Source organism: Chanodichthys erythropterus, chromosome 18, assembly GCF_024489055.1.
Source record: "Chanodichthys erythropterus isolate Z2021 chromosome 18, ASM2448905v1, whole genome shotgun sequence".
NCBI classification, from domain to species: domain Eukaryota; kingdom Metazoa; phylum Chordata; class Actinopteri; order Cypriniformes; family Xenocyprididae; genus Chanodichthys; species Chanodichthys erythropterus.
The window spans coordinates 29,909,858-30,054,036 of record NC_090238.1 but is presented as its reverse complement, the minus strand read 5'-3'; the positions used below and the strand labels follow the sequence as shown (position 1 = coordinate 30,054,036).

Genomic DNA, 144,179 nt, shown 5'->3' with positions numbered 1-144,179 from the left:
GAACCGTAAGTCCTAAAATGCTAACTCGCTTCCGGGTTTTGCCTACAAAAATTTGTCATCCCTGAGGCACTCTATGGCGTTCCTTCTCTGATGACGTCAGTTTGATGGCTTGAGTTGAAAACGCTTAAACCACTCCCCTCCAACCGTTAGTCTGCTATGAGCGAGAGATGGAGAAGAGCGCTAAAGTAAAACTCTGCATTCTATTCAATATTCCATTTCATTTGGACATACGTCACAACACTGGAGAAAAGTCGTTTGCAATTTCTGGTTCACAAGGACTTTAAAGTGTTATTTCGACGATTTTAAACCTACTTTGTATTGTTACAATGTCGGGATGTAAATAAACAATGCTTACTCATTCTTCACCTGGACTGAGAAATTCCCATATATATCCCATATATTGAATTTCTTCACCTGGGTCGACATTATGACTAAAAGTTTGCTGGCCCTGGAGTACTCAGTACAAATTTACATTTTAATAGTTTATACGTTTTCATAAACTTGCACTTTGAAACCCATTTTCAAAAGTTTGCGTTTGGGCACGTTTTCGCGAGTCGCGAATTGTACCAGAGTAGCTACATATCGCTGCAGTTTCGCTACGAAATGTCCACTGAGCGGCGCTAAAAGCATGTTCCTTTTTTTGCCGGAGCAGATAATAGGGTGAATGCGGTACGTTTTTATGATGTTGCTTTTTAGACGAATCGCGGTTCTCGATTTGACATTTGCTCTCCGTTGCGTTTTAAAATAACGTCCCACCGACGATACACCTAAACCTACCGGATGGCGTTAACAAAAGCAAACGTGACATAAGAAGCGTCCGCGATCGCATACCGTTTTTCAGCTCGTTTAGATTTTTTATTTTTTGCCCCAGTCAGTCGCCTTTCACGGGATTCGTACCCAGGCAGGGGGGATGAAGGAATCGACTCCTCGTCGTAAGTCCGACTCCGTATCGGCTGAGCTACCGAGCAAGCTTGTTTACAGCCAAAAAAAGCGAAACGCGTAGAGCCGTAAAGTCCAAAGTATGTTCGTTTACAAATCGGGCACTCCGGTAAGAAGCGTTTTGAAGTTGTGACATGATATTGCGGGAGGAGACGTCAAAACGAGGCTTTACGAATCCATAATCCGAACCCGGCCTTCGTCAAAACCATGTGAAAACGAGCCAAGGCGCTCATTGACGTTTCACCGGCCTCTAGCGTTTGTTTCTGTCGGAAACTGCAGCCAGACATACGCACCAGTACGTAATTTTGTGTCTCGCGAAAACGTGCCCACCATGAGACCAGGTTGAAAACGTGTAAATGAACAGCCAAAATGCATAAAAAGTTTTCCATTTTAGTTGAAAACTGTTGTGTAAACACCCCCTAAAGAGTTTTTTCCCCCATTTTCCTAATCAGACACACCTTCAACTCATCAGCTCATTAGTAAAAACTCCAAGACCTCAGATAAGAGAGACAGGGTTGAGAATCTTTAGAGGACTTCAAAATTCATGCATTAAATTTGATACAGTAGTCTTATAGGTTTCAAAGCCTTATGCAATGACCCCATCAAAATCACACTCCACTTGCACCCTTTTACACCAGGCTATGTGAGGACAGTCTCTTTCTCTCTCCCTCTTTTCAATCTTTCCCTTCTGCTTGATGAAACAGACATGAAAGCAATGCTGAGCAAATGGCACTACAACTGAATCTAGAGATGCTGATCAAAATTGGCACAGCAGTCTCAAGGGGGCATTGAAGTCCAGGCATATATGACCAAGGGCATGAAGAGAGTCCACCAAGGGTGCAGTGTGTGCTCTACTGCTGCAGACTAGAGAAAAACAAGAGAAAACCCTGCCGACTGTGTGATTAAATGGTTATTATTGCATCAGATAACTTTACGCAAATCATAAAAAAAGATTATAAATCAAATGACGAACATCAGAACACCACAAAAACACACTTGTTTTCATTCAACTGCAGAAGAGTTAGCATAACTGTAAATGTAAATATGGTTATAAAATGGTTAAATATATGCTGCGGCAAGGAAGACAAAAATAAAATCACAAATTAGAATTAAGAAAAAGACAATTAACTTTCCAAAAACAAATATCTTATTTTGTGATTTAAAGATAATCACAATGAAATAATCAATAATAGATGAATGGTTGTCATTGTTACAACCCATATCAAGCAGGATATTGCTATTTGCTAATTATGAGCTTTTGGGGGAAAAGCAAAGTGCAAAACACATCTTCTTTGTTGATGCTCTGTTTATGTTAAAAAATCTCTCTTTACGACCTCAGTTATTGGAAGAAGAGTATTTAATGTAAATGTGATGACATTTAAGCGTGAGATGTGTTCAACTCATTATTTCTCATAATGTAAAGTGCTGGAGGTGGACATTATTGAATGAAGCACTCTCACTCACATTATTTGCTTCACCATCAGAGCCCACAGTAACAACAGGCTGATAAGATGGCAAATCTCCCAGAAGAGCTGTCATAAAGTATGATTGGAAGGAGAATAGAATGAATTGCCCTACTCCAAGCACCTGGGGTCTGTCTGCCTTTTTGGCACCGAGATAATAGGAGCACTGCCTGACGAATGTCCCTCCTGGCTATGAAGAAGGAAGTGTATACTTGAAAGAGTGGTGTGGTCTAAATCAATAATCTTGCCTGTTCAATTAGTTAATTTGCTAATTGTGGAGGTTTTACAGTGATAGTGAGATTTACAGCAAATGTACATGTCTCAGATGAGGTTCAAACGGCACGGTCGAACTGTATTTATGTATGATCCTCAACTAGAACATTTTGGTAACACTTTATTTCGATAGGCTACTAAATATAAGTCACTTTGCACCTACTGTACATGCCAACTATTAAAGTATTAGTTGACTGACTGCTTAATATCTGCTAATACTTTATTTTGATTCTCCCCAGACATTCTACTAACTATAAGTAAATTTGCAAGTACATGTCAACTTATTTTACCAACCCTAAACTAACAGTCATGAGAGTTTGTTGATATGTAGTTGCAAATTAATGAGAGTTAGTTGAGATGTAGTTGTAAAGTTACTTAGAATGTCTAAAGTGGATTTAGTTTCTTTCTTTATGTCGGTTGCACCACATGACTACAAAAGCTATATATGACCATATCTCTGTAAAATATGATTAATTTTAACAAATATTATAAATGTCATGCCACAGACCAAGCATTACTAGCACAATTGTTCATAAGGTTAGGGATTTGAACTTGCATCTCACTGTTTATGCTACAGACATGAATGATATCTCAAGTAATGCGGCTTGTTTTGGAGCGGTGTGCTATTACTTGTAAGCGTCATCTACTACATATGTAATTCACTTTAATACTTTCTGGCTGCCTTTGTGATGAACGGTTTCTACATGTGCACATGGGTGGAGAGCTGGCAGACAGAGATTGTGGTGGGGAGTGTTGGAGAAGTAATTGTGAATGTGCCTTACCGTACAATCATTCTAAGAAAGGACAAAAGTTCCAGAGCTATAAAAATACCATAGCTGACAGGTCTCAAGACAGTAAAATGGCCTCATAAGCAGTTATCTTGAAATATGCACACACTTTTCCATTTCCAAACATTTAAAGATGACTAAAAAAAAGTTTTTCCTGCAGGGAGATGGAGGATTTCAAGGTCATACAAGTTGGGGAAAGAAAGTGCTTTTAAAATTGAGTCAAATTCGATTTCTCAGAGTAAAACAAAATAAATTTGAAATTCACAAGAACCTATGTAAATACATACAATTCACTGCAGCTTCCAGCTCAAATGAACACTATAGCAGTAAAGCACCAACTTTTATTCCTTTTCAGATAAATTGTTTACAGGGGTACACAATACTATGACCTCAAAACACTTTCATCATAGATCTAATACATTTTGGCGTTTGCATCACATAACTAGCTCCATAAATATGTTTTTTTCTGATAAAGTACCCTTGCTCGTAGCTCACCTGGTACATTATTGCACTTGCGATGCGGAGTACTTGGGTACAACCTGGCTCCGTTTCTCTTGAAGCCAATACATAAGTGACTTAAACTGCAATTCATCGACTGGCCACTAGGGCTCCAAAAGATAGCAGAATCTCAGTGAGCCCCATGTTAAAATGCCCAACTTTATAGCAGAAAGAAACATGCTTACAGGCTGGTACAAATTGTGGTTTTGGTCTATACAGCTAATTTTACCCTTCATGACAACTGTGAGGGGGGGGATTTTTTTTATAACTCATCCGTTTAAATTATATTAAGCCTTAAAGTTCTGCATAATTAAGTGCGCGGCCACTTGAGTGACAGGTTCATTGCCGCTACTGTCACCACTAGGTGTTTGTCTGCTGCCGTCACGTCACGTCACCTCAGCTCCACTCACGTCCCACCTTTTTGCCCATTTTATGTTATCCGGGAGTGATGCGCCGTGACGCACTGCCAAGATGGCAACGGCCGGCTTTAGGTTTCAAAACTGCTCTTCAGAAACCTACGAGTGACATCACAGACACTACATCCATATTTTTTTACAGTCTATGATACAAATCCTGTGAAACACGAGTCACGATAACAGCTCAAAGAGTTGTAGAAGCAAGCTAAAATGCAAGGCGTTCATCAACGCACTTTTTGAGGGCAAGTGTGTTCACGTAGAGTGTTTCCATGGGCCAATGTGAATAGACTTAAATAGACTTTTTAAATTAAAAAGAAGATAGTCTATTTCTATAGTCTACCTGACGTTTTATTCTTATCCAAAACGAGGCAATGTGATCGTAAGCAATCTAAAACCTCATGCATGTTTCATTCATACTCGAAGCCAGAGGGCGCTCTCATGCAGAAAGATCAAATTGGACTCATAGAGGTAATAACCAGTTCCAGAAAATCCCTTATATGGACAAGGCATCCAGCTATCGCTAGCTGATGGGGATGTGAAAGCCACAGATAATGGCTTTAAAAGAATAACAAATTTTACAGAATAATATTCGCAGACAGACACAATCACTCCTCGTGTTTGCTGGATAACAGGTGAGCCACTGTATCATAACACAATATTATAGGCTACATAAACTCTAAAATCACTATGTAAAAAGTGAAGTGAAGTGAGAGTAAACTTTATGAATTAAATTAGCATAACACAATCCCAAATCAAACTGACACCTTGCCATTGTCTTTCAGAAATCAAAGCTTTGACAAGAGTGATATCAACTAAAATACCACATCTTACACATTTTCTTTTAGCCTTGTAGATTATGATATAATATGTTTTTCTATCTCAATCACTCCAAGAGCATTTACGTATTCTTTATAGTTTTGTTCAGATTTGCATTTGTTTGCATAGTAAATGTTGTCTTAGCAATTTTCAACCACTGAATAGGCCTATTTTCTTTCAACTTCCATGTTCACTAATAAGCTATTTTATATCGATTCCTTTTATTTGAGGTTGATGTGGATGATTGTCTTGACATACTGTAACTCTGTACTAGGCTACACAAAGTTCCTCTGGAAAAGAAATAAAAAGAAAAAAAAACATTTAGTATTATTGTTTTAATTAAATTTTATAACTGTAATAAAAAATAATTGAGTTATATACAAGGCATATTTACGGAAGAGGATTAGGGCCAAGCAATAATAAAAAAATAAAACCATCTCGAGATTAAAGTTGTTAAATTTCGAGAAAAAACTAATTAAATTTCGAGAAAAAAGTCGAGATAAAATGTTGAGAATGAACTCATTAAATTATGAGAAAAAAAGTCGTTAAATTAAGAGAACAAATTCGTTAAATTACGATTTTTTTCTCATAATTTAACGACTTTTTTCCTCGTAATTTAATGACTTTATTCTCATAATTTAATGAGTTTATTCTCAACATTTATCTCGACTTTTTTCTTGAAATTTAACAAAATTTTTCTCATAATTTAACGAATTTGTTCTCGTAATTTAACGACTTTTTTCTCGTAATTTAATGACTTTATTCTCAACATTTTATCTCGACTTTTTTCTCGAAATTTAACAAGTTTTTTCTCGTAATTTAATGAGTTTATACATATTTGTTAAATGAAATCTGAAGGGAACAGAATTACATTTAAAATGAGCTTCTCATTTCACTAACTTCCAGTTAAAGTCCTGCCCTCTTCTGGATTTTTCCGAATACAGATAAGAATTTTGGGACCCACCCCTAGTAGCTGAATAAAACATTTTGACTGATGAAACGTGCAAATAAACACAATTGTGACAATGTGATTATTTACATGTGTTTTTCAAGCCATCTTGGGGTATTTTCATAATAATAAAGTAGGCCTATATGAATAATGCTGACATAGCCTTTATTACAGTATATAACCTATAAAATATATTTTATGCCTTATTCGTGATAATTCTTTTTACATTGTATAAATTTCATCAAGACTTAACCCAGAAGTGTTTATAGTACATAAACCAATCATAAAACTGTCATAAGGAAAATATAGGAAAACACATGTTATTGGTTATTTTTCAGCAGTGTATGTGATTCTTCAGCCAATTAAAAGCAAGAGATAAGAAAAAATAAAATCTGATGTTAAAAATGGATATTATTTTTGAAATTTCTGTACCCCTCACTTCTGAAATGATAGCTATGTCCCTTCTAAAATGGCATGGTTATTTCAGCAATCACTTTATAATTATCCTTTTTTTATCCTTTGTCCGAACATAGTCGGTTAGGTTTAGGGAAGGATTTAGTGCAGGTGTGTTATTTACAAGACAGAGCATTATATTTTCAGTGCCACTCACTGGATATTTCACGTCTGAACTGTCACGAAACATACAACAACCAACATTCATATTCAACTGGTTTAGATAAAACTGAACTCACTTTTACCTCCACTCACTGTTCACAATTCACTTCAAAAGTGTGCAAGAAGCAACCTAATGTCATTTTTCAGGAATATTGCATCAGACTTTTTTCAGTAAGCCTGGTTGGCTGTTTCACTCATAAATATGTCACATTATGGAAGTAAAATGGCTTGCAAATGCCATTCCATGTTCAATGCAACAATGCAACTCACCATTCCACAGACAATAGTTTAGTGGTTACCATTCAGCATTACAGATGTTAAAAAAGTTTAAAGTTAAAACATGAAACTAATTTGAGTTTGGCAACACATTGGCATTATCTCATCAGGTCCAAACCAATCCTTTCTTTAGAGCTATTACCATCTAAGATGCCCAATTGCTGTTACTAAATCTGGCTTTTTCTGGATTTCTCCACCTCCATTACTTTTTCTTCCAGTGCCCCCTCATCCATCATTCCAGTAGTGGGAGAGGCAGGGGGTGTTTGGATTGACCTTAGAGACTTCTAAATGTGTTTCCTTGTGTTATACCTCCTCATACCCTCCAACTAAAGGTGTGTTTAACTGAGGAGACAGCAGCCAACAACAGCATCATGTAACCCTCCATGTGCACAATCGGATCCATGAGATTAAACTTCATAATTTGAATCCAATCCAATGCATGATGTGTACAGAACACTCTGCATGGTGTCTGTCCTATCACCTTCCAACAATGTGCATCTACAGTACCAACATCTGTGAAGTAAGGCACATTTTGTGGTCTTAACATAATTGTAATGTATGTTGCAGTATGACCATGAGGCTGTAAAAAATAAAATGTAGTTTCTAAACGTAAGTTCGGGAGGAGCCTAAACATTCAGTCCTGCCAATCATCATTACGAGCGTATATAAGCAGCAGTCACTGCGTCATCCCAGCGATAATTCTTCCAGCATCCCTCCTCCTCCTCATGTTACGGTGCTGGTGTAAAGAGGAGGCAGATCACGGATTTCCACAAACATACAATACTTTAATGTAAACGAAGGCAGAGAACACCATACAAACTCTAACATAAACAGAGAACGGACGAGGAGTGAAGGGAGTGAGTGCAATATATGGGGAGTGCTGACAATAGAGTCCAGGTGCAGGTGATCTGTGATGATGAGGAGCTGACGAGGGAAGTGTGTGCAGGTGAGGAGAACAGGAGGATTCTGGGAAATAGAGTCCAGGGGAACACGGGATCTGTAACAGTACCTCCCCCTCCCGGTAGGCGCGTCCTCGCGCCGTAGATGTAACAACCGGGAGGGGGGCGGGCGCCCTGGAGACCTCAAACCGGAGCAGGGGGATGAGTAGACTGGAGTGGAGGTCTCCAGGGCGGGCTCAAAAGCCATGGCGGGTCAGGAGCCAAAGGCAGCCATGGCGGGTCAGGGGTTGAAGGCAGCCATGGCGGGTCAGGAGCCAAGGCAGCCATGGCGGGTCAGGAGCAGCGGGCAGCCATGGCGGGTCAGGTGCAGCGGGCAGACATGCAGCGGGCATACATGGCGGGTCAGGTGCAGCGGGCAGCCATGGCGGGTCAGGTGCAGCGGGCAGCCATGGCGGGTCAGGAGCCGAAGCCTTCGAGGCGTTGAGCCCAGGCGGCGCTGAAGGACCGGCGGGAGATGGCGGAACCAAAGGCTCTGCCGACCGAAGCGCAGCCGGGACTCCAGAAGGCCGCAGTAGAAGCAGTAACACAGCCAACACAAAGAACACCGGGGGGGAGTGAGGAAGCCAACTGAAACAGAGGGACGGAGTGACGGAGCGGAGACGGAGGAGTGTAGTCCAGAGGGAAGGGCAGGCTGACGAGTGCACAAGGTGTGAGTGGAGGCAGGATGGATACTGGTGACGCTGGTGGACTGATGGGTAACGGTGGAGCAGAGGGAGGTTGGAGCCGGGTGTAGGTAATCGCCCAGAGGTCCGAGGTGGTGATCTGGGCGTGGGGGCTTGAGGTGATGGTTCAGTGCAAAAATACCTGGATGGAGGGGGGCGAGGGAGGCCGGGAGGGAAAACAGTCTTTGGGCTGGAGGGTTCAAAAACACAGTTCATAGGGGCAGTAGGTTCGGCGGCGGCGGCTGGAGCGGCTGGCTCGGCGGCGGCGGCTGGAGCGGATGGCTCGGCGGCGGCGGCTGGAGCGGCTGGCTCGGCGGCGGCGGCTGGAGCGGCTGGCTCGGCGGCGGCGGCTGGAGCGGCTGGCTCGGCGGCGGCTGGAGCGGCTGGCTCGGCGGCGGCGGCTGGAGCAGAGGGCTCCTCGGCGGCGGCTGGAGCTGAGGGCTCGGCGGCGGCGGCTGGAGCTGAGGGCTCGTAGGCGTCGGAGACTGGAGAACTTTGCTCGGCGGCGGAGACTGGAGAACTTTGCTCGGCGGCGGAGACTGGAGAACTTTGCTCGGCGGCGGAGACTGGAGAACTTTGCTCGGCGGCGGAGACTGGAGAACTTTGCTCGGCGGCGGAGACTGGAGAACTTTGCTCGGCGGCGGAGACTGGAGAACTTTGCTCGGCGGCGGAGACTGGAGAACTTTGCTCGGCGGCGGAGACTGGAGAACTTTGCTCGGCGGCGGAGACTGGAGAACTTTGCTCGGCGGCGGAGACTGGAGAACTTGGCTCGGCGGAGGAGACTGGAGAACTTGGCTCGGCGGAGGAGACTGGAGAACTTGGCTCGGAGGAGACTGGAGAACTTGGCTCGGAGGAGACTGGAGAACTTGGCTCGGAGGAGACTGGAGAACTTGGCTCGGCGGAGACTGGGGTTGAGGGCCATTTCATCCCCTCAAATACAATTAAAATCCCCACAGGCACTGGAGCTGGCTCTGTGGGGACTGGAGCTGGCTCTGGAGATACTGGAGCTGGCTCTGGAGATACTGGAGCGGGCTCTGGAGATACTGGAGCGGGCTCTGGAGATACTGGAGCGGGCTCTGGAGATACTGGAGCGGGCTCTGGAGACACTGGAGCGGGCTCTGGAGACACTGGAGCGGGCTCTGGAGATACTGGAGCGGGCTCTGGAGATACTGGAGCGGGCTCTGGAGACACTGGAGCGGGCTCTGGAGATACTGAAGCGGGCTCTGGAGATACTGGAGCGGGCTCTGGAGATACTGGAGCGGGCTCTGGAGATACTGGAGCGGGCTCTGGAGATACTGGAGCGGGCTCTGGAGACATTGGGGCCGCTTTCTTCCTCCTCCTCCGCTTACTGGGCCCAGTAGCGGAATATGGGTCCAGCCTGGGGCAGGCAGGGAGTTCGCTGGAGCGGTGTGCAGAGGAAGCCGGAGGTTGACTAACTGGCCCGGCCAACCGTGTTTCTGGATGGACCGGACGACAACACTGATCCTGAACCTCTTTCACTAAGAATTTGGAGCCATTCAACCACAAAATTAAATTGATAGTTTCGCTTAAGGAGAAACAAAAAACAGGTTCATCAAAACGGATAGTGTCGTCATCCAATCCATCCAAAAACAGGGAGATCAACTGAGCGTCGGGCCAGTTAGACAAGTAAGCAAGCTCAACGAACTCCTCCACATACCTCTCCAGCGAACGTCCTACCTGCAGGAGCCCGATAATGCGTTCGCTGGCTGTTAGGGTGAGAGGCGATGGAGGAGCTGGATCCAGGGAGCTGGGGAAAGTCTCCATTTTTTTTTCTCTGTGGAAATCCGGTCGGTTTAGGTCCGTTCTTCTGTTACGGTGCTGGTGTAAAGAGGAGGCAGATCACGGATTTCCACAAACATACAATACTTTAATGTAAACGAAGGCAGAGAACACCATACAAACTCTAACATAAACAGAGAACGGACGAGGAGTGAAGGGAGTGAGTGCAATATATGGGGAGTGCTGACAATAGAGTCCAGGTGCAGGTGATCTGTGATGATGAGGAGCTGACGAGGGAAGTGTGTGCAGGTGAGGAGAACAGGAGGATTCTGGGAAATAGAGTCCAGGGGAACACGGGATCTGTAACACCTCAACTCCTCCTCTATTTTATTCTCCCTCTGCACAGTACTGTTATACGGTGTTTTGCTCGGAGCTCGAGCTGAGCCGCGGGTTCGAGCCTACTTCGATGACAGCAAGCCAAGTTTGTTTAACATTAACTATTAAGACTGAATGGGCAGGTGAACTCGTGAAATAAAAATAAAATAAAGAAACTACATAAACATTGGTTATCATAAAATAAGTCTGACTTTGTCTGCTTTGACCCACCCTCAAACACTCAACATGTCAAGAAGACGCTGTTTTCTGTGCTGTGAAAGCAAATTCTTTTTGTATACACTTCCAAAGGACGAGGATGTGAAGAGTCAGTTTTACAATGATACCACAGCAGTATAACTCCAACCTTTTGTTGTGTTCGACTGCTTCTCAAATCTTGGCGAGCCGAGGTCAGTGCTGTATTTGCAAAACACTTATTCATTAAACATGAGGCAGTACCCACATTATTTGGACTGACTTGCTCCTCTTAATCACAACCTGTAAGTTTGATTAATTTTTAATGTATCTAACAAGTGTTCAAAATGTGCAGTTTTGTGTTTTAAAGAGTGCATTAATGCACAGCTGTACATCTCTGCTAACCGGCTAACTCACATTACTGTCTTGAAATAGTTCTGCTAATCAGCTGTGGGCCCACAATTATCTAAAATTTTGTTGATTCATGCAAAATGTCCTAACTACTGTACCTTGAGTAATGATAAAGAATGGAGTAAGATTTTGGTTTACAAACTGTAGTGTTACATCAGTCATTCACGTTAGCGCTCTGCTAACGTACTGTTATTGTTGGTTATTGTAAGTGTTTGCTATTAAGTTGTGGGCCAGTTTTTGCCACATAAGTGTAATAAAAAGAGTTCTTTCTCTGAATCTTTATTATTAGAACAGAGTGAAGGACTATCTGAATAATAATAAGATAAAAAAAAATATGAAGTACTGTCCACGGTTCTCCTTGCTAACTTGTTTAAGTACTCTTTTTGTAAACACCCCAAGTAATGTCCAACTTACCATTAAGAAACATCTTGCTCAAGTTGTGTTTGCAATGGAAGTGTGGGTTGATCAACTAGTTTTTCCGATATTTGATCATTGGACTTGGGCTCGAATTGATATGACAAACTTAAGATATGGTAATAGGTGCTTCGTTTCCGACATGCGCTGTCAGCGGTAGACCAATCAGAACTGACTGGGCAATCTCACCAATGCGAGCAGAGTAGCCTCACGGAAAGGAGGGGTTTAGAGAGACTGAATCTTCAAACAAACCATTTCAGACTCTCTAAGAAATTAGGTGATGTGTAATGTGTATTACGAGAAAATCAAAGTGTTTTTGACCTTGGATGCATGTAAACCTACTGTAGAAGACATCCAAAACAAAATTCGGAGCCTTTAAAATATCATAAAGGGGCACTTTAATGAAACCTGAGAGATTTCTGTATTTCTGTAAGTCTAGACACTTTTCTACTGCATGGTACTGTCACAGTTCCCTTGTCTCCATTTCCCATAATACTCCTGTTTCCTCACCTGCACTACATCATCAGCACTCCCTATATAATGGACTCACTCCCTTCACTCCTTGTCTGTTCTTAATGTTAATCAATGTGTGTGATGCTGTGTATCTCTCCTTCATTGTTAATAAATACCCTTGTTTTGTGGATCTCCGTGAATGCCTCATCTCTACAACACAACACTGTAACAGAAGAACACACCAAAACCAATGGATATCCACACATCAAACAATGGGTTCATTCCTAGTCCCAGTACCCTCCAGAAAACGCCAGCCCAGACTCTCTGTAGAAGGTCGTCTGTGGATGAGTTGGCAGGACGGCAACCCGCTGGAGAAATACGTGGTAGGAATTCGCTGAGCTGTCTTCTCAGGTGAGTTGGCCAGATGCGATTTTTAAATTCCTGTTTTCTGAGGGGTCTGAACAAGGATACGGTCCGCTTCTGTGAACCTGAATGCCTCTATTCCTTAGTTGAATCTATTAATCTGATTCTATTCCTCAATGGTTCTGAATTTGAAATTGAAGAGGTTCATAAGCGATCGTATTCACCTTGTCCAGCTCCCTCAGAAACAACGGTAGCCTGGCCAGCTCACCAGCCACAAATTTCCTCCACCTATCTCTCTAGTGTGTGTGCACCAGGGCTCCAACCTAAGAAAACGTCCAGATTGTCCAGAAGAAGGACCACAAGGAGGTCCAGACGGTCAAAGGCTCCTGCCTTCGAGCCAGCTCCTGCCTTTGACGAGCCCACTCCAGTACCAGTGGGGATTTTAATTGTATATGAGGGTATGTCCTGGACCCCGATTCCAAGCCCCTTTCCAGCCTTCCACAAGCCCGCTTCAGGCTACCACGAGCCCGCTCCAGTCTTCGCAGAGCCCACTCCAGCTGCCAAGGTGCTCCAGATGTCCCCGAACCCTCTTCAGCGGCCTACAAGCCCGCTCGGGCCCACCTACCAGCTCCTGCTGCCGCCGAGCCTGCTCCAGATCGCCTACCAGCTCCAGCCCACCAGTCCCTTCATACCACCAGGGATTTCCCCAAGAAAATTTTTTGGGGGGGCCATATACCCGTGGATGGGGAACTCCTGGGCGGGGTCTCTGTGTCTCCATGGTCAGCTGCAGCTCTTGATCCACCAAGGCCTGCTGCGGCCCCTGACCCGCCATGGCCTTCAAGGACTCCAGACCCGATATGGCCACCCACGGCCTCTGACCCGCCATGTGTGATGCTGTGTATCTCTCCTTTGTTGTTAATAAATACCCTTGTTTTGTGGATCTCCATGAACGCCTCATCTCTACAACACCACACCGTAACAGGTACGACTCGGCTTTCGGTTTGCTTTTCCACTGCAGTTTAGTACTGCTTAAAAGTGGGTGGGATTATAGAATGATTGTGTAGGTGCACTGCCTCTGCTGTGGATCCGCTCCTCCGCTACAAAGGAGTATGCACCTCGTCTACTGACCATGATACCGCCATAAAATTTTTTTTTTAAAGTTGAATGTTATGGTCGTTTAAGCAAGTCATTTTAAAAAGTTGCACAAACAAATGATACTGGTGGCTGTTGATACTGGTGGCTGTTTCTGACTATTTAAATCTGGCGGGTTTGGTGTCTCATGTTTCAAATCCAATGAGGCTGGTAGTGACGATTCTCTCTGACCAATCAGTGATCTGCAGTGTTTACACATCACATTTAGTATCGGTACGGCATGCTTGGAACCTCAACCAAGGTGGTACTATTTAAGCGAGCCGTGTGCAGTGGAAAAGCACCATAATCCATATGAATCAAGCAGTTTTAGCCAAATTGTCTGAAGAAACATGATTGCTTTATATGATGAACAGATATAATTTAACCTTTGCTTTTATTCATAAAAAAACATTGGTCAATGGCCAAACATAGAACTCATCAAATATGGTAAGCTCAAATGTATGCTTGCATGCTTGATACACGAGAACCAATGAGAGTTTGTGTTTAGATGAAAAGTTGTGTTTGGAACGAGATGAGGGTGTGTAATCGATAATGAAATTTTCATTTCTGGGTGATCCCTTTTATGTCTCTCTAAATATGGGGAGAAAGGAACGTTTGAGAGATGACCCATATGCAACACAATGTCTAAATAAAGTTGCCTGTACAAGCCATTTCCTACATTTGCAAGATTTATATTGCTCTTGGAAGAGCTGCAGACACTAAGAAGCAACATGCACTAAATTGTCTGTAGTTTTGAGGAAAGGAAAGAGCCATTCAAGGCTTTCATTCAAATCCCCATAGGAATTCTTAAAAGGTTTAGAATCCCAGCTGTTTCTTCTCTCAATTCTTGCTGTGTCCACCAGATTGCTGACAACAGTAAAAGACAACCAATCTGAACTACGGTTTTTCTCTTTAAGAAGTTTGCCAAACTAAAAGCCATTTTTTGATGTTAAGCTAAAGCTCACTGACACCTTCTGATCTGTTGGTTTAAGGCTTATGCTGCTAGAAACATGTGGTCATCTGTTCACTAACATCAACATGAAATCAAAATTGACCCTATTTACTTACACATCCCTTAAATACACATCCCTGGTCTTATTGTGCACTATATTCAAAGCTGGCTCCACCTCTGAAACAATTTTTCTTTTCGGCTGACATCAACCTTTTTTTTGTAGATAATACCACACTTATAAATAAATAAATAAATATAATTAACAGCCTTATTAACGCCTTATTAACAGTACATTGTGCCCTATAATGACATGCACATTTCATCATGGATGGCTTTTCATGTTGCCTTCAAATAAGTTCAACCTTAACACTATAGTCCTGCTGAAAAGATCTGTACAGCATGTAATGTTTTGTATGTTGATCTTCAGATTGGGAGGCTGGTGTGCTGGGGTCCCTTACCATTTTAACCAGCTAAACCAGTGAGACATTCATGGTCAACCAGCTTTGTTAACATGTCTATGCTGAAACAGCAGCTAGACAAAACACAAACAGCAGGGAAATGAACTATGGCATGAGTTATTTTCTCAGTCAAGTAAATTGTCAGATCATTCATGCAGATCTTCACTGTCCATGAAGCAAAGCAACAGTTTTTGATGTCTTTTTTTGAGGATGAGGTTGATTGACTAAGTCTATGAATAATGTATGATTCTGACACTTGTTATTTAAGTGGAGGACCGCATTGGGGCTCTGCATTGAAGAGATATATACAGGAGAGCACTTGTCTTTATGTGCATATTTTAAAGAATTTCGCCCCCTATATTTAATGATTAAACATCCAAAGCACACTAAAGGGCATGAGATGGAACTTTGATGCATTAACTGAGAGTAACACGGCATAAAATCAGAATAACTGTTACAGGGAAGAAAGGTGTCTCTTCAATTATAATATTAAGAATTATACATTTATAGGTCACACTTTACATTAGATGTCATTTTTCTTTTTACACATTTATGTGTGGGTCAGGGGGCATGATTCAAATTGTTAATTTTTTAATGTTATTTTTATGTTAATAATTGTATTTAAATAACAATGACAACCCTTGTATTAAGAAAGAATATAGGGTCAATGCAGACTTTAAAGAAAGCACTGATCATTATAACCCCATCTGATCAGTATTTGGCATTTATTCCTCTTGTTTCACTGCCCTTTATCAGCCATGCATAACTCTTGTCTGAGTGGATCAATACACCCCAAAATACCTGTCTTTTGGCACACCTCGAGGCATTCTCCAAATGGTTCTTTACAATCACATCACAATGTATGTAATTAAAATCATACATTGCTACTATATGTGTGTGCAAGTAGCCACACATATTAAATATTCACCGGCTCATTTTCTAACTGACCTTTGTTGGTTGCCTGGCCATAAAATGAATGCCTTGAGACGGAAAAAATAAAGAGAACAAGATAGGTAATAGGGTTTGTTCAAATTCCTAACCATATGTGGAGTAGCAAATTCTACTAAGAAATGTAAAATCTTTCCCTAAAAACCTTCTCATTCTCTCTATAACATCTAAGCGTTATCTTTAGAGCACATGGGATATTTGTTCCAGCTGGAGGTGTCTGAAGACACTGATCGTGAAGGTGACCCATTCAGTCTGGGAAAGAGAGAAGAGACTTCAGGTTACTGCTCTCCTTCAAGCGTCCCTGTACATGAAATGTTCGATAGCCATACTGTATGACAGATATTAAAACCTCATAGTCGATACACGTGACATCAGAGAGCTCTGAAGGCATGCATACATACATTTGGGAATTGAATGTTTAGATATAATAAGGAGCATAGCACTGCATTCATGAATTGTTTGAATATGTAAATATTGTATGTGAGGTCTAACTGATTAGAAAGGTCTGCCTGATTCATTTGCCTAAAAAGATTGCTTATTCAATACAATGGCCCTGACAGTTCTAAATATAGAGGCTTAACAGCCACCTGCCTCATTAACCATGATAGCCCTGACCGAGGAACATGCTATTGGCTCCTGGAATCAATGAAAGTTGAATTCTAATCTCCTCACATTAGCGTTTTAGTCAAGTGCAAAAGAAGGTCGTATTTACAGCGGATGAAGCTGATAATTTGAGCAGAGATGTGATCTAATGCCAGTACTAGGTCTACCAATCCACTGACCCTCAGAACAAAAGGGTCAGCAATATTTTGAAAAGAATCACTGCGGCTTTCAAATACTTTATGCCTTTTTCTGTTGAAAATGGAGGAAAATGACTTATGGTAGAGTATAAAGGGGAGAAAACTGAGAACATTGTGCCAGACTATTTGGGAAAACATGCCTGTGGTGGCATTTCTGCACAATTATAGACATATGTTGATTCTTGCACATTTCGTGACACTATCAAAGAATACTGGCAGCGATAAACGCATGTTTGGGTTTATCCGAAACAGAATGTGAATTTGGCAATGTTTTATTTCATTAGCTGTTGTACGTGTCTCGGCAGTTTGAGTGCCTCTAAAAGGTTAATGCTCTATCACGATTGAAAATAACGCTACATTAAATCCTACCCTAAACCTAACTGATATTGTTAACAAAAGCAGATGTGAGTTAACACATTCGTTGACACAACCATGACATTTTAACTTGCTTCTAAAAGTCTTTGAGCCCTTTTTTCGTGACTGATGTTTCACGGGATTCGTACCCAAACGTTAAAGGGTTAGTTCACCCAAAAATGAAAATAATGTCATTAATGACTCTCCCTCGTGTCGTTCCAAACCCGTAAGACCTTCGTTCATCTTCGGAACACAGTTTAAGATATTTTAGATTTAGTCCGAGAGCTTTCTGTCCCTCCATTGAAATGTATGTACGGTATACTGTCCATGTCCAGAAAGGTAATAAAAACATCATCAAAGTAGTCCATGTGACATCAGTGGGTTAGTTAGAAGTTTTTGAAGCATCTAAAATACATTTTGGTCCAAAAATAACAAAAACTACGACTTTATTCTGCATTCTTCTTCTTTCCTGTTTTACGGCGGTTGGCATCCAGCTTATTGGTGCATTACCGCCCCCTTCTGCTCCGGACAGTGATGCGATTAAGACATCCGCAACATGCACACCTACTGTACGCACCATTTTTAAAAATATAGCAATACCAAAATACAAACAATGTAGAACAGCTTGAATAGTCATTAATGACATAATTTTCATTTTTGGGTGAGCTAACCTTTTAAGTGTACAAGGTGAGCTATAAGATGTCTGAAAAAAGTCATACATATGGAGCTGATTATGTGATGCAAACGCCAAAATGTTATGGACAATGATAAAAGATTTTTGAGTTCATAATATTGTGCAAGAAACCAAGTATTTATTAATCGATTAATCTGTGTAAAAGGGAATGAATGTTATTTTACTGCCACTAGAGTTCATTTCATTTCTGGAAACTGCATTGAATTGTACAGTGTATATACATACATTATTGGAGTTTTGCAAAAATGGTAGAGGCATAGAGCTTATATATTGCAAAAGCCATGATAAAAGGTGCCCACTAAGGACCTTTATGGTCTTAGGGACCCACAGTACTGTACACAGTCAATATTTATTAACTAAACTTAATTAATGTAAGATATTAGCTAAATTAGCATTTGATTTGCCTGCCTGACAAGCCAAGCATCCATCTTCGTTTCAAAGATGGCCTATTGTCTAGTTTGTAATTAGAAAGACTATTTTTCTTTTATAATTACATTTACACTTATGCATTTGCATGCCGCTTACAGTACATTGCGTATACATAAGCAATACTATGAATGCTGAGCTGTTCTGATTGGTTTCTAGATTGTTGCTATGCAGTTGCTGTAGCCAATTTAATCTTCTGTCAGGCAAAATGTGTTTGTTTAAAAAAAATAATAATAATAACATTCCTCTACTCAATAAAAAAAAAAAAAAAGTTTAATTTGAGGTATCAGTCATGTCTGTAGCACAAATGGTGCAGGATAATTTACTTGTCAAAATTTAATATTTACAAATCCCTAACCAATAGTATGAGCAATATGCATGCATGCAGCAAGGCTCTTTACTCAAGATCTGATGGATTAAGAAAAAGAAAGCCAAGAGGCAAAATCAAATTGATAATGTAAGCATAATCTCAGACCTTTTCGTAATTAGTCTCTCTCACTAATTTAGTTGGAATCAATGTCACTTCCGTATCTCATTACAATAGACTCTCTCTCTCTCTCTCTCTCTGACAGAATATCCTTCCTGCGGCAGCTGGACAGACATCTCAGGCTCCAGTCACGCACTGAATGTCTGTCTGGTCTTTTTCTGATGATGAATTTTTGTTTATCCTCTCTCTCTCTGAGGGCAAATGACAAAAAAAGACATAACAGGAAAAAGAAAGAAAAGAAAGAGCAGGCAAACTCTCTTGCCTTCAAAATCATACAATATGCCTTACCCATACAGGACATTCACAGGGCATTGGCTGCCTAGTGATTTATTGACTGAACCATGTCTCTTCTCTGGGCAGAGAATCCATGGTAAGTGAAGAGGACAGTCATTTACGGTCCAACCCTTATTATCATGCTGAAGACCTCTTCGCTGAAGCAATCTGTCTGACAGCACTCTTAAAAAACGTAGAGAGCAACCAGACAACCACTATTTTTGATTACTGCTGTTACTTTACACCATTACTCTTTGAAGCATGAATGACAAACGTGTGGTTACAGTCTGTGAATACTAAGTAACATTTAATGTCAAGACCCAGAATGTGTTTGACAAAACCAAAAGGGCTTGAAAAATGTTCTTACAGGTGAAATTTATCATTTCTGTACCAAATGAATGGTTTCCCCAACACAACAGTACTGCTTCACTGCTTATTAATATTTTATGGGTTATATTTTATTATAAGGTGGTGTTGTTACAGTGTAATTACACAAATAAGTAAAGTGTAAAATTAATTAATTGCATTTATTTACTATATGGTTAGGGTTTGGTTGGTTGCTTGTAATTATGGACAGTTTACTGTTATTAAGTGTTTAACATGTAATGTTAAAATAAAATGTTACCCTTTTGTCGTGTGTCAAATCAAAGTCATGTGATTTGGCCAATATGCATAAAAGATGCCGAAATAAAACAAAAAATTAAATTAGAAAATGAGAGGACCCCTTTGTCACGGTTGAAGATCCGCAGTCTCGTTCTGTGGTCTGTGTTTATGTTGTGCTGTCACGTTAATTGTTTCATGTGGGCGTCGCCGCTGATTGCAGATCAGCGGCAGCTGTGTCCTATCTGGACTGCCTATTTATTTCCTTGTCTTTCGTCTTGTGTTTGTCAGATCGTTGTTGGAGTTCCCTGTTCTGTTTCCTGGTTTCCTCGTGTGTGCTTCCATTTGGAGTTATTTCGTCGTGTCTTCACTCTGGATTACTGTTTCATCGTTGGATTCTTCACTTCTGATTCACTCCCACGGACTTCACCACGATCATCTCACCGCGGCCCACCAAGGTCCCTGTGTCGCCGCTCTCCTGCTGTCTGTGTGTTTGTCATCTGACTTTCTGGCGTGAAGCTCAAATAAATGAGATATTTTGACTTGCACTTGCATCCCTCGTTATTTCCCGTGACAGAACGATCTGACCAACAACATGGATGCAGCAAGTTCAGCAGCATTAACGGAGTTTATCAACCACAGCATTGCACGGATGGATCAACAGCAGGAGAGCATTTCCTCTACCGGACGCGCCGTGCAGGCATTGGTGACACAGGTGTCCGAGCTCTCCCAACAGCTACAAGAACTTCGAGGTCCCGCTGCGCCGCCCACACCGCCCGTTCCCCCACCACAACCCCCGCAAGGAGATCAACCTGAACCACGCTTACCTACACCTCAGACATATGCCGGTGAGCCGAGTTTTTGCAGAGCCTTTCTGAACAAGTGTTCACTGTATTTTTCTCTGCAGCCACGCACCTTCGAAAGGGAGGAGTCCAAGGTGGCGTTTGTGTTAACCTTGCTCACCGGGCAGGCAGCTTTGTGGGGAACGGCGGTGTGGGAGAATCAAGATCCTTGCTGTTCCTCGTTCCAGACACTTGCCGCCGAAATGAAGAGAGTGTTTGACCGTGCGGTCACAGGAAAGGACGCAGCCCGACGTTTGATGGGACTCAAGCAAGGAGATCGCACGGTAGCGGATTATTCCATCGAGTTCCGAACACTGGCGGCGGAGTGCAACTGGATCGAGGAGGCGCAGTGGGACGTCTTCCTGCATGGGTTGGCCGACCGTGTACAAAAGGAAATCTACGTTTTGGATTTACCTCAGAGTCTTAATGGACTGATTGATCTTGCACTACGGGTGGATGCCCGTATCAACCGTCTGGAGAATCTTCCTCGTTCCGTCTTCGCATCCCGGGGTGCAGAGGCTCGAGGAGTCAACAACAGAGACACGGTCGGCCCCGCTTTCGATCCGGAACCCATGCAGGTGGGGAGAGCTCGGCTTTCCCGGGAGGAGAGAGAGCGGCGGAGATCCCAAGGACTGTGCATTTACTGTGGAGGGGCTGGGCACTTCTTGAACAACTGCCCGGTAAAAGATCGAGCCCGGTAGTAACGTTGAGGCTACTATCGGGTGGGATCTCAGCTGAAAAGTCCTCACCATCCACTCTTCTCCCGGTTAGACTGAGGTGGGCCACACACACGCTCACCTGTCACGCTCTACTGGATTCGGGGGCTGAAGGTAATTTCATGGACACACAGTTTGCACATCGCTTTCAGTTACCCATCATTCCTCTCACGAGACAGATTTCCGTCAACGCTCTCAATGGCCAGGATCTACCCAACATAACACTCACCACCACATCCATTACCCTCATCACTTCTGGCAATCATACTGAGTCTATTCCATTCCTTCTCATGGATTCACCCCTGGCCCCCATTGTTCTCGGACACCCCTGGCTCACACAACACAACCCCAAGGTGGACTGGCGTCAGCACACTGTCTTGGAATGGAGCACTCAGTGTCATAAGTCTTGTCTTGTGTCTGCTTGTTCTTCTGTGTCTGCTTCTGTGTTACAGGAAAAGGCTGCGGATCTGTCAAACGTGCCCGCGGAGTATCTAGACCTGAAGGAAGTGTTCAGTAAGTCCCGAGCTGCTTCTCTTCCTCCGCATCGTCCCTATGACTGTGCTATAGATTTAGTTCCCGGTAAGTCTCCGCCTAAAGGCAAGTTGTACTCTCTGTCCGTTCCCGAGAGGGAGGCCATGGAGAAATATATTTCTGATTCTCTAGCAGCTAAGTTCATTCGCCCTTCCTCTTCTCCGGCGGGGGCGGGGTTCTTTTTTGTTGGAAAGAAGGATGGTTCCTTGCGACCTTGCATTGATTACCGGGGGTTGAATAACATCACGGTAAAGAATACTTATCCTTTGCCGTTGATGTCTTCAGCCTTCGAGAGGTTGCAAGGAGCGTCCGTCTTCACGAAATTGGACTTAAGGAACGCTTATCATTTGGTCCGCATTAGGTAGGGGGATGAATGGAAGACCGCTTTTAACACCCCCAGGGGGCACTTTGAATACTTGGTCATGCCCTTCGGGCTTTCCAACTCCCCGGCGGTCTTCCAGGCACTCGTCAATGACGTGTTGAGAGACATGGTTGACCAGTTCATATATGTCTACCTGGACGACATATTGATTTTCTCCTCGTCTCTCCAGGAACATGTTCAACACGTCCGACGAGTGCTTCAGCGGCTGCTAGAGAATGGGCTTTTTGTCAAGGCGGAGAAATGCGATTTTCATGCACAGTCTGTTTCTTTCCTAGGGTACATCGTCTTGTCTGAGGGAATTCGCATGGATCCTGACAAGGTTAAGGCTGTGGTGGATTGGCCAAGCCCGGATTCCCGTAAGGCCCTACAGAGGTTTCTGGGCTTCGCTAATTTTTACCGGCGGTTCATTCGCAACTTCAGCCAACTAGCCGCGCCTCTGACAGCCTTGACCTCCCCCAGAACGGCGTTCAGGTGGTCCGATGCAGCTGAGGCTGCATTCGCCAAACTGAAAGACCGCTTTGTTTCGGGTCCCATCCTCATTGCCCCTGATCCTTCACGTCAGTTCGTGGTGGAGGTCGATGCGTCAGAGGTGGGGGTAGGTGCAGTTCTATCCCAGCGATCTCCTTCAGACGAGAAGATCCACCCCTGCGCGTTTTTTTTCTCATCGTTTATCTCCAGCCGAACGCATTTATGACATTGGTAACAGAGAGTTGCTGGCAGTCAAGTTAGCGTTGGAAGAATGGCGTCATTGGTTGGAGGGTTCGGGGGTACCTTTCATTGTTTGGACTGACCATAAGAACTTAGAGTATATCAGAACGGCTAAAAGACTAAACTCCAGGCAAGCTCGGTGGGCACTTTTTTTCGGACATTTTGATTGTTCTCTCTCGTACCGCCCGGGTTCTAAAAACATCAAACCCGATTCTCTTTCTCGTATTTTTGATCCTTCCGAACGCCCGTCTACTCCCGAGTGTATTCTTCCTGAGACATTAGTGGTCTCCACTCTGACATGGGAGGTCGAATCGAAGGTCAAGTCAGCCTTAGAAGGGGTAACGCCTCCGCCCGGATGCCCACCGAACCGTTTATTTGTGCCGGAGAGGTTAAGGTCCAGTGTTATCAAGTGGGGGCATTGTTCCAACGTAGCCTGTCATCCAGGGGTTAATCGCACCGGTTTTTTGGTCAAGCAACGATTCTGGTAGCCTGCCATGGCTCGTGACATTCGCAGTTTTGTTTTGGCTTGAGTGATTTGTGCCACTGGTAAGAACTCCAATCGTCCCCCAGATGGGTGGCTCCAACCGCTGTCTGTCCCTTCGAGACCCTGGTCCCACATCGCGCTAGATTTTGTCACCGCCCACCCACCCTCCCAGGGGAACACGGTTGTTTTGACCGTGGTGGACCGGTTCTCGAAGGCAGCGCATTTCATCCCTTTACCTAAATTACCCTCTGCTAAGGAGACAGCGGTAACTGTCGTTGATCACGTCTTTCGGTTACATGGCCTCCCGATGGATGTGGTCTCTGACAGGGGGCCCCAATTTGTGTCCAAATTTTGGCAAGAGTTTTGTAAGTTGCTGGGGGCGACTGTTAGTCTTTCTTCTGGGTTCCATCCCCAGTCCAATGGTCAAACCGAGAGAGCTAACCAAGATTTGGAAAGAATGTTGCGATGTTTGGTTTCCAAGAATCCTTCCTCCTGGAGCCAGCAACTCTCTATGATTGAGTACACACATAATTCGTTACCAGTGTCTTCCACGGGCCTCTCACCATTTGAATGTAGTTTAGGTTACCAGCCACCTATCTTTCCCAGTCTGGAATCCGAAGTCGCGGTCCCCTCCGCTCACGCCTTCGTCCAGAGGTGTCACCGCACTTGGAGGAGAGCCCGTGAGACTCTTCTCCAAGTGGGGGCGCGCACCAAGGCTAAGACTGATCGCCACCGGTCGAAGCCTCCCGTATACGTCGTGGGTCAAAAAGTGTGGCTTTCTACCAAGAACATTCCTCTCTGCTCCGTCTCCAATAAACTTGCTCCCAAATTCATTGGCCCGTTTCCTGTCACCAAGATCATTAGTCCGGTGGCAGTCCGACTTAAACTTCCTCCAGCGTACAGGAGAATTCATCCCGCCTTCCATGTGTCTAAAATCAAACCTGTGTTTCATTCACACATTAATCCGCCTACCCCGGTTCCTCCACCGCCGCGTCTCGTAGACGGGGAACCCACCTATTCGGTTAATCGCATTCTGGACTCGAGAAGGAGGGGACGCGGATTTCAGTACTTGATGGACTGGGAAGGTTACGGTCCGGAGGAGAGAAGTTGGGTTCCTGCGAGGGACATCCTGGATCACTCCCTTATCGATGACTACAATCGGCAGGTAGGTGCTCCTGGGAACGCCGAGAGGCGTTCCTAGGAGGGGGGGTACTGTCACGGTTGAAGATCCGCAGTCTCGTTCTGTGGTCTGTGTTTATGTTGTGCTGTCACGTTAATTGTTTCATGTGGGCGTCGCCGCTGATTGCAGATCAGCGGCAGCTGTGTCCTATCTGGACTGCCTATTTATTTCCTTGTCTTTCGTCTTGTGTTTGTCAGATCGTTGTTGGAGTTCCCTGTTCTGTTTCCTGGTTTCCTCGTGTGTGCTTCCATTTGGAGTTGTTTCGTCGTGTCTTCACTCTGGATTACTGTTTCATCGTTGGATTCTTCACTTCTGATTCACTCCCACGGACTTCACCACGATCATCTCACCGCGGCCCACCAAGGTCCCTGTGTCGCCGCTCTCCTGCTGTCTGTGTGTTTGTTATCTGACTTTCTGGCGTGAAGCTCAAATAAATGAGATATTTTGACTTGCACTTGCATCCCTCGTTATTTCCCGTGACACCCTTAATGTCAAAGTCTATAATATCTTAAAATATCAAGAAATTTTACTTTTTTATGTCAAGGCAAGGTTAGTCTGCAAAATGTCATTGTGGTGCGACACTCCAGAAACGTGGTGATATTTGTGTATTAAATAATTCATGATATTTGTGAACAAACAAATCCTACTTTGAAAAGTATAATTAAAAACATTTTGATAGTATTGATTAGACAAACGTTTTCAATGTCTAAGAAAAATGGGTTGGTTTTACTCAAAGGTTACACCACATGACAGTTTTAAATTAAGAATTATTAAATATATTTTCACAAAAAGTGATTAAAATGTTTTTGAAACCAACATGAATACATATTGGGCCTGATTCAATGATTTACATTAATGATTTTTCCTTTATAAAATGTTGAAAATAAATGTTATTATATTGTTTTCTGTTCTAAAATTACAGGTTACACTTTATTGTAAGGTGTCCTTGTTACAGTGCAATTATACAATAAATGAGTAACATTAATTAGCAGCATGTAGGACACTTCAAAATAGTGTTACCCAAAATAACTTTGTATTTCATTGGCTATGCAAAAAACGACGTGAGATTGAATGCATTCTGAATGGTGTAGAAAAGTTCTGTGTGTCGTAAGTTGCTGTTGTGGCCACCAAACAACCATAACAAGTGTGAAGAATGGTACGAGAGAGAGATTGCATAGCAGGCTGGAAAGAGAACAAAAGGAAACAAAGCAATGAGCAGAGCAGATTGGTTTAGCCAAGAGTGAGGAAAGCGAAGCTTATAGAGGCTGGCGCTGTAATTGGGCCACATATGAAACTCAGCATGTGTCCTTCTCTCACAGGAAATCCAAGAGCACCGTGAGAAAATTCTCCTTCCTATGCCAGAGATCAATTTCATACAAAGTGCTAAGGATTTGCTGCAGAACCATAGAGGAGTCACTGAAATAGACTTGGCTTGTAATATTGGACTGGGTTTGGGCTGAACCTCAGCACTTTTACTGGATGTTCAAGAATTCATTGGCTTTGAGCGGAGGTGCTTGAGGCTGAGACCAGCAACTTAAAACTTGCATTCAGAGGCACTTTATAGTGCTTTGTTCTAGATTTGAAGTTGTGTTCCTACTTACTGCCATGGGAGAGATCCAAACTATGTGGCTAAATGAAAGTGAAAACACTTTACAACAACTACAACTGTACCTCTGTGGTAGCTCAAACATGAATTAGCCATTATTGTATCTCTCACATTAACAATCAGGAGTGGAGAAATTACCCTTGAACGCAGATTCCGTGAAGCTAGCTGAATCTAATTTTGTTGGGCAAAATGGCCTTGTGGCACCATCTCAGAGCTACACTCTCACTCTCAAAGCCTCATAAATATTTGAAGGAAAACAATAAATAGAGACACAGCCGCAGGCCACTAAAGTATTAAAGTGTAACATATGTGCACTAAAACACAGAGAGAGAAATTCAAGCAAGAAATGGACAAACACTGTTTCTTCACTTTTGCTAATGTGTCCACACTGTTGAAAAAAACAGCATATGCTGGTTAGGTATGTTTTGATGCATTGAAGCTGGTTTGAGCTGGTTTATGCTGGTCCTCAGCGAGCTAGTTGCCTAGGACCAGCACTTGACCAGCTTAAAGAGTTAGTTCACCCAAAAATGAAAATAATGTCATTTCTTACTCACCCTCTTGTCGTTCCACACCCGTAAGACCTTCGTTAAACATCAGAGAGCAAATTAAGATATTTTTGTTGAAATCTGATGGCTCCGTGAGGCCTGCATAGCCAGCAATGACACTTCCTCTCTCAAGATCCATAAAGGTACTAAAAACATATTTAAGTCAGTTCCACCGAACGGCTGAAATCACGTGACTTTGGCGATCCGAACTGCTGATTCGACACGCTGATTCATAACGCTCCGAATCTTACTGAAGCATTGTTTTGAAATCGGCCATCACTATATAAGTCGTTATTTTGTTTTTTTGGCGCACCAAAAATATTCTCGTTGCTTTATAATATTAATATTGAACCACTGTACTCACATGAACTGATTTAAATATGTTTTTAGTACATTAATGGATCTTGAGAGAGGAAATGTCATTGCTCGCTATGGAGGCCTCACGGAGCCATCAGATTTCAACAAAAATATCATAATTTGCGTTCCGAAGATTAACGAAGGTCTTACAGGTGTGGAACTGCATGAGGGTAAGTAATTAATGACATTATTTTCATTTTTGGGTGAACTAACCCTTTAAACCAGCTCATGACCAGATAAAGACCAGTATAAACCAGCTCAAACCCGTTTCCATGCTTCAAAACATACCTAACCAGCATATGCTTTTTTTTTTTTAACAGGTAAAAAAAAAAAAAAAAAATCAACCTATCAATCAATCTATCTATGTTTCTATATGCCTGGTCCAAAGCATTTTCCTAAAAACATACGTTTCACTTTTGTCATGTCCACTTTTCATTCCCGCCTTTTCTGTTGACTATTTCAGTGACTCCTTTAGACCCAAGATTGCATATACCACTAGTTGCCATTCAATACTTTAAACTGCATAAGACCATATGTTTTATCACTGCAGTGCCTTGAGCGGCACATTGCAACAATGCATGTTGAAATATTTTAGGGAGAAGCCCCAATAGTAGCATGATTACGGCACGACTATAAATATACACTCGTGTCTCCTCTTTTGTAATAACGACAGCACTCCACTGCGTCCACCCTACCGTGATATCAGAATCTCGAGCGAATAGTTCTTTTGAACAGGTTCTTTTTAATGATTCATTCAAACCGAATCGCGCAGCGTTTGTAAATCACAGGAGTAAAACTATGAGGTGGCTAATAATATAAACCAAAAAAGTATTTTGTAAAAACTCGTTGAAAACATAGACAAGTCGCATTACTAAAGTAAAGAATACAGTATCTAAAAAAATATGTACCACAAAAATAAAAAAAACGATGATAAGTGAAAAGATTTGGTGATTCAGTTTTTATGGAGCTGTTCACTCAAACGAACCGATTCACTAAAACGAATCAGACCTCCCAGTGCTTACTGCCATCTGTTCGGAGCAGCGTGACGCCCCCTGCTGTCTGATGCACGAAAGGCGCTGGGCAAGTTTCACACAACCCTGTACGACTCCTCAAAGCAATGTGTGCAGGAATTTGACTCGGGTGATGCTCTCAACAGCGGGTTTCGTATGGTTATTGCTTGTAACCTAAAAGCTGCCGTTTTGCCCGTCTTGAGGTAAAATGAGCAGCACGGATATCCTGGAGTCGGGAGAGGAGCCCTGCTTTCGCCTGGAGCACCTACCGGGCAAGAGTCCGCACCTAGCGGGCAAGGCGTCTCCGCAGGTGAACAACCGCTGGGATGCGCCTCAAGTGACGGCCAACGGGGTCCATGACATTGAGGATCGGATTTTACGAATTACAGGCTATTACGGCTATAACCCCGGGTACTCCAGCCACAGAAGTAAGTGTTTAAAACACACGCAATTACAAATGTAACAGTAATGGTGTCGAGATCAAGTGGTGGCCTTGAACGATGAATCTATACGATGTGAATGTGGAGGAAACACATGCTGTGCGGGCTATCTTATTTTGTTTGTTTGGTGCTTTGTTCATAAGTTATGTGCTTTCTGCATAAATCTGATCAACAAATGAAATTAGTCTGCAGAACTTTCTGTCCAAGTTTTAGAAAAGGATAAAATGTAGAATTAGATATAGAATAGGTCAGAATAGGGTGAAATAACAGAATATGACATAGGATGTATAATATATTAAAAAAATGTCATATATAAAAAATAGGGGAAAAATTTAGATTTGAGAAATAAGATTAAAACTATTAAAAATGTAATAGATGGTATAACATGAAAATGAAAATACCACTTTGCTTTATAGATAGCTTAAATCCATCAGTGAAGTAATTTATGTCAACAAATATAAATATCTTATGGCTTTTATTGGCTTATGTTTTATGAAACAGATTTATTTACAAATGATATAGCCTACTTATATATGCAGTGATAATAAGCCATTGTGCAAACAAGTATATATATATATATAAAGCAAGATGTGTGGACAGAATGCAACAGTAGTAGACACTGATTTACTGCACACATATTAAAATGACAATGTGAATGGAGTAGAGTGATGATTGGCTCCTAATTATAGGTCTCTGTGCCTTTCCTGAATTTCAACATCCTCAGTCTATTGTAATGCAATCGAAAGAGTCTTGACACGGGACAGATTTGAGGATCAGCTTTTGTTAGCAGCATGCATTATTATTGCAGCCAAGTGTAAGTGCAAGTACATGGCGAATGCACGAGCGCTGGTGTAGCCTGTGTTTCTGGTGTGCTGTTATTACATTGCTGCAGTATGTAAGTACATGAATCATGTCTTATGAATATCAGTATGTATGCATTTGTGTGTGTTGAAGTCCCTGAGGATGATGGATGGTTAAGTTAACTCTGTACTGTTTTCATCTTTGCCACTTGTTGTATTACATAAGCACATCACACATAACAGGCCGTGCTAGATATGCCAATTAAAGCAAAAAACAATAGGGACAATCATATTGAAATAGATTTTCAAATGAAGAAGGTGATTCAAACAAATGTTCTTTTTTATGAGAGCTTATTTGAAAGCTCAGAGTTACTGTGCTCAGCCACATATCAACTGAAAAGGTTTTTCGGAAGATTTTTTTTAATGCAAAGATGTCACATTGATATGTTTCCTCTGAGACAATGCCTTGCTCATCACTGTTTAAAGACCTGACTCAGCACCAGTGTTGGGGAAAGCCACTTTTAAAAGTAACTGGGCTGGGCTTGCTTGTTTGTTTTTGAAAACAAAAGTACTATTTTTGGCAAATGTAAAGGCCCTTTCGCACCAGTGAAATGAATAAGCCTCAGGCTGAAGTCAGTCAATAAATGGGAAAACAAAGTAACTTGCATTACTTATTTGAAATAGTAACTCAGATATGTTGTAAATTTAAAAGTAATGCATTACTTTACTAGTTACTTGAAAAAGTAATCTAATTAAATATGTAACTCACGTTACTTGTAATGCATTACCCGCAACTCTGCTCAACACTATATGTAGTGAATTAAAGGGTTAGTTCACCCAAAAATGTCATTATTTACTCACCCTCATGTCGTTCCACATTCGTAAGACCTTCGTTCATCTTCGGAACTCAATTTAAGATATTTTGATGAAATCCGAGAGGTTTTTTTATCCTCCATTGAAAGCAATAAAAAAAAAACACATTCAATGTCTAGAAAAGTAGTAAAAAAGTCGACGTGACTACTGTGGTTCAACCTTAATGTTATGAATTGACGAGAATACTTTTTGTGTGCAAAACAAAACAAAAATAGCGACTTTATTCAACATTCGTCTCTCCCCTGTTATTCTGCTACACTATTTTCATTGCAGCACTTCCAGGTTCTACGTCCGAATGGCGGCTCAGTATTGGCCAACGCCCGTTCACTTGAGCAGCACGAGGCATGTAATGCTGATGCAGGAGCCAGCCAATAATGAGCCGGCATTTGGACGTAAACATGGAAATGCAGCACTGCACGAACTGCATAACAGACTGACAGAGAAGAGGTAAAAATGTTGAATTATATCGTTATTTTTGTTTTGTTTTTGTGCACAAAAGTATCCTTGTCGCTTCATAAAATTAAGGTCAAACCACTTTAGTCAAGTTGACAATTTTAACAATGTTTTTACTACTTTTCTGGACATTGAATGTGGCAATTTTGTTGCTTTCAGTGAAGGATAAAAAAAACCTCTCGGGGATTCATCAAAATATCTTAATTTGTACGAAGATGAACGAAGGTCTTACGGGTGTGGAACGACATGAGGGTGAGTAATAAATGACAGAAATTTCATTTTTGTGTGAACTAACCCTTTAAAGTGTCAGTCGTAGACAGACAAGGAGAACAATGTGACACTATTATTTAACACAACCAGCTGTTATCACCGTCCTGCATCCTTCCCAAAGAACTTTGTAATTGACGTGTAAGCCCAAAATTGATGCTTTATAATTTATAAACTAATTAAGTGTTGGTTTTGCACAATAACCCTGAGGAAATGGGCCAAGGTAAGTCTTACATATCATGACTGCTGAACGCTACAGTTAAATTTGTTAAAGTCAAGACGGTGAAAGGGCATTCACAACCAATTTTACTTTTTTAATGGTGAATGTTTTGTAAGTGAAACATGGTATTGTGAAAAGTGGCCATTCCACAGCCAAATCTACTTTCAATGTGAACCTGAAACACATCTGGCATTTTTAGTGAGGCTATTTGACTGGGACATGGAGGTCAAGTTCACACTCAAGAGCATCTCAACTAATAACCTGTGGTGCATCTTTTCTTTTTCAGTAGAAATGGCTGTGGTCCTGAAGAAATTGTGGTGCAACTTAATTTGATGTTTATTGTTTAAAAAAAGCAACATATACTATTAATATTTTTGTATATTTATCAGATATAATTTATATATTTTGTATTCATTTATACCTTTAAGCAGAAATAAACATATAATTATTGTCTGTGGTTAAAGTTCTAACACAGTCAGTTCATTTTAATGAATGAAAGCTAAATAAAATGCTAAGTATTGGATTGGCCAATTTGTGTGGGTGACACTCGTAGTGTAATATATGTGCATAGCTATACACTGCCCTCCAAAATTTTGGAAAGGCCCCAGGCAAAGTGGGGTTTTGGACAACATCAGCATAAACCCTTATCATTTTGTGATGACTTTACATCGATAAGGGACAACACAAACTATATTATTTAATAACCATTTTATTAAATAAAAAATAAATTCACAAAAATACTAAAGCTGTTGATAAATCATCTTTAAACTGTGTTCTGATCGATCTGTTGTGCACTAACTTTAATTGACAAACAACCAGTAAAGCTATAGGTGACTTAAGAATCCTTGGCCCTGTTAATCCAGTAATCAGGCATCAAAGCTGCAAAAGGGCCATGTCTGTCCGTCTCATGACTTTATGTGCAGCCTATATTTCCATTACTGTATGTCATTAACAAGAAAATCATTTTTCTAGTCTTCAGTAACAATTGCAAGTTACTTGCAGAAATGATAATGGTAATGATTTATGCAGGCAAATTTTCCAAAACCACACTTTGTCTAGGGCAGGGGTTCCCAAACACATTTCATATTCCCAACACTGTACATTTTGCACGTCTCCTTTGTCTGACACACCCATTTCAGGTCTTGGAGTCTCGACTAATGAGCTTATGATCTGAATCAGGTCTTACTGATTAAGGAGGCATGGAAAACTTGCGGTGTTGGTGTTGGCTCCAGGAATACGTTTGGGAAACCCTGGTCTAGGGTGTTTCCAAAGTTTTGGAGGGAACTGTATACTGTTTAATGGCAATGGACAGAGGCAGATTTATATAATATCACTCGAAAAGTAAATAAGTACGTGTGTGTGTGTGTGTGCGCGCATGCGCGTTTTTGTGACATATCAGGACACAAATGTGTATAATGACAGGTATTACAAGGAGAGGGTGACTTATGAGGACATCAACCCATGTCCCCATTTTTCAAAAGGTTTATAAATCATACAGAATGAGTTTTTTTGAGAAAGTAAAAATGTGCACAGTTTTCTGTGATGGGTTTAGGGTTAGGGTTGGTGTAGGGCGATAGAAAATAAGGTTTGTACTGTATAAAAACCATTACGCCTATGGAATGTCCCCACAATTCACAAAAACAAACCTGTGTGTGTGTCAATGAAAGCCTAAATACAATCAGCAGAACTAAAAAGCTAAATGTACTGTGGGCTATTAACAAACTACACCACAGATGCATGACCTCAACTTCCAACAACTTTCAGTCTTTATCTAAAAAAAAACCTAAAAAAAAATTCCCTTAAAGTTTGAGTTACAATAGTTTGCAAGAGCACGATAATAAACACAATGAGGCATAAAAGTGGACTAGTGAGTAGATGAATTTACCAGTTTGGCCTGATGGTGTTTAATATCCCCAGCAACCTCTGTAATTCCATTTATCCACTTGTTAGCAAAAAGTAAAAGCTTTAAAAAATCCCAAGGGGTATTACCAGGACTTAATTTGTGCCGGAACAAACACAAACATATATATATATATATATCTTGAGAGAACTTGTTGTGATGGAGGCCATTGCTTCAGAGAGAGTTATTTGTGTTGTTGGACATTGTTTTATTAAATGCTGCGAGGAGATGCAGAAGAACTGATGAAATATGGGGCCTAAATGGCCGCTATGCCCATACGCCGGTCTTGTGCCTAATTTAGACTCTTTTTCACATTATTACCCCCTCGTTTAAGACACTCCCTGATTGCCTATTCCTAACCTCACTCCCTAATCTAAACCCCACCACAACAAATAATGTTCTAAACTCACCTATACACCTATACTACACCTATATAGATTTAGGGGGTAATAATCTAGTGGGGGTATGAATTGGGCACAACACTAATAGCCTCCGTAATTACCTGCAAGCGCCCACATACAAAATGATTATGACTAGAGTTTAAACTTCAGAAATCCATATGTATGCCAAGGGCTATGTTTGACAGACTTTTGTTCATTTTTTTTTTTGAGTGAACTAAAGCACAAAAATATAATAATATGTTTGCAGAGATTTAGGAAACATGCTAAGTTCACATACAAAAACAAATCTACAGCCAGTTATTCTACTCTGAAATGCGTGTTTCATGTTGGAATGTCTGTTTTTGTTTTGGTCTGTGTGATCCCGCCAAAGTCCCTTTCAAGGAAAGTCTGTTCACTCAGCGGCCATATTTGCAACGCCACTATTTCGGGCATCCAAGTCATATCTATTTGAATGGGGGGATCCTGAAATCTCAAAAACTGCTTGGCGAACTCACAATTAAGTAACATATTTCAAATCAGCAACAACATCTGACATGAACTGTCTCATAAATGTTGTTTCTTATGCTCAAATAGCGTTAAAAACGCTTATTTTTCAGGCTAGAAAAGCCAATGTGCATGTGCAGTCTTATGTGCGAGTGTCAGGTTTCTATGGGAACCGGAGCTTCTAGCGGCAGCTGCGGTGACGCAATGACTATATCAATCAGCGATTGGCTCTTTTACTTAGAAGGCGGGACATATTCTGCCACATTACAAGTTGCAGTTTCTCTAAAAGGAGTGAACCGTCTCTCTATATCTATAGTCTTTGATCCCGCCATTGCCAGTTTACCCAATAGTATTTCGACACCCCAAGTTGCCAGTCATTTGGAAACCAGCAAACAAACTATGTTAGAGTACAGTACCCATTTCAACCACTAGATGACAATATTGCATACTGCACCTTTAATCCATAATGCCATGTGTGTTACGTACACAAATGGTTACAACACAAGATCAGTATGCGGATCTTGTACGTCTCTTAACGTGCATTTGAACTAACACAGAACGCAAGATAATCAGCATCTATCTCATTAAATTTCTATGTTAATTCTGAGAGTATATGTCCATTTCCATTCAGGATTTCTTATGCACATTTTCAAAATAGTTGGATGGAAAACCAACTGAGATTGCGCATATGTTTCATTACTTTTCCCTACCCCACTAACTTGCCGGATTGACTCTTCAAACAGTTAAATGTTAGGGGAGTATAGCTGATGCCTAAATGTGTAATGGGATGCCAGAGCCGTGTACTGTGAACAAATGAATCCCTGCAGCACCCAACCAACCCAAGACGATGCTTCTCTACCAGCTGGATGTAACTGCATCAGATCAGACTGGCTGAAATAACCGCTGAAGCTTTAGAACATGCTCACGCCTTCTTTCACAGATCCTACAAAGCTTATGCTCCCAAAACTTTTTGCAACCGTTTGCTAATTGCCCGAAAACCCCCTCTTTCATAAGAGCAAGAAAGAATCATCCAGCATAGCCTTTGCGAGAAACAGTCTGTTGGTGTCATGTCTTCTGACCTCTCAGATGCCAGAGTTAATGTGATCCAATCATCTAAATGTATCTGCAGCGGGTGCTCTGACTTCAGACCACCTTGCCTAGAGAGCTATTTTTAGCTACAGGCCTAATGGGACCCTTCTCATCTACTTAGTCAGAGAGGCGCTGTTAACTGTGGGCTCACATGGGAGCTTTACAGACTTCAGAACAGACAGCTGACGCAAGTAATCATCCTTGAATTGTTAACCCCAAAATAATAATAATAATAATAATGTTCACACTTTAAGTCAGTGTTATTGTAGTGGCATTTTCGTTTTAGTTCTCATTTAGTTTTATTATTATTATTTATTAAAATTTATTAAAATTTCAGTACCGACTTGGTACCCCAGGTGAAAAAAAAATACACTTCTATAATGTACTTAAAGTGCTCTATTTTCGCGCACTAATTTTGTACTTAATATACTAAAAATTCTTCTTTAGTACTAGATAATCTTAAGAACATCTAAGTGTACTCAACTGTGCTATTTTGAGACACCATGAAATATGAACTAAAAAGTGCTTTTAATGTGCTTTTTATGTGCTTTTAATATAGCTGTATTTAAAAAATGTATTTAGATAGCCCTTATAGTGCATTTGAACCCATAGTGTACTACAAGTGGTAACTAAATACATTTTTTGAATACAGAGATAGTTTATTAAAAGCACATTTTAGTTCATATTTCATGCTGTCTCAAAATAGCACAGTTGAGTACACTTAGATGTTCTTAAGATGATCTTAATTAGTACAAAAGAATAATTTTTTGTATCAAGTACAAAATTAGTGTGTGAAAATAGAACACTTTAAGTACATTTTAGAAGTGTACTTTTTTTTCACCTGGGACTGAAGTCGGTACTTTTGACAACTCTAGTTTCTGGTATATTTCTTTAAAATAAATGCCACTAAAATATTGCAACTTTGATACATTAAGTGTGACTTACTGTAAATGTCCAAATACTTTCGGAGCTACTGTTTATTTGAAACAAATATATTTTTGCACCTTTCTTTGAATAATATACACAGTAGCATGAATGATCCATTTTAAAGTAAATCACTTTAAAAAAAAAACAAAAAACAGAACTGACACTTTTGCTGCGTCCCAATTCGCCTACTTATACTACGTCCTAAAAGTATGTACTGTTTTTGTAAAGAAAAAGTACATACTTTTGAGTGTGTAGCAGAAGAGTATGCAAGCTTTGGGACATACTACCTCGTCATAATTGCGTCATTAACGGACATTCTGTCGCTTAGTTACGCAACCTGTAACTGTTTAAACTGTCCAGTCAATCATCTTGTCACAGATAAAATCCTCAACATTCAATTCAATTTAATTTCCTACCGTTTGGGAGAGAAATGTAGTCGCACGTTTATCTGCCAGTCATGGGTCTTTCATGCAGAGAACTCTCCTCATCTTCGCATAATGATGCAATTAAAAGTTAATGACCAAACGCATCGTTATAAAAGTTCACAATGCTGTTGCAGATGAAATATAATGTGGATAACATTTAATAAATATCTTTTCGTCAGGTTATACTGATTATTAAACATTCAAGCCCCTTTATCTTAACCGCTCTGCTTAACCGTCGGTCTCGCATATCCGTCATGTTTGTAGTTTTTTGACAATTTTTATTCGTATTTGTAGTTCTAATCGAATCCTCGTCCACAGCGCATTGTGTTATGGGCAGTATTAGCCGTTAGAAGTGTGCACGGATCTGCACTTCGAATTCTAACTGGAAAAAGTAGACCATCTTTGGAATACTCATTTCAACATACTACGATTTGGGACATACTAATTCTTAGTATGCGAATAGTATGCGAATTGGGACGCAGCATTTCATTTTAATAAACAGATCTGTGTCACATGTCAGTCACAACTGCAGTGTGAATGTAGCCAGTATCACTCAACAGATATGTGATTTTCAGAGGTCAGAGGTCATGGTGTGGAGGGATTGAAGCAGGTGGTATTAAACAATGTACTCCATCAACTAATATGACATGGAAACCAATAACTTTTTATTGACATACAGTGCCCTCCCATTTTGGAAACGCCCTGAAGTAGGGTTTTTGACAATATCAGCATACATACTTACCATTTCTTGCCATATTTGCATTATAATAACTTAAATTATCACTAGATTCACTTATCACTTAATTATCACTAAAGAGCAGCAATAATGATTTTCTTGGTAACACTTTACAATAACTTTCCATTAATTAATGCATTAACTAACAAAACATTTGTTACATAATAACAGCAATACATTTGTTACAGTATTTATTAGTCTTTGTGAACGTTAGTTAATAAAAGTATGTTCGCTCAAGTCCATTAAAGTCAATTAATTAAAACCATTACTAATTAAACTTATACATAACAGACCAGTCAGAACACAGTTTAGAGATGATTCATAAATAGCTTTAGTGTTTTCAGTGTTGTGAATTCATTTTTTATTTAATAAAATGTTTGCATAATTTGTGTTATCCCTTGTAAATGAAAAGTCATCACAAAATGATAAGGATTTATGCTGATGTTGTCCAACCCCACTTTGCCTGGGGCCTTTCCAAACTTTTTGGACATCTCTAAACTTCTTTTAGAGTCATTGAGATTTTCAGACGTGTTACTAACTTTTCTGATCAGAGATTGTTTATACTGTATGCTGCAAGATCAGCACAAAATTGTCTGAATACTTTATGTGCGCTCTTGTGCTGCCCCCATCTGGTCATTTGACATGTATCTCTTCACTCGTTCATTGATTCAGGCTGATGTAGTGATGATCCTAATGACACAGACATATTGTGAATCATTTTACTTTATACTTTACTTCATATGTGGCTGATTCTGAGAGTAGCTATCAATGCAGATCAAGGCTAGATGGGGTAAATCTTGATCGTGCACATTTGCTGCAACCAAGGTTCAGTTAGTGGTTAGCATTAGGGTTAGGACTATCTGGCCACAGTGAATCATAAGCTTTGAGTTCAGAGAGGAGCTGTAACCCCTTCACCTGGACACAAGATGTCACTCTTCTCTTTTTACAGTGTGTACAGAGGTATAATACTCTTTTAGAAAGCAACTGTTATTCCTATTTGTGCATCCTACAAAAAGTACTAATATACATGGGGCCTTTTTTGCTCATTGGCATTTATATTCTTTTGTCGTCTCCAGAGCCATAAATATAATATTTTATTAACAGTTTTTCCCTGCATAGTGCTGTAGTACACCATCTACCAGCAGGGCTTAACTGCTGAAACTATCCAGCGGAACATTGACCCCCACATCCATTTCACTGGTCTAAACCGCAAGATGTTTTGAGCGCCAGCAGTTTCAGAACAGCAGCCACAGAATAGAAGTGGGGGCGGAGCTCATACAGTCTTAAAGGTATAGTTCAGCTTAAAATGAAAATTATGTCATAATTCACTCGCCCGCGCCCTCGCCACTCAAATGCTTCTTTCTTTTATGGACCACAAAGGGGGATTTTTTTTTTTTATGTCCCGGTTGCGCTTGTCCATATAATGGCAATGAATAACAACCAGCATCAAGCTTTTTAAAAAAGATGCAAAAGTATCACAGAATACGTTTTTGCGATTTCTAGGCGTTATATTTTGTGTCGTGCTTTTGTTAATCTTGATTTATCACAACTTGTGTGCTTTTTCTGGGTGGGACGGAGTGAACTGCGGCACTAACAGAGCCACATTAACGTGCACGTCACACAGCCATGCACAGAAGACCAACAGCCAAGGTTAGGATTTTTGTTAAATAATACATTACATTTCTTATCATATACCCCCAGAACATTTGGAATATGCGACATGTGTCGCATGGGATCATTCTGTGATACTTTTGCATCTTTTTTTAAAAAAGCTTGATGCTGGTTGCTATTCATTGCCATTATTCGGCTTCCGGGTCCAAACGCTCATACCACAAGAAAACAACAAATACCTCAAAATACCCCATAGATTTTTTTAAATTAATTTTTTTAACTGCCTATTTTGAGGCATAATTAGAAAAGCACAGATTCAGGCTGTGGCCCCTTTAAATTCTTGTGCTCTCCGCCCACGGAGCTCGTGCTTGCCTTAAACAGCATAAATAAAATTCACACAGCTAATATAACCCTCAAAATGGATCTTTACAAAGTGTTCGTCATGCATGCTGCATGCATACATCGGATTATGTGAGTATTGTATTTATTTGGATGTTTACATTTGATTCTGAATGAGTTTGAGGCTGTGCTCCGTGGCTAATGGCTAATGCTACACTGTTGGAGAGATTTATAAAGAATAAAGATGTGTTTATGAATTATACAGACTGTGTATGAAGTGTTTAAAAATGAAAATAGTGAAGGCTCTTGTCTCTGTGAATACAGTAAGAAACGATGGTAACTTTAACCACATTTAACAGTACATTAGCAACATGCTAATGAAACATTTAGAAAGTCAATTCACAAATATCACTAAAAATATCATGTCAGTTATTATTGCTCCATCTGCCATTTTCCGCTATTGTTCTTGCTTGCTTACCTAGTCTGATGATTCAGCTGTGCACAGATCCAGACGTTAATACTGGCTGCCCTTGTGTAATGCCTTGAACATGGGCTGGCATATGCAAATATTAGGGTCATACATATTAATGATCCCGACTGTTACATAAAAGTCACTGTTATGTTGAGATTCGCCTGTTCTTCGGAGGTCTTTTAAACAATTGAGATTTATACAAGAAGGAGGAAACAATGGAGTTTAAGACTCACTGTATGTCATTTTCATGTACTGAACTCTTGTTATTCAACTATGCCTAGATAAATTCAATTTTTTAATTCTATGGCACCTTTAAATGCGGTCACTTTTCAATTCATACAAAGATATCATGATGTACACTGAACATTATTTTAAAATCATGTTAATGTGTAGTACAAACACAATATTGTTTGTTCATACTGCATGATGAACAAATACTTTTAACTGTAACATTTTGAAATATTAATAAATGTGCAACCGCACTGTAAAATGTATCCCATTTGACTGATTTGACTTTTTCATGTTCGTGTGTTGTTACAAATAGTACTTAAAGACACAGAGTATGGACATTTATTTAATATCAAATATATTTTAATTATAGTATTTATTCATATAAAATTCAAAATAAACATTTAATGCAAAACCTCTGGTTTTCAATCAGTAAGACATTTGACAACAGAACAAGCAAAATTCAGCAAATTAATGCGTTGATTATTAGGCCATGAAAAGTCTTTTTCCATTTTTCAAGAATGACCTCTTTTAGAGACTGGATGCTGGATGGAGAGTGATGCTCAACTTGTCTCTTCAGAATTCCCCATAGGTGTTCAATTGGGTTCAGATCACTGAATCCTTTACCCTGTTCTTCTTCAGAAATGCAACAGTGGCCTTAGATGTGTGTTTAGGATCATTTTCATGTTGGAAAAGTGCACGACGACCAAGGGCACAGAGTGATTGATGGTAGCATCTTATTAGGGCATGAAAAGTCATAATTATAAAATAAAGAGTGGCAATTATGAGATACTAAGTCTTAATTATGAGATAAACAATTATTACATAAAAAGTCAAATAATATTGTCATAATTATGACTTAGTATCACATAATTTCGACTTTTTGCAATAATTGTCATTTTATTTCGTAATTCTTTTTATTTCATAATTAACTTAGTATTCATAATTTTGAGTCCATCACATAATTATGTCTTTTTATCTTATGATTATGACTCGTAAAATCAATATTTTATGTCATAATTATGACATTCTAATTATAATTCACCAAAGCATGATTTTTTAATGTGGCAGAAATTGGCTTCCATAGTTGTTCACATTTGTTAACAGGAAAGACCAGGTGGCGTCCAAACAGCGGAAGTCTGACCTTTAGAATTTCTTTTTGAATTTTTAAACAGTGAGTATAAAGCGATAAAGATGAGAAAGGTCATATTTATGCAAATCACGCAGCTCCTCAGCTCTTGTAATTCTTTTACGGGGTTTTGACAGATTGGTTATGAAGTGTGTGTAACACTCATAGTGTGTGGGTGCACTATTCCCCTCTCATCTCATCTTGTCTCGCTCTCGTCTCATAGAACACAGCTAATAGACGTGCATAAAGGACGCAGCAGGTCTGTAGACAATGCTGGAGGATCATGGCACTGATCTAAATGACAAAGGTGCTGAAATGGGGCCGCGGTGGCAATGTCGAAGGTAGAACACAAGGGCCAGGCGTTGCTATGGCAGGGATGTAAGAGGAGGGGGGCATTGGGACAAAACAACAGGCATCTCAAATGGCAGGTGTCCGTTTGAAAAAGAGGGTTAAAAATAAGACTTCTACTCAATATTGGTCCATGTGTGTGCTTTTTATTTTCTCTACAGGAGTGCATGAATTCTGTCGCTTAATGGAAGTAGAATGAGTGACTGCAGTATATTAATAATATATCAGCAAGACAAAAGTTAAGTCATTAAAAAAGCTGTGGTTTAATTTTCTTCTTGGCATCACAAAATATATGCAGCCTTGACACAAAATCCATCATCGATTATGTGTGAATATGTAATATAAGCTTATACTTGATCTGCGGAAATATAATCTTGTATTTTATAGTCTCTCTCTGGGTGTGAAGCGCTGTATGCATGTGCTGCAAACACAAGAGAGATATTGATATACATGATTGAATGCAAACTCAATTGACTAGAGGGAAAGGGTTGTACATGCACTTTGTGTGTATGTGTAAAAACACAAGAATGCAGAAGTGGCTCATGGTCCACTAAAACATTTATGTTAAATTGTGTTAAAGTGGCCCTAAAATCAGTTTGGACCATTATGATAAAAATAAAAAGTTTGTGTTCAGTATGATTTTTAAAAAAAAAGAAATTAATACTTTTTTTCAGCAAAAATGCATTAAATTTATTAAAAGTGACAGTAAAGACATTTACATTGTTACAAAAAATATATATTTTGAATAAATGCTGTTCTTTTCTATTCATTAAAGAATTGTAACTTAAGCACCAAATCAGCATATTAGAATAACTTCTGAAGGATCATGTTACGCTGAAGACTGGAGTAATGATGCTGAAAATTCAGCTTTGAATAAATTATATTTTAAAATCAGTTATTTTATATTGTAATAATATTTCACAATATTACTGTATTTTTCATCAAATAAATGCAGCCTTGGTGAGCCTAACAAATGTAAAAAAAAAAAAAAAAAAAACCTTTGAATTATAGTGTGTTTAGACATTTTATGGTTGTCTAACAATGCAGTGCTTAGCGTAAATGAGTACACCCCCTTTGAAAAGTCACATTTTAAACAATATCTCAATGAACACAAAAACAATTTCCAAAATGTTGACAAGACTAAGTTTAATATAACATCTGTTTAACTTTTAACATGAAAGTAAGGTTAATAATATAACTTAGATTACACATTTTTCAGTTTTACTCCAATTAGGGTGATGCAAAAATGAGTACACCCCACAACAAAAACTACTACATCAAGTACTTTGTATGGCCTCCATGATTTTTAATGACAATACCAAGTCTTCTAGGCATGGAATGAACAAGTTGGCGACAATCTACAACATCTATCTTTTTCCATTCTTCAAGAATGACCTCTTTTAGAGACTGGATGCTGGATGGAGAGTGATGCTCAGCTTGTCTCTTCAGAATTCCCCATAGGTGTTCGATTGGGTTCAGATCAGAAGCCACTGAATCACTTTCACCCTGTTCTTCTTCAGAAATCCAACAGTGGCCTTAGATGTGTGTTTAGGATCATTGTCATGTTGGAAAAGTGCACGACGACCAAGGGCACAGAGTGATGGTAGCATCTTCTCTTTCAGTATAGAGCAGTACATCTGTGAATTCATGATGCCATCAATGAAATTTCTTGCCGACACCAGCAGCACTCATGCAGCCCCACAAAAGGACACTGATACCACCATGTTTCACTGTAGGCACCATGCATTTTTCTTTTTATTCCTCACCTTTGCGACGCTATACAGTTTTGAAGCCTTCAGTTCCAAAAACATTTATCTTGGTCTCATCACTCCAGAGTATAGAGTCCTAGTAGTTTTCATCTTTGTCAGCATGGGCCCTGGCAAACTCTAGGCAGGCTTTTTTGTGCCTGGGCTTTAGGAGAGGCTTCTTTCATGGACGGCACCCATGCATGCCATTCCTCTGCAGTGTTCGCCATATTGTGTCACGGGAAATAGTCACCCCAGTTTGGCTTTCTACTGCTTTAGATAACTGTAGTGAATTTGCATGCCGATTTTCTTCAACCCTTCTCATCAGAAGACGCTCCTGTCAAGTTGTTAATTTCCGTGGACGACCTGGACGTCTCTGTGAGATAGTTGCAGTTCCATCTTTTTAAAAAAATGTTACAACTTTTGCTACAGTATTTTAACTGATAAGTAAAACTTTGCTGATCTTCTTGTAGCCTTCCCCTTTCTGGTGCTAAGAAATTATTTTCTTTCTCAGGTCTTGTGACATTTCTCTTCCATGTGGTGCCATTGCTGACAGCATGAAATGGGAAGGGGTTTTAACACCCTTTTATAGTCAACCGTTTGCTGGACACCTGTGTAATGAATAATTAGACTCACCTGTGGTTCAATTCTTGTTAAATTACACATTTGTAGTCTAAAATTTAGCATTGTTCCAGAGACTTTCAGTGGGGTGTACTCATTTTTGCATCACTGTACCTGTGGTTACTCTAATAGGACATCTGTGTGAACTGAAAAGGAATTTACTTAATACATCCACTAAAAACCACCTTGGGAGCAGTTATTACAAAAATAAGAAAAGTGAAGTTAGACCCACTAAAAAGTCTAGCATCATTTGTTTGCAGATGAAATGATGCAGATACAGAATGCAATGAAATCCACATATGTTAATTGTGGCTTAAATGTCCAAATACTCCTGGGGGCCACTGTTTTTTTTTACGATCAAGTAAAATTTTTTAAGTGCAATTTCTTAATTTTTCATAGTGCCAGATCTTTTTGTCACTAATGGAACCATCTGTTTCAAACTGTTTTCAAATGTGTAATCGATTTCCAAGTCAGATTGTAACAGTAGGTTAAGTGTTTGGAAACAGAACAATCACTTGAATTAACAGTAGTTGTGTGGGTGATTATTCACATGTGTGTGTGCTAGAACCGGGTTAAAACCCCTTTTGCCTTCAGAACTGCCTTAATTTTTCATGGCATAGATTCAACAAAGTGCTGGAAACATTCCTCAGAGATTTTGGTCCATATTGACATGATAACATCACACAGTTGCTGCACATTTGTCGGCTGCAGATCTAAATCCATGATGCAAATCTCCATTCCACCACATCCCAAAGATGCTCTATTGGATTGAGATCTGGTGACTGTGGAGGCCATTTGAGTGTAGTCAACTCATTGTCATGTTCAGGAAACCAGTTTGAGATTGATTTGAGCTCTGTGACATGGTGTTTTATTCTCCTGGAAGTAGCCGTCAGAAGATGTGGTCATAAAAGAATGGATATGTTTAGCAACAATACTCAGGCTGTGGCATTTAAATGATGCTCAGTTGGTACTAAGGGGCCAAGAAAATATCCTTCACCCCATTACACCACCATCAGCCTGAGCCCTTGATACAAGAAAGGCTGGATCCGTGCTTTCATGTTGTTTACACCAAATTCTGACCATACCATCTGAATGTCACAGCAGAAATAGAGACTCATCACTCCAGGCAACATTTTTCCAATCTTCTATTGTGCAATCTCTTGGTGAGTCCGTGTGAATTGTTGCCTCGTTTTCCTGTTCTCTGCTGACAGGAGTGGCACCCGGTGTGTCTTCTGTAGCCCATCTGCTTCAAGGTTCGACGTGTTGTGCATTCAGAGATGCTCTTCTGCAGACCTCGGTTGTAACGAGTGGTTATTTGAGTTACTGTTGTCTTTCTATCTGCTCAAACCAGTCAGGCCATTCTCCTCTGACCTCTGACCTCAACAAAGCATTTTCGCCCACAGAACTGCCGCTTACTGGTTATTTTGCTTTTTCCAGACCATTCTCTGTAAACCCTAGAGATGGTTGTGTGTGAAAATCCCAGATCAGCAGTTTCTGAAATACTCAGACCAGCCCATCTGGAACCAACAACCATGCCACATTCAAAGTCTCTTAAATCACCTTTCTCCATTCTGATGCTCAGTTTGAACTTCAGCAGATCGTCTTGACCATGTCTACATGCCTAAATGCATTAAGTGTCTGCCATGTGATTGGCTGATTAGATAATTGCGTTAATGAGCAGTTGAACAGGTGTACCTAATAATAAAGTGGCCAGTGAGTGTATTATGTGTTTTAATGGATTTGCAAAAATGAAGGAAACTTTTTGTAACATTAGGATTAGAAGTAGAGGATAGAAAATCAAACTTGTGTGTTCGAGTAGGAAATAAGATCGCTACTCAAACACAATGGCAGCAAAGCACATTTCCTGGAACCGTACAACCTGAGCTACTGTTTGGTGATGCCCTGAGCTCAGTTGAGAAATATGACTCTTCTTCAAAACTTGCTGCACATCTGCCAGTATAATGAGTGCTGACTAAGCAAACAAGCTTCATTGTAGTTCAGGAATATGCCACAGATCTCAATGCAGTACTAGAGGCAGTGCATCCTGTGTGTGGTGTTAAATAAAGCCAAGAATAATGAATGAATGAGAGGCAGAAAGCTTTTTTGTGTGTGTGTGTGTGTGTGTGTGTGTGTGTGTGTGTGTGTGTGTGTGTGTGTGTGTGTGTGTGTGTGTGTGTGTGTGTGTGTGTGTGTGTGTGTGTGTGTGTGTGTGTGTGTGTATGTATACAGTATGTAAGGTTGTGAGAAATGGGAAGAAACAGATGTAGGTGTATGTGGGTGTAACACTAATCGAGTGAATAGCTTGGGCCACTAGAACAAGCATCATTGAGACATATTAAATGCAAGGCCATGAAAACCGCAGATGGGGGCAGCGTTTAATGGACTCCAACCAGGCAGGCCTGCTAAAGGTCTACTCGATACTAAAATCGGTCTGTGATTTGAAGACTCCCTTTAGTATGATAAAATCTCAGCACAGCACAGCTCACAGAATAAAACAACTTTATGGGATAACAAAAAAAAAAATTGTTATCATTTACTCACTGTTATGATGTTTCAAACCTTTGTTGAATGTTTAAGCTGCTCTTTTTCATAAAGCAAGAGAATATGGTGACCACAAAGCCAGCACGAATGTTTGACATTAAAGTTCGGTCAGTTTTTAGCATATGATGCATATTCACTCTATGACAGTAGGTGGTGCTTCTGGACAACCCAGAAATACCACAGTTACTCCGGTACACAAAGCATTACGCAACTTTCAGTTTCTGATACTTTCACTGAGAATAAAGGGATTCAAACAATATTTACATGTTTGAATATACTTATACAATGCTTATTGGTTGGCCATCATTTTTTGAAGTGGAAAAGAGATTAGCGCACCTCTCTACAAAAAATCCATCACATTGATGCATGCGAATTTTCACGTCTGTATGAGAAGACGCATTAAAAGACATTTATTCAAATTAAAATGTTTATCACATTTTCTCACCTAAAATGTATCTTAGTGTGAACAGGCTAACTAAGACTTTGCTAGTTTTATTTTAATTTCAGTGAGCAAAATCATTTTTATTTAGCTTTCAATTTAGTTCCCATTAACCCAGGTCACTGCTTTTTCTGAATGTAAAAGAGCAGCTCTGAGATTCTGCAATATTTTTCCTTTTGTATTCCACAGAAAAAAAAAAAGTTGGAGTGGATACACAGCAAAAAATGCTTTTCTTACTTAGATTTTTTTATCCTGTTTCCAGTCCAAGTATCTAAAAATTCTTAAAGCAAGAAGCATTTTCTTGTTTTCAGAAAAAAAGAAAAGAAAAAAAAAAAGAGTTTTTTAACCAAAATAATCTTGTTTTTTTTTTGTTTGAAATAAGATTAGATTTTGCTTGTTTCAAGGAAAAACTCACTTATTTTGACTTATTTTTTCTGAAAACAAGACAATAATTTTTACTTAACTAGAAAATGCTTCTTGATTTAAGAATTTTTACATATTTGTACTAGAAACAAGTCAAAAACTCCTGTTTAAACAACAGTACAGGTTCCAGACTCCCACTTTCTGTCACTTCTAGTGATTGATAGGAAAGTTTGGATCATTCCTTCTAGGAACGCACAGAATTTTCAGAAACAAGACTTTTTATGGAGTCCCCCAAGGCTCTGTACTCGATTTTATTAGCATAACGCTACAGAGACTCAGACAGCAAGACAAGACCTCTGCTAAACTGAGCAGTGAAGGGCCTTCAAGTGGACCACAAGTGCTGATGAAAAAAGAAAAGAGCGTGATTGGCAAAGGAGAGAAGAAGAAAAAAGTGTCTTTTTTACTCTACGAAATCACTCATCTTCATCATACTGCCTTTACCAAGCCGCTGGATGCTGCAAAGATAGAACTGACTTGAAAAAAGGCAGATTGTTAAAGCAGAAAGAAAAAAGGGTTGAAAGAGAAAAAGGGGAAAGGGGCCAATGCAGCATAATTAGCCCGAGCTGCTTGGTTACCTTCCAAACACAGCAAAGGATACTCTGAGCAGGAGAAGAGGCGGGGACAGAGAGAGAGAAACAGAGAGAGAGAGAGAGAGATATGAAGGGGATGATTGCATTCCACACACACTTGAAGCTCAGTCTCCCTAGGAGACGCAGGATAGCAGCATGACACTGCAACATCTACACTAGAGCAAAACTGTGCAATTTTATGTGCCACACTGAGAGTGTGTGAGAGCCAGAGAGAAAGAGAAGTTTGCCAGTTAGCAGAGAGAGAAAAGTAACAGCAGGAGAACAGCAAAGTAAAAGATATCAAGAGGAACAAGAAAGAGACTGTGGGAGTGACAGGAGAGATGCGCGTGGGGATGAAGTGGGTTTGTCGGAGGAGTTGAGCCGTGCCGCTCACACACACACATACGCACACACACTTCCAAAAGCTCAGGAAGGAGGAGAGAATGAAGAAACACTCGGCCCGAGTGGCCCCTCTCAGCTCTTATAGCACCCAGGTGCTCACCTGCCCCATCTCTGAAGGTAAAACGCAATGCTTGTGTGTTTATCGATTACAAAATTGTCCCCAGAATTGAGAAAACCTTCCTTTGGAGATCTTCAGGGACATTCTTAAAGTTGTTCAAAAATGTTTTTTAAAGTTTTCTTTTAGTACTACTGTTAGAGCTTAAGTAATGGTTTGTCTAGTAATTATAATTACTTATCATGAAGTCTATCTCATTTAGATAACTGTGTTTTTGAGTAAAGAAAGAATGTGTACTTAAGAAAGGGAAAAAAGAGACATACTGTATAATTGTAAGTTAGCATGGTGTGAAATGTGTCGAGCGTGTGTGTTCATTTTCAGAGGTTTGTGTGTTTGCAACCAAGCAGAAAATGAGCCGTAATCTCACCTCAGCAGTTTATATCACATTTTCAGTATTAAATGACCGTTTATTTAATGATGTACTGTTTGTTTATTTAAGTATAATACAGGTTTCATGGTGCTGTGGTATTAACACTTTACATAAAATCTCATTTGTTAAGATTAGTTAATGTATTAACCAACTTTAACAGTGAGGAATAAATATATTTTTTAACAACATTTCATAATCTTTGTCAATGAAAAAAAAAATATTCCTGCATTTAGTTTTACTTCTTCATAAATACTTTTAGGTTATAGGTACAAACAGGAGGCACATGAGCAGCAGTGTTTGTTTTCATTGTTAATCTACATTTATGCTGTACAGAATTTATTGTGGTTCATTGAAAATGTGTTTGTGCTTTAGATTGTGTGAATCATACTGTTTTTTTGGCTGTGCTTGTGTTTGGTTAAGCATTAAATAAAACAGTCCAGTCCTCAGGGATACTGTTCTAAAGATGTGGTTTTACCACACAATTAAGTCCATTAGGATGTCTGATTACTTTTCGTTGTGTTTTGGTGTTGACTGTGGTTGTAGCAGCATATAGCAGTTGCATTATGGGATTGTGATGTTCCTGGTTATGCTGTTATGCAAATCTGAAGTTGTAGCTCAATTTACTATAACTGGCATAAATGCATGTATTGGACTCAGACAAGCTAATTGCTTTTTTTTTTAATTATTATTTTATTTATAGGTATTTATTATTTTAATAAATACCTATAAATGACTAATCCTTCTACAACTAGAGGTTCAGATTTATATTAAAATAGAATGCCATGACACAAGTCATGACATGGTTAATGAGCGTTAGGGCTGCACAACGATTAATCGTGATTAATCGTTTGCAAAATAAAAGTCTGTGTTACGTAATATATGTGTGTGTTCTGTGTATATTAATTATGTATATATAAATACATGCACATACATGTATATATTTAAGAAAAAGAATATATATATATAAAATATTTAAATTTATACATGTATGTGCATGTATTTATATATACATAATTATTATACACAGAACACACACATACATTATGTAAACACAGACTTTTATTTTGCAAACGATAAATCGCGATTAATCGTTGTGCAGCCTTAATGAACGTATTTTTAAAAAAATATTAAATCATCATGTCGCTTTAAACCCAAGTCTTTTCTGAGGCTTTCAAGCATGAAAATGATGCAAAAACACCATTCAGCGACTATTAATGTGGTAGTTTTTTTTGTTTTTTTTGGATTGACATGAGGGTGAAAAAATTGTGACAGAATTTTGGGGTGTTAACTATTCTTTTAAAAGTACAATTTAATAAGGTCATATGAATTAATAAAGTAATAATTCTTAAAAAAAAAAAAAAAAACCTATATTAGTTTTAGAGTCATATATCATGTCAACAGCCAAACTGCTCATCATAAGTCAGTGTACCAATCCCTCCCCCAAATGCCTTGTTATAAAATTAGGCTTTAGAATCTGTAAAATAGCTGCAAAATAACAATAGTATTTCGTGCAGCGCTGTGGAAATATGTTGGGGCGGTAAACCAGAGATTTACCATTGATGTGACATTTCTGTGCCTCCACATCTTGGACCTGCGGTTCCCTGGTATTGTTGGTTTCTGCAGGTTGTTAAGCTATTCAGCCAAGCTATCCACAGGATATAAAAAGTCTGTCAGTGTGGGTGCACACAGTGGGAGCCCTTTTTTCAGACCAAAATATGTCTAAAAATTTGTCAGGTACATTTTTTTTTTCTCTTTAAAAATGACATCATGTGAGTTGAGTTGTTGTTTAGCTTCAACTATGTCAGAAAACATCTGGAATCGCTCAACATCAGATGGGACAAAGGTGCTCATATCTGAAGTACATCTTGGTTAGTTCACCCAAAACTGAAAACACTGTCATTAATTACTCACCCTCATGTCACCCGTAAGGTGGCCGGCTCCTGCGTCAGCATCACACACATGCGTCGTCCTGCTCACGTGAACAGCCTCGACCAATACCGAGCCGGCGTTCGGATGTACAACCTGGAAACGCTGAATGTAAACAGAGTATGAGAATGACGGGAGAGAAGATATTGTTAAATAAAGTCATTATTTTTGTTTTGTTTCTGAGTATTCTCGTCGCTTGAACCACTGTAGTCATGTCGACTATTTTCATAACGTTTCGAATATGTCCAGCCTTTATAGAGTTAGAACACAAATTTTTAAAAGTTAAAAATCTTTGTATTTATTGTTCTTTATATCATCTTTATATGTTTTATTCTAAAACTTTTATATTAAATAATCTTAAACAATTATCTAAATCTAAAAATTTTTCAAGTTTTTATTTTCATTTTTGCAAATTTCATAAAATGTTATTCAAAGAATGTCATTACATTTTTATATTTGATATTTTTATATAGCTTGTAGTTAAGCTGAACTAACCTTGCCTTGTCATTAAAGGTCAAATTCTTTGATATTTTAAGAGACTTTTAGAGCAATCATGAGGGTCTCTGTGATGTAATTTCCTGTTTTGTTCTTCTTTTTTTTTCCCCCTCTGCATGTTGTGCCATATGACCGTGATTTGGTGGACAAATGTTGGTATATTCAAGTCGTATGAATGAATGACATTTTTTATTTATTTTTGAACATATAGGGCGCTATTTTAACAACCTAAGCGCATAATCTGAAGCACTTGTCCGAATCCTCTTTTGCTAGTTTAACTACCAGGCGCATGGGTATATTGGGTATATTTTTGGGCGTAACATGCAATAAACCAATCAAAGTATCATCTCCCATTCCCTTTAAAAACCAGGTGCACTTGCACCATGGTGGATTGCTATTTACATGGCGGAATTCCTGAACATTCCCCAGAGAGAAATCCTTTTATTTTTAATATTTTTCATGTTTGTGTGCTGCTGCGCATCTCTATGTGTCTAACAAGCAGAGTGTCCACGTGTTGTGTACCTCCCTATAGGCGCATATTACTAACGTGCCCTTTAAATAACAAAAAATAAATAAAAATACTGCGCCACTGACTTTAGACCAGGTTTTTGTTGGTCAATTTTCATTTGACTCAAAATAGCAACACACCAACAATGCACCTGAACAGATGGGCATGAGTGCTATTTAAATAACGTGACGCTGGATGTGAAAATGATAACTGCGTGGGGCTGAAACTAGCAAAAAACACTTGCGTCGTGTCTGGCGTTGCATTGCGCCAGGTGTATGATAGGGTCCAATATGTCAATGACTTAAACACATTAATGTAATACTTACAAAAGGTCCGTTATAAAGGCTTTTCCCCCATATTTCAATCAGGGTGAGATCCATGGCTTTATAACAAGATCACAACAACAAAGTGGCTTTGTGTGTGTGTGGACGTGCTTGCTGACCCAGCACATTGCAAGTTAGTGACCATGGGCCAGCGCATGTCATCTTTTATTCCTGGTCTGGTGTAAATTGATCACTCTGAGTCTACAGCGGATCTTGGCTTTGTGATACTAGCATTCTTCCCCTCTGTTCAATCGCACATCACCACCCATTCACCACTGCTTTATGTTTCTTTCTATAAAACGTTTTAGTTGGATGTTCATCTAACATTTTTTAAATGTTACTAATTGTTTCATAATATTAAAAAAATATTTAAAAGTAAATGTTTGCAAAATGGTAAAATGAAATCTGTCTGTCTGCTCACCGACAAATAACCTTCAGCATACTGATGTGTAATGTTGTCAGTATGGCTTCTATGAAGGAGGTCATGACTGATGACAGACAGGATGTATTCTGATTGGCTGATGTTTTTGCGGGCACCCTGTAGTGTCGAGTTTCTATGTATATCCCACTATATCTGAATGGTCTCTGTGCTTCTCCATGACCCTGTGAAGCTATTTTTGACAGAGGCTTTGACTGTGCGATGTAGGCAGATTTTAAACGCTGTCCAGCATTAGTGCTTCACCTGCAGGTAACTGACACTGACAGCCACTGATCAATACATCCGCGAGTACCACAGAGAAACATCAGGGGCAGCTGCACAAGGAAGTGTTGGTGAATTTCTCATGAATAAAACACGTCAACAAAGCACATAATTAGCATTTCCTAACCCTGTCTAAAAATAGTCTGTAATACTGTGTTCCAATATTTGACCAAATAAATGACAGGAACAGAACATTTTCGTTATACCGCAGGTACAGAACAGAAAGAAGAAGGAAGGTACAACAAACTTAAAGTATAATGCATTTCCTCCAGTAAATACCAGTGTTTGCGAAGCAATAAGGAGTAGTTTTCACATTTTAGGCAAAACATAGTTAGAAACAAAGTAAAATCAAACATGGATCGAGGGAGAGATAGAAACGTCCAATCACAATTCAGTATTAGAGAGACAATTTCAAATTCAGAGTCAATGTCTAATGTGAGATTTTCAGACTCTCAAAGTGTGCAATTACAGTTTTTCTTTTCTTTTAAAAAGTTTTACACCTAAAGAAATGTTTACAGCTTTTTTACAATCCCATTTCTCAATACTTAGGTCACTTTTTCAAGACTCTTCACACAGTGAGCACAACAGCAGTCTATGTGAGCTAAACTGTGGATCATTTATCATTACTTTGGAAAAATGTATTTAATGACATCGGTCAAATTAAATGAATTATTTTCTCACTCAGACACAAACATCACCAAAACTCTATGTACCTACAGGCCAATTTTGCACATGTTTGCATAATCTTTTCACAACTGTTTAAACCTAACATAATACAAAAATGGATATGCCAGCAATTTGCTGCATTTCTGCAGGGATACCATATAAAAATATATTCCAAATCTAAAAAATTAAATACTGTCGAAACAATTAGATGTCCTGAACACCTACACAGGAGTCTTTCAGTTTTCATTACCATCTACACAAAAGGGGAAAACTTGTAATCCATGTAAACATGGATCATATGCTGTAGTGAATTATAAGCAGTAGAGCGTGTTATTCTTGTTTTGTAAAGAAACTTTACAAAAGAAAACATTGTATAATGTTAGCTGTTGTTAGTGTTTTTACCCATTGTTTTATGAGTGACAGCCTTTTCTAGTGTTATGGAAGAATGACATGAGACATGTATGAAATGTTTTGGTAGTTTTAGTGCATTTTGAATGTGACATTTACTGCTGTGCCAAGTTGAAAGTTGGTTAAAGTTTTGAAAAAATGACCTACTGTAAGTTTTGAGAAATGTGTCCTAGTGATTGTAAAAAACTGTAATATCGGGTTAGGGTTGCAAAGGGGCAGATAGTTTCCGGTAAATTTCAGAAAACTTTCCGCGGGAACTTAACCTGGGGATTTTTGGAAATATTCCAATTTGGAAACTTAACAGGAATCTACAGGAATTTATGGGAATTTACAGGAATTTATGAGAATTTATTGGAATTAATTGGAAATTTAGGGAAATTTATATAAGTGTATAATATTAATATAAAATGTATTATAAACAAACATAAATATAAACATTTTGTTTGGTCATAACATTAATTTCTTTTTCGCATTCAATTTATTCTAATTGAGTAAATATGCAAAATAAATATTTTTGTTTTTAAAAAAGATTCCTATTTTAAATAAATGCTGTTGATTAAATTTTTATTCATCACAGAATCCTGAAAAAAAGTATCACAGGTTATAAAAATATTAAGCTGCACAACTGTTTCCAACATTGATAATTTTAATCAAATGTGCATGTGGATGCAGGGGGTGTGGCCTCAATAGCCCTGCAGTAAGTAGTGTGCTGTGTGAATGTCAGGGTAAAAATTCAACTGAAATTGCATTAAATCTGGTTATTTTAACCAAAATTATGCTGCAAGATGTTTTTTTTTCAACTACATTTAAGTACCCTGTTATAGGCTTTAATTCCCATAATTAGGTTAATTCCCATATATTCCCGTTAATTCCTATGGAAAGTTTCCAGCTTTGAAAATTCCCGGAATTTTGCAACCCTAGATGATGTAGACTCGCATGAGGACTCACATTAGTACTTCTTTTTATATGTGTAAAGGTGCGGTCACATTAGCTAAATTTTGTGGAAAAGATGGTCCAATGTCTATTGTTAATAATAGTGTAGCGACATGTGAAGCACAGCTTACGCAGAACTCATTTTCAAACCCGTTTGGTCAGTGTGGTGAATCTGCGTGAACAACTTGAACCCATTGCGGAATCTGTGTTGAAATCTATACCATCACACAAAATTACTAGTTGTGTGGATTACTATTAAAATTATTAGATTTCACTCTTAAATTTTCGCCGCAAAGGAAAAGGCATGTTAGCAAAAAACAGAAATCAATTTAAAACCAAGCAGCTTTCTGTTACTTTTTTCGCGCTCGCGCAAAACTCCCGATCATGCGGATTCGTATTGAAATGACTAGATATCACCCATGAAGTTTCTCTGAGCAATGGTATCGTAAATGTGACTGCACATTAAGAGGTGTTGAGTGGTATAGTTTTTGTATAGTGTGCAAAGGGACCCGGGTTAAGATCCCACCTAGCAAAATTACGACTAAACTTGATGGTCCGTCTTTACCATACATTTTCACAATAATGCATTGTAATGTAATGAATTTAGCTAACATGCTGAAATTCACGTGAATGCAAACAGTAAATGACACAGAGTTCTGGTGTATGTAGACACAATTTTTATGATCTTATGTCCCCGAACCCTGATTTACATCATGCTCCAAAGTGTATACTTTCTTTTCACCAGCTAAGTACATACTTGAGACATTTAATTACTTAATACACCTTTCGATTTCTAAAAAGACACATTAATAAAAACAAAAATAACTAGATAATTTAGAAGCGGAAACCAGCTAACAAATTCATATTCTAAAAACATTTTGGGAACAGTGATTTGCAATGTGTCTAAAATGTTGAAGTGTTCTTGTTTTGATTAGAATACTATTTAAAAGGTTATGATAATATTAGTACAACATTCTCCTCACTTTCAGTACTCAGAATATATCATTCTTTGAATGTTTATTTGTAATATTCTAAGAATGTTAACATTATCATAAGGAATGTTGTTCTAAGAACGTTCATCAAGTAAAAACATCATAAAGACATTCCGAGAACGTTGTTCTAACAGTGTTTTCTCTCAACATCATGATAATACATATCAAATATTAATGTTATAAGAACATTCTATAAACATTCTATAAATGTTAAGAACATTTCATCAACATTTCATTTCATAACCTTCACAAAACATTGTTGGGAATGTTTCCTGTTAGTTGAAAAATGATCTACAAAATAATACATATGCTAAGCACAGTTGGAGCAGCAGAAGAAAAATAAAACACAAGGGATTTCATAATCCAGTTTTATTACCTGGGATGTAATGAGGCAAGGAAATATAATGTGTGCTGTAATGGTGCAATACTGATCTCTGTGTTGCAGGAGGGGAGGGCTCAGATTCGCATGCAGAAACTCCAGGCAGTGAAACAAGTGGAGATGGCACTGCATATCAGACCTGCGCCAACACAGTGCTCAAGGTGCTGGGGGGCTTGCTGGTGGTGCTGTGCATCTCCTCGTCATGGGTGGGCACCACACAAGTGGTTCAGCTCACGTTCAAATCCTTTTCCTGTCCCTTTTTCATCACATGGTTCAGCACCAACTGGAACATTCTCTTCTTCCCCCTCTACTACTCTGGGCACGTGGCCACCACCAGAGAAAAACAGACGCCTATTCAGAAATTCAGGTGAAGTCAGAATGAATGAAAGCACACTTTTAGAGGAAGTACAATAGTAGCTGACAGGCAACTTACTATACACCTATTACCGAGACAGTTCCCCTAGAGCAGGTATGGGTAACTCCGGTCCTGCAGAGTTTAGCTCTAGGCCTAACCTAACACACCTGCTTGTAATTTTATAATACTCCTGAAAACTCTAGTAAGATTTTTTAGGTATGTTTGATTCGGGATGGAGCTAAACTCTAAAGCAGGACCAGAATTGCCCATCCCTTCCCTAGAGGAAGGGTGAGTAGAAACAATTCAGTCCTCTTCATTAAAAAAAATCCACACAAATATATTGTATAACTTTAAAGGTTTTGGAATATACAGCAACAAGTTATATGGAGCACATTTATGATACGTTTATGATCTTTTTGGATCCTTTTTGAAGTATGAATGAGATCGTTTGATTTCATACAAATTCGCCACCAATTCACCAACATGTAAAAATAAATACTTAATACTTAATAAATACTTATGAATTGCCATGAGAGTGTGTTGAACACTTCTAGTTTCACTTGCATTTTGGGGTGTCTCTCTGAAGCTTAAAGGTTTAGTTCAGCCAAAAATTAAATTCTGTCATTAATTACTCACCCTCACGTCGTTCCACACCCGTAAGACCTTTGTTCATCTTCAAAATAAAAAAAATGTATCCCCATAGAAAGCAACATAATTACCTTCATTCAAGGTCCAGAAAGGAAGACATCGTTAAAATAGTCAACATGACTGCAATGGTTTAACCTTAATGTTATGAAGCGACAAGAATGCTTTTTGTGCGCAAAAACAAAACAGTTCTGCCGTTCTGACGTAGAACCTGGATAGAAAATAGCATGACAGGGGAGAGGCAAATTTGTTGAAAGTCATTATTTTTGTTTTGTTTTTGCACACAAAAAACTACTCTTGTCGCTTCATAACATTAAGGTTGAACCACTGTAGTCATGTTTTAACATTGTCCTTAATACCTTTCTGGACATTGCTTTCTATTGAGGATTAAAAATCCTCTTGGATTTCATAAAAAATATCTTCATTTGTGTTGAAATTTCATTTTTTAGTTTAACCCTTTAATGCCATAGATCTGGAGTTCTGTTCATTTGTACTTCTGCATATTTAAAGTTGGCATGTCTCAACTGGTTACACGACACTTGAGAACCAACATTTGTCATAATTAACATCAAACCTAATTTGAAACTTCAACTACAGATTATCAGAGTATGCAAAATATTTTCCTCTCATTTCATGATGTAGGGAATGTAGTCGGTTGTTTGGGGAGGATGGAATGTCTCTGAAGGTGTTTCTGAAGAGAACGGCACCTTTCTCCATTTTGTGGACGCTGACTAACTACCTGTACCTGTTAGCACTGAGAAAACTAACCGCCACAGACGTCTCAGCGCTCTACTGCTGCCACAAGGCTTTCGTCTTCCTCTTGTCATGGATTGTTCTCAAAGATCGCTTCATGGGTGTGCGGGTAGGTGGAATATAACCCTGACTATTTAACTATTATTCAGCTAGTTGGAGAATTTTGTCTGTTTATTAATTAGTGGTCCAAGCATCAACACCATTTTTACCTCAGCAATCGAGGAAGTTGAAATTTAGCAAGAATTTTATTTCATTAAAATGCTAATATTTTGTTTACAAGTAGAAGGTGTCCACAAAAACTTCTAAACCAAAATGTATAAAAATTGGCCATAGAGGGTGATATAATGTTTACATACCCAGGTAAAAAAAAAAGTACACTTCTATAATGTTCTATTAAAGTGCTCTATTTTCACGCACTAATTTTGTGATATTATATTAAAAGCACATTTTAGTTAATATTTCGTGGTGTCTCAAAATAGCTTAGATGTTCTTAAGATTATCTTAAGAAGTACTAATTTAGTAAAAAGTATATTTAGTACAAAATTAGTGCACGAAAATAGAGCACTTTAAGTATATTAAAGAAATGTACTTTTTTTTCACCTGGGTAGACTTTTTTTTACATCTCAGGAACTGTGTAGTGTTACAACCCTGGTCTAGGTCAGGGAAGCAGCATAAATAAAAATGTCCTGCAAAAATCAGTTTAAACAATTTCTTATTTTTTTAATTTTTCTGTTAAGTTTCACAGAGTTAAGAAAATAAACGAAGCATTTATTCAGGGCTGGGTCAGGCCAAAACAATAAACAAAAATGGCCACTAACTAAACCCGTATTATTCCTAACTAAATCCTGAAAAAAAGAAAAGAAAAGAAAAATACAGTACCTAGCTCCCTGGCTAATTCAACACAGGAGAAAAAGAATGTATCAAAAGAAAAAGGCACCCAACCCCTACCTCTTCAGTATCAAAGAAATGTTATATGTACAATATTTACAAAGAATGGCAACACACTGCCACAATAAAGAAACAGAAAAAAAACTAAAAGAATTATAGTCAAATGAAAACAATGTAGATAAGAATCAAAATGAAAAAAGCTTTACAGAGAATAACAGAATTGGTGACAACTTAAAACAATGTACAGATCTAGATCCCACAAGTCAACTATGTCAATGACACCAGTAGCCAACGCCAACACCAATCTCCCCTCTGCCACGTCCACATCCCAGCGCTTTTTCAAAGGAAAGTTCCCCTCAAGTCCACCAATCCGTCTCGCACTACGTTCAATCAAGGCGGAGCTACCTGAGAGCGAGAGAGAGAGAGAGAGAGAGAGAGATGCGCACACACGTCTCCACACACAAGGAAAAGGAGGAGGAGAAACAACAATACGTCTTCTGATGTAACACTCCCACCCATCAAAAGTCAAAACAGGAATTATTTATTTGGTTTTGACACATTTTATACAAGTAAATTAACTTTGATATACCCGGGAAAGAGCATCCGCCAACACATTCTCACTACCCTTCTTGTGGCGTATTTCAAGGTTGAAATTTTGGACCATTAGTGCCCACCTCATTAGCCTTTGATTTGAATTAGACATTCGCAAAAGGAAGACAAGGGGGTTATGGTCAGTATATACTACCACTGGTACAGAACTTCCACCAATATAAACTTCAAAATGTTGAAGGGCTAAGATTAATGCGAGGACTTCTTTCTCGATTGTACTGTAGTTGCGTTGTGCTCCTGAAAATTTTCTCGAGAAATAACTGATTGGATGATCAATTCCTGTTTCACCCTCCTGAATCAACACAGCACCTGCTCCTAAAGCACTTGCGTCCACTTCCAATTTGAATGGACGGGTGAAATTAGGGGCGGAGAGGACTTGGGCATTGCATAGAAGATCCTTGGCAGCCTTAAATGCTATCTCATAATCTGCATTCCAGCGAAAAACTCTGGATGAACTCAGCAAGTCTGTAAGTGAAGACACAACCGTAGCAAAATTCCTACAGAATACCCTATAATAGCCAACCATTCCCAAAAAACGACTTCGTTTTAGGGACATGGAACTCCACAATTACTGTCACCTTGGCATCGATGGGACGTACGTGACCTTTGCCCACTTGTTTACTCAGATATGTGACCGTCGCTTTCCCAAACTCACATTTAGCCAAGTTAATAGTTAAAGAAGCATTTGACAGACGAAGGAACACTACCCTTAACGATTGTAAATGGGACTCCCAAGAATTGGAATAAACCACCACATCGTCTAAATACAATTCACAATTTTTCACACTGGACAATACCGTTGCATCAGGTACTGGAAGGTGGCTGGAGCGTTACGCATTCCGAAAGCCATAACGGAATATTGCAGAAAGTTATCCGGCGTGACGAATGCAGACATTTCTGACGCACAAGCTGTCAGTGGCACCTGCCAGTAGCCTTTTAACAGGTCTAATTTGGTCACAAAACATGCAGAACCAACGCGGTCTATACAATCCTCTATCCGGGGTAAAGGAAATGAGTCGGGTTTGGTTACACTGTTTACCTTTCAGTAGTCAGTGCAGAATCTGAAGGTACCGTCCGATTTTGGCACTAAGAGACAAGGCGAACTCCAAGGGCTTAAACTGGGTGTCGCAAGTCCCTGTTCTAATAAGTAATTTACCTCTTTTCTCATAATTTCTTTTTTCAATGGGTTTGCGCGATATGGATGTTGCTTGATAGGTGTAGCATTCATAACATCAATATCGTGAAAGAGAACATTGGTTTGAGCGAGATTATCTGAGAATAATGAAGGAAACTCATGAATCAGTGATACAATGTTTTTGCGGTGTCCCTCAGAAAGATAATCCAAGTGATTTTCAATGTTCAGCAAAAGTTCTGAATTTGACAATCGTGCTCATAACATGGTTTTGACGCAAACACCTAAATCATTATCTTCACAGGTGATGGAAGGCAATTTTGTCACAACAGCCACAGGTACAGACTCCGTGATTATCTCTGCTCTTTTCACATATGGCTTGAGCATATTTACGTGACAGACACGAGTCTTGCGCTTACGTTCTGGGGTACGAATAACATAATTCGTCTCACTCAATTTAGCATCGACTACATATGGTCCTGAAAATCTAGCGACTTCTGCACAGTCTCACGAATAGCGAACATAAGCATCAGTAAACCCTCATCCTAGTCTCGACCCGTCTCCACACAAAACGCACGCAGCATGGTTTTGAGTGTCTGGTGGAAAAGCTCGAGAGTGCCCAGGTTCTCAGCATGATAGGCGCTGGACAATTGATGCTTAACTGCAAGTTCCCTAAGAACCTGTGAGAACAGTGTTGATGTAAAATTGGAACCTTGGTCCGTTTGGATAATTTTTGGCAAACCAAAAACTAAGCAGAATTTTATCAACTCCTTTACCACAGCTTTAGCTTTTATGTTGCGCATAGGAATGGCCTCGGGAAAACGCGTAGCTGCACACATAAGGGTTAGGATGTATTGATGCCCAAACTTGGATTTCGGCAATGGGCCTACACAGTCAATAATGATACGTTCGAATGGTTCTCCTATTACAGGTATCGGATGCAGTGGTGCAGGAGGTATCTTCTGGTTAGGTTTCCCTACCATCTGACAAACATGGCAAGAACGGCAGAAGTCAGACACGTCAGATTTTAGACCTGGCCAGAAAAAATGACGTAACACTCGCTCATACGTTTTCCTGATTCCTAAATGCCCTGAAAGAACATTATCATGCGCCAGTTCCATTATCTGATTACGGTAACCCTTCGGAACTACGATTTGACACACACTATCCTCAGCTTCCCATTTACGCATTAGAATTTCTTTGTCCCAGAAGTATGTTACCTTAGAGGCAGCAGCAATACAACCTGATAGCGTCGGATCGGCGTTCTGCGCGGCTGTTAGCTGCTTGCGACCAATCTGCAATGGAATTTCAAGAAGAAAGGCACACTTTCCTGGTTCAGACAACGATTCACTCACATCAGGTGCAACCATAAATGAATCTGACAAGTTCACCACATCATTAAACTTACGAGCTTGTGCTCGCATTATCACACACGCAGGAAAGACATCTTTAAACTCATGAGGTACATCACTAACTTCCCCTGGGTTTTCCACTATAATCGGCTGGGAAAACACTTGACCACCAGCCAGGTCGTTCCCTAAAATAAACTCAACTCCATCCACCGGGAGTTGTGTACAAACAGCAACATTCACATACCCAGTTACCAAGTCTGACCTCAGAAAAGGTCTGTGTAGAGGAACTTTTATACATTCAGCACCCACGCCGCGGAGTTAAATGTCAGTACCAGTATAAGTCTCTGGGGCCAGCTTTAATACATCGCTTACAATGAGAGATTGGACTGCTCCGGTGTCTCGTAACATAGAGATGTGTATAGCATCGTCCTCACTATTTGATGCTACACATCCATGTAACATAAACGGTTCATAAAAAGACGAGGGAGAAATGGGTGAAACAGAGTTTACAAAACCTACAGTTTTAGGCTTGCTTGACAGATTTTTCTTCGCAATCAGCGATCAGATGACCCCCATCCAGGCAGTAGAAACAGACTCGCCCATCACTAGGTCAACTTTTTGCAAATCTGCCCCCTCCATATGCCCCACCACCTCGGCTATACCTGGCATTAACATCTCGTCCTCCCCTCCCCTGCATTTCAGCACCATGGACAGCCACTTTGTCAAACCTCCCCACTGAAGAAAAAACGTCAAAACGAACTCATCAGCAAGTACGGCGGCAGCTGAGAGAGACGTCACCTTCTGCTCATTCAAATATACCACCAAGTTTTCATAAGCACAACCTTTAATATCCTCCAATAAAATTAATTCTCTTAACTCCTCAACAGTGTTTACCTTACTTGCCATACACCATTTGTCAAAAAGGGTTTTGTTTTTCCCTTGCAAACTCCACAAATGTTTGTCAGTTTTCTTTAAGGCCCCAAATCTTTGTCTATAGGCTTCTGGCACTAACTCGTAAGCACGCAGAACAGTTGCCTTGATCACATCATAGTCCAGACTTTTCTCTATCGGTAATGCTGAACATACCTCTTGGGCTTTCCAAGCCAGCTTGCATTGCAATAGCAGAGCCCACATCTCTTTAGGCCATTGCAATGTAGCGGCGACACGCTCAAAAGCCGTGAAGTACGAATTGACCTCAGCTTCTCGAAAAGGGGGTACCAAATTAATATGCTTACTCACATCAAATAAGGGAGAACTGCTCACATCTGGAATTGGAGCGGGACCAAGAGAACCTGGCGCAGGGCTGGAAGGCAGCTGAGCGAACGAGGGAAAAGCAGGTGAACCCCCCGGTGAGCTTACAGTCGGTTGAGGCCGACCGCCAACCCCACGAAGTCGCGCATCCTTTTCCATTTCCAACTCTAGTTCTCTCAGCCGGAGCTTCTTAGTCTCTTAGTCTTTACTCTTAGCTCCAATTCTTTTAGTTTTAACGTAATTAGTGGATCGGTGACTGACGTTGCTGCTACCAATGGGGTACTTTGAGGTACAAAAAACGGGTCACTGGGGCGTACAGGAGAAAGCAAAACAGGAGAGGGCTTCTCGTCGGCCTCCGCCAGCGCGGCAGCTCCCTCCTTCACATTTCTTAACCTTGACTCCTCAGGAACAATTTGTTGCTGCACCAATTCGTTATACAATAACGTTTTAACCGCTTGCTTGGATGCATAACTTCTATTTTCATCTTTCCTACAGCGATCAAACTGTTCTGTGCTTGGAGCCAGCGTAAACGCAGTCAAATCAAATTCCATATTCCCACTTACTCTCCCCCACTCCAAAAAGAAAACAGCCAGACAAAGAATAAAATTCAATGACTTACCCCACATGTAGCCACAAGAAGGGTTGCGTATGATTTCCCTTTCAACGCAAACAAATGATAATCCAGTTTGTTATTTGTAAACAGCAGACGAGCCCCCAATTATGTTACGACCCTGGTCTAGGTCAGGGAAGCAGCATAAATAAAAATGTCCTGCAAAAATCAGTTTAAACACTTTCTTATTTTTTTTTATTTTTCTGTTAAGTTTCACAGGGTTAAGAAAATAAACAAAGCATTTATTCAGGGCTGGGCCAGGCCAAAACAATAAACAAAAACGGCCACTAACTAAACCCGTATTATTCCTAACTAAATCCTGAAAAAAAGAAAAGAAAAGAAAAATACAGTACCTAGCTCCCTGGCTAATTCAACACAGGAGAAAAAGAATGTATCAAAAGAAAAAGGCACCCAACCCCTACCTCTTCAGTATCAAAGAAATGTTATATGTACAATATTTACAAAGAATGGCAACACACTGCCACAATAAAGAAACAGAAAAAAAACTAAAAGAATTATAGTCAAATGAAAACAATGTAGATAAGAATCAAAATGAAAAAAGCTTTACAGAGAATAACAGAATTGGTGACAACTTAAAACAATGTACAGATCTAGATCCCACAAGTCAACTATGTCAATGACACCAGTAGCCAACGCCAACACCAATCTCCCCTCGGCCACGTCCACATCCCAGCGCTTTTTCAAAGGAAAGTTCCCCTCAAGTCCACCAATCCGTCTTGCACTACGTTCAATCAAGACGTAACAGTAGGATAAACTCTAAATTCTTGCCTTGTAATCTTTGAGTTTGCCTGAATATAGTAATTTGGTTGTCATTCTCTGTTATTTCTTTCAATAAAATTTAAACTCAAATTATGAAAACCAACTTCTCATTTAAAAGCTATTTCCTAATTGAACTAAAGACTAATCCTGGCTTAACGTAAGCCCTGTCTGTGAAACCAGGCCTATATTTGCTGTGTATCTAGAACCTCAAAAGACAAAAAAAATATAACTGATTTGCTTTTTGTGACTGTAATATCCAAAAAAGTACACATGCATTAACTTTGTACACATGGTACAACAGAACAATGTATGTATAGGGTGAATTCAGGGTGATTGGGACACATTTTGCCATTGAGATAACTTGGAAAAAGTGTCCCAGTCAACCTGAATTCGCCTCCTACATGTCACATCATTAATTTCTGATTTTAAGGCCCATATTAACTTAAGAAACTTCTCAAAGTTGTGCAACAGTGAGCAGGGAATTCAAAAAGGCACAGCAAAACTAAATAGTTATTTTGATCATGTTATCCAAACATGTGCCTGAACCCCAATAATTGCCGCTTGCTGCTGTACTTTATTTGGCGAGTAGCCATTTAATTAGCAGGATAGTGCTCACAAAATAAACACTTTTGGGTTATACAGGTCCTGATCACCCTGTCAGGGCTTATTTTGTGACAGTGACTGGCTGACTTTACATTATTCTTTACATATACTCACACCCATTATAGGATATATGAATGAATCGCCATGGATGGATAATTATTACAGTGAGTGTGCTGAAATGAGTTACCTGGTGATGTATAAAATGATTCATGAAATTGGATTTAAACAGTAGCTTGATAATTATAGCAAAGGGATGAGTGATGCTGAACTGATTTTTAACAGATACCAGATGCTAATGGTGAGTATAAAAAAGCTTTGCTTTGCCAGAAGCTGTTATTATGTTTACGTCAGAATTCTTGACTTTCATTGCACTTAATGTTTTAGATCTGCACTCATGACTTCTTTAGTATATGCTAATTACTCCCAGAAAACATGTTTCTATTTTCAGCTATCAAACTCATATTGAAGTGCACTGATGTTTATTTTAGTATAAACTTCTATTGTTTTTGAAGGCTTTATTGATTAATAATCTTTTTCTTTTAGATTGTGGCTGCCATTATGGCTATCACAGGCATTGTGATGATGGCGTATGCTGATGGTTTCCATGGGGATTCGTTTATGGGTGTGGCCTTAGCAGTCGGCTCCGCCTCCACTTCTGCTCTCTACAAGGTCAGTGCAGTTCCTGCTCAGCTGAAAATACTGATTCTCATAAGAGCCTTGATGAACATTAAGTCTCCTTTAGTATTGATATGCTTTTACTGCAAAACCTCTTTGTACCACTCAGGTGCTGTTTAAGATGTTCCTCGGCAGTGCCAATTTGGGAGAGGCTGCTCATTTCTTCTCCACGATGGGCATTTTCAATCTCATCTTCATCTCCTGTGTTCCCCTCATCCTGTACTTCACCAAAGTGGAGCACTGGGGTTCCCTCTCGTCTTTGCCCTGGGGTTACCTCTGCGGTGTAGCCGGCCTTTGGCTAGGTAACATGGAATTATGGAAATAATATATTCTTCACTAAGCCCCACCTTAAAAACATTACTGGACAATCTTATTTTAGCAACATTTAACCTGCAAAAATACATTGTTCAATACATATGTATTCTACAATTATCTAACAAAATATTTGTGGTTTTTATGTTTCGGACACTGGTAAACATAATGAAATATAAATGATACATACTGCTGTTCAAAAGTTTGGGGTCAGTATGGTTTTTTTATTTCTTTTTTATATTTTTTTTTTTAATTCAGCAAATATGCATTAAAGGTGCCATCGAACATTTTTTTACAAGATGTAATATAAGTCTAAGGTGTCCCCTGAAAGTGTCTGTGAAGTTTCAGCTCAAAATACCCCATAGATTTTTTTTTAATTAATTTTTTTAACTGCCTATTTTGAGGCATAATTAGAAATGTGGCGATTCATGCTGCGGCCCCTTTAATTGCTCGCGCTCTCCGCCCCCTCCCGAGTGCTCGACTCTATCACAGCATAAACAAAGTTCACACAGCTAATATAACCCTCAAAATGGATCTTTACAAAGTGTTCATCATGCAGCATGTCTAATCGCGTAAGTATAGTATTTATTTGGATGTTTATATTTGATTCTGAATGAGTCTGATAGTGCTCCGTGGCTAACGGCTAATGCTACACTGTTGGAGAGATTTATAAAGAATGAAGTTGTGTTTATGAATTATACAGACTGCAAGTGTTTAAAAATGAAAATGGCGACGGCTCGTCTCCATGAATACAGTAAGAAACGATGGTAACTTTAACCACATTTAACAGTACATTAGCAACATGCTAACGAAACATTTAGAAAGACAATATACAAATATCCCTAAAAATATCATGATATCAATGATCATGTAAGTTATTATAGCTCCATCTGCCATTTTTCACTATTGTCCTTGCTTGCTTACCTAGTCTGATGATTCAGCTGTGCACAGATCCAGACGTTAATACTGCCTGCCCTTGTGTAATGCCTTGAACATGGGCTGGCATATGCAAATATTGGGGTCATACATATTAAAGATCCCGACTGTTACGTAACAGTCAGTGTTATGTTGAGATTCGCCTGTTCTTCGGAGGTCTTTTAAACAAATCAGATTTATATAAGAAGGAGGAAACAATGGAGTTTTTGAAAACAATACTGTTATCGTCTCTATGTAAACTACAAAAACGTGCATTTGCGCATTCATGCACATGTATTACGTGTTCAGTCCATAGACACTTAGGGCCCTATTTTAATGATCTAAGCACATGGTCTAAAGCGCAAGGCGAAAAATGGTCGGCGTGCCCGCCGCATGATCTAAAAGGGTTGTCCCTATTCTCTTAATGAGTAATGGGTGTGTTTTGGGCATAAAGTGCAATAAACCAATCAGAGTCTCATCTCCAATTCCCTTTAAAAGCCAGTTGCGCTTCCACAGTTGCAAATCCATGGCGGATTCGCTATTTACATGGCGGTATTAGCAAGCGGAAAAACTAAAAACTGGCGCAGTCATTTTCAGTTCCCTCTAAATAGCAACACACCTCGTTTTCAGACCAGCACGCCCATGGGCACACAAATGCATTTGCTATTTAGTTGCCCAGGATGTGAAAATGATAACTGCGTGGGGCTGAAACCATAGACAGTAAAAGAAATGGACACAGCGACCCCATTGGAACTCAATTGAGACAAGTGAAGCCCATTTTTAGCGATTTTTAGCACTTCCTTTTCTGACACGCAGACTCAAACTAAGCTTGATGACGTCAGCAACCTGTCTGACAGATGTAAATCTTCTAGTAGCTGTGCGTGCAAACTGCCATCGTTAATCTTGCAGAGACGGCTAGCTTGAGCGGGGAGTTCTTTGGCGTGAGTGAGCAGGAGTAAGTATTCTGATTAATTAGTTTGTATAGTATTTTAAAATGTAACGCCAGTAGGCTTCTCTCTTGACGTCTCCCCGATTGCCTGCGAGCTTCTCTTCTTGTCTGTACGGTAACTTCTCTTCTGTGCGACAGAGAGTCGAGTGGTTATGACGCAGTCGCTAGCTTATTTTTACAAAAACTGTTTCTACGGGGCCATAATGTAACATAGAAGGTAATGGAGCCCTTTATACATTGTCGTGTATCTTTGGAAATAAATAATAGACAAATGGAGTCTTTAAACGCCTCAGATGTAAAGTTATTCACTGTCAAAGTGACGCCAAAATGAATGGGAGTCAATGGGGATGCTAACGCAAGTGAAGTTCTGCTACAAGATGGCGGCACCCGGCCGACTTCAACTTCCGGTCGACTTCCTTGGGCACTGGCTGAAACTAGCAAAAAAACACTTGCGTCACGCCTGGCGCAACATTACACCGGGTGTATGATAGTGTTTCTTTACAAAGTACCATCGCCAACTATTGGCCTGGCATACATAATACAGCATCTTTAGTCTTTTTGACAACGTTGTCATCTGTACACGAAAAACGCAAAGGACAACATTAATAGTAATATACATCACAATAGGGAAGAAAAGACTATCGCCCATTTCATGCCAACTTTAAGTTTGTACACAGTTACTGGCGTTAAATCCTGCTGATGGTTTACCACTTGATCACTGCTTGTTCAGATGTGAGTTAGTGTTGTAGTGGATCAAATACAACCCTTAAATACACTTCCAAGAGTGCTTTAAGTGCTTAGTAAGTGAGAAAAATCAGGTTAGAATCATCAGTTTACACCTCAGAGTAGCATTTCTTAGATATCCAATATGTGCTTCATCAGACTGTGTAAAGCTTGATAGTAACAGATCCACTTATATTTACTGTATATTTGAGCTGAAGTGGAGCTCTGTGTCTCTACGGTGTTTTAAAGATAATGTGATATCCATTAACTTTTGTCACTCGTCCAAATCACGTGATGTTATCTGTGTATTTAGACACTTATTTAGAGAGGACTGAATGACAAAAGATAGTATATGACCAAACAAAGCATTACATAAAGTTCCTGTTTCTTATTTCTCTCTCTCTCTCTCTCTCTCTCTCTCTCTCTCCCTCTCTTTCCGTGTTTTAGTATTTAACATCCTGGTCAATGTAGGGGTGGTACTCACATATCCTATTCTCATATCCATCGGGACGTTACTCAGTGTTCCAGGCAATGCAGGTGCGTGAGTCTATGCTGTACGTCACATAAGCCAATACATGATGAAATTTCATTTGAAATATACAGTATATATGTATTTACCCTCTTGCACACTATTACGGTTTCTGAAAGTGTACAGAAAAAATCAAAGTAAGATTTAGCATTAAAGAATGAATCTCACAAAATTTGTCCAGGTCATATTTCATATAATTATATTTTGTAAATGATTTTTTAAAAAGTACAGTAGAGCAAACAACTGCACCATGACAAAGGGGTGGTGAGGTTGTCAAGGCAACAGTAAATGAAAACATTTCGAGGTCAATGTTAAATTGTGTGTAGCTTTTCTTCTTCTTTCAAAAAAAAAAAAAAAAGCTCCATGATTCACTAGCAACAAATAGTATGATTCACTGGTTATTTATGCTACATTCCTTATGTTTGTCTGTGTACTACATGATTGTGAATATGAATTTATAGTTGCATTTTATTATTATAAACCATTTCACATTATTTTCATAGCCAGTAATGAGGAACCAAGGCTATTATAAACTTGCTTCGATTTTCGCCTTCATTAGCACCAAAGTTCATATTTATTTTGAAGTCAGCAAACTGCCACTGGATTGCAATTACTATTCATCTAAAGGGAACTTGCCCTAAAATATCAGCAACTAATGCTGAACATTTCCTTATTAAAGGTAATGAATTTCATTTCACTGGAGTTAATTGGTTGCGTGGCAGAGAGAACTTTGCCAGAATCATTAAGTCTCAAACAGTATTTAGACAGTGTGGGCACAAGGTCACATTTGATTTATAAAAACTCACTCTTGTGTAGACAAGTAATTAACAGGAATTGCTAACAAAACACTGCACTGTAAAAAAAGGTAGAAATCCTGCCACTGTTAATCACATTAATAATATGTAAAACTGCTGCAATCTGGTTAATCTTTCAGTTATGCCTAATTAATGTGAGAGCTTTCATTGTCCTTCTGTTACTTTTTGAAAAAATCAGCCTAAAAGATCTAAAAATCTGAGACATACTGGGCCTCATTTATCAATCTAGTGTAAAAACAAACACAGAAATCATCTTGTGATTCATGAAGCAGTCATATGCTGCCAATCCCAATGTACGAATGATCATATGTTGATAAATGTGGCGGCTGAAAACAGTCATCATTTAAATATGACACCCCTAAAAATTCACGGTTTAGAAGCCTCGCCCCTAGAGTTTATGACATGGAGAAACGTAACCAGGCCAAGAAGAGGAAGTACTCTCATGAAAGAGAAATACTACTCCTCGTTAACCTCACAATTGCAAACAATTAAAGGGTTAGTTCACCCAAAAATGTCATTAATTACTCAACTTCATGTCATTCCACACCTGTAAGACCTTCCATCATCTTCATAACACAAATTAAGGTATTTTTGATGAAATCTGACAGGTATATGACTCGTCCATAGACAGCAATATAATCACCACTTTCAAGGTCTTCACTTCAGAAAGATACTAAAGACATCGTTAAAACAGTCGATGTGACTGCAGTGATTCAACCTGAATTTTATGAAGCGACGAGATTACTTTTTGTGCCCTCAAAAAAAATATATAAAAAATTATCCTTACGCAGTTGCCGCAGTAAGCAGAATGAATGCTTCCGTGTTTACGTCCGAATTCTGGCTTAGTATTGGCCAAAGCTGCACACGTGAGCAGCACGACGCATTTGTGTGATGCTGACGCAGGAGCCGGCCAATAATGAGTCGGTGTTCTGACGTGTAACCTGGAAGTGCTGGACATAAACAACGTATAAGAAAGACACAGAAAGAGAAGATACTGTTGAATAAAGTCGTTATTTTTGTTTTGTTTTTGTGCACAAAAAGTTCTCATTGCTTCATAAAATAAAGGTTGAACCAAATAAACTGATCAAAAAAATGGTAAAAAGATGTGTACTTTACATGTATTCAAGTTGTAAAGAACATTTGTTATTACTTGTTACTTGAATAAATTCAAATGCTATGAAACTGACAAGAATGCACATGAATTTTAAACTCGATCTTTTTATTTCTCTATGCGGTGAGCAGCCATTGACGTGCTGAAGCATGAGGTCATCTTCAGCGTGGTGCGTCTGGCTGCCACCTGCATCATCTGCCTGGGCTTCCTGCTGCTGCTGCTCCCCGAGGAGTGGGACACGGTCACCCTGCGCTTCCTCACCACCCTGGCCGACAAGAAGACAGAGGAGCATGGCGAGGAGCTCACAGAATCCAGCGTCCACACGCGCAGCCGGAGTAGAGCCAACGGAGCCGTATCCATCCCGATGGCATGACCTTTGACCTGTGAATGAGTAGCCAGCGATCAGCATTGATCCACCATGTGGCAGCCTTTGAGAAAAAAAGAACAGTTTGATTGTATTTAGAGTTTTGGAAAGAAGACAAAAAAGATTGAGCAAAGTGAAGAGGAAGGAAGTTACACTGCCATGCCAAAAAATAAATAAAAGTCACTGTTTGGATTTAAATAGGCAAATGCTTAAGAATCTATGATTGGATTATTATTTCAGTGATTATTATGTTTCTAGTATGTTATATTTGACAACAGTTCTTCTAACCCTAATTGATGGAGTGTTGTTAGAATCTAATAATTTAACTTAATAATACAATTCAAAAAGATGTATTCGGGTTGAGCGATCCAGCACAGAAAAGCAGGTACCTGGGTATCAAATGGAAGACTCAGACACAAAGAGTGCAGTTCAACCAAGATACAAAGTTTATTCAGTCAGAGAGCCAATTATATTGAAAATATAGGAAGTGAAAGTGGCACCTCAGTATTAATACAATCAGTAGGGGTTGTACACAACTCTAAGAAAAGCAACATGTTCTCTAAGCAAGCATGATGTAATGGCTAGACAGTGATACAGAAGCACAAAACAGGCACATGATGTTCTTAGAATCTTACAAGTGTGTAGCTTTTCATTTCTTAAACAACCATGTCGGAAGAACAACAATGTCAAGATTCATCAGGCTCAAATTGTGAAAGAATGGTTCAGAGAGCAAGAAGAATCATTTTCACTCATGAATTGGCCCCTCTGAATCCAGACCTCAAATTCATTGAAAGTCTTTGGGATGTGCTGGAGAAGACTTTGTAGAGTACTCACCTCTTGCATTGTCAATACAAGATCTTGGCCAAAAAACGATGCACCTCTTGATGGAAATAAATATTGTGATGTTATTTCCACGTTTTTGGTTGGGAGCCCCCTTGGTCAAGATCTTTCACAATTTGAACCTGATGAATCTTGATATTGTCATCCTGGAATATGGCCATGTGTCTTCCTTACATGGTTGTTTAAGAAATGAAAAACTGCACACTCCATCAATTAGGGTTTGAAGAACTGTTGACAAATACATAAAATAGAAACATAATAATCACAGCAATAATGATCCGATCATAGACTCTTAAAGGACTAGTTCACTTCAGAATTCAAATTTCCTGATAATTTACTCACCCCCATGTCATCCAAGATGTTCATGTCTTTCTTTCTTCAGTCGAAAAGAAATTTAGGACAACATTCCTGGATTGTTCTCCATATAGTGATCCAAGACGAGGAATAAGGGTCTTGTCTAGTGAAACGATCGGTCATTTTCTAAAAAAAAAAAAAAAAAAAATGTATGTACTTTTTAACTACAAATGCTCATCTTGCACTGCTCTGCGATGTGCCACGCATTACGTAATCACGTTGGAAAGGCCACATGTGATGTAGGCGTAAGTACCAATCCAGTGTCTACAAAGCGAACGTGCAAAGACAAACGCCCTTAACAAAACAAAAGGTAAAACAATGATGTCGGATGATTTTGAAGTTGGAAGAGAAAATGAGATGGAGTTTTCGCCTTACCGTGGTATTTCTGCCAGGTCACCCGTGACCGTTCCAACATGATTACGTAATGCGTGGAGCATCGCAGAGCTAGTGCAAGATGAGCCTTTGTGGTTAAAAAGCTATTTTTTTTTTTTAGAAAATGACCAATCATTTCGCTAGATAAGACCCTTACTAATGGTCTGGGATCGTGTAGAGTCCTTTGAAGCTGCATTGGACCTTCAACTCATTGGTAGCCGCTGAAGTCCACTATATGGAGAAAAATCCTGGAATGTTTTCCTCAAAAACCTTAATTTATTTTCAACTGATGAAAGAAAGACAAACATCTTGAATGACAATGGGGGTGAGTAAATTATCAGGAAATTTTAATTCTGAAGTGAACTAATCCTTTAAGCATTTGCCTATTTAAATCCAAACAGCGACTTTTTTTTTTTTTTTTGGCCAGGCAGTGTATTTTCATTAATAATAACCACAACAGAAAGATAAGAGCATGCTATCCTGCTCTTTAATAGAGATGACAGTGGAGGCTTGAGTGTTCTGAGAATAGCATCCCACTAAAACAGGGATATTTACTGAGTATTTTTTTATTTTACCGAAGGGATATAGCATTCTCTTCCCTGCCATTTCTATGGGAAGATACGCATCCATTCCATAGAAATGGACTTTCAGACTTTCGTCTCCCGCTGCACGCCGTTCCTGCACCCCTCCGCTAGCCCTCCCCATGGAATGTATTCTATGAATATAGACTCTGTCAGGGCCAGTTCGGCTCGCTGTACACATGAATGCATTCAGAGATCAGATATATATGAATATGAAATATGAGGATTATTTGCATTGTATGTAGTAGTGTAATATACGTAGGAGAAAAATATTATGCTGTAATGAATAAGTCTTTCTTTTCCTTTTATAATAAAAGACAAAAATAAAGATTTTCTTTGAAAACTAACTGTCATGGTATTATTTTGGGCATATAGTGTGACAGTCACATTCTACAAAAAGGAATTGATTCAATATTCAAGCATAAAACGTTTTTCCCTTGGTTTCACAGACCAGGCTTAAGATAATCCTAGACTAAAATGCATGAATGAGCTGTTTTAACTGAAAGCAACTTGCACTGACATATCTTAAAATATGTCACTATCATTGTTTTGTCTCGAGATGAACACCAGTAATGTTTTTTTTCTACTGAACATTCATAAAAGCTACTTAAATATCCAAATTGAACTAAGGCCTACTCCTGGCTTAGACTAAGCCCTGTCTGTGAAACCAGGCCATAAACATCTCAAAAGACCTAACCTGAGCTTTGAGTTTGTTAAGTGAGTTGTTTGAAGAAGCAAACTGAATTCCTGATGAAGAACCATGCTACCCATAATCCTGAATCAGAGAGGTTGCTGTTAGAATGAAGACAGACATTGGAAAGCATTTACATTAACATAATCAAGATGATCTCCTTATACTTTCAAACAACATATATTTGAATGTTTTGCAATTGCAATAAAATTATTTTCATCAAACCATTAATTTCCACAAAACATTGAGCAGCAAAACTGTTTTTAAAGGGTTAGTTCACCCAAAAATGAAAATTCTGTCATTAATTACTTACCCTCATGTCGTTCCACACCCGTAAAACCTTCGTTAATCTTCAGAACACAAATTAAGATATTTTAGTTGAAATCCGATGGCTCCGTGAGGCCTCCATAGGGAGCAATGACACTTCCTCTATCAAGATCCATAAAGGTACTAAAAACATATTTAAATCGGTTCATGTGAGTACAGTGGTTCAATATTAATATTATAAAGCGACGAGAATATTTTTGGAGTGCCAAAAAAACTAAATAACGACTTATTTAGTGATGGCCGATTTCAAAACACTGCTTCAGGAAGCATCGGAGCACAGATGAATCAGTGTGTCGAATCATGACCTGCCAGCGGCTGAAATCACGTGACTTTGGTGCTCCGAACAGCAGATTCGAACTGATTCATCTGTGCTCCGAAGCTTCCTGAAGCATTGTTTTGAAATCGGCCATCACTAAATAAGTCGTTATTTAGGGGTTTTTTTGGCGCTCCAAAAATATTCTCGTCGCTTTATAATATTAATATTGAACCACTGTACTCATATGAACCGATTTAAATATGTTTTTAGTACCTTTATGGATCTTGATAGAGGAAGTGTCATTGCTCCCTATGCAGGCCTCACGGAGCAATCGGATTTCAACTAAAATATCTTAATTTGTGTTCTGAAGGTTAACGAAGGTTTTACGGGTGTGAAACGGCATGAGGGTGAGTAATAAATGACAGAATTTTCATTTTTGGGTGAACTAACCCTTTAGAAATATTTCTTGAGCAGCAAATCAGCATATTAGAATGATTTCTGAAGGATCATGTGACACTGAAGACTGGAGTAATGATGCTGAAAATTCAGCTTTGCAATCAATATATAAGAAAGAAAACCATTTATAATTGTAATAACATTTCACAGTATTGCTGTTTGTACTGTATTTTTGATCAAATAAATACAGCATTGGTGAGCAGAAGAGACTACCTTCAAAAACACTTTACCAACACAAAATTTTGAATAGTAGTGTACATGTTTTTTTGTTGTTGTTGTTGTTGTTGTTGTTGTTGTTGTTGTTGTTGTTTTTTGCTTTTAATAAAAAAATTGGGTTTTCTCAGCAATGCCATAGAAGATACATTTTTGGTTCCCCAAAGAACCTTTCAGTGATCGGTTCTTAAAAAAAGAACCATTTTGAAGTGTGAAGAAGAATCTTTTGTGCAATGGAAAGATTCCACGGATGTTAAAGGTTCTTCATGGAACCGTCAATGCCAATAAAGAACCTTTATTTTAAAGAGTGTAACAATAGACACCCCAAAAGCATAAACGCTCTATAGGTTTGAGCATGTGTGAATGTGAGAATGAGAATGTCCATTGCGCACTGTGCCACAGCTCTGACCATGATATATACTAGAATACAGAAAAACACATGCTGATTGACTTAGAAAAACCCATCATTCCCTAATTTTTCCCTGCTATAAAACACACTGGGACACCTTCACAGTCCTGTGACAGCTGCGCTGTGTGAATGCATATAACGACCTTGCTTTCTTGGAAATGTAATGAGATATTAGCTGAGTGGACAGGCTGAACATCTTCAGACTGCTGCAGAAGCCCATTAAATCAAATGAGGCAGAGAAAGGAAGTGAGGGGTAACAGGAGGGGAGGTATAGGGAACAGAGGAAGTCTTTAAATCCGCATTATGGGGCCCAGTTCTTTCACCCTGGGAGGTGACGATAACACTCCATATGCTGACACAGTTCAACGGGAAGATTTACGGTATTTTTTATGATCTATACTGCCGTTCAAAAGTTTGGGGTCAGTGAAATGTTTTTGAAAGAAGCCCCTTGCGCTCACCAATTAATTGAATCAAAAAGACAATGAAAACAGTAATATCGTTGAATATTATTAATAACCATTTAATATTTTCTATTTTATATCATTCTAATATGTTGATTTGGCACTCAAGAAACATTTCTTATCATTATCACAGTTGTAAATGTTTGCACTGTCTGAATATACTGTATTTGTGGAAACGCTGATACATTTTCTTCAATAATCTTTGATAAATATATAGTTCAAAAGAACAGCATTTATTTGAAATATAATATTTTTGTTACAAACAAAGACTTTGCTGTCACACTCTAAAAAATGTTTGGTTAAAAACAACCCAAGTTGGGTTGAAAATGGACAAACCCAGCAATTGGGTTGTTTTAACCCAGTGGTTGGGTTAAATGTTTGTTTTATTAAACCCAACGACTGATTAAAAATGACTATGGCTGGCTTAAAATGAATCCAAAATAGGTGAGAAATTAAAAATCAGACACATAATTACTAGAGGCAACAATAATAATCAAAAGGTGTACATTTATTAATAAGCAAGTTAATAAATGTTTATTGTTTATTATTCATTATCTTATTAATAAATGCTCATTTATTAAACATATTAATAAATGTTAATTTCCAGCATATTTGGGGTTCATTTTAAGCAAGCAATACAGTAATTTTTATACAACAGTTGAGTTAAATAAAACTACCCAGCACGTTGGGCAAACATTTAACCCAACCACTGGGTTAAAACAACCCAATTGCTGGGTTTGTTTTAACCCAGCATTTTTTAGAGTGTACTTTTGATCAAATCTTACTGACCCCAAACATTTGAGTGTATATATAGATATAGATATAAAGATTTGGATCAATCTGAGGTCGTACTATGAATTGGCATAAATTATATTGCTGTGTAATAATTGCAACCCTGCTAGGTTAATTTTCTCTAAAGTCAAGTTATACCGGCTGTAATCAGACAAACAGAAAACTGTCACTAATTCTGTCAATCATCAAGCCTGGTTCCCTGAGCAGTCGCATGCCTGAGCAATCAGTGGAGAGACGGGCCTTCTCACTGCCGTCCAAGCATTAACACACAGTTATAAAGTAACCTGTGGGGACAGTCACCATGGAAACTTACCTCATTACGCCAAAACTGAGAAATATAAAGCGAGAGAGGGGGGCACGCACCTGCCATTTCACAACACAACTTAGCCAGAGTTTCATTTTGTACAGTTAAACAGCACTGAGGGGGGATACTCTTTACATAACAGCTGATTCAACCTGGATACAACATTCAGATTGAGTGAGAAGTTAGGCCTGGATTATACCTTTGAAAGCAGGTCAAGAAATGGAGTCTAATGTGGTTCTTTGAGGAACATATTTTGATATATATTTAATACATAACTTACCTTGGCTGGGAGTATAAATGGACCATGGGGAACAGCAACTCCAGGCCAAAAATTTGCCAAGTTGCACCATCTCTTGGTCAATCAATGGAGGATGAGCCTTCACTGCTTCCAACCTCACCATGGATGATAACTACTGGTAAAGGCTCAGAGAGGCAAGAGAAAGGGATTGTGGTACAGAGGAAGACCAACCATCTGCCTCCTTTGACAGGAAGACACAAAGTGCCTCGTATTGTTCATTTAGAACAAGGTCAGTGCTGTGATAATTAGACTTTACATTTAACACTAATTATGAACAAGATTATTCTTTATATTTACTCTTTTGACCTTTGAATTTCAGCAAAAGAGTGCCGACTATCAAATCTATTTATGACAATGCTAAGTGAATGTTCAGACATAAGTAGCCTATTACAAAGTGCAGAAAGTATTATCCATTTAAAGTGTGATTTTTTCCATATTAGTAGTAATTTTGAATAGCATACTAGTGTATTACTTTCACGTTAGGGTAAGAGTAGTAAAGCTATTTTGAATTCAACCTGAGTAAGCCATTTTTATGGGCCTGACATAGGCCTTGTTTTTTATTATTTCATTCATGCTTGTGTTGTTAGTTGTGATGTCACCCACAGGATCTCAAAGTGTCTGTGATAAAAGTATTATTAAGTCTCATCCATCACAGCCAGCAAAGGTCTGAACATGTCGTATAGTATAATTACTTTCAAGTCATTCATACTTTCATTAAGTCCTTCAATTTATTCAATATAATTCTGATTCTAATTATGAACATCATTCAACTCACAGGCATGGCAAACAATGACTCTTGTCACAGGGGCTGATGTGAATCCTGTCAAACATGCACACATGGCATACAAAGCGGCAGAGTCTGAGGTCTTTCACTATGTTCTTCCACCTTCTCTGAATAGTTCAAAAGAATGAATCATTTAAAAGGGAAAATCTGAGGGTAGCTAATGTCTTGACTTTTAATGCACATCTTGCGTTTTGTTCTTGTCAGGACACGGAATGGAGAGATGGGCCTGTCCATTGCTATTCCACTCCCAGCCTGGAAGGGCACTGTGGCACAAGCAACACACTACAGGTAACTCTTTTCTGGGTAGTCACAAAACCACTGAGTACGTTTACATGACAACCATGTACTAAAAACTGAACAAGTTTTTTATTTGTAAAGATGATGTTATCAAAACTATCCCCGTTCACACGGATCCGTGAAAATGACTAAAACGTTGTATGCATGCCAGACAACAAGTAGTTGGCAATGTCCAGGCGATGTCACTTTGTAAAGAAAGACATCGCGCCTGCGCATTCACATTCTTTTACAGAGCACTCGCGCCAAACGCACATGCCCATCAACCTTATTTTTTACAGTTTACTGCACTTCGATATTCTTCTTGTTATTTCCCTATAGTGGCTAATAAATCGGAAGTCTCACACATTCATGGAAAACACCTTACCTTCATGTTGAAAAATAAGGTGGATAGACTAAACACGTAATAAGCATGTCCTCACTGTTTTCACAGATTCGCATTTTTGCAGTTTACACGGAGATGACAACGGTATCGTTTTCAAAACTTAAAACACTTTGAAACCTGTTTTCAAAAGTTTGCATTTTCAGGCCACCAAAACGCCGTTGTTGTGTAAATGAATGGTCAAAATGCATAAAAAGTTCTGTTTTTAGTTGAAAACGGTGTTGTGTAAAGCCCCTAAGACAAGCCTCCAAGGTTAGCAAAAAAAAGCATGCTAACACTGCAGCAGTAGTAAAGGAGACCAGAGGCCATTTTATTAATGGATGTCAATGGAGGAGAGGCTGCATTCCACTAAATAACCTGTGTTTTTTTGGGAAAACGGCTTATTATTTAATTAATCGACAGCCTATCGGCTAATCTTCAACACTTTTGCTCTTAAACACTTATTTTGGATTGATCTAGTTTTGAGTGTACACTGAAAAAAATGGTCACAGACAATTGCGCGACAGGTAGGATTCAGTTTACGGCACTTCTCATTCATTTCTATGGTATCTACAAACAGTGATTGACTTGTCGCACAACTATGAACACAATTCAGTGACGTCAAGGCTGTAATGTGATTGGTTATCAAGGCACACATGATCCAAGTTTTCTCCAATGGTAGAAGCACAAACCCTCATATCTCCCAATAATAAAATCATCTCTGGTGGACATTTAAAAATTTGTGAAACCAAATACATTACCTTAAAACTTCTAAAAGAAACAGCTAAATTTGCACTGTCAAGATTCATTGATGGGTTGCGTAGTATAGTATATAATGGATAATGTACAGTCTACCAGTCAATATCACAAAATAAACCTCCTGATCAGGATCCCCATGGTCCCCAAGGTCTTCCAAATATTAAAGCCCCAGCTCATAGAAGGATTTTTAATTTATACACTGATCCTTCTCTTGCATATAGAAAAGTATATAAATAGACATGCAGTCAGATACATTCTGAAAGAGGGGGTCTGTGAGAGTTTGTGATGGTGACTAAAAGACGTAGATAAAGAGGGAGAAGACAGACAGCTGGTGAGCACTGAGCCTTGCCCTGTGGTCCCACTAGATCTGATTACAGTGTTGTTGGAGTGGAAAGTATGCCGGGGTGCAGCCATGGTAGCTTCATCTCTGGGATCCATCATCAGGGTACAGGGAATGGGAGTAGATCCCTTCTCCACACTCTGGAATTCCCAGTGTTGTCAACACAGAGAGATCTTGCACGCCTTCAACCAACCTTTCCAATTAATTTTATTTGTGCATTTGCATCATACAAGCAGGTGCTGAGCCAAATGATGTCCAGCTGTCCCTGTCCGGATGTAATGGGTGAAGCTTGTCATATGTTTAGGGATGGTTATGGTTAGGGTGTGGCTGGAGCTTCAAGCTCTATCCATTACATCCAGAGAGGGGTAGCTCCACTCATTGGCCATATCTCAATCTCTAAAGGTGGGGCACTTTCTGTTGAGTCTTTTATATATTTTTTGAAATGTTATGACAATTCTTTACCATCTACTTACAAATACCACTCAGAATTACATTAATACATTGAGGCTATTCTTAGGTGGATCATTTAAGCATTCTTGACCTTTGCAGGGACACATGAAAGGTCTCCTGTTGGCACAGACGATGCTCAGTCGCCAAGCAACCAAGAAGTGGCAAGCTCAGCAGAAGTGCTTTAGGGAAAGACGGGGGAAATCGAAGAGGGTGTACACCTCTTATGGTGAGTTTCTCAGTTCAAACACTTTGCCAATTATTGAACTGCCCAAATGGTCCTTTTCACTTTGATTGTGTACTTGAGCTCAGTCTTGTCTTATGCATCAGTGGAAGGAGATGAGATGGAAAGAAATCAGAGGGTCCGGCTTGTGTCCAGGCCAATGCAACAAAATGTCTTCTGGGATGAGTTTGAGGGACAGATCTGGATGTAAGAGAGCTGCTGCAGCCAAGTCCACAGCTGACAGACCCAAACGTGGGAGACATGATGAGTCACAAACCGCTAATGGCAAATGAAATCCCGCCAGAGGTAGAAGACCAAAAATTTGAAGGACTGGGGAAAGAAAGTCACCATAAGGACCCCCCAAATTCTACAAAGAGTAGAACAAATCTGGACCCAGAATTGACAGGAACTATGCAAAGGTTTTGCGATAAAAACATGAAGTTACCTTGGCTTCAAGACTTGAAGGGACTTGAGGAGAAACTTCATGAATCTGAAAATGTACAATCGTAAAAAGTTGGGAGTCTGGACATTACTCTGGGTCATCCATGAAAGTATATCTAAAGAACAGGGAAGAATGTGAACTTAACAAGAGGCCTTTGTTCCAGACAGACTCCAAAAAGCAGTCTGAGAGGAAGCAAGCATGAGGTGAAGTGTACATGAATCAATCGAATGTCTTTGTACTGTGGTATGCTGTCAGTTACACAGACATGAACTCATCCTTCAGTTCATAAATGATTGGGAAATGTCATAGTACACTTCTAGTACAACTTCTAGCAAGCAAGCAGGCCATATTCCTGTGGAGTTTATAGAATTCAGTCAATGGTGCTTCTCATACACTATGATCCTTTCATGTTTTGCCAGATATTTTCCTGTAGAAACAAACTTTTTCTGCTAGTCATGACACAAGTTGAAAGATTGGACATGACATGGGGAAGATATTGTTGGTAAGCAATTATTTGTGTCACACAACTGTCTCACATCTCATTTTAACACATGTACCCCTGGTTTCACAGACAAGTGAAACCAGAGGTAATGTTTAAGTGTTAAATATGTCTGCCAGAGTTTAAGTTGTAAATGCAACTTTGTCCATTTTTATTAACTGAAGGATGAAGCACAATTTTTTTTAAGGTACTTGGCTGCATGCCACAAATGCTGTACATCAACCGTAAGTTGTAAGCATTTATTCTGGAATAAATGTTTTAACAGCAATGAGTGTAATGGATCAAACCTGGGTTGCTATAACAAAAATTGTTGGGGCAATCCTAAGCACCATCCATCCATTGACAAATGGCCATTCCATCGCTGGACTAACACATTCGCACACACCCAATGGCAATTTATTGTTTCCAATTCAACCTTGCATGTCTTTGGATTGTGGGGGAAACTGGAAGAAACTCACGCCAACATGCATACTCCACGCAGAAGGGATGGTTCAGCAGTGTCTTGAACTGGGGACCTTCTTGCTGTGAAATGACTGAAGAATATAGTGTACAATACCAATGACCAGTTAACCCAGAAATTGAAGTCACCAGACCATAATCCTCCTTCATCGTGCATCCTACAACATAATGTGTTTGACTGACATGTAATACTTTTATAATCATCATTTTTTTTAATCCTGCAGGCATTGGTCTTTTCTAGCTAGCCAATTTTAAGACTTGCACTTTTTAAACAAAAACATTTGGGGGGAAAAAACTAAGGATAAAGTGTTACCAACAAACAACTTGTGAAAAAAAAAATGTATATAACTGAATTTAAAACTGGTTTAAATTGTTACAAATGATCTGATATTATGATTACGCAATGATAAAATAAGAATGACAGAAGATGTAAATCATGCAATTTGCAGAACATGTCAATATCTGTAGTCCGTGGAATAAAATAAAAAAACTTATGTGAATCAGTATTGTGCAATTATGTTAAACAAAACATTGTAGTGGTTTTGAGTACAGCTGCCTCCTCTTGACAACAAAAATGAATTTTAACAGATTTAAATTTGTGTACTTACACAAATTAACAGCAATGAATAATCAAGTACCACTGCTGCTGTAAATAATGAAATGAACTACTGCATCTGAATACAACTGATGTCAAAACCAGTGTCCCTTATGCTGTGATGACCTTTTTATACTGAAGTAAGCAAGGTTTAAAAGGTCAAGTTTGTAATTGCGGCACCACTATCAGCATCAAACAGAATTTGAAAAATAATGACGTTGCAAACAGCTTCCAAACAATTCTCCGGCTGCCATTATTTAGTCAAAGATGCAGTTTCCTCCAAAAAAATAACACTAATATTTGGCCGCTTAGCAGATTGCAGTTCCACTTAAGTAACCTTTAATTGTCTGATTTATCACATCAAAATAAATAAAAATAAACCATGTCATTAAAATCATAACATTTCAAAGTTTGATTCCCCAGCTCTCCTTTCAGAAAAAAAAAAACAAGCTACTACATTTGCTTAAAAATCAAATAATTTATTTATAATTCTTAAACCAGGTCTGTTGTCCACTTGAAAACAAAGAAACTTTTGCAAGACATTTTGTCAGGGGTGAAAGTGGGAGAAAGAAGGGTGGAGAAAATTCTCATCAACATGCAAACGGTCGCTCTTCACCCAACAAAATGGATCCATGTTTGAGGTGCAGATCTCACTCGTCCAAATCATCAGCTGAAAGTACAAGAGTTACACTAACTACAACATAAACTCCACCGTTTACAAGGGTGATATTTAGCCACAAGTGCAGATTCAAAATTAGTCCCATCATTGAATGATTCCCCAAAAACAGAAGCCAGTCAGATTAGTGTCCATATCATCACAATATGTGATCTTACCCAGCTAGAACCTGCCAGCTGTTCGGTCTAAAGCTGTTAATGGCCTAACCTTTGATGGACAGCTTACAGTAATAAACCACAAAAGTCAGAAATTGGCAGTGCAAAGAATCATCATCGTGCCAACCACAGTTTTAAACAATAAGTATTTCTCCAAAATGAAAATATGGGCAGTATAGAATGGCAACACTCAATAGCCAGAAATGCATTATTGTCTGTTAAAGTTGGCATCTTGTGAGAAGCTTTGAAATTAAAGTTTTCATTTACCATTTTTGTCCAGTCAGTGGGTTCCAATGTTCTTTTGACCCCAACAACTTTTCAAAATGTCTTCTAGTATATTCTACAGAAGACAAAAATACATAGTCTTAGAAAGACACGAGGATGAGTAAATGATGTGAACAATCCCTGTATCTCAAGCTAAATTCACATCTGCCATCTAAAGACTGACTTAGATGGTCTGTATGGACGAAAACTACTCAAAGGCTCTCAAATTTCCATTTCATCATTGACTGTCCACACAAATCAAAATGAATCAAAGTCAAGTTGGCTGTTAATAACCACTGGGTCCTTGAAACGAGCCCCGGAGAACTGAATAGAAACCAAACACCTGAGCCTTACTGACATAGGGGATTGATGGGACTGTTACATTTCTGGGAGATGTACTACAATTTGGGCTTACAAAACGCAATTAAACAGAAAACAACCAAAAGATGCATAAATTCCTCTTCCCATAAATCCATCAGCAATATCAGTGTATTTCAGCGCAAATTTATAAAGCAACCCATCCATCCTCTCGACAGTTGAGAGCAGCAGCTCTTTGGGGAACTTTTCCGATGACAATCAAAAACAACAAATCAAACTTCCTTATGTACATTTAGCAAATCAAAGAAATTGTTTCCCACTCCAAACTTGAAAAAACAAAGTTTTTTTTTTTCAAGAACAACTCATGAGCCAGCAGCAAAGCAAAATGGGGGTCTATTGGCAATGACATAGAAACACTTACATACAACGTGGGTGATGGTACAACCTGCCACAGCACACTACTGTTAAACACAAACCGATAAAAACAAGAACCTCTGCAAATTTCCTCAATTTAATTTTAAAAACACCTCTAAACAATGTCATCTTGCATATAATCAATCTGTTAAAGCAACTATTTGCATGAGTCCAATGGAGCAACTGAGCTGGTGAGATCTGTAGTCTGTCCCCTACTGGTCCACTAAAGCAGTGGCGGACAAGGGAACTACAGGGAGTACAAATTCCCTATCTAATCAGTGCAAAAATGAGAAGTGCGTCTGTTAGAGGTTCTTTTCTCTGAATATCCAAACATCGTATCAGATATGGAAAGGGAGTATCTATGATGAAGACTATGGTAAAAAGTACTGAAAAAACAGGGAATACTCTCCTTTCAGGCCCATTTAGTAATTAATTTTCATTCATTTTAATTTAGTTGTACAAAACACTTGTGTCAGAATCACAAGCCACATAAACCAATATGGCATAATGTGAGCTAATATGACCAACTTAAAAGAGCAGAGATGCAGTCTGCACTCAGGTTAAAGTGTTTCTGTATATGTTAGTCTGTCGCAGAGATCAAACTTCTAAAGAAGACAAGGCTCTGCTCAGTGTTCTCCAAAACATAAAATAAACACATAAAATAAACCACAGACCCCCGTACGCACAAAAACAACGCAAAGTAGCAGGCACAATCGCAACCTGCAATGCTCCCGTGCACCCTCTTTCAGAAGAAAAAAAAATTGTAAAACAAAAATTGATTTGAGTAGTTTCGTTGAGTTGGTTTAAACACATTTTCATCCTTCGCTTTGTGATTGTTCATAAAAAACAAACAAAGGAAAAAAAAAAAAAAAAAAAAAAAAAAAGAGCGTGGCGCACTGTTTGCTTTCGGCACGATTCATTTCGCCAATGCTGTCGACACATTCAGCCCATCCGTCTCCACTGCCTGACGCAAATACACGGAGGAGGTCTTAAGTCAGGCTATTGACACCTGAACATAGAAGCCACCACGTGGTGTCAATGTCCTATTAGTACCCGACTTTGCACATCTTTTTCTTTTCTTTTTTGCAATGACCTCTCTTTCGTTTACACAAAAAGTTCTTAAAACACTTTATTATGATTGGTTGAAATTTCCCTCAGAGTTTCCCCTTTGTGGCTCAGCAGAGGTCGAGTGTCTTTCTATTGATGGGAAGTCAGGTGATCTGAGCCAAAGGACTGGGGCGGAGGAAATGGGCCAAAAGGGATGGAGAAAGAGTTGAGGGACCCCGTAGTTTGATTTAGCGAAGCCAGAGTTTAAGCCGAAGTGCATCCACTCCGTTTAAATAATATCTAAACAGCCGCTTGTCCCTGACAAAGCCCAGGTTCTCATAGAGTTTCAGAGCTGATTTGTTGGTGATTTCCGTCTCTAGCACCACCTGTGGATGAGAATAAAGCATATAGACATACTAGGCATAGCACAGGTTTTGAAATACATTGTTACAAGAAAAACACAGGTGAGAGGAACATAGAAGTTGTGGCATATTTGGAATGGCATAGTACCACATACTCTTAGGGCCTGTTTACACCGGGTTATTTCATGTGTTTTTACTGATCAGATAGCTATCCAATTGGTTAAAATGGTTCCGTTTACACTTGGCCACATAAATGTGTCTCTGCAAAACATTGGAATTGGAGAAAATTGGAGAAAGAGCGGCATCAGCACTGGTCATTAAAGAGATAGTTCTCCCAAAAATGAAAATTTTATGTTTATCTGCCTACCCTCAGGGCATCCAAGATGTAGGTGACTTTGTTTCTTCAGTAGAACATAAATGATGATTTTTAACTCCAACTGTTGCCGTCTGTCAGTCAAATAATGCGAGTGGATGGGAACTTCTACTATAAGAGTAAATAAAACTTGCATAGACAAGTCCAAATTAAACCTCGTGACGACACATTGATGTCCTAAGACACGAAACGATCGGTTTGTGTGAGAAACCGAACAATATTTCGGTTTCTTGCACAAACCAATCGTTTCGTGTCTTAGGACATCAATGTGCCATCATGAGCCAAAGGGTTTAATTTGGATTTGTCTGTGCATGTTTTTTGACTCTTATAGATTTTGTTTCCATTGACATGCATTATACGACTGACAGACAGCAACGGTTGGAGTTAAAAATCATCATTTATGTTCTACTGAAGAAACAAAGTCACCTACATCTTGGATGCACTGAGGGTAGGCAGATAAACATAAAATTTTCATTTTTGGGTGAACTATCCCTTTAATGAAGATTTTATGATTAAGATTTAATGATCTGTGAATCACTTTCAGTTTCATTTGCGGCAGTTCGCACGTCGGCTTGCTGAAGAGATACTCAGCTCAACTGTGGCGATGTGTGTTGCTGTAGTGCCGTCATATCTGGCTATAACGTCATCATATAGCCAAAAACACGCAATCATGTGTTTTTATTTTTTTAACATTTTGGGACGATTAAAATTTACATGTGATTTCAACCACCAGATGCATTTACACTTGCATCTCAGACCACCTCCTGAAGTGGTTTGAGTGATTGGATTTAAATCTGTCTCCAAAGCATTTTGGAAGATATTTACACCTGGTCTTTTTACGATCAGAAAGCTATCCGATCAAGGAAAACGCATGACGTGACCAGGTGTAGACAGGCCCTTAGTCGGAACGTAGGCTGCATTTACACTACCGTTCAAAAGTTTGGGGTCAGTAAGATTTTTTTTCTTTTTAAAGAAATAATATTTTTTTTTAAATTATGGATGATTAAACAGATCAAAAGTAACAGTAAAGATATTTATAATGTAACAAAAAAAAAAAAAAAAATTATAAATGCTATTCTTAAAGCTTCCTTAGCAGCAAATGAGCATATTAGAGTCATTTCTGAAGGATCATGTGACACTGAAGACTGAAGTAATAATGCAAGTTACATTTGAAAATATATTAAAATGGAAAGCAGTTATTTTAAATCGTAATAATACTTCACAATGTTACTGTTTTACTCTAGTAAACTTTCAAAAATATTACAAATCTTGCCAACCCAAACTAACTTTTTTATTATTATTATTTTAATATATTTTAAAAAGTAATTATTTCCTGTGATGGCAAAGCTGAATTTTCAGCATCATTACTCCAGGCTTTAGTGTCACATGATCCTTCAGAAATCATTCTAATATGCTGATTTGAGGCTCAAGAAACATTTCTTATTATCAATGTTGAAAATTCCTAAATAAAAGTATTAACCATTTATACTTTTGAATGGCACTGTACATATACATTTGCTACATTTACAGAATACATCCTGACTGCTAAGCTTTAGATAATGTGTCTCGCAATGTAATATGACAGACTTTCTATTTAAAAAAATTAAATAAAAATGGTGGACAGTGATAAATATTATGGTATGATATTTCCTCACTACTGGACTACAACATTTTTTTTTTAACAGAAAACACTGTATAACATTTTTATACAAAATTAAATAAAAATAAAGTGCTAATTTGCATTCTAAATGCTGAGCTCAATCACATTTAGCATTTATCATGATGAAAAGCATTCGTTTCTGATATTCAGTGTTATTTCACACACAGTTTAAAACATTTATTACTATATAACTTACTATTTTAACATTAAATTCATAGCAAAAATTTAAAATGCAATTCTAAGTATAATACTTAATAACATTAACATAAGACCCGTCTGGGAGAATCCATACTTCTAAAGTTCACAGCCTCTACTGTGTAGTATGAAGTATGTAGTAGTATTCCATTCCAAACATATCTGTAGTGTGAAATATTTACGAGATTAATCTCTTACCTCGTCACAATCCCCCTCCACCATAGCATAAATGGCCTTTTTCACAAGGTTAGTGCCTAACAAACAAGTACAGCTTTTAATCATTCATAATACAATTACAGTATTATATATATACACCTGTTGAATATGCTAAATACTACAATATGAATGGAGAATACACATAGAAGGATCGAGCTCCTTCGACACAGAATGGCAAACCATTGATTCATAGCAGTTCAAAGCATTCAAAGACACTAAATGTATCCATGAGCTGACACTGAAGCAGATGTGTGTCCTATAAAAAGATCCGTTTCTGTTGCCATTCTGAGGTGAGGGCAGCCATGCTAGCACGGCTCTTACCGATGCCTTTCCTGCGGAATTTGGAGTCCACGGCGAGCATGGCGATGTATCCTCGACGGAACATCTTCTTATGCATGTCTAGCTTACACACAATGGCACCAACACAGTCCTTGTCAACCATCGCCTGGGACACATCACAAAGAAACAGTCATCAAGACACTGCAATTAATCTTGTGGGCTGTGAACTATGAGCAAAACAATGACAAATATCTCTATTATTAGGATCAATTCGTTATAATAACTACACCACCCTGAACTTGTGTTCGTAAAGATATAAAAAAACACTTTAACACCTTGTAATGTAGCATAGTTCTGAAATTGTAACTGTGGTACTTTTTAATAAAACCATAGGTGAAACTATGATATGGACTGCTCCTCATTATCATGGTTAGATTGGTTTCCATAAAACAAATTATGGTTTTTCTCATTACAATACTCACCATCTGTGTAACAAAAAAAAATGACTGTGGTATAGTGATGGATGGTATATCCTGTTGTACTACATGATTAATGATTAATTAAACTACCCTAATATTGGTACTTCAATACTATGGTGCCAGGATGTCAAAAACGCAAGGTATTATCATGGTACATGTCCAGAAAATGCATACCATGACACTTTTTGATTCTCCTCCGTTATGAAAGTCAGGATCACTCCCTTATAGATTATATGCTACCGTGGTTAAAAAAAAGAGAATTATTTTGTTTATATTAGTTTTTTTGGCACATACTATAGTAATACCATACTTATTTTAGTCATGTATTGGACACTTACCATGGTAATAACGTGCTATTTTTTATGTAAATTGGCCTATCGTTAAAATAAGCATCATATCTGTACCATGGATGTGTTATACATTTGTTTATATGTTGGATGCTCTGATATTGATATTTTTTGTACTCATTTGTTAGTACAAAAAAAGTTGTTAGTTAGTGTTACTATAGTAAAACCATGGTAAATTTTCAGAAGGCTCAGAATGTGATTTAAATTTGGCATGGACTAAATCCAGGCCATCAGTGTAAGCAATCTGAATGAAACAGTGAATAAAAAATATTGTGTTTTCTTGGACATGGTTATACGGTAATGTCGTGGTCAAATGAAATATCATGTTTATTTTGTTTAGATTTTTTGTTTGTTTTTGGAAACATACTATAGTAATAATACCATGGTATATTTTCAGAAGGGTTCAAATGTGATTTAAATTTGGCACGGACTAAATCCAGGCCATCACTTTAAGCAATCTGAATAAAACAATAAAAATATTATGTTTTCTTGGACATGATTATACAGTAATGTCATGGTCACAAGAGATATCATGGTTATTTTGTTTAGATTGTTTGTTTTTGGACACGTACTATAATAATACCATGGTAAATTTCCAGAAGGGTGATTCAAATTTAGCACGGACTAAATCCAGGCCATCGCTTTAAACAATATAACACTGGGGGTGGGAAATTAATAAAAACAGGAATCTAATATTAAAAACATCATGTTTTCTCGGACATGGTTATATGAGATACCATGGTTATTTTGTTTAGATACAGTGTTTTGGACACATTCCATGTTTATTTTGATATTATTTGATTTACATTGGAGTATCATCATTTAAATGGCATCATTAATCACTAGCATTTTAACCGTCAATGTACCATGGACACATTTTGTTATATCGGAGATGATGCTGAATGCTTTGATATTGATTTCAATAACTGAATGTCACGATACATACCAGAAAGCAGAGCTGAGGCCAGTTGTGAATAAAGTACCTATAGGTATATATAGAGTAGGGCTCAGATAAGTCTTTAGTTATGAGTCGGATTATATCGGGCATCTGGAGCTCAGACTCGTATCTCACGTATCGGATGGACTCGTCGTGCTCCTCCAGCGCTAGTCTCGACATCTCCGCCACCGGAGCGCTGTCAGCCGCCGCCTGCTCTACTCCAGCGCCCTGCGGGCCCAGGCCTGACTCAGCCCCGTCCATCAGCGCAGCCGCTCGAGCCGGATCCACCGAACAGGTCCTGCTACTTACATCATTTTCCAATCGACAAGATCTGCTCTCCGTTATGGCCATACTATCAGTGCAGTTTATCCCGTTGTTCGGTGGCGATTGGCTCTGCGATACATCACTACATCGTTTATTTCTCGTTAAATTGTTGTTTTCCGTATGATCGCCGTGTGTTTCACCGATTCCGTCCAAGTGATGATCAGAAGCGGCGTTTTGATTGTCGGACGGCCGGTGTTGTTGGACGTGGTTCTGGAGGTGAGTGTGGTTGCACTGGACCCCGTTCAGCTGGGCTGTGTGGAACTGGGCGGCTGATGCATTGGGGTGCACGTTGTTCTGGTTGGATTTGACAATCGCCTTATGGTCGCTGGCGTACTGGTGTCCCTGGCCGGGGCTGATGATGTCCCGTCCCTCATCGTTGCCCAGTAAGGTGCAGCCGTCCACGGGCAGTGGTGTGATCGCGCTCGGGGATGAAGGCAGTGCGTTAGGCCCTGGCGGCACTTCAGCCATTCCACTGCATACAGTTACTATGATGACAGAAAAACGGGGTCGGAATCAGCCTCTCACAGCGAACGACGACAAAGACAGACGTCCGTCCGGCTGCCGATACCTGATAAATGTAGGAATAATGTCAAGTTCGTGGACTATCTCGTGTCTGTTCCTGCCATTACTCAATTCACTCCACACTTGCTTATTATCTGCCGTAAAGCAGAGCGGATGGTTTACGACACTATGTCGGCGCGTTGCAGTAAAGGATGCTGGGAAATTGAGTTTTTAATATATTGATATAAATTAAAAAACAATTCGCACACATTTAAGATATATATATTAGTTATAGAAAAGGAGATCGCCCCAAACCAGTAGGCTATTTATATAACCTAGTATTATAGTATTTATTAATGATTTATGATGATTTAGCTATTTGTTATATTTTCGTTTTCATTTTATTTGAAGTTTAGGTAATTTGCTATGTGTTTTATCATTTTGAATATTTTTCAAAAAATATATTTTTATTTAGCTTTATTTTTATCTCAGTTTTTCTCATTTTAGTAGCCTACTAACGTTACTTCTTGAGATGTAAAATTCATTTCACTTAGCTGCCAAGGCAACATTTTTTATTTTTATTAAAAATCTTAAGGTTTTTTCTTTTTTTTTTTTTTTTCTTTTTTTTTTTTTTAAATTAATGAAAACGATTTTGATAGTTTTAACTTGAGTTTTATTAAAAAAAAAAAAAAAAAAAAAAAAAAAAAAAAAAAAAAACTAGTTTTAGTTAATAACACTCCCTGGATTCATGGGACGTGAATATATTTTTATACAAAAAATATACAAATATATTTCCAGTGGAAACCCGCCATTGCGAATTAGCTTACTTAGACGGGCGTAGGCCTAATGACTATGACTTATTAGATATTTCCCAAAAAATCATTTTGGATGTCCAAAACCTATTTTCCAAGACAAGCCACTAGATGGACCTATATACATCCAATTTTGTGTGACTTTGCCCCAGAGCACATCGTGCGTGTGTGTGTGGGTGAGTGTGTGTGCTTATTGTTGCAGATTGTGTGTTTTGTGCGCGCACGTCTTAAAATGTCTCTGTTATGTCTAGTGCTACAGAAGTATTGCCTTAGTGAAATAATACTCTCTAATGACATGCTGAAATATTCGTGTTGCCTGTTCGGCAGGCCAGTTCAATAGATGCACATTGAACTTTAATGAGAAAATATGAGAATATTCTATTAAAAATGAAAACATTTGTCTTTTTTATTGTTTAATTACCCAATTCTGAAATCCTTAAGGAATCTGAATAGAATTCTTGTTGAAATTATTGTCTTAATTTGGAACCAATCCTAAAGGATTCTAATGGGAGTGTTCATATGTAAATTATTTTTGTATAATTTAGAAAGCCTGCTATTATATTTTTTATTAGTATTCTAAATAAATGTTTCATTTTTATATTTTCCAGTTCAGTAGTTTTTCCAGTTTAATTAGTGTTATTTTTTAAATACGTCTTTTTATTATTATTGATTTCAGTTTGAATTTTTTTAGTAGATCAACCTTGTTTTTTATGGTTTCAAACATTCACTGATGCTCCAGAAGGAAACACCATGCATTACCTTGATCTTTTTGAATTTAAAGATCAAGGTAAATTGTACTTAATTTGTCTTCTGGGAAACATGTATGTCATTCTTCCGAAGGGCAGTACTAAATGAAAAAATATGATAGTTAAACAAAATAAGAAAATGTACACTACTTCATCCTGTTCAAAAGTTTATACCCACTGGTTCTCATCATGTTTCCTTCTGGAGCATCAGTGAATTTCTGAAGCTTTTGTAATTGTTGCATATGAGTCACTCAGTCTTCCTCAGTGTGAAAGATGGATTTCAAAATCATAAAGTCACTGATGTTAAGGGTTCAAATATGCAAACGATGCTTGAAAACCAAAGAATGTGGGACCTGGAGGATTTTTCTGAAGAACACAGCTCGGGACAAACAAGGGACTCGTGAACAACCATCAGAAAACAAAAAAACAGTTGTGGATCATCTAGGTAACCACACACAGTATTCAGACTCGAGTAAACTTTTTAAAGGGGTCATTCTTATAAATTCAGCTTTTTTTGTGTGTTGTGGACTATATGTAAACATCTTTTATGTAAAATATCTTATTCAGGACAGTACTAAATAAAAAAATAACATGCATTTTTGTATGATCCCTTTTTTTGTTAAAATAATTAACATTTTGCAGATTCTTCAAGGTGTACCTTTGTATGATGGGGAATGGCCCAAATGATTAGGAGCCAGTCAGACTAAGAGGAAGTGTGAAATTCTCAAAGAAGCTCTTTTGAAAACAGACAGACTCATTAAGGAAATGAAGAGGACCTTATTGGGGACTTGCCTCAGCCATAAGATTGATCACGCTCAGTGTTCTAAGGAGGAAATCCTTGTGAGAATGCAGCATTGCCTTGTTCTTGCAGAGACACAGCAAGGCAATCAGTAGACGTGGCAGACAATTAATCTCTCAGACAATGGTTTGCTTCAGTGGAGAGCTCTTATGTGGCTCCAGCTGAACTATCATCATCTTGATGTCTTCTCCATGGGAATTCTCAGCCGTAATTGACAGCCAAATGCTACTCGGCTGCTAAAAATACCTATGCAGAAATACTGCTTGCTGCCTAAAACCATATAAAGTGACACAGAATTTATGCTTGTATTTAGTTTTAACATTTAGGATAGGTGGCACAATTGAAGACCAGAAGTAAAGGGTCCCTTAGTTGCAATTTGGATGACTGGTATTTTTAAGTCTCCATTAACCGTTTTTGTTAGGCAGGAGAGAGACGGAGACAAGCTTAAGTGGGACCTCTATGGGTCACTTTGGAAACTAATTAAGAACCTCTTTGGATACCAGTCTGGTATTTCGCTTTAACAATTGCCTTCTCTCCTTCTCTGCCATCAGAATACGCTCTTTTCAACCTCATCAAACAAACACAGGGCCAAAGTCCTCTTGTGAATGAGCTCAAGGAGCCTCTATATAAACCAGCTGAACAGCTAATAGGGAAAACCAAAGCCTGAACAGCAGTAAACACTTAGTCTGAAGCGAAATAAAAGGACTATTAATTGAATTTTAATTCTTCACTACTTCTTATTAGTAAAGAAGAAAGAGCATTTGACTAAAAATGGCAAAGATAAAATCTTTTCTTTATATATAAAAGACAGTTAATAACTAAATAAAAATATTATATTATAAATGTTTAACAGGTTCTCTCTGACCATTCATTTCTTATATATCAGCCCATTTTTAGCTAAATAAAGGAGTCATACGCACATTGTGAGACACTGAATATTTTATTTTGACAGATTAGAAAAAATTATACAGTACATAAAAGTCATATTATAAATCAAAGCCAACACTGTATGATTATGTTTTGTCAGAGACCACATTTCCATACAGAATATAATTTATTTATTTACAATGATTTATTAAGGCCAGTGTGTATTAATTAAAGATGTCACAGCACCGTGAGTCCAGATGAGATGGGGGCGTCACCTGTTGAGTTCCAAATGTAATATTCTGAGGAGACCAGCTCTCGTGCTACAGAAAAAAAGGTATAGGTTAATTCTCATTGCTGATGTAATCAGTACTGTTAACAAAGATGAATAATTACTGTACTGTAATGTATTGCTCATTGCTAGTTAATGCATTAACAATAACTTTTTGTAAAGTGTTAACATTTATATTTTATTTCAGTTTTATTTCAATTTACAATATATTTTTTTATAGTTTTGGCTTTAGTTACTAATAACAACACTGTCTCTGAATCACTCACTTGTGACGATACGAGGTTTGGCAGATGAGTAAACCTGCACTGAGTGTTGGTCCACACAGCAACCAGACAAAGTCAAATCTGGCACACGGAAATAAAGCTGGAATAAATACAGAGACAGATTAATACATCCATCTGGTGCAATAAATTGACACTCAATATCTTATTATATATAGAAAGAATATATTAATTTAACCTAAATGTACTCACTTTTATATATGCAGTGAGTCCTGTGCATAGAGGGTCTGTCGGTCCAGCAACAGTCCCTGAAAAATGAATGGCCCCCTCCAGTGATGCTTCACGAGACTTTGGAAACTTCTGCCCTGAGGAGGTACAAAGACAAATGTCTGATATATAATTATAAAGCAGCAATTAATGAGGCCAAGCACAAAAAAGTTATGCAAGCATGGCTGAGAGCATCAGACCAACTGCAACAATGAGTAATTAAAACCATTTTTAGAAGATTTTAGTCAAAATGGCTGAAAAATTATGAATTCAATCAATACTATTTTGATTTAACTGCTTATCCCTTCTGACCAATAGGTGGGGCTGTTAACGAATTAATATGGTGTGGTCATTGTGAGGTGACCATGACACATACAGAGTGTACTGTCAATATGCCAAAGCTTTGCAAAGTTACAGCCTCAGATTCATCTTGGCACCATGCCATCAATTTATTCGATAACGGTTTGGTCAATCAAAAAGCTTTTAATTACTTTTTGCCGGCATGATCTGAAGATGATCTGTACCAATTTTGGTGAAAATTGGACCAATGGTCTAGGAGGAGTTTGAAAAAATACGTTATCAAAGAAATTCAAAATGGCGGAAAGCTAATTTGACTGACTGCGGCATACCTGGTATCATTGTTCTCTGTATGACTCAAGAAATCTATCAAGACCAGTTTCATTAAAATAGGCAAAATTAATCAAAAGCTATTAGCATTTTTTTAAATTTTGAAATTCAGGGCATTGTGCCGATGACCCATATAGTTTCGTAATACGCTGATGTGTTTATAAAACAAAGCTTTTTATGACAAAATTCAAAGTGGCCACCACCAAAAATGGTTGAAATGGGAAAATTGGGTATAATGCGACTTACTGAATAAAAAGATACCAGTTTTCATCTGATTTTTGGGCAAACTGTTCAGAAGTTATAAGCAAAAATAGCTATTTTTTATATCTCCTGATGGTGCTGTAGCCTTAGGTCATGCTTGTGATGACATGTACCAAGATTTGTTTCAATACGCTAAAGCATTGAGGGGAAATAGCCTAGCTTCGCATCCATGCTTTTTGTAGAATCAGTTTGCGTGTTATTTGAAAACAGTTGGGTCTATCAAAAAGCTTTAAAGGTGCCAAAGAACAAAAAGATTTTGAATTCTCAAAAGATGTAATATAAGTCTAAGGTGTCCCCTGAATGTGTCTGTGAAGTTTCAGCTCAAATTCCCCATAGTTTCTTTTAATTAATTTTTTTAACTGCCTATTCTGGGGCATCATTATAAATGCGCCGATTCAGGCTACGCGGCCCCTTTAATTCTCGTGCTCCACGCCCCCAAGAGCTCGCGCTTGCCTTAAACAACATAAAGTTCACACAGCTAATATAACCCTCAAAATAGATCTTTACAAAGTGTTAGACAAATCCAACATGTCTAATCGCGTAAGTAGTGTTTATTTGAATGTTTACATTTGATTCTGAATGAGTTTGAGGCTATACTCCGTCGCTAATGGCTAATGCTACACTGTTGGAGAGATTTATAAAGAATGAAGATGTGTTTATGCATTATACAGACGGCAAGTGTTTAAAAAATTAAAATAACAACAGTCTTGTCTCCATGAATACAGTAAGAAACGATGGTAACTTTAACCACATTTAACAGTACATTAGCAACATTCTAACATTTAGAAAGACAATTTACAAATATCACTAAAAATATCATGATATCATGGATCATGTCAGTTATTATCACTCCATCTGCCATTTTTCGCTGTTGTTCTTGCTTGCTTATCTAGTCTGATGATTCAGCTGTGCACACATCCAGACGTTACTACTGGCTGCCCTTGTCTAATGCATTGGACGTGAGCTGGCATATGCAAATATTGGGGGTGTACATATTAATGATCCTGACTGTTACGTAACAGTTGGTGTTACGGTGAGATTCCCCTGTTCTTCTGAAGTCTTTTAAACAAATGAGATTTATATAAGAAGGAGGAAACAATGGAGTTTGAGACTCACTGTATGTCATTCCATGTACTGAATTCTTGTTATTCAACTAAGCTGAGGTAAATTCAATTTTTGAATCTAGGGCACTTTTAAATAACTTTTTACTAACACGATCAGAGCCAGAAAAAAGTAGTTTTTTTTTGGAAAATTCAAAATGGTGGATTTTTATGGCAGAAATAAGGTGCAATCGAATCTTCTTGAGCCAAGGAATCAGAGAGAAAATAATTTCTTTCTAGCCCTTATGGTTCAAAAGTTATAAGCATAAACGTAAGTGCAAAATTGGACAGTTGGTGGCACTAGAGGGAGTGAGTAAGAGATTTCAAAATTGCTGTTATTGATGTGCAGACTGTCCTTTATGTGCCAAATTTCAACATTTTCCCTCAAGCATTTCTATGGGCTGCCATAGACTGAAGAGCAGAAGAAGATGCAATAAGAAGAAAAACACTAATGGATTCAATAGGTGCCTAGGCATCTTCAGTGCTTAGCCCCTAAAAATGATAAATGCAAATGTGAAACATCATGGAATATTAAGTATAGACATACCAAGGACCCAAACCAGTAAGTTCTTCTCTTTCGACACCTCAAGCTGTCCTGAGCTCACTTTGACCTCCACATTTCCCATTAGATTCCTGGGAAGAAGCACACACGAAGACACTATAACTATGAAGCACAACAATACAGAACCAGCTAAAGACAGAAGAAACCACTACATAAAGAGCCATTACAAACATCTGACTGAAAGTGTAAATGCCTGCACCCCTCCCAACACATGTGGACAACAAAATTAAGTATTTACTACAAATTTACATTACTTACTTGTTGAAAAATGGAAGGTGTGCCTCACAGTATTCAAAGCTGTTTTTGACACTTTCATGGAGCTTCAAGACGACATTAACCTTCAGATGATTCTCCTCTGCCTTCAGCTGGTAGGAGCCAAGAATTGGTGGCACAGGTACCTCAAAAACGTTAGAAGCCCAAGTCAGTTAAAGACACCACAAATTATAGTGTGTGTATACAAGTTTGGAGTCAATATTTTATTACAGTACATGCACAATATTACAGTTTTCACTGTATTTTTGATCAAATAAACAGAGTCTTGGTAGGCAAAAGAGCCTTAAAAATCTTTTGAATGGTAGTGTATATTTTTGAGACATAAAACTAACATAAGACAAACTATTGCTAGAATAAGCTTTACCTGTGAGGTGTAACTACAGAGTCTGAAAAGCTCCAGAGGTGGTGAGAAAGGGAATTTGTATGGCCCTGAAAAGGCGGAACTGTCATTCTCATCCACACTGCAGGGAGTGAGAATGCTTGCATCCAGAGACGTTACACAGGGATGGACAAGAATGTCCTGCAGGGGTGAACCGTTGGGCGGGAGTGTGAGGGTGACGGTCACATTGGGCAGAACACCTTCAACCTCACACTGAAAAACATGAAGTAGCAAATGTAATACAAGTTTAATAACTCAAATCAATCTATATGTTCAGCATACAGGATGGGGACTAACTTTGCACATGACCATGCCGTACACATCCCAGAGATCCTGTCGACTACTCTTGCCGTACTGCATGGACCTCACCTTCTCTGTAAGGGCCACACTCACTACCGCCCTGCCTCGATGGACCCCTGCCTTCCAGGCTGGTTGTTTCTGAGCCCCCCCTGGGCTTGGAGCCACAGCAACAGGCACCGATCCAGCTGGAGGAGGGGTGTCCAGTGGCCTCCCCAAAGGGCAAACCTGCACAAGCACAGAGGGAAGGGCAGCCAAACGAGAGGCCAGCACATCAGGCTCTGGTTTACCTCCAGGGCCACAAAGGAAATCCTGCAGGCCTGACAAAAGAGCTAAGCCCTGAGAGACTGGGGCCAGGCTGGGGAGAGGAGGCCGAGGCTCAGGGGGTGCTTCCACTAGAGGAAGGCAGGCTAGGATTAACGCTCCCTGAGTGACGATCAGAACGGGCCAGAGGGTTCTCCCACCTGGGCCATCTACATGGAGTTCCACAGCCGGTGACCGGTGCTGACGGGCACAGTCATCCCGTGCTTCTACGTAAGGTTTGTCAGCATCCACCAGGCCCAACTCTGTCAGCAGAAGCTGGGGTATGACACGGTCCTCGGGAACAGCCACATACTGAGATCCAGCCAAGGATTTGGCACGGAATTCAACTGTTGGGAATCGTCTAAATGAAAAAAAACAACAACATAAAACTGAATAGAAAAGTTAAACAGAAAAAGAATGCTACCATTTATTTCAAACTACTGTAGTATGTAGTATGCAAGTATGCATGCTGTGTTTGTATTTTTCTATTCATGAAAATCCTGAAAAGTCATCTAAAATCCTGAAAAAAAAGTACACAACTGTTTTCAACATTGAAAATAATCATAAATGTTTATTGAGCAGCAAATCAGCATATTAGAATGATTTCTGAAGGATCATGTGACACTGAATACTGGAGTAATGATGCTGAAAATTCAGCTTTGCATCACAGGAATAAATTACTTTGACAAATATATTTAAATAGTACACAGTTATTTTAAATTGTAATAATATTTCACAATATTACTGTTTTTTACTGTATTTTTAATTAAATAAATGTAGCCTTGGTGAGCAGACGAAACTTCTTTTAAAAACATTAAAAATCTTAGTGGTTCCAAACTTTTGGACTGTACTGTATCTCTTCTCTTCTCTGATGTGTTTACTGGCGTGAGGGCGGGACAACCTGTCACTCTACATGACATCACAGCAATAGCAAACTACAACCATCCAATGATCTAATCAATTCCCAAAGGACAAAATCAAGTTCCGACCTACATTTTTTCTTGTTCAAGAGGCCATTTCACTCTGATTTATGTCACAATAGGGAAGAACAAACTAATCGCAACAAATTAATTTCTCTTCATACCGGATTTAATGTAATCCAACGTCGCATTTAATGTAATCCAGTCATTCCAAAAAGAATCTGAGCAATCTGGAGTTTTACGTGAGGGCAAAAAAGGTTACCATCCAATGATCCAATCAATTCCTAATGGACAAAATCAAGTCCTGCCTGACATTTTTTCATGTTTGAGAGGACATTCCAAAAATTATCAGAGTGATCGGGAGTTTCGTGTGTGGGCGAAATTGGACACACAGACTTTGTTCATGTTGGTCACGCAACTGCGCTACGCTGAACAACAGAAAAAAGCAGCTTGGTTTGAAAGTGACTTCTGTGTTTAATACATCTTCATGCTACTGACAATTTACACTGGACCTTTTTTGCACACTAATTTTCACTAATGTCACCACACCTTTACAATTTTCTGTATCCCACAAAACCTGATTTTCAGTTGGCTCCACCCACTCAATTAATTCATTGGCATAGTGAATGCAGCACAGCACTTCCGTATTAACGTCATAACGCCGACTCATTATTGGCCGGCTCCTGCATCAGCATCACTCGCATACGTTGTGTATCCAGCATTGGCCAAAACTGAGCTGGTTTTCTGACATAAACACAGAAGCTCTGTACTGCGTTCACTGCGTCAACTGTTTAGGGGACTGACAGGGGAAAAGGAACAAATTGTTGTATAAAGTCATTATTTTTGTATTGTTTTTGCACACAAAAAGTACTCTCTTTGCTTCGTACCATTAAGGTTGAACCACTTTAGTCACATGGACTATTTTAATGATGTATTTAATGCATTTCTGAAAAAGAATCAAATCGGATTTCTTTAGAATTTCAACAAAAATATCTTAATTTGTATTCCGAAGATGAACGACGGTCTTACCGGTTTGGGACGACATAAGGGTGAGTAATTAATGACAGAAATTTCATTTTTGAGTGAACTAACCCTTTAAGCTTCACTATCGCAACCTAGTGATAAGGCATTCAGATTGTATTACATAAATCACCAAACGCTGCATCCTGATTGTTTTTCTTTAGTTTTTAAAGTATTTTAATCACAAAACTCTATAGTAAATTCTAATTATATGGAAGGGGTATTGATAGGATAAGGTTTAGGGTTGGTTGGGGTAGGTTTTTAGCTATAATTACCATGAGTTTATTTTATGCTTTATTAATAGCTGTTATTTGAAAGCAATGCAAGATACCCTTACAAACATTCCATACATAAAACATAAAATAATTTACTTCAAAGACTGTTTTAGTCAATGACATCCATGCTTGTTTCTTCGTAGGGAGGCATAACTTGTAGTAATAGGTGTAACTTGCAGGGGAGTGGTGTGAGACCCTTCTCCTCTTGCCTCCCCTGAGCCCATTGGGTTTTAACAGACCCCCTAAGCCTGCAGTAGTAATTGAGAATGAATGGGAGAAAGTCAAGTGAGAGAAGGCAATGCCTCCATCGTGCTATAATTGGATATGATTCAATATGATATTGGATATGACTGGTTTGTGCGATACTGTATATCCCACCCCTTGTTTTTTTGCATTTTTCAGGCAAATCATTCTCTGAATGAACAAAATGATGATGCTAATGGGAAGACTAATTGAACATTAAACATTAATAACATCTCTAATGTAAAAAAAAATACAAAATAGACTTGTTTTTGGTTTCTTTTTTTGATGTAATGTAATGTTTATTTAACCAGAAATATGCAACAACATTAAAAGTAATTGGGACATGAATTTACATTAGATTTCTATCTATATATCTATATAAATTTAAAAAACTGTGAGGACTTTTCCTCCTCGTTTCAGAACACCACTGCAGGCCAATGCAGAATGAGTAAAAGCAGTATGTTAGTATGCCATTCTAAAACATAATAGTATGCAGTACATACTGCACAATATTTAACAAGCAGTATGCTAATATTCCATCACAGACAGTGTCCTTACCTGGAAAATCGAACTTTTCCAGATTCACCCTTCTCGTGTGACACAACCCATAGTGCTCGTATACTCATGCTGTTGTTTCTGTCCCTACTGATGAGTGGGACTAATCTAACATGCCAAACATCTAGCAAAGTATTCAATTATTAGTTCACTCCGTAAAGATTTTTTTTTAATTGTTGACAGTTCAACACTGAGTGACCGATTTAAACTTAAGTTACATGTTTAAAGAAAAGAAAAAGAAATAGAGGAACTCGCCTCTGTTATGTTATTCCCATCTGACAGCTTGTTCTTCCTGTTTGCCCTTGATCACGTGACACTTTGAGGCGTGGTCGAAAAAAGGAACGTTTCTGGATCAGCTGTAACAAACTGCGCTGTTCGGAGTAGAATATCATAACTGATCTCAGATCTGCTCTCAAGCCGTATCCTCACCCCCTATTTCTATTTCCGGCCCGGTCATGGCAGCTGGATGCAGGAAGCAACTGTTTTCAGAATAGATATAAACAAGAAGCAAATTATAGTCTCGAAAGACGCTCTTTAAGGAGTATTTGCGGACTTACCTTTGCTTTCTGGCGCAGTAAAATATGGCTACTACAGCTCAGTTGTTCGAGGTAGGTCTGTTTTTTAAATATGGCACGGAAGCTGTCAAGGTCTGCATTACAGCTTGCAGATAAACTGTTTCCATAGCTCATTTAAGTGCGTCATTCGCCTGATGTCTTTACATAGTTTTGAGATAATAATGACATGCTGCATGCCGGCATTAGAGCAGCACTGGCGAGAAGCTGTCACAAAAATACCCAACCCAGCTGTTCGTGTCCTCAGAGGACAAAAATGATAAATAAAAGCTCCTCAGATCCTCTAGACCAGGGGGTTTTCAATCTATGGATCACAAAATATGATCATCCTTGTGTCAAGGACCCCCATCCTAAAATCTAAAGCGGCTACTGTTTATTTTTTTTATATATAAGGACCTAATTTATACTGTGAAAAAATATTGCATTAATCTATTTACTCGCTACAGTATTGTTTATTTAAATGTATTTATTTATTTTAATCTATTTTTATATTTTAAGTATTGATTTTAATTCATTTTTATTTATTTAGTTTAATCTTATTTTGTATTATTTATTTTTACACTTTTATTTTAATTATTTTTATTATTATTTTTTAACTTTTCCATGGACAACCCCGCCCCCTCCCCAGCGGCTCAGTTGGAAAACCCTTGCTCTAAACCATCTTTGTATACATAATCCAGATTATCATCCTTATTTATTAAAGCTTATTTATTTTCAAATGTCATTAGAATAGAATAATAGAATAGAATAAAATAATTTATTTGTCATTGCAAAGTTATGCAACGAAATTTTGTGATTCTCCTCGGTGGCACATCAACATGTATACAAACAAAATATAGACAAGAAGTACAAAGTTGAATAAAAATATAATCAATAAAAATATATATTAATTAAAACATTATTGCACAAACCCATAACTTAATAAAAACAGCCCTCCAGTTTTAACTAGAATTCAGTTCCTTGATGGCACGTGGGTAGAAACTATTCAAAAATCAAAAAGAGATTGATAACGTCTTCCAGATGGCAGCAGAGTGAAGAGATTATTGCCAGGGTGAAATGGATCTTTTATTATATTTCTGGCACGCCGTAGGCATCTGGTTCTGTAAACATCCTTAAGTGAAGGGAGCTGTAAGCCTGTGATTCTCTGGGCCGAGTTGATAACTCTCTGCAGAGCTTTTCTCTCTGCCATAGTACAACCAGCATACCACACCAAGATGCCATAAGTTAGTACACTTTCAACAGAGCAATGGTAGAAGGACACAAGCAGCTGCTGGGACAGTTTGTTCTTCCTCAATGTCCTTAGGAAATACAGCCGCTGCTGTGCCTTCTTCAACAGGGAAAAAGTGTTGACATTATTACATTTTTTGCTTATTCGTCTTTATTATATTCATAATTTTACTAGGAGCCATTTGATGCTGATGAGTATATTGAGAGACTGGCATGGAGAACACCTGGAGGAGGTTCCAAAGGAGGTGCAGAGGCATTTGACCCCAAAAAGTGAGTCACAAAATATTGATGCACCATCGGTCAAACGTTTCGGCATGTTTTTAAAAACCTTTTGATCTAAAGACTGATGCTTAAACATTTTGTAGACAAGCATATGTTTGCTTATGTATACATTTCTTCTTGAAATGCTTGAGTTGTCTGGGATAGAAAAGGAAAACAAAGACAGTCAGTGTAGATGGAAACTCGTTCAGTGCTGCTGTGTAAAAAGAATTTTAGGATGAACATCATGAAATTGGTTAAGAGAACACCATAATGTGCAGAGCTGTAATATAGCCAAAAATTGGCCATTTTCTAGAAGCTTAAATATACAATACTTTTGATTTTAATATTTTTATTTTTTATAGACTGAAAGAGAGAGGTGAATGGCATGGGAACAGTTTTAATTTTCTTTTCCTATAGTTTTGGATAAGAAATATGGATAATCATAAAGAATGTGTAATGTGGATACATTTTTGACTGAGCTTACAGTTTAGATTTTATTAATTTTTTAACTGTGCAGTTCTTGAAAATTTTTTGTCAGTTTTATATTTTTCCTAAATTAGGGCCTAGTTGTACACACAGTGTCCCAAAAAGCATTTGGATGCTTAAGCCACACTTCAAGTTTGTTTGAATATTGTTGCATTATATAACAAAATATTATACTACGTTAAATTTATTTTAAAGAAATGTAAAACATTTTTCAAGCAAAACATTTTACCCCAAAAAAGTTACAATAAGTTTCAAAACTATAGATATATTTTTTACAATTATTGCAAGAAGTGTTTGGACACTTTCTGGTGGTCAAACATTGGACAACAGGTAGAATATGTTCATAGTTAATGTGTTAGTTCACCCAAAAATGACAAATTTGTCATCATTTACTCATCCTCATGTCATTCCAAATTCGTTAGACTTTTGTTCATCTTTGAAACACAAATAAAGATATTTTAATAAAATCTGAGAGATTTCTGTTCCTCCACTGATGCACAGCTGCACAACTCCCTCTTTGATGCTTCAAAATGTTTGTAAAACAAATCCATGTGAATTGAGCGGTTTAGTCCAAATTGTCTAAAGAGAAATTATCACTTTATATGATGAAGAGATTGAATTTAGGCTTGTATTCACACATAAACATTATCATATGTCATCATATGTCATCATAGGACATCAGATATAGTAAACGGAAGCTCAACGGAAGTTGCTTGACGTACGAGAACCAATGGGGTTCATTCCTGTATTACGCAGCATTGTTTAAGCTTCCGGAAGAATCAATGAAGTTTGTTCTCGAGTGTCAAGCAAGTACAGTTGAGCTTCTGTTTATGTTTGCTGATCAATGTTTAGATAGGAATAAAAGACTATATTCAATTGGCTTATCAAATAAACCAATCCAGTCTTTTCAGAAGATTTGGACTAAACCGTTCGATTCCTATAGATTAGTTTTTACAATCTCTTTATGAACTTTTTGAAGCGACACTGGTAGTTGCATAGCTGTCAATGGAGGGACAGAAATCTCTTAGATTTCATCTAAAATATCTTCATTTGTGTTTCGAAGATGAACGAAAGTCTTAGGGGTTTGGAGTAAATGATGACAGAATTTAAATTTCTGGATGAACTAACCCTTTAATGTGATGAACAACACCTGTGGTTACACTGCTAAGACATCTGTGTGAAGTTTAGGGGAACTGACTTCAACCATACAATAAAAATCACCTTAGAGCATTAGTAAAGTGTTTTTTTTTTTTTCTCCCAAGAGAAAAGGTCTAGCACCATTCTTTGCCACTTGTTTTACCACAGATGTCACAGATATATTGCTTTCTAATACAGTGGAATTCATTTTTAGTGTGACTTAATTGACCAAAAGTGAAAGAAATCAAACTTCAGTTTCTTTTTTAATAATTATATAGCGTCCACAATCACAACATTCAATTCACTTAGACAAAAGCATAAAAAAGACAAGTAGTTTACTTTAACACACACAGACACAGCAAAAGTGCTTTTGACTACCAGAGCAGAAACATCGCCCCAAATTTTACACCAAGCTCTCAAATAACCGACCATGAAGAGGCTGTTGTGAGCTGGGCAAACCATTGACTTACAAATGATGGAAGAGAACAAATTTGAGGGGAAAAGATGGAGAGGAAAAAGAACTTAAGCTGCCAGCAGCGTTTAGGGAATTACGGTGATATGAGATTATATACTCATCACTTCAGAATGTTTTGCTACCACCCAGAGAATCCAAACTTGCTGAGTTGGAGCTTTTGACTTTGCTGTCCTACAAGTTCTTTGAAATGCAGCTGACGAAGCTTTTGGTTGTATGTGTGAGGTTTCCTAAATATTTGCGCACACGCATAGCACAGAGAGACTCTTTTTATGAAGAACCACAATTTATGGTAACAGGCCATTAGCTGATTTGCTGCCGAGGTAAGTGCTTATGTGATCTTGACAAATAAGATGCTCTCCCTGGATGCTTTTTTCGCTTCACAGTTTGAGATCAGTCTCTCAGATTTTTTCAGAGTCTATTTGGAGAAGTATTTATGAACGATAAATGAATCTCAGCCCAGCATATACTGATCCCTGCCGTTGAGCTGGTTTCGCGATCTGGGAACAGAGCTTCAGGCGTTTTCATATGATTGGTCATGTTTTATATAACATTTCCTCACAGATTACATGCTATAGCCAAGCTAACCTAATTTGGGACGTAAGCTTGCATCTCGCAAATCAGACTGTGAAATGGATCCTTTTTCAGTGTTCTGTGGACACAAAGAGTGTTCTTTGGAACGCTCATCGAAGCCTCCACTCTAATGTACTTTTCATGTACTCCAGAGTTCTGGATAAAATCTACTTTCTCAGCGATTCTCCTTCTTTTGGCTAGCAACTAGTATCCACATAACCTGTCTAAATTTGTCAAAATGCTTCTATTTTGCATTAAATACTACAAACATGTAGTTTTATATTCCCTTTTTCTATGTTTAAAATATTTAAAATGCTTGTCAACAAGTCAGAAAATGTGTTTTGCCGCCTGCAGCTCTTTAATCTCATGTCTTTGGTTCCAGGTTGCTGGAAGAGTTTGTGAACCACATTGAGGAACTAAAACAGCTGGATGAAAGGATCCAAAGGAAGGTGGAGAAGTTGGAGCAGCAATGCCACCGTGAAGCCAAGGAGTTTGCCCACAAGGTCCAAGACCTGCAGAGGAGCAATCAAGTCAGTGGCCCTTACATTTTTGCATTTATTTTAACATGTCAAAAGGCAAGGGCCTTTGATCTTTTTGGGTAACCTTGTACTACTTTGCCATCAATTATGTTGTATAACCTTTACTTTCTTGTTATGCTTGTTTCAAAGGTAGCTTTCCAGCACTTTCAGGAGTTGGATGAGCATATCAGTTATGTAGCCACCAAGGTGTGTCATCTGGGAGATCAGCTGGAGGGTGTCAATACACCAAGACAGAGGGCAGTGGAGGCTCAGAGACTCATGACATACTTCAACGAGTTCCTAGATGGAGAGCTGCGCAGTGATGTCTTCAACAATCCTGAAAAGGTCGGCTTTAGATAGACTGCTTAGTAATACTCAACTTCAGAATTCAAGAGGACCACATTCAAATCACAGATGATACAGAGGGCTGAAATATTGATATTTTTATGTGTAAAAAAAAAAAAAAAGGTCAGTTTCAGGTCAGTTCCATTTCAAATGTAGCTACATCATTCAGAATCATGGACAAGATATGAGTGAATTCAGTTGACCTGTAGGGTTGGGTATCATTTAAATTTTATAGATTACAATTCTGCTTATCGATTCTGATTCCTATTGATTCCTAGTTTCAATTCTAATGAGGTAAAATTAAAAATACAAAACCTATTTATTCTGTCTTTTTGAAAAACATTCTGTTGCAGCCGAGTAACATGAACAAAAATCAGCAGCCTACAAGAGGAAATTTTGCCTATGGTTTTAACAAAAATACCACAGCAAAAACAACTAGACTAATATAAATTTCAAACATTAAATGATTAAAGACAAGTAAACAGTCGGTAATAAAATTAAGAACAAACAAATAAACTAGCAATAGCATTAATAAATTCAACTGAACACCTTTCAGGTACAGAAATTGAAATCAAATGTAAAATAACACTGGATAGTTTTCTTTTCATAAATAAAATATAGATTAATCCTCATTAAAGGCACAAAAGATATTTAATAGAATCAAAAATTGAATTTACCTTGGCATAGTTGAATAACAAGCATTCAGTACATGGAAATGACATGCAGTGAGTCTCAAACTCCATTGTTTCCTCCTTCTTGTGTAAATCTCATTTGTTTAAAAGACCTCCGAAGAACAGGCGAATCTCAACATAACACAGACTGTTACGTAACAGTCGGGATCATTAATATGTACGCCGCCAATATTTGCATATGCCAGCCCATGTTCAAAGCATTACACAAGGGCAGCCAGTATTAACGTCTGGATCTGTGCACAGCTGAATCATCAGACTAGGTAAGCAAGCAAGAACAATAGTGAAATGGCAGATGGAGCAATAATAACTGACATGATTCATGATAACATGATATTTTTAGTGATGTTTGTAAATTGCCTTTCTAAATGTTTCGTTAGCATGTTGCTAATGTACTGTTAAATGTGGTTAAAGTAACCATCGTTTCTTACAGTATTCACGGAGACAAGAGCCGTCGCTATTTTCATTTTTAAACACTTGCACTCTGTATAATTCATTAACACAACTTCATTCTTTATAAATCTAATATAAAGTTAAATTCTAAGGCACCTTTAATCAAGATCAGTGAATGATTTTCTTTTGTTCTTTGATTAACATTAATGACAGACAGCACTTTTATTAGGCTGCGGTCACTTTAAGACCAAAGAGACGGATCCAAAATACTGTTACACATCTGTTTATGTTCACTTAAGACCAATTCAGCTATGTTTACGGGGATATATTGACATCATTTTGTGAATATTGTTCCATTCAAAATAGGTCAATTCCAGCCTGATACTACCTTTTCTGCAGTTGAAATTTGTGAAACTGTTTGAGAACAGATAGAGGCCGGAACAGGCACCAAAACAGTGGCCGCGTTTCAGATGTGTGCGCAAAACAGCGTACAAGTTCTTATCTTCTTGCACTTAAAGTTTAAAATAACATTAAAATGTGCACACAGTAATCATAAAGCGGAATCTGAATGCACGTCTTATCAAATTCCTGGTTCTTGGAAATTTGGAACTGGTTCTCAATACCCAACCCTACTGATGTGGGGCATCATTCATAAAACGTTGTTGTACATGAATGTGTCATCTTTTGAGAATGGAAGTTAATAGTGTTGTAAAATGTATGTATGGCAGAATGTGGTTCCATAAATCATCCAAAGCCTGGTTTATGTTTGACACATTTGTACAACGCTCTGTGCCCATCTCACCATGTCACGTGCTTTCCCTTTCTTTGTCATCATCAATTGTAGTACAAGAGATCATGCCATTTTGGCTGATGCAAAAGTTATTTGTGACATGTACTGGTACTAAGTTACATCTTATTCGTTAACTTATTCATTACTAAATACTTTGCACCACAACAGGACTTTCTAGACTGTGGTCTGTTGAAGTTGTAACCGAAGCAACTGTTGCAACCAAAGCCGCTAAAATTTTCTTCATACACAACAGTGATGCATACTGCCATAATGGATGCCTGAGGATAGTATATGTGGCCTGCTTAGATGTTGATGTACGCCAACTTAATTGGAAATGACACTTTATAAGTTAATCTCTCAAGTCACTCGGTAATGATGTGACCAACCCTGGGTGGCAAGTCTTACGTCTTCTGATGCTATTAGCATAAGGCCACCAACATACTTCTAGAGAGCCATGTGGGAATATACCCGCCAGACTTTTCAATATTTCTCAAGACGTACACGCCTCCAGAAGAGAAAAGAGGGGAAGTGAGAGGGGCTGCCGGTGAATAGCTAAGGGGGGGTGAAGGGAAGGGAAATGGAAGGAACGAAGGCTGGGTTAATCCCTGTGAAAGGGAGGGCCAGGCCCAGGCAGCGAGGAGACAAGCGCCGGTAAAACCCCCTACTGCTGGGAGACGGCTACATCACTTACATGGGATTTAGCTAATCTTAGCTGGGGGACAGATACTTAGAAAACCTCAGCGAGGAGAGCGGAAAAGGGATGGATCCACCTCACGGGAGCACAATAATGATGTTAGCTGAGGCAGGCAGGAAGAGGAGAGTAGGAACAGAGGATATGTGGACGGCAGGGCCTTTCGGATCGCCTTTTTCTTCTCCTCATCCATCGGGCTTGAAGGGAGAGGTGGGGGGGTTCTTGTCAGGGTCCTGTTTTTGCCTAGACCTCCTACCTGCCTATGGGGACAGATTATGGGAGGTGATTTATTGAAGGATTAGCCATAGTCCATTCTTAATAGTCATGAGTGAACGTAAGGTGTTGGCTGGGCAGCGGCTGAAGGACGGCGGGTAAGGTCTGATGCTGATGAGGTTCAGGTGTGCAGGGCTGAGCTAACTCTTATCATCCTCGTGGTGAACGAGAAGAGCGAGGGACACATTTGAGAGGGACAGATTTACCGTAAGCTGATCCCCAGATTTAAGGGTGCTGCCTCTGGCCTCTGTTTGTGTTTCGAGGTGTCTGTCCTGTAGTGACCATTTTCTGTCTCTCACCACAGTCTCTTCTCATCCCAAAACAGATAAAAGAAGCTGCAGACATTATACAGAAGTTGCACCTGATTGCTCAGGAGCTGCCGTTTGATAGGTAAGCGAGATGGAGTCTTGGCCATATTGGAAGTTTGGGGTATGGCATATTAATAATGGTGTGCTGTACAAGAGATCATATAAACAGCACTGATTATATGTTAACGGCCAAAGTATACTTACTTTTTTTAACAGCTGAACGCATTGCCTTTCAAAGTTAACTCCATTTAATAGTGTATGCAAACACAGTTGGTCGATACACACATACTATAAAGTTCCATCCTTGTCGAGTGTCTGCACTGTTTCTCTCCACAAGTAATAAGCGCTTGTCACATGGGTGTTTACTGTTCTGGTATTGTTTGACAGTAAAAACAACAGCCTGAGCCAGTGTTGTCACCTATAAAATAACAAAATAATTGTGCAAAAAAAAAAAGTTAATGAGAGTGTGTACTCTGAGCATACACAGTATGCACCATGAGATAAATATTTTGCTTTTTATGTCACAAGCACTGTGCGTGAGCCTATGTGTAAAAAATGATGAATAGTTTGGGCTTAATGCTGAAAAATGTATGTTATGCGCAACTAGCTTCATCAATAGAGCTGCAAAAATATGCAAAAAAAAAAACCCCAAACAGGATTCCAAACAATCACCCCATTTGCTTTGGTCATATTTGAAAATGCAACTGAACGCACTTCAAAGCAAACAAATGTATAAATGCATTGGCCAAGACATAACAAAAGTTCATTCAAAAAGTTTGTTTTGACTGTGTCTTAGATCTAACCAAAAGTTTGCTCTGTGATATTCTCTCATTGATCATGTGTAGTGTTTTGGTTAGATTTGTTTTAAATTCCCCCTGTTCTTCTCTCTTTCCCATGCTTGTTTTCCTCGTTATGTCCCTGTTCAGATTTTCTGATGTCAAGGCCAAGATAGCAAGTAAGCAGCTGTTAACTAAACAAGACAATGTTATTTACCCATCTGCTAAATATGCAGTGTTAACATAAGCCCTGTGTTTGTTTGAAAGGTAAATATCATGACCTTGAGCGTCAGTTGATCCAAGAGTTCACAGCGGCTCAGCGAAGGGGAGAAATTGGACGCATGCGTGAGGTGGCAGCAGTCCTGCTACATTTTAAGGTTTGTTGGGAGATACAATGATCATTTTTTTGGACATTTGTTACATGTATAATGTGAAATTATTATTTCTTATCTTATTTGTTGTAGGGTTATGCCCACTGTGTGGATGTCTACATCAAGCAATGCCAAGAGGTTTGTATTATTTGAGGATGTTCACTGTTTCTGTTCTTTTTATATCCATCAATAGTAAACTTGATATTAGGCTCAATGTTTGTTTTGTTATATCACCATAGTTTTTTTATGTTTGTAGGGAGCATATATGCGGAATGATGTATTTGAAGACATTGCTATTCTGTGTCAGCGGGTTAATAAGCAGGTTGGAGAGGTCTTCTGCAGTCCAGAGACTGTCATGGCCAAACTCATTCAGAGCATCTTTGAAAACAAGATACAGGTACATAACGCATGTCTACTCATTTACGAATTATTAGTCCTGCTTTCTAAGGCTATTGCTGCTTTGTGTAAGGGATATGAACAAATCAAATTTTGCCTGGATGTGATTTCAAAAATCTGTAGACTTAAAGGATGAAAATGATCCATACCAAGGGACTGTAATATAGCACTACTGCAGACTACTACACCCAGAATACTGTAGCAACCACTTAGCAATACTTTTTCAAATACCTAAGCATTATAGCTGTGAGTTTTGCATGGGCAAGTACTACACTTTCTTCAGAACATGTAAAAACTCTAGTTGCATCTTACTATTGTACTGTGGAATGTTGTTACAATATAAAATATCTGTACCAGTAAAATTCTACAATTTTCTGTACTATTTTTGATACCAATGCAAAAACTTTTGTAACACACAGATCTATTTTGTCATATCAGATTTTTTTTGTCCCATCCCATCACTTATATACAGAAAGTGAGCAAAATCACTGAAACTGTCAATCACTTCAGTTCAGCGTGAGCTCAGTGACTGAGCTCTGCACTCTTACCAAAACTCACATTATTAGCATAAAAACTATCTATGCTGCACAATGAATCTCTTATTTACATCATCTTTACACTTTGTTAGTTATAATGAAAGCACATGCATGCCTCTGATTGGCCATTGCATTTATGTGCTCAACAGACATGTCTATGATTGGCTACAATGCTCAAAGCTCTGCCTATCAACTGCATCGAGTCATTATTAGCGATACTGCAGAAAGAATTGTATTGTTACATTGTCAGTACATTGTCAGTATCAAGTATTTGTGTTGTCAAAGCTACCGGTTCTTTTGTTATACAAATTGCCTCTATTCACCTGTCAGATTAGTTTATGTAAATATATTGCATACCCAGAAATAGACTTTCTATTGGTCTATATAATTTTTAAATAACCAGATTCACTAAAATTTTCCCTTTTATGATTTCAGGCTCATGTCAAAGAAAAACTAGATGAAACCCGCAACTCTGATGTGGAGCAATACCTCAAGAACCTCTATGACCTCTATACACGGTATCAATCATTATTATTATTTAATTATTATAATTGTTCACTTTGCTCTCATCAAACCTGCTTTTCTTTTTTTTTTTCTAAAATGTTTTGAAGTCTCACATGTTTGTCAAATTCATGTGCTTTGCTGAACACCAGTTTTGAACTGTTATATAACCCATTTTTTTTTAGGACAACGGCATTGGCTGCTAAACTCACAGACTTTAACTTGGGCTCAGACAAGCACACATTTCTATCTAAGCTGATAAAGAATATCTTCTCCTCTTACCTGGAGAGCTACATAGACATGGAGCGACAATATCTTCAAAACCGCAGTGGCATGATTCTTCAGCGCTATTACGACTCTAAGAACCACCAAAAACGCCCTGTAGGCACTGGAAGGTGAGGAACTGTTGGTTTGTTTTTTCTTTCCATTCTTTTTGCAAAACTATTGAAAAATATACCTCTTACTTTTCCTTCCATTTCTTCTCATTTTGACAGTATCCAGGAGCTAAAAGAGAGGATCAGACAACGCACTAACCTGCCTCTGGGACCTAGTATTGACACACATGGAGAGACTTTCCTCTCACAAGAGGTTGTAGTCAACCTGCTACAGGAAACCCGGCATGCCTTTGAGAGATGCAACAAGGTAAATGTCAAGTCTTTTTTCAGTGTTGGAAGTTGTGGGCCATAAACATTAGCATTATAGATCCATTTTCTGTCTTTGTTGCAGTTGTCGGACCCAGCAGATCTACCAAAGAATGCCTTCTCCATCTTTCTGCTTTTGGTGGAGTACCTGTGTGTGGACCATATAGACTACGCTCTTGAGATTGGGCTGTCAGGTATGGCAAACACCATCTAAGACATGGAACAGTTGATATCAGTGTAGGGGAAGCTACTCTAAAACTGTAGTTTGACAAGCTACAAGATACTCATAAGTTAAAATAGTTAAGATACAGTCAAGCTACCATTCTGAAAATTAGTTAGCTACACTACAAGTTACTATCAAATAGTATCTTGCTACATTGAAGCTACTTAGATTTTTTTTTTTTTTTGTATATTACAAATAACTGAATATTTGTTAATTAAGATTGTTTTAAGTAAAAGATTTGGGGTTTAAAACAACATAATGCAATACAATTATGATCTCAAAGAGTATTGTTTTATTTTGTGAACTATCCAAAGATACACACAATACTTAAATATATATCTCAAACTGACTGTCAAAGTGCAAAATTGCTACAAATGTAACATTAGAACAAAATGTATGCATCTTAAATATACGGGAGTCAAAAAGGCACATTAAACTCACAGCACATGTAGTGATGGATCTGTGAACGGAGCTGATCTGAGGCACAAAACATGAGCTGCTTGCGCGTATGCAGTGCACTTCGCTCTGAAATTTTGTTTTCTATTCGATTGACAGATGCTTTGCCTAAGCAATGGCATAAAATATAACATTTAATCATCTTTTAGGTTAATTACAAAACTGTAGCAGGACAGAAACTATGGTGGGTCATCATTGTAATTAAATTAGATAAAGACTTTTGATATAGAGTGCAATAAAGCAGGATAATGAATCAATTTAAAAAGGATGTTATTCACCTGTACTGTATGTGCTTGAAGTCTTCTACATGAAATATCATTGCACTCCTGTATCTCCTTTTTAGCCTACATAATCATCAGATGATCTCTTCTCAGTGAACTGTAAAGTTATAAGATGTGTGACATAACAATAGATGGTGGAGATGCACAATTTTAGTTCATGATCTAATATTAAGATGATGACGCTGCACTGCTTCAGTGCATTGCAGGTTCGTCAGAACGCAAAAGGGAATGTAGCTTTTAGTCGCACTACACCGGTACTTGCTGGAAAAGTAGTTAGCTACTGGAAAAGCTACAATGTTAAACTAGCATAAATGCTCATGACTATGAAGAACTAAAATAATTATTTAATTTTTAGTTTTGTTTAGTCTGTTTTGTCCTTAAACTTAGCTTCTACCGTAACATAACCATGCCACCAGAGGACGATAATACACAGGCCTATTGACATGTTGTGTTAGCAACAACAGTGTGAGAATCACCGCCATCATGGAGAAAACCACTCCATGAGCTTTGTGTAGTAAATCGTAACTGCCAGATATATTTGGTATTATATGTGAGTGAAACTGTAGTGCTTTGCGTTCACAAATCATGTCAAGAGAAGCAATGAGAGTTCATCTGTAGTGTTCTAATGCAAGCCATAATGTTTGGAAAACTCTAAAGTGAGAAAATTAAATGAAAATACTGAGTTTCCCACTGAGATATTAGCGTTCATGTGGTAAATGCAATCGTTGCTATATGACTTGAAGGCATCATTATTTCAGAGTCTAATCAAACACATTTGTGTGTAAGTGAAGTGACTTGACAGTGCTCTCTGATTTATCTTTCGACTTGCACAGCCATCCCATCTGCAGATGCCAAAAATGCCAACCTCTACTTTTTGGATGTGGTTCAACAGGCCAACACAATCTTTCACCTCTTCGATAAGCAGTTTAACGATCATCTTATGCCTCTTATTAGGTGAGTTTGACCGACTTTGTTTCACTAGCTTCTGACTCTTTGTCTTTGCGACCGCTGACTGGTGACTTTCCTGTGACATTTGTTTGAACTCTAACCCCTGTAGCTCCTCTCCTAAGTTGACGGAATGCCTGCACAAGAAGAAAGAGGTGATCGAACAGATGGAGGTGAAGCTGGACACTGGGATTGATCGGTTGGTTCAAAACTCTTTTTTTTTTTTTTTCTTTTCTAAATCAAAACCAATCTTTGACTTCATCATTGCCATTAAATGCAATTTCTGTGCCCTTTTCTAATGTTTCCTTGTTTTTAGGACACTAAATTGCATGATAGGCCAGATGAAGCACATCCTGGCCACTGAACAGAAGAAAACTGACTTCAAGCCAGAAGACGAGAACAATGTCATGATACAGTACACTACAGTAAGATCTTAAAATCATGTACTGTTTAATAATTGTTCTGTCAGTGCAGTGAAAAGATTTTTAGTAGTAGTAGCAGGCATATTCTGCCTGATTCTACTATGTTTAATATGTAATTTGTCCTGTGCTTTTTCTTCAAGGCATGCTCAAAGGTTTGTGCCTATGTGAGCAAGCAGGTGGAGCGTGTGCGGAGGTCCATGGATGGTAAGAATGTGGACACTGTTTTGACCGAGCTGGGTGTGCGGTTTCACCGGCTGATCCATGAGCACCTGCAGCAGTACAGCTACAGCTCCATGGGTGGCATGCTAGCCATCTGTGATGTAGCAGAATACCGCCGCTCCGCCAAAGATTTCAGGGTAAGGAGAGGTCAAAGGTCTTATTTTTGCCACCTCATGGCATTATGTAGATTTTATTTGCATAATGCCTTAAAGGGTTAGTTCACCCAAAAATGAAAATTCATGTCATGTCATTGCGGACCCATTAGACTTTTGTTCATCTTCAAAACAAAAATGAAGATATTTTTCAATGACCCCTTAGAGATTTCTGTCCCTCCTTTGAAAGTATATTCCGCTTAAATTTTGACGCTTCGAAAAGTTGTAAAATTAATCCATATAAATCAAGTGGTTTAGTCAAATTGATCAATGCATATACTTAGAGTGCTCATCAAATATGGTAAAACCTAAACCATTTTTCTTTAACAAAATAGTAAAGATGTATACTAAATGCTATATTAAAAAAGAAAACAGTTCTTTCAAATTGCAATACTATTTCACAGTATTACAGTTTTTACTATATTTTAATGCAGCCTTGGTGCGCATAAGAGACTTCTTTCTAAAACTTTTGACCAGAAGTGTATTTTTGTCATGAGCCAGTATCAGTATCAGTATCCATACAACTGGTAGCTAAAAGTGTAATCAAATTAGTCAACAATATTCAATTTGTATTTTTTGTTTAAAAAAAAAAAATCTGTCAATTAAAAAAATCAAAATACCTAATAATGAGGGAAATCTAATACTTTCTTTCCCTCAACCAACCAGCGAATAGCAAAAAATAGTTCATGACAGTGACGCAACTAAAACTAAACTTCTTGCTTCAATAGAAAATAGTCAACAAAGATAGAAACTGTGACTACACCTCAGCACGAAAGTTATTGTGTGTGATGATACAGAACAGCATTGTGATTGATTTTCATTCTAATATTATTAAGATAAATTCAACAGTTTTTATTTATTTATTTATATAAAGGCATGCACTAAAGCAGTAGACTAACAACAACTGCATCAAAACCCTCCACAGGTTCCTCTCGTGCTCCAGCTCTTTGACACGCTTCATGCTCTGTGTAACCTCCTGGTTGTTGCCCCGGACAACCTCAAGCAGGTGTGCTCTGGAGAGCAGTTGACCAACCTTGACAGGAACCTCCTCCACGCTTTCGTTCAGCTAAGAGTAGACTATCGCTCCTCCCGACTGGGCCGGCATTTCAGCTAATGACTGGCAAGGCTGCCTAATTACTGCACAGCCTACCATACTGAGCTGCGAGAAACACAAGTGGCCAGTCTTAAGTGGCTTTTGAACTGTCTTTGTCAATGGTTCAGTGTGGAAATTAAACTTTGTGTTTAAAGAACAAAAGAGCAACTGTTTCAAAGCCCAACACTTCCAAGGTTGCTCCATTTTAAGTTAACCCATTTTGTTCTACGTGCACGTTTTAATGCGAGCATAGTGTTTCATCTCAGATTTGCTCATATTTTGTTTATAATATGATTTTTAAAAATCCGAAGTATAAGAGTAGAAGGATGTTTAGTAAATTTTCCCTGTGTTTTTGGCTTCTAATGGAGATGAACTGAGGTGGACCACTCAAATTGACTTGGGTGGTTAAGAGACTCCATTTTTATTTGCTTTTTATTTTGATTGTGCCAAATCCATCCTCTGTGGCTCTTCTGGGGCGAAAGGGGCGGTTCAGCACGCTGCTCTGGATCAATGAGTTTGTCCAGCTCATTTCACTCAGGCTCTTGTGCACACATAGGGCTTCACGAAGATTACAATTACTGTTTTGAGCTGAACAATGCAGGTGTTATACAAATGTTCATTTCATTTCTTAAATTCATTTCTTACAAATGCAATTGTTTTAAACATGAGTGCATGAACCCATTTAGTTTTAGGATTAAAATGACATTAGATTGCCATTTAATTTCTGTCTGATTTACATGCAAACTTCCAAAGTTGACCTTTTCCAGTGTGTTCAATTCTAAAATAATAACTTCATACATGAAATACAATATTTCTGAGATGTAAATGATAATTATTGCATCTGTGCTAACAACCCGCTGCTCACTAAAATCAAAGTAATATTTGCATACTCATATAGCATTCACGTAATTAATAAAATAAATGATTGGTGCACAGCACAATATAAGGCAAACAGCTTTGAGAGTTGTATGAAGTTTCAAAGGGCTCAGGTCACATGGTGTTGGGTTTTTGCTCTGATTCTTTCTTTGCTTTTTGTATTCTGACATCTGTATGGATATTCTGAAGCTCCGTGGTCAGAAATGCAGGAGTTACCACCAGTCACAAACCATTAATCCAAGAGACTTTCATCTGACAGGGATGTGTTGAATGCAGTAATGTCATATGACTAGTTGAACTAACCCATAACCTCTGTTGAAGAGGCAGGGGTCTAGATCTGTGACCTCTAGGCATGACCTAGGTGTTAGACTGTTAGAAAGGATTAGATGATTCTGTTATACTGTACTGATTTCAAACATGAATTTGTCAGAATGATGATGATGATACATATGAGCTGATTCATCTGTACAAGCTGCTCATTATAATCAGTTATTTCCAAAAATAAAAAGTGTGAAACAATGAGATGTTTTATTGAGGATGGCCGCATAGCCCTATTTCTGTCCTGATCATGTGTTTATATATTGGATAAAATATAATCCAAACTATTAATACACTGAAAATGTTAAATGTTAGAGAAAAAAAATAACAGTATCAACATCAAGTGAGCATAAGGGTGAATTTTAAATAATTTCACTTCTTTGGTTTTAGCAGATGTTACCATTTTTCCAGCGTCCCACAGGTGCAATGCACTAATTTCTCAAATGAAAAACTAGCCGTTTATTATGACATTTTATTGGTGTTTCTTCTTGATTTTTCTCTCTTCTTTTTTTTTTTTTTTTAACTCCTCAATCAAATTCTTCCAAACATCTTTTCTGGAAAATCTTCTTAAGTGGTAATCAAATAGTCTTTTTATTGAAATATTTTTCCTCTGTTTCTCTATTTTAAATAAAAACATGATTTACAAAAATATGACTAACACATTCTATACAGAGATGCTGTCAGAGAGTTTTCACACATTCATGGTACAAATAGTAATGTTAGAGTAATGAAAGTATAGAGTGAAATTAGAATTTTGTCCCTTTAAATGCAAATGAGCTGCTGCTCTCAAGAAGAGGGTGGAGTTTCAAGAGCTTATGTTAGCAGTGACTATTACCTCACGCAGACCAGTGTTGCAAATTCGGGCTACTCTTAAACTGTTGCCGCGGGTTGTTTTTCATGTCCGCGGGTTGAAGCGTCCCCGAAAAACATGATATTTAGCCCCTGTGAATTTTACCAGGGGAACCCTGCCAAAAATGCTGATTTTACCCCCTGAAATGAAAAGGGTTTTGTTGTAAAAACCTGGCAACCCTGATGCAGACTCTCTTAAAGTGTCAGAAACTGTTCAGCCTTCTATTTTCAAACCGGAGTCGGACAATGATGGAGAGACTCTAGAAGAATAAGTGACAACATGTAGAATGCAACAAGACGTTACTGAATGGTTAGTTGACTAATTTATGTAGCTGATGTGGAGTTAACTATCTTTAAGTCATTGATTAGCATATTCTGTCATGGTAATCTATAAATCGCTTGTGTGGGAACTGTTGTAAGATCCTACAAAGCCAGAGAATGCTGCATGAAGATAGAACAGGTATAGTTTAGTTTAATTATGGATATAACTTATTGTCATCTTGCTTTTATGACACTATTGCATTTGTGTTATGGCAATAGCATGGCTTCACACCTTTGTTGCATGTTCTCGGGGGCAAATTTTAGGGTTAGTGATGTCCTTAACCCGGGAAGAAGCTCAATGTAGTCCCTACGAGCCATTGTAGTCCTTAAACAGATAATTCTTTAATAGAAAATATCTCCCTTTGCTTTGAACTTTGAGCATGGTAACTTTGCAGATGTTGTTTATGCTCTAACAGCATCATTACACACTAACTAAAGTTAAAAAGTGAAATCATAATAATCAACCACCCCTTTAAGAAGGAAATGGTTCCTTTTAAGAAACTGAAAGGTTCTTTGGAAAACCAAAATTGGTTCTTCTCTTACATCACTGTTAAAACCCTGTTTTGAAACTTTTATTTTTAAGAGTGTGCACTAAATAGCTATAGAATCAATAAAGTACACGAGTTTTATATATTTATATATTCTTCTTAGAACAGACTCAATAGGTCTTTGAAAAAAGACACTTCTCAAGGACTCATCGTGTATTCTTAACCATGAAGGTTTAGGGTAATATCTTCCCAAAGGAGGAAAATTATTCCCGCGACTTAAAAGACAAAATGGGAGAAAACTGCAAAGCTTAACCACCCAGCAGTGTTTAAGATGTGTGCGGTCGTCACGGCCAGGAAAGGCCGAGAGAGATAGAAACGCTTCAGAGCTGAACTGAGCTGCTGTTTCCACCACAGTGTGCCGTTTCTACAATGGTAAACACGCAAAGTTAAACAGCACTATTAATTAGGCTAATATGAATATGATCACTGCCAGGGAAATTCAATTCTCTCAGCCCTAATCACAACTGGATAGCTTGTAAAAATTATTTTGTTAGGCCCTGGTGCAAACAGCGCGGCCTTTTCCAAACATTTGAGAACTATTTGTTTTGCATGGCGATTAGCGTTTGCTCGTAGCGAGTGAGCGCGGGAAGCGGAGGGCAGCGATAACCGTTGAGAGACGGGAACGCGCCAGACTCCCGCGGGAACGGCTGACTCAGGGTGAGTGTGAACGCGGACCGCTGCTGTTGTTTATGGAGGCCTGTGTGTTTGAGCAGGTGGCGAGGATTAGCGGTGCTGTCAACACTGAACGCTGGATAAAGCCTCTGCTCACCCTTTCCTCAGTCTGCTCATTAGAGCTCATAATTTTACCATTTCACTCTCACACGCATATCTGAAGAGGTAAGGTTTGTTTTGGGGAAGGAAAACGTTCACAGACGAATCCTCATGTGAAATGATGATCTTTCTCCAGTTGTGGATCATCCTAAAGGTGTTAAAAGTCAAACTAGTTTTTTTTTTTTTTTCACATTTTGGAACAATGCACTTAAATGAGAAAACTTTCTATGACAGTTCTCCATTACCATTAAATGTTAAACGATTTTGCAATTAGGCTTAGTATCTTAATCCCCTGACACCCAAACAACATGATATTTTTGGCATTTAGTTTTTTTCTTAAATTTGTTATATGGTTTTATAGTGTTGAATAAAACCACAGTGCTAAGGCATTAAAGGGTTAGTTCACCCAAAAATGAAAATTCTGTCATTTATTACTCACCCTCGTGCCGTTTTACACCCGTAAGACCTTCGTTAATCTTCGGAACACAAATTAAGATATTTTGGTTGAAATCTGATGGCTCCGTGAGGCCTTCATAGGGAGCAATGACATTTCCTCTCTCAAGATCCATTAATGTACTAAAAACATATTTAAATCAGTTCATGTGAGTACAGTGGTTCAATATTATATTATAAAGCGAGAAGAATATTTTTGGTTCACCAAAAAACAAAACAAAATAACGACTTATTTAGTGATGGCAGATTTCAAAACACTGCTTCATGAAGCATCGGAGCATAATGAATCAGCATATCGAATCATGATTCGGATCGCGTGTCAAACCGCCAAACTGCTGAAATCACGTGACTTTGGCGCTCCGAACTGCGTATTCGACACACTGATTCATTATGCACTGAAGCTTTCTGAAGGTGTGTTTTGAAATCGGCCATCACAAAATAATTCGTTATTTAGTCTTTTTTTGGCACACCAAAAATATTCTTGTCGCTTTATAATATTAATATTGAACCACTGTAATCACATGAACTGATTTAAATATGTTTTTAGTACATTAATGGATCTTGAGAGAGGAAATGTCATTGCTGGCTATGGAGGACACACAAAGCCATCGGATTCCAACTAAAATATCTTAATTTGTGTTCCGAAGATTAACGAAGGTCTTACGGGCGTGAGTAATAAATTACAGAATTTTCATTTTTGGGTGAACTAACCCTTTAAGGCAAAAGTTAGGCTACCTGTATGTAATGTTCTCAAAGGACAAGAGTAGGCTATTATTATGTCAATTTGACATGTGGTTTAAATGTTATACAGTTGCACAATTAATTATTAATTGGAAAAAAATGGCCAAAACAATGGCTTGATATTGTTGCATGTTACCTAATGTATTGTCACAGAATAGCCCTGGTCTCTCTAATATGTTTATGTGTACACCTAGTGTAGTTAGCTGTGCTTGAATTTAGGCATTTAATGTAGTTAAAGGATTAGTTCACTTCTGAATGAAAATTTCCTGATAATTTACTCACCCCCATGTCATCCAAGATGTTCATGTCTTTCTTTCTTCAGTCGAAAAGAAATTAAGGTTTTTGATAAAAATGTTCCAGGATTATTCTCCATATAGTGAACTTCAATGGCCTCTAGATGGTTGAAGGTCAAAATTACAGCTTCAGTGCAGCTTCAAAGGGCTTACGTGTTCGTTCCCTAAGTTGAATAGGGAAGGCATAGGACATACAGCGTAAGCTTTTTGAGGAATACGGAAAGCAGAAGCACTTGCAAGGCGATCATTTGTGTTTATAAAGCATATACATTTGTATTTTTTTAGAAAATGACCGATCGTTTTGCAAGATAAGACCCTTATTTCTCGTTTGGTATCGTTTAAAGCCCTTTGAAGTTGCACTGAAACTGTAATTTTGACCTTCAACCGTTTGGAAACCATTGAAGTCCACTATAAGGAGAATAATCCTGGAATGTTTTAATCAAAAAAAAAATTTCATCTGAAGAAAGAAGGACATGGACATCTTGGATGGCATGAGGGCGAGAAAATTATCAGGAAAATTTTATTTGAAAGTGGACTAATCCTTTAACTAGTGTTTTTCACATCTTTGCCACAGAAATGAGAAATTACTCTTGTTAAAATGCATTAAACATATATGAACCATAGTTATGTTAAGAAATATATTAGCGTTTGCTCGATGGTTTAGGCTGTTAAACCAACAATAAATATACACACAACAATCTAATTTGTGTATTATGTTTAAAAAACCAATAAGTAAAAAGCATTGCAGTCCTGATGTTCCCTGTTTCTTGTATACTAAAATCACACAGTTTTATTTACATTAAACTTTTTAAATATAAATTACTAATGCTAGTTCCAAAATAATATAACTAGTGATCTTTTTTTCCCATTCAGCAGCTATTTTTTTTTTTATAAAATAGAAGTTGTTACAGCCAAAACCCAACAACAATCAATTTTAGTCCTTTAGGACATAAGGATGCACTAGGCCAAAATCTGTGGCATATGATCTCAGAGAAATTCACTAAAAATGTATGTCAAATACAAAGGAAAAAATTAGCTGCTGGGTCTCTGGTGAATATGATAATGTGATTTTTCACCTTTTTTTTTTTTTTTTGAAAAGGAAATGCAACATTTTCTAAGTACAGCACTGTTTCCAATGTTTTAGTGTCAACAGTTTAATTCCTTATTTAAACATGTAAAGCCTGACATATGACATAATAGTCAGAAAAATCTGTTTTCTTTTTAATGGAACAGTTTATTCAACCTTTAGACAAAATGTAAAAGAAAATTTAAAAAGTTTACAAATGTTTTATGCTTTTATCAAGGTATTTGATACATCAGGTTTTAAAGTTGGCATGAAACGGATGTTGCAGTCATCTTTTTTTCCCTATTGTGAAGTATATCTCAGTGTCTCGAGACAAGAAAAAATATGCAATTTGATGTAGTTGCTGATATTCATACGGCCAAAAAGTAAGATGAGATTCTTATGGCTTGTAAAATAAATGAGATTTCTATAACAGTATAACAGACTACATAAACTGCATATAAATTTCAGTTGTCTCTCTCTCTCAATAATATATCTTAATAAGATTATATTTAATTGCTTGGATATATGTACAAAATTGTAGTTTTATATGTGGGGGGCAAAACATAATACAATACAATGATCACGTCCCTCAAAAGCCTGATGTATCATGTTTGATTCATTAATTTTAATATGATTTTTCTACAAAATGAAGTATGGATAATCAAGTAACCTAAGTTGCTTCAGTCCAGTAAATGTTCATCTTGAATTATTACAAACAATATAAAAGTTATTCTTATGTTTTCTTTATCAAAATCAATAAAGACTCATGTACCACAACTTTTTTTAGAATTACTAAAAGGCCTTTTATACTTGCAAAAAAAGTGTGAACTATGAATCAGAGGTCTTAATGCATGTAGATTGTGCATGACTGGTTTTTCAGCAAAGTTCTTACAACTTTACTTTAGCTTCTGGTTACACGATGCTACCCACACATTTAATTAGTTATTAGATAGTAAATCCAGAATTGTTCGCAGTGTTATTAGAGCTCCCACAACCGTTCCTCTGGTCCACGCTGCCTCCAGTGCCCTCCAGTGTTATGGCAGCCCACAAATCCCAGCTTGAGCGCATCACTCTCTCAAATCGCCCTCTCTCTGCCTCCTGGAGCAGTGACAATACAGCATTACAGCACTCAATCCATGTCAACAGCAGCTTTGCTTAATGCCAGCTCAAAGCTTTTAAGCTAAATCTTCACCTAATGATGCTGAACGATTAGCCCTTTGCTCTTATGCCTGTCGATAGACTCGTATCAATTAGTGTTTATTTGTTTGTTCGTTGGTATATTGAGGTGAAGCTCTTGCGCGTTACAGTATTCGAGCTTCAGGCACACTGTACAGCACATTATTTAAAATTAAGAAAATATTTCATATGAATTTCATTTGATTGAATATTTCATATGAATTTTCTTTCTAATTTTTAGAGCTTCAATTAGATTGCAGTAGAGTTTCATTTGTTGCATTTTTTCTGCAAGCTATTTTCTCTTCTTTTTGTGTTCATGAGGTTTTTGTGTGTGTGCGTGCAGATATAATATGGTGGCAGCCTTGTCTCCTGTTGAGAAGCAGATGTTGCCCTCTGTTTTTACCCACCTATGCACCCTTTATGCCATGCCAAGCCCCCAGAATCAATGGTGCCATGCTAAGTGAGGGACACAATGGATATGTAAAAAATGCAGCAGAATACAGGTATGAACCTTGGGTAAGGTTGGTGTGTAATTTGGAGATATTTCTGATAATGTCAAGTTTTGTGTCGGCTGTCTGAGAGTTTTCATCCCAAAATTCAATTTATTTTAAACTTTGTAATGCTAATACTATAATGATGATATTATTTTTAGGACATATAATGAAATTATAAATCAGCTCTTCTAGTCAATAAATATTAGACAATATTTATGAAAAACTATCTAATATGCAATTAAATATTCAATAAACCAGTAACACAAATCAATACAGGGATTTTCTTGCATTTTCCTGCATCATTTTGGTGACCGCCAAAATGAATCTTTGTCCTGCCAAAGATTTATTTGATCATTTACTGTTACGATACTTCTGCAGTATCGTGGCACTATAGTCGGGGCAGTCGTGGCCTAATGGTTAGAGAGCCGGACTTGTAATCCGAAGGTCGTTCGAGTCTCAGTACCGGCAGGAAATGTAGATGGGAGGAGTGAATAAACAGTTCTCTCTACCATTCTCATTACACACAACTAAGGTGCTATAGAGCAAGGTAACTAACCCCCAATCACTCACCGGTCGCCACAGCAAAAAAATAAATAAATAAAATGTATGCCCACTGCTCCGGCTGAGTGTTCACTATTGTGTGTGTTTGCACTTGAATGGATGAAATGCAGAGCACAAATTCTGAGTATGGGACAACATGCTTCACCACGCATCACGTCACTTTCTGTCACTTTCACTTTAAAACTCTCTGGTGAGTGATTAAGTGCTTTGTGAAGAGCGTCAAAGTTTTCTATTTACAATTTGTTTTTGCAGCGTTGAGCTTTGTAGACAACAGACATATCTGTTGAGCGTGTGAATGCAATGGCCAATCAGATGTTTAAGTTAGTCAGAATCTGCTCAACATCACTCAGAACACCAGAGTTTTTGTTCAGCGCAAGTTCTGAACACTGGCGAATCCTTGCATTATAACCAACGAAGAATAACCACAATGTCAATAAGAGATTTATTGCACAGCATAGACAGCTTCATTGATTATAATGGGAGTTTTCGCAAGGGTTCAGCTTTGTGTGCCTCGTGTTATAATTGAAAGCTTCAGTGATTATAATGGCAGCAATCTTTGCTCACCTTCTGTATAATCATGCTGCTAACTACACATTGAAACGTTTTTGGATGGAAAACCATATTGAATGCATGATTGAATCCGATTGACACTGATAACTTCAGCAATAGATGGAACAAAACAAAATTAACAATAATCTGATACTTTATGTCAAATGATCTCTGCATTAATTCTTGGTGTAAATGCAAAATAATAATAATAATGTAATGTGTTACTTTGTTGTTCATTTTATTACTAACTTTTAAAATCAGTCATACTGATGAATTTACATTTTTTAAATAGTTCTAAGCACTTTGTCCTATGATCTATTCTGACAGTGATTATTTTTTATATCATAAATAAATAAATAGGATAAGTTAATATTACAAACGGTTTATTTGCATATATTTTGTGTGTGTATATATATATCTATATGATCAGTTCACATCTAATGGAAAACCTACTTCTTCAATATTTAATTTCCTGTATAATGCGTTTCTTTGGTCTTAAAATAAAACAATATGTGGAATATTTTAATGTTCTTGGCACTGATCAGGAAACCACTGAGCTGTTTTGAAACACACACAACCCGAGCTGCTCGGCTCTGTGCCTGCAGTAAACTTGAAGGAAAGGCAGAGGGCAGTAGTGCACTAAAGCAGCCCCCCAACAAGCCCTCTCTCCCACACTCCCTCTTTCACAATGGAAGTGCGCCCGGGGGGGAAGTGTTGCTTTTTTAGGTCTATAAGCCCGTATCCCTTAATCCCTCGCCATGATTGACAATCATGATTTAGGGTATATGGTGTCCCATTCTAATCCAGCAGCACTGCTTTCATTTGCATACTTGCCGTGCGTGGCCTCATTTTCAGGGGAGGCATACTGCCTGCTGCCTTTGTAAGAGATGCAGAGAGAGAGGAGAGGAAAAGAGAGGGAGAGAGAGAACAAAAAGGGAAATAGGAGATAGAAAGAGAGCTGAGAGGAGAGAGAATTTAGAAAAAGAGAGTTGGCTGGCATCGAGGAGAGAGAGAGAAAGAGCAAGAGAGAGAATGATGAAAATTAGATTAGAGAGAGAGAGATTAGAAATTGGGAATGTTTGTGTATGTCTGCCAGGAGTGAGGATAACTGTGTGTGAGAGAGACAGTGTGTGTGTGTGTACCAAAGTCAGTCCTTGCCATCTAGCCACTTCAGTATCTCTCAATTGCCCTCCAGCTCTAAAGATGCGTCCCAAGGCACGTCGCACAGATGAGAGAGAGACAAGGAGAAAGGCTAAATTAGCATTAACTTAATTAATGAGGCATTTGCGATAACAACGTAGAATGTCATATGACACCTGCAAATAAAACTGACATAAGAATTATGATTTACAACAAAATTGTAACCATTGGAAATCATTCATAGGATTCTTTATAGAGCGAAAAACAGGAAGCATTAAAAAAAAAAAAAATAGTTGAACATGACAATGAACACACAATATCAGAGTAAAACATCAAAAAATTAAAATATAATAGTGTACAGTATGTAATATAATAGTGTTTGACCTTCATTTCCTGTGTATATACTTTCAACTGCCTTTTCCAATGCATTGCAAAAATGTCATATGCCAAACTCTTGTTTTCATACAGTGAAAACTTTTGTAATTTTGTATGATATCATTATGTACCAAGAGAAGGTCAAACATTTACAGTCCAAACATTCAAACAGAAGGTCAAACATTTACAGTCCAAACATTCAAACAAAAGGTCAATCATTCAAACAGAACGTTATGTTGTGACAGATTTATCAATTTAGGTTCACTGCAGTTTGAATAATAAAATGTAAATTTATATTTTAACACATCAAATAATCAGTTATTCAAAGTTAACAGTTTAATTTCTTTGTGGCCAGAAAATATCAGAAAGATTACTAATATAGTAATACTATTACATAAGTAATATAATATATAATAGTCTTTAAATAATAGACGGCAATAATAACAATAATATACATTATTATTATAGATATTATTGCATTTTTATTTGTTTGTTATTTATGTATTATAATATTTGGTCAAACAACAACTGATTTAAAGCCTAATATAATATAGTAATCATTATCAAGTAATAGTAGCCAATACAACAAAAAGTAATTATAATAATTATATGTATTATATAATATATTATAATTAATATTGCATATTGAATTATTTAGGATGATCTTTGGTCAAAGATCAATGGAATTAAAAACAAATATAATATAGTAATTATTAATTACTAATAATATAAATAATATAGTAAATATTAATAGTGGCCAATATAAATAATTATAACACAAAAAAATAAACAAACAGCTAATTATTATAATAAATATCGCATATTTATTTATTTAGGATGATTTTTGGTCAAAGAACAATGGGATGAAAACTAATATAATTAAATAATAGTAGACAATATAACTAATAATAATTATAACATTATAAAATAAAAAACAAATAAATACAAATGTAATATTAATAATTATGTATTTATTTATTTATGTAGGATGATCTTTTGTCAAAGAACAATGGGATAAAAACCTACTAAATGACAATGACAAGGTGAATCAATGTGTGAACTGATAAAGGAAAACATACAATATGAGAAACTTTTCACTGTGTGTGTATGTGTGTGTATGTGTGTGTGTGTGTGTGTGTGTGTGTGTGTGTGTGTGTGTGTGTGTGTGTGTGTGTGTGTGTGTGTGTGTGTGTGTGTGTGTGTGTGTGTGTGTGTGTGTGTGTGTGTGTGTGTGTGTGAGAGAGAGCGAGAGAGAGAGAGAGAAGGTGAGTGTCCTACAGATGAAGTGTGGTGAATCTGATCTGATTAATATCTGTCTGTGTAAGCTTTGACTTCCCATAACTTATCCGGTGTTTACTAGACTAAGTGGTTTTATTTCTACATACACTATCATGCACATATCCACACACATTAATACTTACCCAATTTGTTATTTACTAAAACTGAGTCTGTGTGCGTTTGCATTGTGTGCTTGTGTTGTGTGTGCGCATTATACAGCATATCTCTGAGTCTGAAGGAGACATGGGGAAAAAACCCTTCACTTATTCCCCCATTTTGAGAAATTAAACTCTTGTACTTGATCCAGCTAACAGGATTTTCTTAAATTACTTTATAAAAGACCATCTTTTAACTTCCCTCTCTCACATGCAATCCATTCATTAGTAGGTCTGCCTGAAGGGCCTCCCCACATCAATTGCTTGGGTTAAAGTTACAAACTTAGGCAGCTCTGTGATGCTCAGCGCTCATGGTGGTTTGCGGAGGCGGGGGCCAGAATTATTAATTTCTCAAGTATTAGAAAAAATAACGAGATTGAATTAAGAGTATTGGCCCTCTGTTATCCTGGGCGGCTAGCCTCAGGGTCCGACTGTGGTGGAGGACATTATGCAAATGCTTTCTCTCTATATCTGCTCTCTCCCTCTCTTCCTTTCTCAGTGTTTCAGTGTCTCTCCTTTTTTCATTCTGCACTCAGTCTTCTGCTACTCCTATAGCTTTAGTTCAGTGTATCATTCTGCTCTTTTTTCCCCTCACTTGTCCCTAAACTTCATACACTTTACAAGAATAGAATTCTCTGTTTCTTCCCATCTCTCCTCTCTCTATTTCTCTAATCTCAGAGCAGGATGAGATTGTGACGGGTCCCATAAAAGAGACAGCTGTCAAAACACGGCCTGTTCCTGTCATCCCAGCCCTCCCTCTTTCTCTCTCTGTTTCTCTCTCTCTCTCTCTGAGGTGCTGATGCTCCTGCAATCTCTGGATGTAAAATGGGAGAGAGGATAATCTGCATCTATGTCTGTGTCTGTCTCTGTTTTCTTTTCACTCTCTTTTTTCCTCTTCATTTTCACTCTGACAGCTGGAAAAAGCTCCAAGCTCGAACACATTGTGTTGCTTCTCACTGCTCGCATAACAATCAGTATTAACGAAACTTTTTGTTTTCCAAATCAACACTGGTTAGGTTTAGTTTACAGATTAGGTTTAACAGACCCGTGCCCTTAAAATAAAACCAAAATGAGTTTTACAGTCATAGGAGAAACTTTTTACGTTCCTGTCATTAGTGCTGGGCGGTATGACCAAAAATTTATATTACGGTATTTTTAAAAATTATATCGGTTTCACGGTATATGACAGTATTTTTTCCCCTACGCATGATCGGGCGTTAACCACATTTTCTTCCGATTGAGAGAGGAAATACTGCAGTAAATTGACTAGAATGCCCTGTTTTACTGTCATGATGAGTGAATATTGTAGAAAAATTCCACACTAGAGTTAATACAGGTTTACAAAGCCCCACAAAATGATGCTGTGGGGAGACAACAGCCAATAAAACACAGACCTGCAACACACTCATTACAGACACGCGAATATTAAATTATGACCCTGGAGATAGAAAAAAAAGAGTTGAGGGCACCTTAAGCATTTTATAAATCTAACCCTATATAACAACAAACTGCCGAAACGCGGAAGAACATTTAAACTTTAAAAAAGGATATTTTCAGTCCTTTTAAGAGCACTAAAGTCTCTGAACAAATGACACACATAAGTTTAACACAGAAAGTATGAAGCAGTTAAATTTTTGCCCATTCTTCTTTGAATTGTCAGTCTATTTACTAACTTACATCGTATTCTGTGTAGCAGAATAACCCATCGTGTCATCGCGGTCGTGATCAGACGTACAGTTCAGTGTCCTTTGCATAACGTTACATTTCATTTGAAGAAGACGTGATGAAATATGTGCGCATACAAGCTGCTGGTTCATGTTTAGAGCACGAGAGTATATGAAATAGGTCCATGAGCGTGTTTATATCTGATATATATAATCAAAGTCCCTTTAAGACAAGTCATTTCACTCGGCGGCCATCTTTGAAACGCCTCTCGGGCATCCTGGGCATCATGCAGCTGAGCAGCTCCAAAGCTGTTTGCCAAGCTTTCGAATAAATCTAATATTTGAAATCACCAATGAAATCTGACAACAACTGTCTTATATTTTTTTTCCAAACGCTCGAATCATGACAAAAAAAAATATTTTTAGGCTGGATCAAGCTAATGCGCATCCGCAGACCTAAATGCGCGTCTCTTGTGATATCTTGTGATATCAGCTGTGCTCTCACTACAGTGCACCAGTGAAACGGGACGCTCTCAAACAGTGACGCTACGCCGAACGTTGGTTAAGCGACACATACCGGTATTGCGGTATCATCAAAATTCATATCGTAACAAAAATAAATACCGGTATTCGGTATGAACCGGTATACCGCCCAGCACTACCTGTCATGTCATAGGTCAGGAGAACCTTTTTCATTATTGTTATGCCTCAAGACAGTGTTATAATTTCCTGTGATGTTGTCAAAGTGAACTTGTTCCTGTAATGCTATAGACCTTATTTACCAGAGAAACAAGCGTGCCGCCATCTTTATAAAATTGTCTTTGAACTTCCGTTTTGCGTTAGCTCTGTACATTTCTATGGCATCGTTGTCAAAGAATAATTAGTTGGTTAAGTGGATTTACTTGTTGTAAAGTTAATGAAGGTTATCATGAGCATTGTTATGTTTAAAGCTGATGTCTTAACAAATGTCAGTAGATTGGGAAGATTTTAAAACGAGCAGTTTATTCATAAATGTAATATCGCTGTGGAAATACAAACCGGAAGTCAAAAGACAACGAGCGCATCGCTGAAAAGGGGCGGGGCTACATAAGGTCTATAGAAGCAGTGTTAATCTTGTCAAAGAAATTACTGAAATGTATGTTTTATTGATTGTTTCATTAACTATTATGGAGATTAGATGAAATATGTGCATCTATGATGCTAATTAAATAGGGGCTTTCGCACCAGAGGAACTGTTTCATAGTTCTATAACTGTTGGCAGAAGTACCTCTTTTTGGCGTGTTCACACCACAGGAACTGCGATTTTAGTTATATGAACTCATTTTAAGGGGACTAAAGGGGCTTTCGGACTGGGTAGTTATAGGAACTATTTTTTTTTCCCAAAAAAACTTTCCCTTTTTTTACATTCGCACTGCCAGAACTCTGAAGCATTGAACAATGTCAACAACTGGAGTAAGGAGGACACCATGATTGGAGCTGAATTTTTGCTGTGTGTTGTAAGTGTTGTGATAACCGAGGGGGAATGTAGGACGTATAAGTTATGCGACTGAAAGAACAAAAAAGAGGGCTAAGAGATGAAAAATCGATGACAACTTGCAGTGCTACATTATATCATCGAGGCTGAGAAAAGAACACAACGCTGCAGATGAAGGCGACAGGGCCGTTAACATTAGCTTTCTGTTATATTTATGTCTTAGCGCTGTTTTCCATGTTCCTGGAGTTAGTTTGTAGAGTAAGTATATGTAAACTGTGTTTACACGGCTTTTTAACAAATTGCAGATGTTGGCGTTTCGTATGGCATGTGTTCAACCAATCACCGTACACTTATGTCACTAGTACTTGAAGTAGAAGCTTATTTAGTCCCCCAAAAGGTGTTCCTATAACTAAAAATCTTCCCAGTTCCTGTGGTGTGAACACGCCGGGTACTTCCACCAATAGTTACAGGAACTATGAAAACGTTCCTCTAGTGCGAAAGTCCCTTAAGTTAGCTCCTTCTTCAGAGTCGGGTCTGACTACCGAGCACAATAGGAACTACCAGTGATGTAAGTGTATGTTGATTGGCTGAACGCATGCCATATAAAACACCGGCACCTGTCATTTTTAAAAATCTGTGTAAACAGTTTACATATACTTACTCCACAAACATGGAAAACAGCAATAGTTGAACCGACACCAAAGTCCAGGCACTTCTCAACCTTTACGCTACAGAGTTGTCGATGTTGTTGAATGCCTTGCTTATATATAGTTCACCCTAAAATGAAAACTATCCTATAATTTACTTACCTTCAAGCCACCCTGGAGGCCATCCAGATGCTTGTGGTTGTGGCATATGTGCGTTCACGAGAGAGTCGATTTCCGGAGGAAAGTTTTTTTTTTTGTTTTTTTTGACTGAAACGCAGAGGAGAGAGCAATAAACCAGTCTCGAATTAGAAGTTTAAAATGAGAAGTTTTAAAGAAAAATATCGGAGGATTTCGAGATAATAGAAGAGGTACTTGAAGTTTTTTGTCCAGCTCTATTTGTTTGAACTGGAGTACACTGACCAGGAACTCCTGTGTAACTTCTTCCAGGAACTTTACTCTCTCATGAACGCGTGTATGGCTGTTATTATAGTTTATAAAGTTCAAAATATGGATATTTTTCTTTTAAAAACCTATTGTTTTGCTTCAGAAAGCATTTATTTACCCACTGTAGTCGTATGGATTACTTTTATGATGGATGGATGGATGGATGGATGGATGGATGGATGGATGGATGGATGGATGGATGGATGGATGGATGGATGGATGGATGGATGGATGGATGGATGGATGAATGGATGGATGGATGGATGGATGGATGGATGGATGGATGGATGGATGGATGAGTATTTTGGAACTTCAAACTTGGATGAAAGAAGAAAGTCATATACACCTAGGATGGCTTGAGGGTGTACTATTCCTTTATATGACATCGCTGTTGGCCGGCTTACGTCACTTCCGAATTCCTACTGCTGGTGCGAATGCAACCAGGAAAATGGCCCAAGGGAACATTTAGGCCTCGTGGGACCACCCTGGTAGCTAGTTGCTATAAATTAGTTTCTATAACTACCCGGTGCGAAAGCCCCTAATGATGTTAATTAACACTGAGACCAAGATGTGATGAGACAAAATAACACAACTGCATATTAACAATGCACTATTTTGAATGAAAAAATCTAGAAAGAATTTGATTATTTCAGATAATCCAAAGATAGTCAATAATATTGTGGCTTAACCCACTTGAATGGTGAATGAACTTCAGTTAATGACAAATGCACAAATGAAATTACGTTTAATTCAGAATATGTTAGTCATATTGTGAATACGCATGAATATTATGTTTTTTCAGGGGCTCAGGTTTTCACAACTAGGACATTTCTCACATAGCTTTTGTTAAATGATGATACATATTAAATTAATATATAAAATGTTGGAATATTTGGTTACATTTTGCACTTTCACTTTCTTTTTGCACTTTTTGTCTCAGTAAAATTGACTAAAATCTATCAATATGACATGATGAAATATTCACTAAATTTAAATATTCTCATCAAAATAAAACTGTGCAGAAATTAAATTAATACTGAGAACTTTAAGTTCCTTGAAAGACTTTTTATAGTTCATGTGATGCCAGAAGAAGACCTTATCAAGTTCTATGTTTTTCCCCCAGAAAAACTTCTATATATTGGAGTCTCAAAGAACCCCGGAGGGCTTCCCTTATCAACTATTAATAGATAATACTCAACACACTGATCAGAAGAACACATGATGTGACATGAAGGACTTTTTAAATTTCCAAATAACAATATAGTCAACTCAGGTATGTTAAAAATGATATTACTACTGATATGAAGAACCATTCAATTATTTTCGAAAGGGTTAGAATTACTGTATAATACTGACTTTAATCAGTACTTAAGGTGTTGCTATGCAGTTAGAAGGTGGTTGCTAAGGTGTTTTTTTGGGGGGGCTAAGTGATTGCTTACTTGTCAAAGTTAAAAGAGCCCAACCCTAGTTTCTGATGTTCTGGTCTCTAGATAGAACTCAGATCGAACTCAGATCAATACAAGGCTAAGTGAATCAACTCAAATGTCCGCACAATTTGAGATATAATTCAGCACAAACGATGAGTTATGTACTAACGCAGGGCTGGGCAACTCTAGCTGTCGTGGTCCACTGTTTTGTTTGATTAGGGTTAGAGTGGGTTAGGATTTTTATCACTCATACAATACATGGTATCTAACAAAAATGTTTACTTTAGAAAATCACTAACCTTTCACAGGTTGCTTTATCTTTACACATTTTGTCTATAAGATGTTCCGTACATTGCACTTTTAAAATAATTGAAATACATCATGTAAATTAATATAAATTAAAATTTAAAAATAGCAAAATCATTTATTAATATTCACGATAGGTTTGCTTTCTGCTGTTTCAAATAAACACATCTTCAAGGGCACATAATACTTATACTTATTAAACTAAGCTAAAAAGTATGAAAAATAGTAATGGTGATGCTCGCCTTAGCGGTATTACAATATTTTAAAGTTGCCATGAAATCAAAATAGTCTTTATTTTTACAGAATATTGCAGTGCTTATTATAAATTATTTATCTGTGCACATTTTTTTTTTTTTAATTCAAATATCCTCGTAATCTTTAATCAAGTATGTTAACTTCTCCTCCACCTCGAAACAGCATCTGTTCTCTTCATGACGTATGTTTTGACCAAATATCTTCCACAACTGACTGCAAACTGGCATTCAGATCTGCGTCCATTTAGTTGGCAACACCCAACTTCCCATGATCCAGTCAATTCCTAAAGGACGAAAATCTAATTCCTCCCTACATTTTTCTAATTCCAGGAGCTGTTTCACTTGTATATACGTCACAATAAGGAAGAATACTTGCAACCGTTTCATGCCGACTTTAAATGGTAAACTAGCTTCTTGGTTTTTGATAATATAGTACAGCCATAAGAGGATAGAGGGCAAGATGGTTTTGATGTTTTTGACATCAGGATCAGAATAGCAGTCCTGGTAGGGTGTCAGCTGGCAGTGCTCAGGTCTCTTCCTCCAGCTTCAGATGAAAGGCGAGTAAGTGCGGACAGATCTGATGTCAGTAAATATTAGCTTTACACCTGCCACTACATTTGTATGTATATATGTTTCCTTGATTTCTTGACAAGCTGATTGCATATTCAGGGGCAGATGTTGCTGGAGTTGTAGCTCAGGAGAGCGAGGGAGAGCGGTAGAAAGGAGGGGAGGGGGGCTCCTGTCAGAGGAGAAGGTAATTGGCCCCCAGGCGATGGCGGGTACAAAGAGAGAGTGCGAGAGAGGCAATAGCTCTCCCCCTCACCGTCTCTCATCTCTGGTTCTCGGCAGATCTGATAAAGATAAACGTGTGGCAAACGTGTCATTTGATGAAGGAGGCTCTGGGCAAACACAGGCGACATGATGAGCCTGTGATCTGCCTGCATGAGTGTCAGCAGGGGACAGGCCAGAGATCTTAATCCAGAGCCCTGCTCTCACTCTTTCCGATTCTCTGACTCTCTCGTCTGTACAGTTTATAGTGGTGTTGTACATTAAAATCAGGCACATTTACATTTATTTCATTGCACATGGATTTTTTTTAACTAAATTCTCTGATCCAGACCCAATTATGCCATTCATCAAGAACTATGTCTAAATATAGATTGAGAACAATCATAAAATACATAAGCATAATATATATGAAAAATGTGATTTATATTATATTATATTATGCATTATAATTATATTATTATATGTCTCATATGCTGTTGACTTATTGAACGCAGTTCCGTGTTTACGTTCAAACGGCAGCTCAGTATTGGCCGACGCTGTACGTGTGAGAACCACAACGTATGCGTGTGATGCTGATGCAGGAGCTGGCCAATAATGAGCCGGCGTTCTGACGTATAACACGGAAGCGCTGCACTGTGCTTACTACATCAATAGCGTAGGACACTGACAGGGAAGAGAATAAATTGTTGAATAAAGTCGTTGTTTTTGCGCACAAAAAAAGTATTCTCGTTGCTTCATAACATTAAGGTTGATCCACTGTAGTGGACTATTGGACTATTTTAACGATGTCTTTACTACCTTTCTGGACCTCAAAAGGTGCAATGATGTTGCTGCCTATGTGTGGTTGAGAAAAAATATTAGCATTAAAAATATCTTAGTTTGTGTTCTGAAGAAAAACGAAGGTCTTATGGGTATGGAACGACATGAGGGTGAGTAATAAATGACAGAAATGTCATTTTTGGGTGAACTAACTCTTTAAGATCTAACTTCATTCAGTCAACAACCAATTAACCCTACATTTTTTATTTTCGATAACTTGGATGTACGTCAAAATGCAGAAGAAAAGATCTGTCATTGCTTCTGTTACATCACGACTTTAAGGAGATATTTGTTTTGTTGTCAGTTTTGGTACCGTGTTGGGAACCACTGATCCAAAACATACTAAAGCATTTGCATAGAACAGGAAACAGGAAGCACCAGTGGAGGAAGTAAGAATCATGAGCACATTTTTGGACTACCTCTATGAAATTAATTGTGTGCTCATATATTTGAGAGAAAGAGAGCAAGGAGCTTTGTCAATGGAGTGTGTTTCTTTCTCAGTGTGTGTGTGCGCACACTCACGTCACCCAGCTTTGAAAGCCAAGCCCCCTGGGCAAGGGCTGTGAAGAGCTCGAATGAGACATGCACAATCAGTTCCACTCTTTAAACCTCTCTCAGAAGCATATCTACTGCCACAGTGCTGTCTTCATGGGCCTCTCCATCAGTTAGTGGGCTGTGATCTGGCACCCAGCTCTGGCATATTCTTCCTGGTCTCAATGAGGTGCAGATGGAGACTCTTTTGCCTTAATATCTCTTCTTATTATTATTTTAATGGTATCATTACTCAATTCACACTATTCTATCTTAATTTCTACTGACAAATTGTTTCTTTTTGGAGGAAATATCTTTGATTTTCATCTTTCTTGGGGATTGTTCACTACATTTTACATGGAATTTCTGTCCTCTTTCTCCTTTCTATCTCCAGTTTCTTATATGCTGCATTCCATCCAACTTAGAAAGTCTGAATTTCTGTAGTACTTGAAAAAGTGCAATAACCACTTGACTCTTGTCAGAGTTTCTACATTACATGTTAGCATACATGTGCAGGTGTCTAAAACACAGGAAAAATACATCTTCTGATTAAAGGATCAGTTCACTTCAGAATTAAAATTTCCTGATAAATTGCTCACCTCCATGTCATCCAAGATGTTTGTCTTTCTTTCTTCAGTCAAAAAAAAAAGAAAAAGGTTTTTGAGGAAAACATTCCAGGATTTTTCTCCATATAGTGGACTTCACCAGGATACAATAGGTTGAAGATCAAAAATTCCAGTTGAAATGCAACTTCAAAGGGTTCTACACAATCACAGACAAGGAATAAGGGTCTTATCTAACGAAACAATTGGTCATTTTCTAAAAAATAATAAAAATTATATACTTTTTAAACACAAATGCTCATCTTGCACTCGCTCTGCGATGTGCCACACATTACATAATCACGTTGGAAAGGTCAAGCATGACATAGGCGGAGGTACCAAGCAAGTGTTTACAAAGCTACCATGCAAAGACTAAGTCAAACGGCCTTTACAAATAAGGTAAAACAATGATTTTGGACGATTTTGAATTTGGAGGAGAAAATGAGATGGAGTTCTTAGCTTTTTAATAAGCTGAATCAGGTGCTTGGTATTGCAGTGGTTTGTTGCATCCAGTCTAGCACTAAGAACCAGGTGCTAATAAATGACTCTATTGACAGGCTATGTATTTTAAGATAATTTGTTCATCAACATATCACATGACCAATGGCGCCGTTATGCAGAAACACATGCAGGTCCGTTAGGCTACTGACATGTGTTTAGGGGTGGGATATGGGAGGAGAGAAGGGTGGTACCTTTGCAGGGTGCCTCTCCGGGGGTCACCATGTTTGACTCTTCCCACAATCCCCTTAGAACAAAGGCGTCATTGACAGGAGGAATGTGCCAGGCCACCAGCTAACATGCTAACACCCTCCTCGAGCTCCCTCCCCCTTAACACGCGGGGTCTAACCAAGTGATTAGTTGGGGATTAAAATATTTGCTGTGCAAATACCTGCCGTGGCTGTCCGAATCAACGCCACAGTGCAGTTCAAAGACACTTGTTGAACTCGAGCGAGACCTCTAAACTCATGCCTCAGACCCACCAAGACAGCTTCTCAACGAACCTCTAGATGTCTACTAATGACTGGACCCTAGTCACAAAGGCACAAACAATAGACCTTCTAGAAGAAAAATGTTCATCCAAAAATAAAAATTCTGTCATCTTTTACTAACCCTCATGGGTGTTCCAAACCTTTATGCATTTATTTCCTCAGTGAATCACAAAAGAAGATATTTGTAAAATTGTTGGTAACCAAACAGTTTTGGTAACCAATTGATTTCCAATGTATGGATAAAAATCACTGAGACATTTCTCAGAATATCTTCTTTTATGTTCCACAGAAGAAAATTCATGTATACTTGAGCTACAGCGGGTTTTGATGTGTAGATGACCTACAGTCCAATCTCACTGTCAAAGTATACTGTTCATGATACAAATATAATTAAATTTGTGAAAAATTTTAAGGATTAAATACACGACACCGTCTTTCGAAGCATGTGCAGAGGCTTGTATGCTAATTGTAATGAAGGTGAAGTTGCAAATTTTGTAGGCAAAAAAGGTCCACTGTCAATTGTCAATGTACACTAAAAAATACTGCATTAAAAACAACCCAAGTTGGGTTAAAAATGGACAAACCCGGCGACTGGGTTGTTTTAACCCAGCGGTTGGGTTAAATGTTTGCCCAAAGTGCTGGGCAGTTTTATTTAACCAAACTATTGTTTAAAAGTTACTATATGGCTGGCTTAAAATTAACCCAAAATAGGCTGGAACTTAAAACAATTAACGCAACCGCTTTTGCGTTGCTGGGTTTGTCCATTTTCAACCCAACTTGGTTTGTTTTTAACCCAGCATTTTTTAGAGCGTAGTGATGCATGCAAGGCACAGCAAATTCACCATCTTGGGGGATTTTTTCACCCTCGCATGGAATTTGTAGTTGCAAAGATTCCTATTCACCTTGTTTTTCGATGCATAAGTAAGCTATTTTCTGTGAATGTGCAATACTTGCGATTCATTAAGGCCATAACACACCAAGCCGACGATCCGGTGTCAGCCAATGTCGGGTCATTGTCGAGTGTCTGTTGACCCAGTTTTTGCTCTTTTTTTCCACATTTGTCGGACATCCATTGGTAACACTTTTGAATATGTTGAATTGGCATCGATGAGAGAGATCACTGTGATTGGCTCTTCAGCTTACCAAAGAAAAACGATGTAAGGAAGCGACAAAGAGGGCACACACAGAGAACACAAACAGAAGGTTAAAAATAAGATGGATTAACATGACTGGATTTAAAAAAGTTAGTCTTATTAGTCCAAATTTTTCAGGTAAAGTGTGTATGGCTTTACTGTGAATGAATCAAACTTTTAAAGTTCATGTAATGCAGTTATAGTGTCAGTATCATTTTAAGGAAATCATTTTTAAGGTGAAATATCTTTTATTTAAAATAACATTGTAATCAACATGTCTCATTTTTTTTTTCTTTGCTTGTTTTTATGACCAGCTGTTATTAAACAAAGAACTTTAATAAAAACGAATTTCTTGAGCACACTAGCTGCCAAATGCATTATGACTCCATGGGTTGAAACAATGCTGACTGCATACACACACAAACAAACACAAACCCCAAACCATCAGTCCGACCACAACCTGTGCCTACAACAATGTGACCTGTACTTGTTTTTTTGCAATCTTGTGCAGTTCCTTTATTAAGGAGCCCTAACCCCTACGACTCCAACCTTTAGTATTATATTTAGCCTCCAGCAGTCATTTGGCACCAGTTTCTCTTGATTTTCGGCTGCCTCCCTCCACACACCTTTCATCACGCTGCATTTACTTATGTGCGGCTGGTTGTTGAAGCAAAGATTTAATTACTTTCTGTTAAATTAATTTGAGAAGGAAAATAAACAGGCTGGTGGTAGGTCTGAGGAACAAAAGGCAGGGAGATGCTGGGAGCGAGAGTGGAGAGTGAGCGTTGCTGAATGAGGCGAGGCACGCGGGGGAAAGGAAAAAAGCCGACAGGTTTCAATTAAACAGACCCCTAGCAGCTCAGACCAATGCTACCTGCAGCCCTTCAGAAACTTATTGATGCAGTCCATATATAAACATCAATCACTGTCAGGGCTGTCTTGCATTTAGTTACCCACACCACTGTGACTGCATGTACATTTATTAAGATGTAAGGTCCACTTTTTAATCTTTAAATCTGCAGTGACCTAAAGGGATAGTTCACCTAAAGAAAAAGTAAAATTCTGTCATTATTTACTTACCCTCATGTCTTTCTAAACCCGTATGACTTTCATTCTTTCATGAAACACAAAATAATGTTTTTACACTATACTGGTCACTCTTTTCCATGAAAATATAATTAATAGGGTCTGTCAAAATTTAAAAGGAAAAAAGAACTTTAAACATATAACAGTATACAACTGTATTCACTCTATTCCACTTCTTTTTAAATCAACAATAGCTATGTGTGATAAATAGGCCCTTATTGAAAAAAAAAATCTCCTTGGTGCATTCATGGTTAATAAATGAATAATTCTGGTTTAGGATAGATTTTATTAAAGTGTAAACACATTAGCAGTGCAGTAATGACTCAAATTAATGCTGTACAGAAGACGGGATGTTTTGCCCAATCAGATGCAAGGGCCGTTTGAAAATATGTGCGAATGAAATATTGAAGCCATAGACCTATTTGTTAACCACAAATAGAAAAGAATTTTGTTAAACAAAACAAAACAACAAAAATGAGCTGTCTTTTCCTGTTTTTTCTTTCCAAATAGAAAATTAAATGGTCAAAAAGGTACACAGACCTTTTATTTGAGGTCTTCTTTTTATTAGGTTTGCTCCTAGATTATGAATAGTAATATTGTATGTAATTGTGACACAACACAACTTATTTTAGTGTTGACATAATGTTAAAATTTTTTAGATTTCGTTTAGATTAGATTTTTGATGACAAAATAGTGTTATTGAGTCACAATAAACATAGAAGTTGCTTTTGCAAGGAGATTCTTCCTGTAGACGTAAGAGGAACTTGTTACAACCCTTGAAATGTATGGGTAAATTAAGGAAGTCAACATATAAGATGCTCTGAATTTCTTATATATATATATATATATATATATATATATATATATATATATATATATATATATATATATATATATATATATATATATATATATATATATATATATATATATATATACACTTAAGAAATTCAGAGCATCTTATATGTTGACTTCATACATTACACAGTATATTGTGTAATGTATGAATACTCACTATGTTAGCTGTGAACACACATAAATGTGTTAATTTTCCTCTTTTGATCATGCATTGCATATTTTGAAGTACATAGACAAACTTGTCCTTCACAGTGAATTGACAATATTTGCGAACTCTTTTCACAAAGTTTTCCATCAGGTCTTTACTAATTTGTCTTTGGCATTAGCAGGGCTGTGAGGTTAGTGAGGTGAGTCAGCACTATGTACAGGGTCTGTTTTTAATGCCTTATTTTGGACTCACTCCAGGGCTTTTAAGAATACCACTCCCCTCCACATCTCACATCCATCACTGCTGTGGCCACACACACGTGTGTCGTACTTCATATTTAGAGCATTTTCAGAACTGTTGGAGAGAGGTGGCGCCTATGTCAACTTGATTATTTTCCAGTGACTTTGCTGCCACCTTACATACTGTACAAAAAAGAAAATATATTTGTTGCAGGTTTTAATAAGCCTAGAGTCATACAAACACATATAGTGTGTGTAAATATATGTATTTCAGTGAAAATTTTGCTAGCTTGATAAAGACCATTCAGGTTGGTTTCAAATTGATCAATATTCTAATACTAATTTAGAGGCATTATAAACTTATAACTTAATAAAAATTATAACTCTAACTTCATTAATTTATATTAAATGAATGTGTATATCTGAAACAGATACAAATAGAAATGTTTGTCATTCTGTTTTATATTCCTGCCAGAGGAAATCCTTAAAAAATATTCCAGAGCAGAACGACAGACATGTTTTTTTTTTAAACTATGTATAAAATAAACATCTTTAAAAAGAGTTTAACTGTCACATGACTCGAACAGCTTCCGGGTGGTCACAGTTGTGTCTCTCAGCTATGTCTGCCCACCCACAGAACGTAGGTGTTGGTAAATGAGTGGAAAATTTGGATGGGGAAAGAGTGTGTGTGATTCTCTGTAGCCCTCAGCAGACTAAACCCATTATGCTACCTCCATAAGATCTGTGTGATGTCAATGTAGTGGAGGTGGTTTGCCAACAAATTATCCTTTTCACATGCATCATGTTGGTTTGAGAATTTCAACTCTCTCCAATGTAAACAGTCACGTGTACTGAGGCACAAGCACACAAGATGAGATCCATGAGTGCACACATCTACTCATGTGTGCGTACATATACCACTAAACATTTCTAGAACTAGCCAACAGGTATATAGTCACCAAAGTCACCAACATACTTTTTTTTC

The 144,179-nt window shown here is 38.2% G+C and overlaps 5 protein-coding genes across 6 annotated transcripts; 3 read left to right on the top strand and 2 right to left on the bottom strand.

Annotated features, from left to right (window-relative positions):
- Nucleotides 1-28,275: 28,275 nt before the first annotated feature.
- Nucleotides 28,276-71,317, top strand: slc35f4 (solute carrier family 35 member F4). Its single transcript, XM_067367825.1, has 7 exons — nt 28,276-28,514; nt 55,849-56,149; nt 57,425-57,644; nt 65,304-65,429; nt 65,545-65,737; nt 68,782-68,871; nt 70,921-71,317. Exons 1-7 carry the CDS (start codon nt 28,295-28,297, stop codon nt 71,160-71,162), a joined length of 1,392 nt encoding a protein of 463 aa, XP_067223926.1. The 5' UTR covers nt 28,276-28,294; the 3' UTR covers nt 71,163-71,317.
- A 5,756-nt stretch (nt 71,318-77,073) lies between these two features.
- LOC137006459 (uncharacterized) lies at nt 77,074-81,873 on the top strand. Its single transcript, XM_067367243.1, has 6 exons — nt 77,074-77,736; nt 78,095-78,171; nt 78,285-78,371; nt 78,496-78,579; nt 80,595-80,721; nt 80,823-81,873. The coding sequence occupies exons 1-6, from the start codon at nt 77,514-77,516 to the stop codon at nt 80,924-80,926; spliced, it is 702 nt and encodes a 233-aa protein (XP_067223344.1). The 5' UTR covers nt 77,074-77,513; the 3' UTR covers nt 80,927-81,873.
- Nucleotides 81,874-83,191: 1,318 nt separating this feature from the next.
- On the bottom strand, nt 83,192-91,473 carry naa30 (N-alpha-acetyltransferase 30, NatC catalytic subunit). Of its 2 annotated transcripts, XR_010892516.1 has the most exons (5): nt 90,442-91,473; nt 88,712-88,835; nt 88,373-88,428; nt 83,809-85,970; nt 83,192-83,380 (listed from the first exon to the last, which is right to left on the bottom strand). XR_010892516.1 is itself a non-coding variant. In XM_067367242.1 (4 exons), the coding sequence occupies exons 1-4, from the start codon at nt 91,222-91,224 to the stop codon at nt 85,833-85,835; spliced, it is 1,101 nt and encodes a 366-aa protein (XP_067223343.1). In that variant the 5' UTR covers nt 91,225-91,473; the 3' UTR covers nt 83,192-85,832. The 2 variants fall into 2 exon arrangements, 1 of the variants encoding a protein (XP_067223343.1); XM_067367242.1 differs by having other exon boundaries at nt 83,192-85,970.
- A 3,068-nt stretch (nt 91,474-94,541) lies between these two features.
- ap5m1 (adaptor related protein complex 5 subunit mu 1) lies at nt 94,542-102,212 on the bottom strand. The gene is made up of 8 exons (XM_067367401.1): nt 102,077-102,212; nt 98,758-99,421; nt 98,446-98,673; nt 98,067-98,206; nt 97,794-97,879; nt 95,244-95,356; nt 95,037-95,133; nt 94,542-94,801 (listed from the first exon to the last, which is right to left on the bottom strand). The coding sequence occupies exons 1-8, from the start codon at nt 102,142-102,144 to the stop codon at nt 94,719-94,721; spliced, it is 1,479 nt and encodes a 492-aa protein (XP_067223502.1). The 5' UTR covers nt 102,145-102,212; the 3' UTR covers nt 94,542-94,718.
- A 306-nt stretch (nt 102,213-102,518) lies between these two features.
- exoc5 (exocyst complex component 5) lies at nt 102,519-119,569 on the top strand. The gene is made up of 18 exons (XM_067367400.1): nt 102,519-102,681; nt 104,048-104,142; nt 107,184-107,331; nt 107,470-107,664; nt 110,826-110,890; nt 111,735-111,763; nt 111,852-111,961; nt 112,049-112,093; nt 112,212-112,352; nt 113,323-113,405; nt 113,574-113,783; nt 113,883-114,030; nt 114,115-114,223; nt 115,823-115,943; nt 116,047-116,133; nt 116,251-116,359; nt 116,497-116,712; nt 117,653-119,569. The coding sequence occupies exons 1-18, from the start codon at nt 102,655-102,657 to the stop codon at nt 117,839-117,841; spliced, it is 2,127 nt and encodes a 708-aa protein (XP_067223501.1). The 5' UTR covers nt 102,519-102,654; the 3' UTR covers nt 117,842-119,569.
- The last annotated feature ends 24,610 nt before the right edge of the window (nt 119,570-144,179 follow it).

Coding starts and splice junctions, on each gene's coding strand:
- exoc5 (XM_067367400.1), top strand. CDS start 102,655: ATGGCTACTACAGCTCAGTTGTTCGAG. Junction 111,962..112,048: donor CAGTCCTGCTACATTTTAAG/GTTTGTTGGGAG, acceptor TATTTGTTGTAG/GGTTATGCCCACTGTGTGGA. Junction 112,094..112,211: donor ACATCAAGCAATGCCAAGAG/GTTTGTATTATT, acceptor TTATGTTTGTAG/GGAGCATATATGCGGAATGA.
- slc35f4 (XM_067367825.1), top strand. CDS start 28,295: ATGAGCAGCACGGATATCCTGGAGTCGGGAGAGGAGCCCTGCTTTCGC. Junction 56,150..57,424: donor ACGCCTATTCAGAAATTCAG/GTGAAGTCAGAA, acceptor TTCATGATGTAG/GGAATGTAGTCGGTTGTTTG. Junction 57,645..65,303: donor ATCGCTTCATGGGTGTGCGG/GTAGGTGGAATA, acceptor TTTTTCTTTTAG/ATTGTGGCTGCCATTATGGC.
- naa30 (XM_067367242.1), bottom strand. CDS start 91,224: ATGGCTGAAGTGCCGCCAGGGCCTAACGCACTGCCTTCATCCCCGAGC. Junction 88,429..88,711: donor ATTCCGCAGGAAAGGCATCG/GTAAGAGCCGTG, acceptor CTTGTTTGTTAG/GCACTAACCTTGTGAAAAAG. Junction 85,971..88,372: donor TGGAGGGGGATTGTGACGAG/GTAAGAGATTAA, acceptor TCTCATCCACAG/GTGGTGCTAGAGACGGAAAT.
- LOC137006459 (XM_067367243.1), top strand. CDS start 77,514: ATGGGGAACAGCAACTCCAGGCCAAAAATTTGCCAAGTTGCACCATCT. Junction 78,172..78,284: donor ATCCATCACAGCCAGCAAAG/GTCTGAACATGT, acceptor TTCAACTCACAG/GCATGGCAAACAATGACTCT. Junction 78,580..80,594: donor GCACAAGCAACACACTACAG/GTAACTCTTTTC, acceptor TGACCTTTGCAG/GGACACATGAAAGGTCTCCT.
- ap5m1 (XM_067367401.1), bottom strand. CDS start 102,144: ATGAGTATACGAGCACTATGGGTTGTGTCACACGAGAAGGGTGAATCT. Junction 99,422..102,076: donor GGAAAAGTTCGATTTTCCAG/GTAAGGACACTG, acceptor TTTTTCATTTAG/ACGATTCCCAACAGTTGAAT. Junction 95,357..97,793: donor CTTACTGGTTTGGGTCCTTG/GTATGTCTATAC, acceptor GTACCTCCTCAG/GGCAGAAGTTTCCAAAGTCT.